The 117,673-nt window shown below is 42.4% G+C and overlaps 4 protein-coding genes across 8 annotated transcripts; 1 reads left to right on the forward strand and 3 right to left on the reverse strand.

The window, feature by feature from the left end:
• The first annotated feature begins 2,770 nt into the window (after positions 1 to 2,770).
• On the forward strand, positions 2,771 to 24,296 carry ICOSLG (inducible T cell costimulator ligand). 3 transcript variants are annotated; one of them, XR_009557470.1, is made up of 8 exons: positions 2,771 to 3,125; positions 8,495 to 8,532; positions 9,240 to 9,596; positions 10,329 to 10,595; positions 11,540 to 11,701; positions 14,287 to 15,651; positions 18,057 to 18,219; positions 21,645 to 24,296. XR_009557470.1 is itself a non-coding variant. In XM_060273543.1 (6 exons), exons 1-6 carry the CDS (start codon positions 3,112 to 3,114, stop codon positions 14,340 to 14,342), a joined length of 894 nt encoding a protein of 297 aa, XP_060129526.1. In that variant the 5' UTR covers positions 2,771 to 3,111; the 3' UTR covers positions 14,343 to 20,042. The 3 variants fall into 3 exon arrangements, 1 of the variants encoding a protein (XP_060129526.1); XR_009557471.1 differs by having other exon boundaries at positions 14,188 to 18,219; XM_060273543.1 differs by lacking the exon at positions 21,645 to 24,296 and having other exon boundaries at positions 14,287 to 20,042.
• A 5,907-nt stretch (positions 24,297 to 30,203) lies between these two features.
• GATD3 (glutamine amidotransferase class 1 domain containing 3) lies at positions 30,204 to 39,158 on the reverse strand. Of its 3 annotated transcripts, none has more exons than XM_035114756.2 (7): positions 38,871 to 39,158; positions 37,682 to 37,734; positions 37,345 to 37,458; positions 36,829 to 36,948; positions 34,872 to 34,964; positions 33,217 to 33,373; positions 30,204 to 30,589 (listed from the first exon to the last, which is right to left on the reverse strand). In XM_035114756.2, the coding sequence occupies exons 1-7, from the start codon at positions 38,991 to 38,993 to the stop codon at positions 30,461 to 30,463; spliced, it is 789 nt and encodes a 262-aa protein (XP_034970647.1). In that variant the 5' UTR covers positions 38,994 to 39,158; the 3' UTR covers positions 30,204 to 30,460. The 3 variants fall into 3 exon arrangements, with proteins under 3 accessions (XP_034970647.1, XP_034970649.1, XP_034970648.1); XM_035114758.2 differs by lacking the exon at positions 38,871 to 39,158 and adding an exon at positions 38,602 to 38,796; XM_035114757.2 differs by lacking the exon at positions 38,871 to 39,158 and adding an exon at positions 38,316 to 38,587.
• Positions 39,159 to 40,786: 1,628 nt separating this feature from the next.
• On the reverse strand, positions 40,787 to 59,283 carry PWP2 (PWP2 small subunit processome component). The gene is made up of 21 exons (XM_035114750.1): positions 59,178 to 59,283; positions 57,935 to 58,047; positions 57,404 to 57,498; positions 56,917 to 57,016; positions 56,375 to 56,518; positions 54,979 to 55,114; positions 53,863 to 54,092; positions 53,000 to 53,143; positions 52,636 to 52,706; positions 51,464 to 51,600; positions 50,531 to 50,679; positions 50,002 to 50,149; positions 48,494 to 48,644; positions 47,597 to 47,777; positions 46,260 to 46,407; positions 45,744 to 45,852; positions 44,704 to 44,769; positions 43,531 to 43,749; positions 42,845 to 42,995; positions 42,316 to 42,390; positions 40,787 to 41,357 (listed from the first exon to the last, which is right to left on the reverse strand). The coding sequence occupies exons 1-21, from the start codon at positions 59,193 to 59,195 to the stop codon at positions 41,210 to 41,212; spliced, it is 2,733 nt and encodes a 910-aa protein (XP_034970641.1). The 5' UTR covers positions 59,196 to 59,283; the 3' UTR covers positions 40,787 to 41,209.
• Positions 59,284 to 62,520: 3,237 nt separating this feature from the next.
• Positions 62,521 to 107,228, reverse strand: TRAPPC10 (trafficking protein particle complex subunit 10). Its single transcript, XM_035115112.2, has 23 exons — positions 106,989 to 107,228; positions 91,116 to 91,197; positions 90,409 to 90,544; positions 89,858 to 90,054; positions 86,915 to 87,110; positions 86,125 to 86,236; positions 85,632 to 85,879; positions 84,817 to 84,963; positions 83,758 to 83,872; positions 83,005 to 83,081; positions 82,187 to 82,278; positions 79,698 to 79,838; positions 78,241 to 78,353; positions 76,319 to 76,833; positions 73,288 to 73,429; positions 71,499 to 71,657; positions 70,032 to 70,258; positions 69,422 to 69,522; positions 68,851 to 68,977; positions 67,715 to 67,885; positions 66,822 to 66,999; positions 65,913 to 66,107; positions 62,521 to 64,836 (listed from the first exon to the last, which is right to left on the reverse strand). Exons 1-23 carry the CDS (start codon positions 107,143 to 107,145, stop codon positions 64,598 to 64,600), a joined length of 3,867 nt encoding a protein of 1,288 aa, XP_034971003.2. The 5' UTR covers positions 107,146 to 107,228; the 3' UTR covers positions 62,521 to 64,597.
• Positions 107,229 to 117,673: the final 10,445 nt, after the last annotated feature.

Below are 117,673 nucleotides of genomic sequence, written 5' to 3' on the forward strand. Positions count from 1 at the left end.
TTGCTGGGGTTTCCAAATTACTTGGCTCAGGCTTAAGAAAGCCCAGAGAAGGAGTGGGAAGCAGTTTGGAATGCTAGGCAGGAAAGCCAGAGGAAGATTCCAGGACCAGCAGGACAGTAAAAACTGGCCTAAACTTCAGTAGGGATTGAAACACGCTTCAACAAGAGTCCTCAGTGAAATGTAGGCGAGTCTTAACTGGGGCGGAGTAAATACAACAGTAATATGGAAAAATGCTTTTTAATAAGGTTCCTCAAAGCTGCCTTGATTTCATAAGAAGTATAGTGTAACATACGGTAAGCTGTTAAGGAACAAGTTATAGTGTACTGTATATCCATTTAAGCAGACAGTAATAAGCTTGTGCTCTGCTTAATCTTGCAATGGCTTTATACCACACCTACATCCCACGGTTTGCATGGTTATTGTTAAGTTTAGGGTGCAAAGCCTGTGAGCGATATTAAATGATGGCAGTGGTAAGGATTGAGGAAAACTGAAGTTGGGGTTTGTTAATAAAACAAGTAAGGAAATAACATCACCCCTTTCCCTTCACACTTTTAAGGGCATATTCTTTTAAATACTACAAAGTACATGTTTTAAAAATAAGAAGAAGAAAGGAGCATACAGAATAACTGGCTGAATTATCCGAGAGTGGGGGGAGATTCTGTTAAAATACACACTTCAACACCAAGTTTATTAGCTCTCTAATGTGAAGTCCCCTTGTGACTGCACCCTTCATGGAGGAATAGCTGTTGGTTTGAAAGCTTATTTGGGAGCATGGTTTTCACCTACAGAAAGTAACTCACCATGTTCTTACTTTATTATGAGCTTTCTCTATACAAAATGATCATGTACACACCCAGAGACACACTCCCAAAAGGAGTGTTTTCTGTATTTGTTTATATGTTAGGGTTGAGTTGACTGAATCATTACAATAAGAAATCCAGGGGTCAGTAGGTTCTATGGCTTATAGGTTTAAAATGATTTACTGGAGTGATTTGAAACTTGACAGTGTAAGAGAGGCACATTTGTAGATGGTCTATGCTGGATTTGGGGCAGGAAAAAAACTTATTTTATATGAGTAAAACATTCTGTGTATCTGAAGAAGTGTGCATGCACACGAAAACTCATACCAATGACAAACTTAGTTGGTCTCTAAGGTGCTGCTGGAAGGAATTTTTTTATTCTGCGAGTGACGAGTAGTACAGTATCTATTTTTCTTTCATAGACCATGTCTGGATGATTTTTCTGGAAAGATTTATCTGATTGTACCATTTCTTTTGGGAAACAGGTTGTTGACATAGGTCGAGGGAAATATCTGGTGTGTGCTTGTGAAAAATGTTTGCAGGTTTTATTAAAAAGGCATTGTTGTGGCCAGTGTTAACCAACCATAAGGGTGTTGTGTACACATGCTCTATATCAGGTATCCCCAAACTGCGGCCCTCCAGATGTTTTGTTCTACAACTCCCTTGGTCCCTAGCTAACAGGACCAGTGGTCAGGGATGATGGGAATTGTAGTCCAAAACATCTGGAGGGCCGAAGTTTGGGGGTGCCTGCTCTATATGAACCTGTTGCAAGGGAAGGTTCAGTAGAGGTTTAACTGAACCCAGAGTTGTAGCCTTTCAGTTGGATGGAAATGCCACCATCAGCAACTCACTGCTCAGTGCGCAAAGGTGGCTGAGAGTTGGAGGAAGGCCGGAGAATGAAAATTAGAATCTGTATCTTTGACAATCACCATCTCCCCCACTGGAGTCATTTTTGCTAGTTTTTCAATAGATCTATGATGTGTACTCCGCATGGTGTTGAGTGTTGGACTATGTCCTGAGAGGTCAGGGTTCAAATCTCCACAGGCCCAGCCACTGCCTTCTTGTCTCAACCTTTACCTCACAGCATTGCATACCCTTCAACATTTCTTCGATGAAAATAGGGACGTCCTAAGGAAAAGCAGGACATTCCATGATCAAATCTGAAACCAGGGCAGCTTCTAGAAATCTGGGACTGTCCCTAGAAAATAGGGACACTTGGAGGGTCTGGCATTGTTGTGATGATGGGAAAAGGAAGAGTCATATACAGTGGAGCCTTGGTTCTAGAACAGCTTAGTTGACGAACAAATTGGTTCCTGAATGCCGCCCAGAAGTGGTCTGGTTTTTTAAAACATTTTCTGGAAGCCGAACGTCCAACGCAGCTTCCGCTTGAGTGCAGGAAGCTCCTGCAGCCAATCAGAAGCCATGCCTTGGTTTTCAAACAGTTTCGGGAGTTGAACGGATTAAGTTCAAGAACCAAGGTTCCACTGTACACCATTTCCAGCTCCTGGAAGGAAACTTGGGGAACAAATGTCATTAAAAAAAACCCAGTAATATGTTACTACTCTCTCTCTCTCTCTCTCTCTCTCTCTCTCTCTCTCTCTCTCTCTTTTGAATGCATTTTATTTTCACTTGTTTATCTAGCCACCCAATGATGATTATTCACATTCATTGAAAGGCTGGATAAAAATCCCTCACAATGCAACCCTGCATGTAAAGTAAAAGGTAAGTCTACTGATAGCTGGGTGACGGGTCTGTAGAGCATGAGACTCTTTTAATACCAAGTTGGTTGGGTTCAAGCCCCACGTTGGGCAAGATCCTTGGGTGTCCCACTGAATATATGGCAACTGAGTCCTATCATGCAGATTGGGTGCGAACGCATCGAGGCTGAGCCAATGGCGCGCGCACAGTATCAGGAGGCGCGACGTCACGGTACGTCACGCGCCGCCCGAGCGCCTATTTCAAGCGGGCGAGAGGCAGGGAGACGCCTCCGCCTGGGCGCCAGGCCTCGGGAAGCCCCGCTTTATTCCCTTCCTTTCCCTTTCGCGGGAGGGAGAAACCTCGGCGAGCTGCGCCGCCAGCTTTGCGGCCGGGAGTTTCCTCAAGGAAGCGGCTGCTTCGGAGAGCCAGCGTGCCGCGCCCCTCGGGGGGCGTAGCCGGCCAGCCGCACCGCGACACCACCGGCTCTCCATTTGCTGCTGCACAGCGTCTCCGCGGGGGAATTTCGGGGTCCGGAGATGGCGGCGCGGGGGGCGCCCCGCCGGCGGGTCTAGTTGCCCTCGCGCCCTTTGCTGTTGAGGCCGCCGCCGCCAGGATGGTGCCGAAGAGGTGAGTGGATCTCCTAGCAAAGTCTCGCACTTTGCACGCTGCTTCCTGGTGCTTCCCTCCTACCTAGTTGTTGGGTTGAAGACTTCCCCGTTCGGTTCCCGCTGCTTTGCTTGCAGGCCAGATGGAATAAATTTGCTTACATACGATATTTAAAAAGAGGATAGCGCCGAAGCGATTTCCTACACTTGGGTGTTGCGCTATGCTGTATGCGGATTGCTGCTGGTATTATTATTATTATTAAAAATGTTGCTTGCATTGATATGATTTTAACAGCAATCAGGCACCTTTGCTGAAACTAAGTATTACTAAATTGAATGGAAACAACCCTAGTGCAAGTTGGGGTGATCCAGGCTTTATTGATTAAATTGTTTTCGTCTGGACGGAGCCTAGGGTAGCAAACGCATCAAGAGTAATGCAACTAAAATTAAAGGCTTTTTAACATCACTTTCTGGATATATGTATTGAATGGCTGTTAGTCAGGACAGGGAAAAATGAAGCTGGTATGTTGATAGACAGAACTCCTGATTTTTGACTACCGGTGCTTTGTAAGACAGGCTTTTTTTGTGTGTGAGAGACGGGTCCCTCTCAATTATCAGCTAAACAGCTGAAAGACATAACACAAATGGCTCATTTTTATTGATACTGTGGCTTTTTTGTAATATACTTACAGTTAGCTTGTGGGATTCTTCTTTGTACGTTTTGAAAGGTGACATATAGAAACATCACAATTGGATTTGTGACTCAAAACACTCTGGCGGTGATAGCCCAGTGTTGTGGAAGTGGTTAGTGAAACTAACCACAACACAGCAAACCTGAATACCAAGAGAATGAGACAGGAATAAAGAGAACACGAATTGAGTAAACAAATACTTTGAAACAAATTCTGAAGGCTTTTATTATCAGTGGTTGGAAACCAGCTGTTCCTGACCAATGTTTGTGAATGATCAGGTATACTTCCTGACTTGGAACCAGTGCTTCAAATAAATATAATACAATCGTGTTAGAAACAATTGAGTTATCTTGGCAAAATAAGTGCTTAGGGTGGTACTTTCTTGGCTAAATCTGCTTAACAGCACAACGTATGCTTCCAGACACATTAATTTTGCAACAGCGTTGTCCCAGCACCACAATGCTGAAACAAATGCTTAGGATCACACACAGGATCAAAACTGTGGGGGGCAAGGGGCGGTGCCAAGGCACAGGAGGGGAGGGGCCACAAAGTGGGGGTGTGGGCGGGGCTATGGAGCCCAGGTGAAACTGACTCCGGTCTCACCTAGGCGCCGCGGTCTCCCTGGCTGCGCGGAAGGAGATGCTTTCCTGGCCCAATGATCGGGGTGGCTCTCCTTCCTTGGAGGTTTTTAAGCAGAGGTTGGAGGGCCATCTGTATGCGATGCTTCAGTCCAGATTCCTGCATTGGAGGGGTTGGGCTGGATGACCCTTGGGGTCCCTTCCAACTCTATGATTTTATGATCGGGTAGGTGCTGGAACCCCCCTCCCCTCTCTAACTTCCAGAGGCACCAGGTATCCTCAGCTGTCCTCCTTCCAAGCTGGCCTGGTTAGTGGAAACAGAAGCGGGATTGGGGTTGTGGGGAGAAACTCTCCCCTGCAAGCGATGCCCGGCATGAGCAATGCTAGTCACATGGGGGGGGGGTTCCTTGTGAGATGAAGGTGCCACCACTGCAAAGCTCAACAGACTCCTTTGTCATGCAAAACAAGTGTGGCTTCCACATTCAGACAGGCAGCCCCTTTTACAGAGTCTTTGGAGAAATCTTCCCTTTCTGATTCCTGTGAATATATTGGCCAAGGCAGGCGGCGGCAGAAAGGAGGCTTTAAAGTGTGGTGTATGCAAAAGGCACCACCTGCAACCCAGGAAACGTATCCTGCCAATACTTCTCTTTGGTCCAGATCCTGGAAGGTTTTACCAGCTTTTTGGGTAGCTCATACCTATGCAGTCACATGCCAATGTAACAACAGAGCATAGAGGCAAAAACAAACAAACCAGTACATGTTTATTTGAGGCTTCCAATCCACAGTGGGAAATAAGTCTCTGACATTCAGACGTGCCCCCAAATATTACCCAGTTCCCTCGGACAAAAGTGTGGAAAAAACCCGCTCTCCCTACAGTGGCAGGCTTGCCAATTTTTAATATTTATTCTGTCCCTTTTGGGGTGGTGGTGGTAGAGAAATCTATGGCTTTTGCATGGAGAATGTAGCCTTCTGTATAAAACTAGAATCACATCCATTGCTCTGTCCATTTTTTGCCTCTGGTCCCACTGGCATGTTGTCGACCTGGAACATTGCCCATGAATACAAGGAACAGGGACAACAATCTTTTAAAAATCCAGTCCTGTAATACATTACAGTGAAGAATCATAGAATTGTAGAGCTGGAAAGTCCAACCCCTTGTGATTCAGGGATCTTTTGCCTAGTGTGGGGATCGAACACACAACCCTGAGATGAATAGTCTTGTGCTTTAGCAACTGAGCTATCCCTCTCCTTTAAGGGAAGTTGCTCTGGAACGCAATGGATCAAATGGCATGGAAGCAAGGTCAGTTGGCAAAATTAAAAAGAGCAAACTGGCAATCGTACACAACGATGAAAAGGAAAATTGTCCTGGTTCTGAAATCTGTGCAGGGCTTTTGGCCAGAAACCCCAATCTGCAGAATGAGCAGGAGGGCAGCAACAAGCCACAGAAGAGCTGGTTTACTATAGTTTACACATTGCTATATAATACGGCACGCGGGGTGGTGGAGAAGATAAGATCATGATGCTCTTTAACCCTGGGGGTAGCCAGCTCTCTGGGTACACTCAGATCAAGGCGGTCAGTCTGTCTCTTTTACACATACACACACACGCAGAGGCGGAGCACAGCCCGGCGGAGCACGAATTCGGCGTTCCTGCCCGCCGCGCCCTCCAGCTTCCTGTCGCGCTCTCTGGTTCCCCGCCGTGCTTGGCCTTGCCGAGGGCGCAACAAGGAGCTGGAGGGAGGGTGCAGCGTGGTGGGCGGGAGCGCCGAATTCGTTCTCCGCCAGGCTGTGCTCTGCCTCTGCCCTCCAGCCCCGCCGGCAGCGCTGCTCTCGCCCACCGCTGCGCGCTCCGCCGGGGTCCTGGCAAGTGCAAGCGGCGGGTGGGGGGCAGGCTGGCAGTGCCCCTCCTATTGTCTTGCTTCTAGGGGGGACAGCTGCCCCCCTCTGCCCCACGCTGGGTACGCCCATGATCACACACTAACAATAATCCATACTGCATTGAGTTGGTTGACTGCAGCTTCCAACAGCCCCAGTCAGCATGACTAATTGTCTGTCAGGGATTGAGGTGTGTAACCACCAGGGAAAGGCACCTTGGATATTTAGTTATTTTATTTATAAAAATATTTCTGTACACCTATTTCATAAAATATATCAAAGTGGTAATTTTTTAAAAGAAAGATGAACATGAGGCATCAATTAACCCTTGTGGAAAGGTGTATTCTTAATTGCCTGCATAGAAAAGTTTCCATCAGGCATTTAAAAGTTGAAACAGATTGCAACTACTGTACTGAATCTCTATTGGCAGAGTCTTCCACAATACAGTCATACCTCTGGGTACGTTTGCTGCGGGTTGCGTACATCATGGGTTACAAACGCGCCGAACCTGCAAGTGCCGGAACGGGTTACTTCCGGGTTCTGCAATTCGCGCAGACGCATCAAATGATGTCATGCGCAGAAGCATGCGCAGATTCGGCGCTTCAGGTTGTGTACGGCTCTGGTTGCGTACAAGGTTCCAGAACGGATCCTGTTTGCATCCAGAGGTACCACTGTACTGGGATATAAGGACTCTTGCCTCATTTGTAATGAAAAAGATGGAGCTATTTCGATAGTAGGCTTATTTTGAATGAAGTTTAACATTCACATCTGTTAATACTGCTATGTATATAAAAAAACTGAGGTTCCAGCATTCACATATTGTATTAAAAGTGCCATGGGTAACAAGGAATAGAGGGGATGCTGCTCCATACCAGTGAGGACCATCACACAAAAAGCATTGGTTCTAAAATGGCTTAGTTCCCCCCCCCGAACCTTCAAGGCAGAGGCGAAGCTAGCTGCTCCAGCTGCTGTGCACCCAGGGCGGGGTGAGCCTTCAAGGGGGGTGCCGCGGCGAGCATCCCAGGGGGCAAGCTGCCCATGGCGGGCTGCTTCCTGGGCGGGGTGGGAGGGAACCGCACCGCTTTGCCAGCAGCCTTCCTCCCTTCTCTCTTCCTTTTGCTGGGGGAAGGCTTCCCTCCACCCAGGAAGCAGCCTGGGAGCGGGAACTCCCAAGCTTCCCCCGAGCTGTCAAAAATGAAGGGGGGAAAGGGGAAGGCCGTGCAGCTTTGCCCCTTTCCCCAACGGCTCAGGGTAGGCTTGGGAGTTGCGGCAGACCGCCACCCTTCCTCTGCCCCTGCTTCAAGGACAGCAAATTAATATAAATACAGTCACAAAAGCACAAACACACATGAGAGTTGGTGTAATGATTCAAAACATAGTCTGGACTGAAGAGAGCCACGATTTCCTGGCTTCAGGCCTTTTGCATATGCAACACAGAGATAAAAATATTGACCTGCCTTCTTAGAATCATACAGTTGGAAGGGAACTCAAAATGCTGTCTAGTTAAACCACCAGGCACTGCAGCAAATGTGCTATAAAAAACCTGTTACAAAGGAGAGTCTTTCACCACCTAAGCAGCCTGTTCCACTGTCCCGACAGCTCATACCAACAGGGAATCCTTGTTGATGTTCAGTTAGCATTCCCTTTCTTGTAACTTGAACCTTTTGGTTCTGGTCCTATCCTTTGGAGCAACATAAAACAAATTTCCATCACAGTTATTGGGTTGTTGTGTACAAGAATAAGAAATTCTGAAATAATATGGGAATATCTGTGAGGACTGCTATTATACAGTCTTTGTATCCATATTTTTTGTTTAGTTGTGTCTTACAAATTCTTAATAATATGTATTTAAAAAGGTAATGGGACCCCAGACCATTAGGTCCAGTCGTGGACGACTCTGGGGTTGCGGCGCTCATCTCGCTTTACTGGCCGAGGGAACCGGCGTACAGCTTCTGGGTCATGTGGCCAGCATGACTAAGCCGCTTCTGGCGAACCAGAGCAACGCACAGAAACGCCATTTACCTTCCCGCCGGAGCAGTGCCTACTTATCTACTTGCACTTTGAGGTGCTTTTGAACTGCTAGGTTGGCAGGAGCAGGGACCGAACAACGGGAGCTCACCCCTTCACGGGGATTGAACCACTGACCTTTTGATCGGCAAGCCCTAGGCTCTGTGGTTTAACCCACAGAGCCTTTATTTATAAGTTTATAAAATTCTTGCCTCATAATCTGTTTTTATTTTGTTTCAGCTTTGGATTCATGATGTTCCTTTGGGTTCAGACAGCTGGTAAGTTATGAATGCATTGTTTGCTATGCTCAAATATAAAGCAAACCTTTAAATATGCTGATAATGCGGATGATCAGTCCTGTCTTTCCCCCCTAAACTTCAGGGTGGACTGCATAAATGCAAAGCCACTTTAAAATACACAGGTAACTAAATTAACATTTCAGGTAATAATCCTACACTCCATACAATTCTCATAATTCTTTCTCTTACCCAGGAGAGCTGCCATGCTAGAATCTCCTGTTAATGTTTCCCGCTCAGATAGGTTCTGTGTCTTTAGTATGTGCACTGCTGGAAGATAATCAACATATGCATTGCCACATTTGCATGTTAGGAAGAGCTGTACCTGTTCAGTGCCTTGTGGCATGGAAGATGTGGCCATGGACTCTTGGAGAAGAGTCTGAGAAGACCCTGAGACTCAGTTAAGTTTCACTTGGACTAAGTTGCTATGACACAGGTAGAAGGTAATCAACAAGAAATCAGTAATAATAAAGAGGAGTAGACGCCATGAGGGCTTTCCCCCATTAGGCCAAAGTCACCTTTCCAGAGTGTATAACATCAAGTGAACTCAAACTGGTGAATTAATTTATTCTCTTCAGTGGGAATGAAAAGAAATGTGGCCCCAGTAAAACTGGATTTTATGGAGACGTTCTTAAAAACCATATGTTGCAATGTTTGTTTGTTTTCAATTTCCCATTTTGTCTTTATAGCTAACATATCAGTGACTGGCATAATAGGAAGTACTGTTGAACTGAGATGTGATGAGTTAAATGGCACATTCATCTTAAATAACTTTCGAGTAATATGGCAAAAAGAAGGGGAAATAGAGTGCTTTGTAGAAACCTATGATTCTGATGAAGATCTGACTTCATATCGCATGAAAAACCAGTGTCCCGACTTCACAGGGAGGACTCGGTTTAATGAGGAACCGAAGGAGGGAAAATTTACTCTGCAACTGTTAAAGATCAGTCCTAAAGATGAGTTCACATATAGCTGTGTGGTACTGAAGAATGAAAAAGGAAAATTTACAATACACAGAGAAGTAAAAACAAACCTCAAAGTGGCAGGTAAAGCAAATGTTTATAAACCATCAGTGATAAATTCCTGTTCTTTTGCCAAACTTTGTGTATGTCAGAGAATGGCATAAAAGAAAGCTGTGTTCAAGTGTGTTTCTGAGTTACACGGGGCACGGAGGAGCAATGGTGTTTTAAACAAGAAAATGTACTTGGCACACCAAGGGCAATCCCATTCATTGGCACGTCCTTCCTTTTCTCCCACTCTGCATGGCTCCCTGAGCAAGGGTCATAGGAAACTTATTTGGTCCATCCAGCTCAGTGTTGCCTACACTGGCTGGCAGCAGCTCTCCAGGGTTTCAAATAGGAATCTCTCTCAACCCTACCTTGGAGATGCCTAGGACCTTCTGCATGCTGCAAAGCAGATGCTGTACCATGGAAGTAGGGCCTTTCCCCTAGCACTGCCCTGTCAGCACCCCTCCTGTTCATGGAGAGCTTTTCGCAGAGGAGAGCTGAAGGTGTATAGACCAAAACCTCATTCACCCCAACAGCCCATGAGGTCATAGTCTATACTACAACGCTACTTCCAATATTTCTGGTTCAACAGTAAGGCATCAACCAGGCAGTACAAGTCACTTGTGTGTGCAAACAGGACCCTACTCCCACTGCATGTGTTAGTGTAATCCAAGGACTGAAAATCCTTCTCTCAACCTTTTATACTGGCAACAGCTCCAGACTGTGTTAAAATATGTTGTCTTTACTTCTTCCCCACCCCCCACCCCCCAGCAAATTACAGCACGCCAGTTCTAACTCACATGTCATCTGGAGAAGAGACGACCTTTAGTTGCACTTCTAGCCACGGGTACCCACAACCAAAGGTTTATTGGGTAAATCATACTGACATCAGCCTCTTGAACTCAACTCAACATTATACTAGAGCGCCTGACGGGACGATCAGTGTTTTCAGTACGTTAACAGTGAAAGCAGCTACTGGTATCAAGTTAGAGTGTACAGTTGAGAATGAACAGCTGCACCAAAATCTAACTGCCACCAGTAAGTTGATGTTCTTCATTTTATCTCCTCTGAAATATTTTTCATGCACAGTGAAATATTTATACCGAAGAACAAATTGGTCAAGTAAGCTTAAAAAACAATAACTACAGTGTAATTCATGTCCAGAACCCAAAAAACCTTGACTTTCTGATCATTTGTCAGCTAGAACAAAAGCCTTTGGCTTCTTAAATAGAGAGGAAAGCTTCAAATTTAAATTCAGATGCAATAAGAAATCATATGGGTTCCAGGACATGCTACTTAAAGCCTTAGAACAAATTATTGGCAGGCTAGCTCATATCAGGATGTGAGATTTGGCCCACCTACTCCTGCTGCCTCTTGGCTGGTAAACAGACCTGCCTTAAATCACAACAACTTTTGTTTCAGTTCTGCTAGCTGGAATGCTATTTTTAAATCTCAGCAGTTGTGAAGTCTGTTTGTTATCTGGCTGACCTTGAGGGAAATGGGAGCTGGATGGAAGGCTATAACTCAGCTGGGAGTGTATGTAACTTATTGACTTAGATATGCTTAAGGAAATCTCTGGGTGATGACCAAAGTTTCCCATCCTTTTACATGCAATGTGCAAATTATTAGGATAAAAGTCCCTTTTGCTAAAAGGCGATACTTAAGTTTCATTGTATTTTAGTAAAATTCAGTTTTTGAGCATGTGCTGTAAGCATAAAAACACTTAAACTGTGCAGTTACAGGTAGGTAGCCGTGTTGGTCTGACGTCGAAACAAAATAAAAAAATTCCTTCCAGCAGCACCTTAGAGACCAACTAAGTTTGTCATAGGTATGAGCTTTCGTGTGCATGCACACTTCTTCACAGTTCTTAAACTGTGCAGTTTATGTTGTTTGCAGAACTGTTCTCTCTGAGCCTGTGTTACATTTTTTTAAAAAAACCTCTCCTTCCTCCTTCTTCTCCCCTTGGCGTTGTTTCTATTTAGTTGACACAACCAGTCCTGAAAATAGCCCCTCGGTTGATAACACCCCAAGTAAGACAAAAGGTGCAGTTCTGGGTTCTGTTGCAGCTGTCTCAGTAGTCATTCTACTTATTTTGTACATCGTGTGGAAGAAAAGGAGGACTTCTGTTCCGAAGACTTACATTGGTAAGTGAACAGTATACCCAGTTTAACAAGCCTAAGGAGCAGGAGTAGAGAAGCAGTGGTTCTCTCTCTCTCTCTCTCTCTCTCTCTCTCTCTCACACACACACACACACACACACACACACGACTTCCAGAATGGTTAAACTAGCATTTCTGAGTCAGCTGATACTTTGTGTAGACAACCAGAGTAGCTTGTCATGTAGAGTATACATCTTCACCCAAGGGTGCTGCCTGGGGAATCTCTTCCCATGATTACCAGTAAGGTTTGCCACAGTCCACATTTCAAGCACATACCAGGTTTACCAAGGCTGAAGTGGACCCGCTGTTGAGATCACTGGAAGGGTATGTAGCATTATCTCCTTGAGTGAAGGAAGACAGCTAGTTGATGGTATTAGACTTTCTAATGAAGCGGACCTATTTTAAGACACTCCATTTGCATGCCTGCTTGTGAAAACTGAAATGATGCTGTAGTGGAACATCCTACAGCCACAAACTTAGGAGAACAGGCACGTGGAAGGGGAAACTGGGGAGATTAAAAGAAAGACGTGTTGTGCTGCACTTATTGTAGTCCATTCTCAAAATATGGGAATACTTCAGAGTCGGCCTTCTCAAAGGAAGCCTGCCACATCTTACATGTTGTCTCCGTTCATCCTGGCTTGCTCTGGTTGCTGGAACATGTAGGTTTCCATTTTACAAATCGCCCTTGTTATAAAAGGAGCTGAAGAACAAAGTGCTAACTTTGGACGACCTGTGGACAGCGTATGGCAAATCTCCCGAGGAGGGCCAGTTGTGTAATAGGCACTTATCATGAAAAGCTACCGGCTAGAAATGCCTTTAGGCTTCCTTCTGCAAACTTCATTGCTGGTGTAGAGCAGAGGTTGGGGAAGCTAATGTCTTCCAGATGGTGATGGACTCCCATCAGCTCAAGCCAACGTAACCAGGGGTTAAGGATGATGGGAGTTGTAGTCCAACAGCCCCTGGAGGGGCACATGGGCCTCATCCCTGGTGTAGTCACTCTGCTTCTAACTCAGGATTCTATTAATGCATAATTCAAGATTCCCATTGGGTCAAAGACAATATGCTCCTCCCAAAAAAAGACTCTAGCCACACTTGTACTAAAGAGAACTAATGTCAATGAAGAGAGCCAGTAATGTCACCATGGCCAAGTATTCCTGGCTCCCATGCCATTCTTATTGATGTTTACAGCTCAGCTGTATTTATTTGTATTGGAAGAATAGCTTCTGCCTCCAAAACATCATCTTGGTCTAACATATGCTAATTGTTACTTAAAACAATGTTGTCATATCAAAACAATCAGAACAACATTGGCCATAGCAACTTACTCAAATAAGAAAACCACAAAATAAACAAAGCATAGAATCAGTCCCACATCTGCAGAGCATCTGATTAATCATAGATGCCTTCCGTAAACTCCTAAACTTGCTTGCCAACAAATGATGGCAAGGGTAATAAGACGCTCAGTGATTGTAGATCGTAAACCTTCCATTCATCATGTTGCGGATTATTCATCTTGTGCACTTTCATGTAATCCTGGCTCAACAGACAGTTCCTTCTCTTGGTGTCAACTCAAATTAGACTAGCTGTCTCTCTGTAATTCCTGTTTAAAATATGCCATTGAACTTCCTTCTCTTTGTGATGTCTTGAGTCCTTGTGTGCCATCTTGAAAGCAGTTTAAATGGTCCTCGTTCTATTTACAATACACAGCCACGTATAATACAAAAGTTCTACAAATCTCTTTTTATATCAATTGGTGTTCATAAAAATGAAGAATCAAACAACACAGTAGTCAGTAGAAAATGGTTCACTCAGCCCAGTAGTGTTTTCCTGAAAAATGCATACTTCAGAACACTAAACTGAAATTTTGTAATGATAAGAACATACATTTTAGCTTGATGCAGACCTCTGAGCAACTTGTAGCTTCTTTTACAATATTTTTGATGTAAGAACTTGCATACTTTTCTGGGCTTTCTCATTTCTTTCTGTCTTGCAAATAAATGTAGGTCATGCATAATAAATGTTGGTCAGTGTTGCAATCCTCTTATTGTGGTCCCTTGGCTTCTGACATTTTGGGGGTTCCATTGCTCTGAGCATTCAGAGTGCTGGATACTGTCATGTCCCAAAGCAGAGAAATTTAGCGTGGGTCCTAACCAGGGTTTTTTTTCCAGCCAGAACTCAGTTCTGGCACCTCTTGGGTGGATGCCGTTGCCATTATGAGAGAACAAGGGTGTTCATTGTGCATTCCGGCACCTTTTTTCTCTATTAAAAGAAAAAGCACTGGTCCCAACAAACCAGACACTATTACCTTGATTTGTTAGCCCTTGTTGCTATGACAGCTGTAGATGGGCAAGACAAGAGGCCTTGAAGGGGGGGAAGCACCAGGGTTTGATGTTTTAATCCTGTTCTACTATACAATATTTCTATAATCTAACCCATATAACATGTATTCTGTTGTGTGTGTTTTTTTAAAGCTCCTGCTGAAATAGGAAACTGAGATTTTGGACTGCTGGAGTAGTGTTGCCTGGAAACATTCCCACAGAGACTGATGGTTGTGTGTTTTCTATCTGCAGCAGAGCATGGACTGGAGCGGAACACTTACACACTTCCAGCAGCTTGCCATGTTTAACCTTCTACTGGTGAAAGGCAGAATGCTACCTGGGCCACGACTGATAAAGGCTATGTTATAAAGTTAGTCCACCCAATGAAACCCAGAAGGGGCACACTTCTTGGGCACAGCTCAGAACTGATTCTGTGGGGGCGTCAACATACACCTTTGAGCTTTCCAAGGACTGCTTCACTTGTTAATGACATTTTGGTACTGAACAAATTCACAGAGGAGCATTTTGTCAATGGCTTAATGGAGCTTCTTTGTTCTACAGCAGCATATGCCACTGAATGCCAGTTGCTGAGGAGCAATAGGAGAGGAGGACTAGTACTTTCATGCCTTGTTTTTCAGCTTCCTCGAAGCAAATGATTGGCCTCTGTTGGAAGTAGGCTGCCGGACTAGATGGACCTGATCCAGCAAGGGTGGTCACCTTGTGAAGTGTGGTGGCACTTCTGAGCCCGGTCTTCCAGTGCTGGTATAGAACGGAAGACTGACATGGAATCAGCCCCCCAACATTAGACCCAGAGGTTTGGTTGTATAGGACAGACACATGAGGACAGCTGTCTTATTTTAAAAGATGGGGGACATGCCATGGACACCACCTCCAGGGAGGTGGGCAGGTCTGTTAATCAGTTGGGAATATGATCCTCTACACCAGACATTACTAGAGTTTATCACTTTGGGCCCAAATTAGGCCAGAGTTCCTATCTCGGTTTAATGGCTTCATCACAATCTGAACTTCAGCACATGCGTCTTACGTGGGAACCATATTAACTGCAAGCTCTGCTACTGTTGAAGGTGAAACAATCTTGGGCAGAAAATGAAAAGGCCTCTGGCTAGTTATGATTGCTTTCCCCTGCTAGATACTCCAGCCAATTAACAGTCAGCCCAGTTGTGTAACAATAGCAAATGGAATGTTTCGAATGCCGGGATGTGAATGCATTACCATTTGCCAAAGGTTCTTCAAGAGCAGCTTTAGTGGACAGACATCTCATTTCAGTACAGCTGCAAAATCTAAACAAACCGAAGGCTGGGCTTCAGACATGCAAGATTGCAAAGATCGGAACTTGTAAATCCTAGTTGTAAGATTCCATCCAACGTTTTCTATGCATTTGCAGGGGAAGTGTGATGTGCATTTACAGGTTGAACATTGAAGGAGTACAGACAACTTCAGTACAGGGGTCTGCTCTGTCCATGCTTCCTCGTGAACAGTGAATGCACCAGAAGGAATGCAGGGCTCTGGATTTGTGCAAGTGTTCATATGATTTACTGAGTTGTTGGCTTCATGTTGCCAGTGTGCTAAGTCCGAATTGGAAGATAAGATGGCAAGGTAGGCATGCAGAGATAGCAGCACATAGTGAATGGTGATACATGCATTAATCTGGGGTTTTATTAGTAGATTGGATTATTTCTCTTAACCCTTTATGCCATGCTTAGCCATCTGAGTGTTTGAAAGGGGAAGTTTCAACTTGCCATGTTGGAGCTTTCTAGATCTCACTTAACACTTTTCAAGTAAAATCTCAGGGTAACCATGGAAGTCCTCAGGATATATTTATATTAATTGATCTGTACAGTTAAACTTTTGGCGTGCTAAATCAAAATCTTTAGCTTCGTGACATCTGTGTTAATTGGCATGATAAAGTAGACATATTTTGGGACACATACTTTAAACTGGTACTTTTATCAATTCAATCATCATAGACACCAGAAAAGCAGTATAAATTACAGCCTTGATCAAACCAGAAGACTTGAATTGTTTATTAGAGAGCCAGTGGAATTCTATTGATGGTCTTGTTACAACTCAGTCCTAAATACTTGGGAAAGTATTCAATTATTTCCTAAGTAAGTATTGTTGAAAAACCTGCCTTAAAAGCACCATTCTGAATTTATACTCTGCAATTATTGTACATATGTACATATTGTACAATAGATGAGCTGAAAATTCCTCATGAAGCTAATACTTTACTTAGTTAATCTCACAGGGATATCATCTATTTGACTTTACTAAAATATATTTTTTATTTCTTTGTTTATAAATTGTGCAATATGAATGTGAATCTTTGCTCTGTTTCTTCCCAAACAAATCATGTCCTGGTTGTTGTTTTGTTCTAGTGCACTGTGATAAAATGGGTTTTATTCACTGTTCAACACATCGGTAGAAATTTCAAGTTTTCCTTATCTCAATGCAGATAATACTCATTTTCTATCATCCCACCCTTTACCTCCTATTCCCTCACCGACAAAAGTCTGATACTTCCACTGCTACCAGCAAAGGAAAAACAATTTGGAATTTTCCAGTTATAAACACTTGTGTGCTTCGTGACGCATTATCTTTCATTTCTTTAGATGTTTCCTGAAGACTGACCTTTTAGTGCATGATCTACCTGATGTATAAGATTGGACCTTGTCCACAGTATTTCTGCATGTCATTTTAATCTGTTTTTATGACATTGTTTCAGTGTTTGTAAGTTTTATACTGTTGTACACTGTTTGGAGATGCACCTTCAATGTACTCTTTTTTTGCGCCTGCTAAAACATTCTTGTTTAGACAAGCCTACTCAGATTCTTAGAAAGTTGAGGTAACTTTAATCTGTTTTAGTATTTAAACTTTTGTGTGCTTTGAAGTATGGCTGTGAATTTTTTTGAACGTAATTGCTTTATCTTTTTGCAAACTGCTTTGAGGCTTTTTTTACAATCGTGGTGTGTAAATTTTATTAAATAAACAAATATATATTTTTAAAAAATGTTTTTGAACCAATGTAAGCTCAGTTTTACTTTGAACAAAGAGCCAGTTCCTAGATGATGATTAAATTTTATTATCCATCCTCCTACAGATGGTCTCAGGGTGGATTGCAACAATATATAGCAATATAAAATGCAGCATTAAAAGCAGACTTAAAACACTACAATCACACCCCCATCGTTCTGCCCGGACACTGAGGTCCAGTGCCAAGGGCCTTATGGTGGTTCCCTCACTGCGAGAAGACAAGTTACAGGGAATCAGGCAGAGGGCCTTCTCGGCTGTGGCACCTGCCTTGTGGAACGCCCTCCCATCAGATATCAAAGAGGAAAACAACTACCAGACTTTTAGAAGACATCTGGAGGGAGCCCTGTTTAGGGAGGCTTTTAATGTTTAATAGATTATTGTATATTAATACTTCTGTTGGAAGCCGCCCAGGGTGGCTGGGAAACCCAGCCAGATGGGCGGGGTTTAAATAATGAATACAGTAATAATAATTAATAATAATAATGTTCTGCAGGGTTTTGGATTTGCAGTTCCTCTGTGTTCAATGCCCCTACCCCCAGTTCATTAAAAACCCATTAAATGTTTAAATGAATTGCACCTGGCAACCACCTCCATCCAGTTGCAGCCTGTGCCATGGGTTACAACAGTGAAAACACAATCTTTAAAAAGCAGTTTAGAACTTAAAATTGCAGAAATACGGTGGGTCCTCAAAACAATAACTATTGACACGGACAAATTGTAAAACATAAAAGTCCTACTTTTGCCCCCCCAGGCAAACAAAGTGGCTATATCAGGAGCGGGGAATTACCGTACTTTCCATCTGAGGGCCACAATTGCTTGTGGACAGCCTGGGAGTTGCATGCCTGTGGTGGGCTGTGCTAGAGGCCAGAATAGATGGAGCAAATGGGTGTGACTTAATGCTCCAGACAGCCAGCAAGCATGAGGTTTCTACACACATATACCCTGACTCTCCATATTTTTTCATTCAGCAAATGAAGGGGCCTGACCACAGCTCAAAGACACATTCCAAGAGAGCATGAGCAAGCCAGATAGAGGTTGCGGCCATGGAAGAGAGTCCCCAGAGTTTGTCAGAGGGGACTAGAGGACTCACGGACAGAAAGTTTGATATTCCTGAGTTACCTGCATACCATGGTAAGTTGCATTTTAACCAACGATCATCTGTATTCCCCTGGTTTTATATTCCAATTCAATCAACCACTTTTTTTTTTTACTGTGTTCCACCCTCAGTGGTCAGAGATTCACTGGACTTCAGGTATAGGAGGAGATTTTATAGCCACTTTCTCAGTTTATTTCCTAGTTAAATGACAAAGAACTATTCACATTTTGGATCTTCAAGTCAATGATCTCAGAATATTTCCCCCCCAAAAAAAATCCCCCCTTAAATTCTAGGTTTATGGGCTCCCCATAGACATTTGGAATGTCCACTTTGAGAGCAGAATGGACCTTGGGCCTGATGTTGTGGTCTTACCAGTACAATGAAGGAAAGGAAAGGTGTCTCAAAAGTGTTTATTTTAATATTCTGTATCTCAAACTCTTTAAACATATTTCAGCTCCATTACTCTTGGGTGTCTGATGAATGCTAAACATGGTACCAAGCCATTAGGTTTATAAACATTGGTGAACAAAACTATATTAAGAAAGAGGAGGCTCTGTCCATATTTCCTTAACACAAATATGGTGCATTTGCCTATGCTATTGACTGGGCTGAAAAATTGTACTTAAAACTTTCTAGGCTGATCAGAAAGGGGCTGGTTTTATTTTCAAACAGTAGTCTCTCTTACAATCACCACTCTTCCTGTTTTCTTCATAGTTCATGTAAAGTTTGTATGTTGAACTCAACTAAATTTGAAGGCAAGTTCACTCAATTGACTGAAGTTGCCATACTTGAGGTTTTCTAAATGTCAATTCTTTCATCATGTGCTAATGAGTCTGCTCTCATTGTTGCACATTTGTATCACTCATGTCCAAGCCCACTTCTTCTTTTTTAGGTGACATGCTGACGCAAACAAAATAAGTACATTACATGATGGTTTCACACACAAATGCCAAGGTGTTGGTGCATTGCTTATCAGGTTTGCCCATTGATTCAGGAGCTATCCCTTGCCTGAAACTTAGGCTAGCATACACAGCAGATTCTTGAATCTAAAGTACACATCAATAACACGAGCAATTTGGATGTTGATTATAACAGAGTGCAATTATGAGTCATTGTAGTCTTTGATAATAGTTGCCTTCCATTTTTCTTTCTGAATACTTCATCAAGCCTTAGCCAGTGTGACTTTGCATATTATGCTTCACTTTGGAAATGTTTAGGAAAGAGAAGCTATGGTGAGGAATGAATACTAGAAGTACTAGGTGGATTTTGCACTGGCAGTGCAATTGCCTATCCTCATGCAGTGGATAAGGGGCATAGGTAAGCTTGCTACAGGAAGTACAGGCTGTTAATGTTCTACCCCCTCCCTCTTTTAAAAACCAATCAGGATTGTACAAGAGGCAGGGATCGCATAGCTCTGTTCCACTAGTCCTAGTTCTCATTTTCATAATACATTTTTAAAGGTAGCGTGTTCTTGAATACATGCCTGTAACCACTGATGGCCTGGATGAGGATGAATCAACTTGACTCAGTCCAGATAGGACAGAATTTAGAGGGGCCTGCTAAAATTGGCAAGCTCTTACAATGTGTTATGGTGTCAGACAGGCACTCGTAGTTTGGTTTGGCTTGGCTTGCACTGCATGTGAGTTCAGAATTTCTTCAAATTGCAGTCTAAGAGGAGATGGTTTGCCTCAATCTGGAAACTGTGTGATACAAAGGGTCATACTTAAGAGCTAAAAATTTATCACATGGAGTGCAGTTTCCATTTCCCCTCCTAGGAAAGTCCCACCATGTTTCCCTACTCCTACTCTTTTGGCCCTGGTCTAAGAAGATATGAAACTATATTGTGCTATGATTGATCCTCTTTTTTAAAAAAACTGATAGTATGTTGAGAAAATTTGAAGCAGTTGCAAACTTTGGTTTCTGGAGAGTTAGCCATGTTAGTGTGTTATACTGAAAGCAACAGAGTCTCTTGGCACCTTAAAGACTAACACATCTACTGTGGCACAACCTTTCATGTGAAACCTAATCAAATACACAAAAAAGGTTAAATTAAATTCTGTCTTCTGCAGAATAATTTGCTATCAAATTTCTTAAATGCTAAAGTTAATAAATCAATGGGGCATTTCTTCCCTATTCTTTTAAAGAAAGATACCATACCATTTGAGGTGGATGGTCTTATTTTTAAGCAAACGGGGAATCTTTGCAATAATGAGAATGAAACTCCCAGGGGGAAGAAAAGGGAATTTGGAGTGGAGGGCCGAGAGAGGAACTGGTTTTACTCCCACCAGCATAAATGACACTAAGGAAACAGAATTTTATTTCCCTTTGTAAAAGGGAACTATCATATTCTTCAGCAGAGAGGAAATCTGTGTTAAAAAAATTAAGTCATGAGATTCCAGGAGTAACCCATTATTAGCGCATACGTTTAACAAAAATGTTCTGAAAATTCCACTTGCAAGTTGCAGCTTGGGGAGTCCTGATGGCACACCAGATGGTATCCTTCATAGTTTAGAGTACCAGAAGCCCCCTCACCATCTTTTTTGCACACACCCCAATTTGTTGATGGGTTGTAAAGTGTACAATCAAGTGTGCAGATTCAGTTAACGTTTTGCAGGTACTAGTGCTCATCATTTTACCTGTCATATTTCTTGGCACCATAACTTTCCCACAGGTCCTAATGAGGAAAAAACTTTTAGTATTAGTACTTAACAGTACAACTTGCCCCTACAGCTATGCTCCCATGCAATGACTTTACAATATTTTAGCTGTTATGGGGAGGTATTTGTGTTTAGTAGTGTAGTGTTCAGTGCACTTAACCTGAGAAAAACCATAACAGATTGAACATAGTGGGACTAATTTCCAAGTAAGCATGCAGCGGAGTACACTGTTATTACCATAATGCAAGGATGGGGAGAACCTACTCTCTTTCAGATATTGTCTTTCAGCCCCAGCCAACCAGGCCAGTGATGGTAGTCCAACTTCACCTGGAAGGTCTTGACTCAGCCAACCCTGCGGTAACAGGGTTACATATTTAGCCAAGTTCTAAAGTTGCCCAGGTCATTCAGTGGTGGCTAGCTAGTCTGTTATGTATTGTATGTGTTTGGATTATTTATGTATTTGGATGACTTTCTATGATTTTATTGTTTAGGTGTATGCCAATAAAGGCTAACAACATAAAACTCTTGAAAACTCGTTAAGAAGCTCTATAGTATTTTAGGCCTTTTGCCCATTCTAATCTACAATGTTATTAAGTAGGAGAAGACTCTATTGTCATGTGGTTTGAGGTAATCAGTATGTGCTTTCAAAAATGAAGCAATTGTTGAAAATGAATTATAGTAAGAAAAGGGGTTTGGCTTAGCTCACCACCACCATGTAGAACCTCAGTGATATAAGCTACTTATTTGACTATGTCCAGATAATATGGAATAAGATACATTTGACTACTTACTTGTGGTGACAGGTTGTCAAGACTCTTGAACATCATCTTCTGAGAGAGGCTACTTGACAGTGCATCTCAACAGGGCAGAGTAACCTAATTTCTGAGTAAGTAAGCACCAACCTTTGGTTTTGACTTTGTAGCTAAAGATACTGTGAGTTTGGGGCAGTGGTGATTGCAGAAGAATTCTGAGTATATTTTCCTGTGGATGGCTTGGTACATGAGAGGTTGTCACTGGTTTGCACATAGCCTTTAGCCTTCAGACTCTCCAGGTACCTTCCAGATACCAAACTTTAATAATTTCAGGGCACTTGCTACACACCCAATCATGTTATGTTACACTGAATGAGACCATGCCTATACCTGATTTCTCAAGGGATATACAGTGGAACCTTGGTTCCCAAACTTAATCCGTTACAAGCGTCTGTTCGATTCCCAAAACAGTTCGGGAACCAAAGCTTCCTGCAGCCAATCAGAAGCTGCGGAAGCAGTGCTGGGCGTTCAGCTTCCAAAGAACGTTCAAAAACTGGAACAATTGCTTCTGGTTTTTGTTTGTCTGGGAGCTGGAACGTTTGTCTCCCAAGGCGTTTGGTTGCTGAGGTTCCACTGTAACTGGTTTGAGGAAAGAGAAATTGACCCCAGCAAGTTACGTTTTTTAAATAAGAAAAGCTGTGCAAGCTGCTCAGCATCAGTGAGAATCATATATAAACAGAGCTGATTGCATTCATATTCTTAATAGAACCAAAGGAAGCTATTTGTCCATCTAGCCCAGCATTGCCTGTTCCGACTGGCAACAGCTGCTCTAGGGTCTCAGGTTTTCCCCATCACCTGCTACCTGAGCCCTTTAAGAGGAGATGCCATGGGTGGACCTTTTCTGCCTAAGTAGCACATTGTACTTGTATGTAATGGTGACTGAAAAGCCCGTTCTAACTAGGTCATGATGTAGCTGCTGCAACCACCAACTATTTTCTAAGATGCATCACGTACATGTATGTAAGGTTGATACTAAAAAACGTTTTTAAACATGATATTCTACTTTGGAGATACTGGTCTCCCTGATTTGGACTCTGTCCTTGTGTCACAGTGGCACAATGTGCAAGGTCTACCTGTTTACCAGCCAATATCTGACTTTAAAGCATGGAAATCCCCAGAAAATTCCCTTAAGCCGGTTTGCCAAAAGTTCCTCCATGCAATGCACATGGGAAAGTCCCATTATGTAAAATTTCCTTTCCAGACAAATTATATCCTATATGGGAACAGTGCCAAGTTACGGCACAAGCAGCTGAACTAGTGAAGAGTTTATCCACATAAAACCAATAAATTGCTGTGTCTTGAGCGCTTTCACTTGATTGTGGATATTTCAGAAGTATAGGATCAGGTGCCTCAGTGCAGGAAATTCCTCTATGCCACACTGGGATTCTACAAATCCATCCCTAGTCTAATAAGTATCATTTTCTTAGAATGGAGCCATCTGCACCAACTTGTGGATGCAATTATTGAGGGCAACTTCGCATATTATGCGAAACAGTTTGCATACCACAACAATACTGTCTCCGCTCCTCCACATGCAGCTGCTGGGTGACCTTGGGCTACTCACACTTCTTTGAAGTCTCTCAGCCCCACTCACCTCACAGGGTGGCTGTTGTGGGGGCGGAAGGGAAAGGAGAATGTTAGCTGCTTTGAGACTCCTTCGGGTAGTGATAAAGCGGGATATCAAATCCAAACTCTTCCTCTTCTTCTTCGATACATGAAGGGGGTGTTGCCCACACATATGTTTAATACGGGAGTGAGGGAATACAGTATACAAACAGAGCACATCTATGCAACAATGTGTGGAACTGCTTTGACAAGTGCTTGAGCTGGATATTAAGAAAGGAAAGTGAGCTCACTATTTCCTGTGACATGTTTAACTATTACCTAACAGACACAGCAACAAATATTGCTTGCTTCTTCTGTGGAGGAAAGATGCCAATATGTTGAAAAAACATAAAATTTGGGAGTCCTTTCCCAGCCGAGCTGCTATCTGAAATGACGGCTGGAACATCTCCCAAATAGGAGGCTGGGACTTAACTTACTCATGAGTAAGGATAATGACCTGCCACATAAAATAACAGGGTGAAATGCTTATTTAATTGTGGTCAGGGCAGCATGTTTGGAATGGGAATATTCATCTTTAATGGAACTTTATCACCAGCAAACTGCTGACTCCCAGGGGTTGCTGAACTTGTGGGTGGAAATACAAGAAAGCTAAATTAAGGCAGTAGTACCACACCAGATACGATTGTATTAGAAAGTCATTTCTGGTATATGGAACTAACTGGCAAACTGAGCGAGATGTTAGTTATGGCAGGGTAAAAACAAAATGTACAATAGGAGTCATCTTCTGTTTCCACAATAATCAGTCCAATTAATCATGAGACAAGATATTTGGCTGTCAAATTATGATTTACAGCTAACATACTTAACGTCAGCTAGCCCTGATAAAAATAAACCATGGATACATTCCAGCAAAATTTTGAGGACATTTATTTCCTTTATTTTGTATTATATAACTTAAACAAATCCTTTTTATTTTGTGGTTTCTTTAGTAGTTTTCTCACCCAATTTCAGCACTCTTGATTACATGCTCTCAATGTTCAGGTATACGTTTTCAGAAGGCAGGAATTTATTTGGAAACATATTGTCACGGTGGCCGGAGTGGACTACTTCAGAGTAACGACGCCACGCAGCTCTGCATTTTATTCTTTTATTGGTGCTGCGTATTTACAGTGCTCAAGTCATTGCTATTTACACGGAGTGATGTGGTCAGTCGGTTTCAGAACCTCCTAATGGCTTTTGGCGCGTCTTTCTCCAACACAAAAGCTTTGGCAGACCCATCCTCTTGCCCCTCCTCTTCCTGCGTAATTCTGGAGTTGGGGGGATGGGTCTTCCCCCCTTGCTTGCCCCTTCCTGTCCCACCTGGGACCCTGGCTCCTCTACCTTGCCTGAGCCTCGGACACGACTTCCTGCTTCCCCACTGGAATCGGAACTCTCCCTGCTTTCCCCTTTGCTCGGGGACGGGCTTGAACTCAGGAGGGGAGGGACTTCGCGATATCCCCTGTCCCTCACATCCACCCCCCTCCCAAGCTCTCCTTCACCCCTCCCCAGGCCCCCCCCATGTGTCGGTGACGACTGGAAGCCTAAGAACTCAGTGCTCTCCGAGCCCGTTGGTGTGAATACCTCCCCCCAGTCCTGCGAGCCCCCCCCTTCCGCCTGGGCGGACGGGAATCCCAAAAAGTCCGTGGCGTCAGAGCTGGTGGGGGTAAAAACGTTCTGCCAATCTGCTCCTTCCTCTGACTGGGTGGATCTCGGTGACACCCATACCTCATCCTCTGGTTCCTCAAACTCCGCTTCCCAGCGCCATGGTGAGCTGCTCTCCCGTGCCTCCTCCTCCTCCCCCTCCCTTTCCATGTGCCAGGGCTTGGGTCTGTGGGGAAAGAGGGCGTGAAATTCTTCCACCAAGAATTCCTCCTGTATCTGAGTGGCTGGGACCCATTCATTCTGGGACGGTGGAGCATCCTCCCATGCCATGAGGTACTCCAGTCCCCCCACCCCCCACCTTGAATCCAGGATGGCCGTGGCCTCATTGAGTTGCTCCCTGCCTTCCCTCTCCCCCCCTCCCTCGGGGGTTTGTTCGCTGTCTCGGAGCCTGCTGCTTTCCCTGTACGGCGACAGCAGCGATCTATGAAACACTGGATGCACCCTCATGTCCTCTGGCAGTGCCAGCCTGTATGCCACCGGGTTTACCTGTTGCGTGACCGTGAAGGGGCCCAGCCTTTTGGGTGCCAGCTTTTTGCACCTCCCTCTGGTGGGAAGGCCCTCCGAGGACAACCACACCTTGTCCCCCACCCTGATGACCTCCCCTAGTCGCCTGTGGCGATCTGCCCCCTTTTTGTACGCTTCCTTGGCCCTCTCCAAGTGTTCTCTGAGCTGCTGGTGCACCGTCTCCAGTTCCTCTGCCCAATCCTCAGCCTGTGGGCCCTCCTCCTCCTCCTCCCCCTCCCTCTCTGGGAAAGATCTGAGGTCGCGCCCGTAATTGGCCTTAAAGGGCGACACCCCTGTGGAGACGTGCACTGCATTGTTGTAGGCAAATTCTGCTAGTGGCAGGCGATCCACCCAGTCCGTTTGCCTCTGGCTGACGTAACATCTCAGGTACTGCTGCAGAATGGCGTTGACCCTCTCCGCTTGTCCGTTGGTCTGCGGGTGTCTAGCCGTCGACAAGCTGACCTCCACCTGCAGGAGGTTCATGAGCCGCCGCCAGAACCTGGAAACAAATTGGCGGCCACGATCCGAAATAACCCTTAAAGGTAATCCATGCAGTCTGAAAACGTGATCAACAAACAGTTTGGCTGTCTCTTCTGCAGAGACTGCCCTGGCACACGGTATAAAGTGGCACATTTTGGACATGAGGTCCACCACCACCAACACTGCGGTCTTACCCCGGGAAGAAGGCAGATCTGTGATGAAGTCCATGGACAGCACTTCCCACGGCCTGTGTGGCGTGGCTAAGGGCTCCAGCAACCCTGGTGGCGCTGCTCTGACCACCTTTGCCCGCTGGCAGGTGTCACAGCCCCGTACATAGTCTCGAACATCTTCCCTCACCCCTGGCCACCAGAAGTGTCTCATGACTAGGTGAGTGGTCTTGTCCCTTCCAAAATGCCCCGCCGTTGGGTTGTCGTGCATCTGTTTGAGGACCGTACGTCTGAGCTGGGTGGTGGGCAGGTACAGTGCCCCCTTGTAGAAAAGCAGCCCTCTGCGTTCTGCAAAGTCTTTTGCCTGCTCCCTCCCCCCTCTCAGTGCTCTGAAGATGCGGTTGGCAAAGTCATCCGCTGCCGTCAGTGCTGTGAGTTCTGCCTCGCTCACCACTGCTGCTCCGCAGGACCATGCCGACGGGGGGAAAATGTGCCTTGGGGCTGGTGGCTCCTCCTCCTCCATGTACTCTGGCTTGCGGGAGAGGGCATCCGCCCTGACGTTCTGCTCTCCCGGGATGTAGTGTATGGAGAAGTTGAAGTTCGAGAAGAACTCTGCCCACCGTATCTGCCGCTGGTTGAGCACCCTGGCAGTTCTCCAGAACTCCAGGTTCTTGTGGTCTGTGCACACCTGGATGGGGTGCTTGGCGCCCACCAGGAAGTGTCTCCAATGTTTGAACGCAGCGTGGATCGCAAGAAGTTCTTTGTCAAACACGGTGTAGTTGCGCTCGGGCTGTGTCAACTTCCTGGAGAAGAAGGCACAGGGTCTCCACTCCCTGTTGGCGTCCAGTTGCAACAAAATGGCGCCCACAGCTTTCTCAGAAGCATCTGTCTCAATGCGTAGGGGCGCGTCCTGGACCACGTGGAACAGGTTCTGGTCCGAGGCGAACACCCTCTTGAGGCTTTCGAACGCTGCTTGCGCCTCTGGTGTCCACCTGAACTTCTGCTTGCCTCTCAGGCAGTCAGTGATGGGAGCCGTAACGCGAGAGAAGTTCTTGATGAACTTCCTGTAGAAGTTGGCGAAGCCTAGTAGGCGTTGGGCATCTTTGCGCGTCCTGGGGCTGTGCCAGTCCAGGATGGCCTGCACCTTGTCCTTGTCCATCGCCAGCCCCTTGTCTGACAGCTTGTAGCCCAGGAAGTCCACCTCCTTGGTGTGAAACTTGCACTTCTCCAGCTTCACATACAGGTGGTTCTCCTTCAGGCGCTGCAACACTTCCCTGACATCTTTCACATGCTGCACTGGGTCATTGGAATAGATAAGGATGTCATCCAGAAAGACCAGGCAGTTCTTGAAGAGGAGGGACCCCAGGACGTGGTGCATGAAGGCCTGGAAGCAGGCTGAGCCCCCTTGCAACCCGAAGGGCATCACCAGATATTCAAAAGAGCCCAGAGGCGTGAACATCGTGGTCTTCCATTCATCGCCTTCCCGGATCCTGATCAAGTTGTACGCCCCCCTCAGGTCTAGCTTGGTGAAAATCTTGCCCCTGCGTGCTGCTGTCAGGAGATCATCCACTCTGGGCATGGGGAAAGCCACTGGCTCTGTCACCGAATTCAGCCGTCTAAAATCCACCACCAGGCGGCGCTGTTGCGTGTCTTTCTTGTCCACCCAGAAGACCGGGCTGCCCCCTGCTGCCTTGCTTTCTCTGATGAACCCCCGCTTGAGGTTCTTGTCGATGAAAGCGCGCAGATCCTCCAGTTCCTGGTCTGACATGGCGTACAGCTTGGCTGGGGGTATAGTTGCCCCTGGCACCAGGTTGATCTGGCAGTCAAAAGGCCTGTGTGGGGGTAGGTGGTCGGACTCCGCTTCGCTGAAGACCTCCTGCAGGTCCCAGTACGGCTTGGGTATCGCCTCACCCCCTTTGACGTGCATGGTGGCCACCGTGGCTATCGGAGGCCCCTCCCCTGGTTGGTGCTGCATGCAATGTTCCAGGCAAAAGTCCGATCCAAAAGTGATGCATCTCTGGTGCCAACTGATGGAGGGGTCGTGGCGCGCCAGCCAGCTCATGCCCAAGACGATGGGGGGGTCTGAGATGGTGGTGACGTTGAATGCCAGTGTCTCTGAGTGCCTTCCCACCGTCATTCTCATGGGGGGGGTTTGATGAGTGATGGCCCCCCCCAGCAGCTCTCTGCCGTCAATGGTTGCCACGTGAAGGGGAAAATCCAGCTGCAGAAGCTGGATCTGGTGCTCTTCTGCAAAGTTTCTCGAGAAGAAGTTCGCTGAGGCACCACTGTCAATTAAGGCAAGGACTGTCAGGGGATAGCCATTTGGGAGCGTTAGCGTGACTTCTAGAACCACTCCTGCTCTGGGAGGGGTGGGCTGGCTCTGCTCCTCTCTGTGCGGGTGGGTGGGCTGGGGCTGTTGTCTGCTGACTGTGCCTGGCTGCTGCCCCTTGTCTCCTGCAGCCAGGCTTTCCCGTTTCCCTGCTGTGGTGCTGCGTCAGTGGGGGAGGGCACCACCGTTCCCGCCCTTCCTTGCCACTCCCTGCGATGTGGGCAGTCTCTGACGAGATGCTGGGGGGAGTTGCAGAGAAAGCAATTCCCGCCCTTTCCCTCCTTGCGTCTTGGCGCCGCTGGGGTTTGAAAAGCCCGCGCGCGCGCGCTATCAATCTGCATGGGTTCCTGGTCCTGGCTGGCCCCAGGCGTGGCTTGAAAGGGTTGTTGGGGGAGTGGTTTCTCCTGCGACCGTGGGAACCAAGCCCGCTTTGCGCGCGTTGCTTGTTTGTCGCTCCACCGGGATTCCTGTCTCACCCCCACCGCCAGAGCCGCTTTGCTCAGCTGATCCATATCACTGGGCTTTGGACCTCTCGAGAGCTCATCCTTCACCTCCTCATGCAACCCCAAGTAGAACGCCGCTTGCATTGGGTGGGACCCCAGTTCCCACCCCAATCTGTGCACCAGCATGGTGAATTTCGCCCAATACGCGCGAACTGTCATATTTCCTTGGCGTAAATTATGAAGTTCCTCCTTAGTCTGGTCCATATGACTATCGGACGAATACATCGTTTTCAAACCTTCTAGAAATAGTTTGACATTCTTCATGCAAGGATTCCTTGTTGCAATTAACGGTCTTAGCCACTCCCTGGCTGCCCCGGTAAGGTGCTCCACAATAAACGCTACTCTGTGCTCATCATCAGGGAACTCATCGTGGTGCAGCTCAAGAGCATACACAATCTCAGTCTCAAAGCCTTGAAATTCCTTCGGGTCTCCATTGAACTTGCTAACTAGGGTCCCAGCTCTCCTTCCTGGCAGCACTTGGACTTGGGGTGCCCCTCCCGCCTTGTTTTTCTCTGCATCCAGCTTGTTTTGGAGGTCTACCGCCACCGCCCTTAATTGCTGCTCTTTTTCCTGAAGCTCTCTCACCTGTTCCGCAAGTTGTAGCCGGTCGTCCTGGACCTTCTTAGTCTCCTCTTTAGCTGCCTTCAATTCTCCCTGCGCCTGCAGCGACAGCTGCTGCAGTTCTAGCTGGGCTTGCTCCGCGATCTGCCGCCACTTCTCCGCCTCTGACACGCTCATCCCGGCAACTCCAAAGTAGCCCAAAAATGATTAGGAGGTTGCTGTCACGGTGGCCGGAGTGGACTACTTCAGAGTAACGACGCCACGCAGCTCTGCATTTTATTCTTTTATTGGTGCTGCGTATTTACAGTGCTCAAGTCATTGCTATTTACACGGAGTGATGTGGTCAGTCGGTTTCAGAACCTCCTAATGGCTTTTGGCGCGACTTTCTCCAACACAAAAGCTTTGGCAGACCCATCCTCTTGCCCCTCCTCTTCCTGCGTAATTCTGGAGTTGGGGGGATGGGTCTTCCCCCCTTGCTTGCCCCTTCCTGTCCCACCTGGGACCCTGGCTCCTCTACCTTGCCTGAGCCTCGGACACGACTTCCTGCTTCCCCACTGGAATCGGAACTCTCCCTGCTTTCCCCTTTGCTCGGGGACGGGCTTGAACTCAGGAGGGGAGGGACTTCGCGATATCCCCTGTCCCTCACACATATTTTATGCAATTAGAATTGTCTCTGAAAAGGCTTGAAAAGTGATTGGAAAGATTTGTAGAGGTTATGATGTAATTGTTTTTATTATTCCATTATCAATTCAGATTTGTTAAACAGTTACCATCTCCAGAATAAGTTGTCAGATATACTGTATGACGATGTGAAGACTGTTGCTGAAATACGGAGGGGGTTCATGATTCAACCGGCCTGAGCTTCTTCAGTGCTTAAAATTACACATGTCATTCCAATGCAATCGTAAGCATTCTTGAGGCAACTCCTGTGCTAGGTCGGCATTATAAGGACCATACTTCCTAAAGTTTTTGTCACTGCTATTATGGGTATCCACTTCATTTGCCTGTAAGCTTCAACACATTTTTTACCATGGCTCCAATGCCATCATAAATGTGATGCAATTCTGTTTCACACATAAAGGCTGGGGTAGTTACAACCTTGTGCTTTGCATCCACATGGGCCTCATAGAAGACAGTTAAGGAAAACTCGGACCAAGCCAAGTGACAGAATAAACAGAAATATGCCTTTCTGCCTCACAAACCTTTATATAATTATACGTTAGGTGCCTGCCAAGAAGCTAACCACACCTTGACCACACTAAAGTCAAGAATCTCTCAACCTTGTGTATCACTCTGACCCCACTTAGTAACCTGGCAGCTAAGATGGAGTCCTGCATGCCATTTGAGAATCCCTGAGCTTATGATCAATTTCTGCATGAAATTTAACCACAAAGTAGCACTTTCTTAACACTTTTATATGACTACTCATTCTGTTCTTCATGTATTGAAAAAAATAGATGCAGCCATGCAAAATGTGATAACTGAAAAATAATGTTGCATTTAAACGTAAAGGGACCCCTGACCATTAGGTCCAGTCGCAGACGACTCTGGGGTTGCGGCGGTCATCTCGCTTTACTGGCCGAGGGAGCCACCGTACAGCTTCCAGGTCATGTGGCCAGCATGACTAAGCCGCTTCTGCCAAACCAGAGCAGCACACGGAAACGCCGTTTACCTTCCCGCTGTAGCGGTACCTATTTATCTACTCGCACTTTGATGTGCTTTCGAACTGCTAGGTGGGCAGGAGCTGGGACTGAGCAACGGGAGCTCACCCCGTCACGGGGATTCGAACCACCAACCTTCTGATCGGCAAGCCCTAGGCTCTGTGGTTTACACCACAGTGCCACCCACGTCCCCCAATGTTGCATTTATCATAGTTAAAATTCAAATTTACTTTATTAGTATTGCGGGACTTTGCATAACTTTAGGATGAATGACAGAATGATTAAAGGGACAGCAAGGAGTGAAACTTTACATAAACTAAGACTCAGCTTATTACTGTAAACTTGGCTTCATTCAGGTATTACATGAACAAACCTGGGTGAGCCATGTGGTACAGTCACAAAGAGATCAGAAGCTGCTTAGTTTTTAACCAATCACATTATGTCTGACTAGTGTTAATATTAACTAGCACCCGTTGAAGATTCATTCCCTGTGTCTGCTGTCATGGGATTGTTGTCTATCACATGATGGTATATGTTTTCATTCCACAGAGTGGGAAGTGACGAAGACAGGATATTTACGTTACTGTGTACCCTGAAGTGGGACTACAGTGGTACCTCGCAAGACTAATTTAATTCATTCCACGGGTCAATTCATTTTACGGAAAATTCGTCTTGCAAATCGCAGTTTCCCATAGGAATGCATTGAAACTTAATGTGTTCCTATGGGCTTTCTCCCGCTCACCTCGACGGCAGCGGTGCTAAGACGGCCAATCGCGGGCGAGCGCAGCGCATGGGGCGAGCAGGAGAAAGCGCACGACGCTTGCCCTCGGGCCGGTCGGAATTGGACGTTGCCAAGGCGAGCAGGAGAAAGCAGGGCTGTCGCCGCCTGCCTTGCCCGAGCCAAGGGGAAGGCAGGCGGCGACAAGCCCCCGCAAGCAGTGCCTGCCGCACTTCGGCTCCGGGGGACGGAGCCGAAGCGCAGCGGGCGCTGCTTGCCGGGGCTTGTCGCTGCCTGCTTGGCAAGCCCCAGGGAACTAGCTGTAGCGCAGGAAGAATGCAAAGGAAGATCAGCTGTCAGCTTCCCGCTACATTCTATGGCCGCGCTTCGCAAGACGAAGAGATGGTCATAGAAAACCTCGTTGTCTTGCAAGTCCCTCGCACAACGCAAAGCGCTTTCGTCTTGCGAGTTTTTCATTGCGCGAGGCATTTGTCTTGCAAGGTACCACTCTATTGTCCTTTAATCACAGTTTAGGGTCTGAACATAACCTGAAACTGCAATAATTTAAAACAGAAGTGAGAGCTTCCAAAATGTTCCTTGTAGCTGTGTCAGGGAACAAAGGGGACTGTGTGTGATCCTGAGGCTCACTTATTTAACACTAAATCATAATTTAGTATTACATTGGAATGAGGACAGTTAAATTGCTAAAAAGCTTTTCCTGGGTTTACAAATTTGTTTCAGGAAATTTTTTTAAAATTCAAAATACTAACACTATAACTGAGAATGTGATAAAACATTTGTTGGGGACCTGTATAAAACAGTGGTGAGCAACTTGTGGATCTCAAAATACTGTTGGACTCCAAACAGCACCAGCTGGCACAGCCAATAGTCTGGGATGTTGGGAATTGTAGACCAGGACATCTGGTATTCACTTTTAAAACAGTCTCTTATGTTAGAATTTAGATTAAAAGTTTAATGATTTTCCTAAAGCAAATGTTACCCTACTTCTGAACATACTAAGGCTGAATTCATTAAGGCTTACTTATGAGCAGACATGGTTAGTATTGTGCTATATCATAACTAATTATCAGGGTTTTAGAAAGCCAAGGAAGATGGTCATGCAGTTTATCAGCTAATCGAAATAGATCACAGAATGCTTTCCTGAAAGCTCTTCAATTCTGTACAAAAATGTACATCTCTGATGTCTTATCACACTGAACCTCCTAAACCCATATACACTTAAGGAGAAAGAAAATCCTGTTAATGGTTTCAGTGCAACTTGCTTCCAAACATGTGGCTCTTTGGGAGTAGCCGGGGGGGGGGGGAGAGGAACTTACACTTAAATTCAGCCTTCATCCACCAAAAAAGGATATTGTTACTTCTTTAATATGGTGTTTTCCACCCAGTGCTTTAATGGCCCCAGCAGTTCCAGCGTAAGGCCACTTACCACCTTCTTCTTCTTCATGTCCCACAGTGACTTCAGTACCAGGAAGAACCTTTGCAGCCAAAACGGGTGAAATGCAGCACAGACTGAAAAAAAGGTGGACAGAAAACCTTCACTTAGGTTCCTCCATTGAGGATTTACTGTATTTACACCTCCCTCTTCCTTTGCTTATAAATATTTGGCACACCTTCAACAATAAAAAATATATATACTAAACTGAGTAAAATCCTTATTAATCATTACACAGCAATGGGAATTTCAGTCCAAAAGAACCAGGAAAAGAAGGCAAGGGTGGAAAATAATCTTAACAAAATCCTAAAAGGAATAAGGTAACTTCAGACTTCTAAAATGCGGCTTTTAAAAAAAGAAAGAAGTAACAGGCCTTGAGAGAGGCAAAATAGTTCAGGAACAAGATTGCTGAACCTTTTCACATCTCAAAATTATGCCTTCTCCAGCTGTTTCCTCACTCACAGGTGATAACAGGGGGAGGACACTCCTGAGTGGAAAAACACCCAGAGAAGAAAGTGTTAGGCTGTTCCATCCCATGCTACTTTTCTGTTCCTTGTGGCAGCTGCCCAGAGTGCTTCTCCATAAGGAAAGGAAAGGGGAAAAACACACAGAAATCATTAGAAATTCTATGCTGGCCATGTTCTATAAGAGAGGTGGAAGATAAAATCTGGTTCCTGGGAAAGCTTATAGAATACCCTCCAACTCCCGGATTGAAAAATCCGGGATCAGCGGTGGCGCGGCACTGGAAGTCGCTTCTACGCGACTTCTGGTGCTGGCACTGCCCGATTTCCGGTGCCCAGACATGCGCAGAAGCAACTTCCAGTGCCGGGCTGCCCGTGTCTGCATGTCTGGGCACCAGAAATTCCTTCTGCGCATGTCCAGACATGCGCAGACAGCCGGGAGCCGGGACATGGCCGCCGGCAGGAGCTTTACGGGATAACAGCGGGAAACGGTAACAAAATACGGGGGTTTCCTGCGAAAAACGGGAGACTTGGCAGCTATGGCTTATAGGGGGCCTTAAATTGGAAAAGTTGTGGACTGTTAGCAGGACACAAAAACAGAAGCAGAAGTGACAAGTGTGTGAAAGATAAGAAACACAAGTTTGAAGAAGGCCTGGAGGCAGAAGGAAGGAGAACAGGGAGGCAGGAAGGAGGTGAGAACAGGGACCTCAAGCAAAATTGTTGGTACAATGCCTGAAGGAAAGAAGAGATTAGAGAGAAAAGTTTGACACTGGACTGGGGAGCACTGGTGTGCTGTACAGGTACAGAAACTAGCACACCTTTTGAGCCATGTCCTGCTTGTGGGATTTACAAATGCTGCCTCTGTGGGAAACGGGATGCCTGGGCCCATCAGGGCTCCTCTTTTGGCTGATCAACTGAATAGGCCCTGCCCAACTTGTGATCCATTAGGCCGAAAGCAGCTAACCCATCACCTACTGTCTGGACTGCCAATGCTTGACAACCTTGTTGTGCCAGGCAGTCAGCCAGCCAAAACATTTGTGGCTGGTGGGCTGAAGGCAGGTTGGTAGTGTTCCATACAATATGAACAAATACTCGCATCTTATAACTTACACACCCAATGGGTTTCCCAGCTTTGTTGAAATCCTTTAGCACACGTTCAACTTCTCCATTCACTTTACAGTCTTTTCCATCCACTGCAAACGTAGACCTTAACAAAAGAATGAAAGACCCATAAATTGAAATTTTACATTCCCAGAGGTACACCACGCTTAAAATAAGTAAAAGGCCCTTCCCTGCAGCCTCCAATATTCCTCCCTTCAACCCCACTTAAAAAAACAGGGCTGTGGGGCAGGAATTATTTATTCATAAAAGCAATTAATAATCCTCTGCCTTATTGTCATACAGAAGGCAAGACACTCCTCTGCTTCAGTACTAAGGAAAGAGGGTAATAAATATGGCCACTCCCTCCTCAGGAACACTAAATACAAGCTATATTTTTGGTATCTGTTTTAGTGTTGGTGTAAACCAGAGGTGGCTAACCTATTGCCCCTGGGATGCTATTCAACTCCAGCTCCTATCAGCCCCAGCCAGCATGGTCAATAGTGAGGTATGATGGGAGCCGTAGTCCAGCAATATCGGGGTGGGTGGGGGCAAAGGTTTGCCACCTTGGTATACATGTACAGCCATCATATGAAGGTTGTTTAAATCACCTGTCCTGCTGATCCAGTTGCATGCAGTGACTCAGAGCTAACTGGGCAATTAGGTAAACACAAACTTCTTTCTATGGGTGTTCATAATGGCCCACCACACAGCAGTTTGAAATTTGGTTCTCAGATTTGTGCTGCTAAATTTCTATGGCAGATGAACAGCTGGATAACAGCCAAGAGAAGGAAGCACTCCTTCCTTCAGACTTTAAGTAGTTTGCAAGCATTTTCCACAAATGCTACACATAGAACCTGTTGATCATCGTTTGAAATCTCCCCCATTACACAGTCCCTCCCTGGTTGCTCCTCTTGAGTCTTTTATGATCATTTTGCTTCAAGGTTCCAATCAATTAGTCACAGAGCAAGTGGCAAAGTTTTTGAATACAGCTATCCTTATTGGACCTCTTTAAGATTGCCTGATAGTCTAGTATTTTAAGTCTGCGTTTTTCTTCTGTATCAACATGTATTTTTATTAATTTTATAAAGTGTAATTTTCAACTGTTATAAAATATGCAAAGATGAAGTACTAACAGATGCAAAGATGAAGTACTAAAAAAATTCCCAGGGCAAAAGTTATACAAGGCATCAGTACTGTTTCTGTAATACATGAGAACCATTCTAGCACCGATGCTGCCAAGCCAGCTTGAAAACATATTCCTCAAGCAGCAATAATGCAATAAAGCTTCCTTGTTTATTTTCTTATTCCATTAGTTATCCACAGACTCAGCCTTAAAAGACCTCTCTAAAATGTTTTGACTCCCCCCAAGGGAAAACAGGCATGCAAATAAGTAACATTGTTTCATGATGTTGAAGACTGCCTACAGCTGCAATCCTTCATGCAATTCCACTGATTTCAGTGGCCCTTAAACATAAATTGCAGCATGCCAAGAAAACACCACCGGAAGAATAATTATTACTTCTTAATAATTATTGTACTTATACCATACTGTATATGTTGTACGTTTAACATAGTTATCTGAGTGGCTCACAAATATAAAATGGCACATTAAAATAGTTTATAATATTTTTAATGTATTATTTTATCTTTAATAGTTTCAGCATCAAGATTTCCATACAATGTGGCATAAAACGTAAGGCGTTTATGAAAAAGAAAACTTTTGATTCTCTTTTTCAACATTAGACTGTGGCTTGATTTGGCTATAAAAATGGTATGTGTATTTTTCTGGGGCATCAACAAACACTCAACAATGAAAATATTTGTCCTTATGGTACAAGAAGCCTGAATGAACACATCTGGAAAATGGTATTTCTTAATGAACTATAACTTTCCTACAGCATCTCTTAAAGAGAGGTTAATTATCTGGAATTTAACAATTGCAATAGCGTATGAATTCAGAACTCACTCACAGATTTTTGGCTGCGCCAAAACCTCCAGGAAATATCACAGCGTCATGATCCTTTGCAGTAAGTTTAGCCAAATCTGCAATTTTACCACGAGCAATCCTTGCCGATTCTGCTAAGACATTTCTTAAAGAAAAGAGGTATAAAAGTGAAGAGCAAAAGTTGACTACATAGATAGACATATAAGGAGCATTGCTATTAAAGGACCCCAGGAAAGAACAGCCTGAGACTGATAATTTAAAGTTACTGAACTTATTGGTAAAGTATTTAACAAAGTATAGTTATACTCAAATGGTTTGAGGGCAATATACAGAACTGTGATCCAAATACTGGGAACACTATTTACATATAACTCTGGGTGGGAGAGACAATCTAGAAAACTGAGGTTTAGATGAGACCAATTCAAATAGTGAGGGTAGCCAGCTTCCCACAGAGTATCAATAGATGTATGTATATTTGTGTGCACTGTATAAATATAAATCTAGATATACTCATGTAGCTTGTCTTAAAATTTGTTCTTACCTTGATTCACCCTCAGCTGGTTGTCCTTTGCTATGATCGATAACATGCATCTGAGAAATATCTGGGGCATACATCTGAACACTGGCTCCTTCACGGCTCAAATGGACCAATATCCTACAAAATACATAGAAATAGGAGATGAAGTAGCAAAATAAGCAAAATATTAAACTGAAATTTACTTCATATCTTGGTAGAAACTATGGGGGGTTAGGATATGACTCTCCAAAATACTCAAGGAGAAGCTATCTAACAAAGAAATGTCACCTGCGTAATTGGAATGCTTATCAATTGAGTCAACTGTTGATCATTTGGAGACCCAATGATTACACACACTTACGCTGAGGCTTCGTGGATTTCAGTACCATCATAAACACCACATCCCGATAAGACCTGCAAAAAGAACATCAGCATAGTGATTTCAAAATCAGAGTTCTTTTCCCAATTCACATACACAGAGGGAACAATAGTTTCTTGTCCAACTCAGTTCATTATTTCCAGAGTGACTCCCCCAGTTTGTATGCTTTCCTTACTGCAGCATAAACTTTCATGGATGATGTGTTACTCTTGAAGGTCCCACATAAGAACTCTTTGTTTCTATAGACTATCTAAACTCCCAGGGAACAATAGTAAATTGTATTAAGATTTCCTTCCCCAAAACTTTTTTCCCCTCTCAAAGTCAGGAGGGAAACTAGGACACAGAAGTTTTGTTAATGCTCAACTGTCTGCAACGTTCTCCAAATTCGCCCATATGTGCCAAATGCTTCACTAGGGGACCCTTACATGAAACCATAACAGAAGTCTGAACTGTTACTCTCCACTCCACTTTCCACTGCAGCTCTAGTAAGTCTTTATGAGCCTGGATATGGTTTTTTATGAGCCTGGATATTGTTATATATTTCAGCATGAACACGGAATGGAAGGGGGCGCGCGCTCTAAAATGTAACTATAAACAAAGAAAGCCATTACAGTACCTATCTGCAACCATAAAGGCCGCAATTTTCAAAACTACTGAACGTAGCGGAACTTGCTTCTGAGCTGTAATAATTTTACATGTAGGGAATTGAGCAGAATTACGATAAGAAAGCTAAAGAAAGGCAGCAGAAAGAAAGCGAAACCAAACAAGGTATCTGTTTGGGGGCGATGCCAGCATTCCTGAAGTGAGCGAGGGAAGGGCTCAAGTTCTCGGAGCTGCAGCTCGACGCCGATCAACTGCCTCCCTTCCAAGGACGCAACTTTCCACTCCGCCATCTCTTTTACCTTGGCGGCGCCCCCGTGCCTTCATTAAAAGCAAGGCAGGAGGAGGCAGTGCAGCACGTGCAGCTTTGCCCATGGCTGCAGCTGCAGCTCAACCTGTTGCATTTCTGCCTGTGTGCCGCACAGCCACCGAGGGGGTGGCAGGGAAAGGTGGTAATAATTTTCCACGAAGCTCTCTCGCCTGTGGAGGAGGAGGAGGAGCAGGAGAAGCAGCCGCCACCCCCGCCCCTTAGGAGCTCATCCGCTCAAGCTTGGCTGGCAGCCGGACTCACCACAGCGACTCTGGCTCCGCGGAGACGCTGCGCCGAGCAATGAAACCCCGCGGCCGGGAGCCCCCTCAGCACCCGGAGCGACGAGAGGGGCGGCCTACAACCTGCTAACCTGGCGGCCAACATCCCCGCACTACTTCGCTTCGAAGGGAACGAGCCGCTGAACGAATGGGGGAAGAGTTATATACACCGCGACACCGGAGCACTCAGCCCGTTGCACCGGCGTCAATGCGAGCGCGGCATGGGCCCGGGAGGAACGCAAGCAGCGCCACTCTCCGGCAAGGAGGCCTGTCGCGCAGCTGACGTCAGAGGGCTGAGCTCGCAAGGAGGGTCTGACTGATTAGGTAACTAGGCGAACTGGCTCGGGCTGGCAGGCAACGGAGGGGGCGGCTGTTTTATACAGATCAGTTTCCGTTCTATCTTATAAATTCCTCATCGTACAGTATTTTGCACTTATATTTTGAACGCATTTTCCCAAAGCTCCAGCTTATTAAAAAGAACTTGCACACACTCAAACAACGTTGCAAAAGAGTGGGTGGCTTGACAACTCTATCAACTGGACATGCCCAACTTGCCCAAGTATCAACACTTGGCCTGAAGGAATTTGGGCAACAAAATTTACAAAGGAACCATGCTTGCATATTGTTTAGCAAAACTATTTTATAACCATGTAGTAAAATCAACCAGCAAAATGCTGGGTTTTGATTCAAGCATTTACAAACATTTCCCTTTAAACCAAAACCAAATTGCCCCCTTCAGTTAAGGGAGAGGAGGAGTGGGGAAAGATTCCCCCCCCCAAAAAAGGGATCTTTCTTGGGAGCAAACAGCATCAATGGGTACAGGAAACACAACACCCAATAACTCATTTGTTCTTTCATTCAACTGAAGTCCAATTCATACGACCCTTTTAAATGTTGATATGTGAACAACCGCTCACTAAATCTACACCCACCCAGTTGGCATTGTTGCTGCATCCTATAGTCAAGGTTAAAGATGTGATATAAGACATGTCATAGTGGAATAACTGCACAATCACTTCCCCCAGTTCTCATCCAGTTCACCAATCTCACCTGTTTCCAAGCACAATTCCAAGTGCTGGTGCTGACATCTAATGTGCTATGTGGCTTAGGATCCAAGTAGCTAAAGAAACAACTCTGCCCACAATAACCTGCCCAGGAGAAAGGTTTGAAAAACCTACTAAGGTTAAAATATGCAGCTATTTCTATCTGCTGTTTGGCATAACTGTTCTTATTGTATTTTTTCTTTGAAGAACCACTCTATACTATGGTGCATGATAGTATAGAGATCAATAAAAATAAATATTCCACACTCCCTACACCTAGCTAAAATCTTAGCAATCAACTAATAACACCAAAATACCATTTGGCAATAACATTGTTCACTGTATCCTGTGATACATGATTCACATTCAGGCTACAACAGCTGAGCATTTGCTGTTTAATGTAGGAGACCACATTATTACATACAACATTTTTCACATTGGAGTCAGGGTAATTTTCTAGTACTTCATAAAAGTAATTGCATGCCTTAATGCACTCCAGACAACCTGTGAAGCTATAAACATGCCTTTATTACTTGACCATATTCTCATGTTGGTATCTGTGAATACATCATTGATTATGAATAGCTGGAATCACTTGTGCATGGCCGGTTTCTAGAAATTGTCAACCAGTTATTTGGGACATACAATGAGCTGCTTCGTAAGAAATATTTGCCTAGATATTCATTCGGTTGATCTCAGATCCCACCAATCCTAGTATTTGTCTTTCCCCCATAAACAACTAATAGTTGAATTTTATATCAATGAAATTGTGCTAAAGGTCATTGGACCAGTTGCAATATGATTGCAGCACGTTTACACGTTTACCCTAAAGCCAGGGGGAAAGCCATGGCTGGGATCCACCCCCACTCACACTCCAATACTTCCATGCATGCCAGAAGGCTATGTTTTCTTCCTGTATTCTTGCAGGGTGCCACTCTGAATGACTTCCCATTCCAGAAATGGCTGTCAATGGAAGGAGGGAGCTTAAAAGTTCCTGTGCAGAAAAAGAAGTCAACTGGTGGCAGATGGATCCTGCCCCTCCTCCCAGGCATCTCAAATGTTTGATGGCATTGTCTTGCTTAAAATTTAGCAGTATCAATAATTTACATTTTAGAATGTAATTTACAGTTTTGAAACAGAAGACAAAAAGGAATAGCCTGCTTACTCTCAATCATGTTGCTGCATCACCTGTACAAAATATGCCTCTATGAGGGCTGCTCAGTTCTCAGTGAATACCACTGTTTAAATTACTTATGTATGAAAAAGCATTCTCAAAAGTTCATGCAAGTGCAGGCAATTCTTCCATGACAGAGTCATTATTGGAGTCTTGCAAATCTTCATTTTCAGACACTTCTGCTGTACGTTTCACACCCCTCTGTTGTGAAATGGCCATAATATATTTCATGTTATAACAGTTCCAGTCACAACTGTAGAGACAAAGACCATTGGGGGGGGGGATTAGGTAGATTCAAAGCAGTGCATGTAAGAGCGTTCCTATGTTTATAAAAAGTAGCCAATAATCAGACCACTATCAGCAGCGTACTACTTGCATTGGTTCACACATGCCACACTCGTAGCTTAATTTCTCAAGGCAAACCTGAAAATGGCTTCAATGAAAAGTACGATGTTTGAGGCAATATGTCTGTGGATTTTAATTGATGATGCTTCATTGGCACACACAGCTAATTTACCACGATCTCTCTTACTAGCTGCTTCGTGCAAGATGCTCTAATGTTGAAATAACAAACCATCAGATCTAACATACATGGTGACTCTCTGGCCTGCCAGACTTTCCCCAAGCCCTTTCCCCACCCCAGCTTCAATTTCTCCATGCTCTTCTGCTGATCAGTGCAGACCAGTGAGGAAGGCCCATTTTTCATTCCCCACAAAGACACACCAGAAGGGTGGAATTAAGACAATGGGAAAGAAGACCTCTTCCTGAACTAATTGGAGCAGGTTAGCTATCGGGGGCTGTTTGTTAAGGGTATGAGATTATGAGTCTGGTATGTACTGTTTGTGTGTGTGAATGGGGAATGCATGTGTGTGTTCAAGGATGGAGTACAGGGCTGTCCCTACTCACCAGTAGTATGCAGCCCTCAACTACCCTCCCCGCCTCTGAAGGAATTCAGTGCTGGGAACGGGAGGGGTCCTTAAGGCAACAGGAAGAGGTCTGTGAGTGAATGGCAAGGCACTTGATAGAACAAAATCACACAAAGCTAGAAAATCCCAGGTAAAATTCTCCCCAATACAATGTGGGATGTTAGGTGGAAGGAAGGGGAAAGGGGAATTTCCATTAAGAAATGCTCAATATTCTAGCCAGAGTCATCTCTTTCTACAGGGAAGAGAAATTATTTGAAATAGAATGCAACTGAACAAAATACGCACAGTTTGGAAACGTCTTCAAAGTGACGCTGCATGCTCTTCTGAAGGAACTGAATGGTGGGCAGCAGTTTCTCTGACCTGCAAAAGCACACAAAAAAAACTTAACTCTTGGTTTGTAAAAAAATCATTCTGTACATTTTAAGAATAAAAAGGGCTAAATTCAAAACTAAATTCAAAACTTCAAAGTGTCAAAGAACTGAGACAGCTGTGAACGGTGACTTTCAATGAAACAACTACTACTTGCAGAAGTCTCTCTCACACACATACACAATATTGCTACAATTTAAGGTTCTGTCCACGGTGGTAGCTACCTGGCAATTAGGAATGTAGTTTTCAGCCCAATCACCTCAAAGGGATAAAACTGGTACAAATACCAATTTTGCTAATACAAATTCACAGTATATTTCATTTTCTAAAGCTAAGCAGTTCTGGGCCCAACCAGTTCTGATGGGAAACCATTCCAAATTTCTTAGATAAAGGCAGTATGTCTTATTCTCTCTCTTCCCACACCCTTATCCCCAAAGTCACTAACCTTGTTTTTAACTTGCATCCATGTAACATAAGCAACTTCTGAGTCCAGATTAGATAGAATTCCAAATGACGAGATGTCTCAAAGGAAGAGGCTAAAAAGTCTAGCATTTTTTCTATATATACTTCTGGAAGCATGGAGGAGATTACTTCAACTATGGTTTAAAAAATAATAAATTATTAGTTTAAATAACATGTGCAAAATCTTAAGCTTAAAAAAACAGTATATTCCACATCAGGCATCCCCAAACTGCGGCCCTCCAGATGTTTTGGCCTACAACTCCCATGATCCCTAGCTTACAGGACCAATGGTCAGGTATGATGGGAATTGTAGTCCACAACATCTGGAGGGCTGAAGTTTGGGGATGCCTGTTCCACATGATTCATCACTAAGCTTTCCAGTTTCAGGTTTTTTTATTTTAAAAAAAGATATCTCCAGGCAAAGGAAATCCAAATCAATGAGCTGCCATTCTGCATGATGCTATTCTTTCCCTATTTCCCCCTCTTTCTGTTCCTCTAATGGTCACTACTTGCATTCTTATGTCAAGCACCTGAGATCATTTGGGACTTCGTATACCTTCCCTTCTCCCTAGTATATAAGCAAACCAAGTATTGGAGACGTCTTAGAACCTCAGGAAATCTAGCTTTCTGCAACCACCACATTAGACTGGCAACAGAATTCCAGCTTACTTTCATTGTATGGAACCGTTTCTAGGACCTCCTGAATCAGTTTCTTCTCATTCAGTCGAAAAGACATGACAATCGCCTTGGTGTACTCCTTCTGAACCAGTACTTTACGAATACTGCTGGGGGTGATGTCAATTTCTAGGTCATATGGATCAAAGACCAGACTAGAGTCCAAAGAATAGATAAGAAGACCTTCTGTGGTCGTTGCTGCCCAGCTTCGTCCTACAAGAGAAATAGTGCTTGTGCTAGTTAAAATTGTTCAGGTCTGGAGGGAGGAATATTGGAAGATTATATTAAAGACAGCTTTTATAAACCACGATCTTGAAGAATAAATCGACAAACAACTTTATTCTTAAACTGTACTGGCTGGCAAAAAACATGTACTTTCCACCACAGACAGAAAATTCAACTAGTCAAATCAAAGTGCAAATAAGTGACTAATATTTAGTAATTATGATTAGTTATGCTGTTCTAGGGGTGAAGTAAGACAGCCATCTCATTCCAAAGCAAGTAATGGTGGGAACTGTAGTTTAATTCAATTCCCAGTTCCTTGAACAAACTACAGCTTCCATGACACTTTGGGGGAGCCCTCTGCTTTAAATGTGTGGTGTGACTCTAGCCTGCCCCTGTCGCTTCAGATCCTTGTTTCTTCAAGTTTCCTTCCCTACTCCTTCCTGCTGCAAATGAAAGGCAGAGGTCTGATTGGTTGCCTCTCAATGCTGGTGGCAAGAGAAGGATGCGCAAAACAGTATGTGAGGACTGTTAGGGGAAACGCTCAAGGCAGAGGCATAGCATGGGGAGGGCCAGGGGCGCATGATTTCGAGGGAGCACGAGCACACAGGGATCCCCACAGGTTTCATATAGGCATCAATTTTGCGTGGATACCTATTTGGACATTTGGAAGGCTTATTAACATATGTTTAATTTAAGATTTACTTACTAATGGTGGTCTATCATTAGTATTATTTGTATATGCCAGTTATCATTATTATTTTTTCTCTTCCCTCTTTCTCTTATTTCCTCTTTTTCCTTGTTCTTCTCATTAAATTTGCAAACAAACAAAGATATTAATAGCAATTTTTTAAAAAGACAGCCCCTTCATTTATTTTAAACCACCACACCCTGATCCTAAAAGCAGCAGCACCCCATTGCCAGCTCCGTTCTAAGAGCACCCACCGGTAGGAGAAAAGCGGAGGCAGGTCACTCTTATTTCTGGTTTAAAGGATCGAGAACTCATGTCACCTGAAACGAAGGAAAAGACAAATTCAGTTAACCTCTTGCATTAAGTATTAATTTTGCATGTTCCAACCATGAGAATCCAAGTTAGCAGTCAGTACGGCAAGTCAGTTGCACTAGCATTTGTAAAAATAAAAATAAATCAATACAGTATTCCTAAAAAGGTTCAAAACTGTTTGCCAAAGTAAAATGTTTAAACAGCATAGTAGAAACTACATTTCGGGCAGTATCCAACACTGAAAGCTTCACCCAACATACCTCCCTGCATGCAATGGAACTTCCTCTCACATGCCCACCAGTGCCCCCAACACACTCAAAATAAGTTTTTTTTTTGAGGGCTGGGAAACCCCTGGAGCAGCTTTTGCTGATGCACCAGAAAAAGAGAGGCAATGAAAGTCCTGTTGCATGAGTGGAACTCTGCTTGCGCAGTGTTGGATACAACCCATTTCCTTCCGCATCACTGTCACTGAACAGTACAGATGGTTGCAATAATATCTAGGAATCTGCCTCTCCTTCTGATTGCAACGTTGGATGGGGCTGATGGGAGCGGAAACAGATTAAGACAGGTAAGCTGCAAGAGAACGCAGGCAATAGGGACAACTTCACAAAACAGGGCTGGATGTGAAAATGCTGGTGGCAACCACAGTGGAGGAGGCACCGAATCACTTCCCTGGAACCATCACGGAATGTGCAACTGATGGCTACATTGGCCTCAGCATTTTGAAATCTTAGCTTTCAAGTGCCCATTCTCACACACTCTTCAGGAGATGTCAAAAGAAGACAAAGTGCTATTAGCTGGACTCCCAGCTTTAAAAAAGGGTTTGATCACCACTTTAGCAAGCATAAACAAAAGGCTTGGTTTACGTGTTGTCACCCTTTCCATCCCTCCCCTACTCAGCAAGGAAGGTTCCTAGCTCACAGAGTACCTGGCACACACGAAACAGCAGATTAGCTGAAAATTGTGAAAGGGAAACAGATACCTCTTTTAACTCCCGGAAGAGGGATGGCAACATTATCATCATCCCCAGCTCCTTCATCTATTAATGCCATGCTACCAAATTCAGTCATCTTCCTGCGATCCAAGTACTCCTGTAAAATTTAAAAAAAACAACCACAACATTGCAACATTCTTCATGTAGAAGGCTCATGAATTCAGGTAAACTATTTGGAATTTCTATAATGTTTCAGACTATTTAAAGGGCTACAGCATTTGCTCAATCTCTAGCCCTCCAAATCCAGATGTGCCCATGTTTTCTGGATAAAAGTCAAGTACTAGAAAGACAACATTGATTCATACCAGAAATAGATTGGAATGTCATAACAAAATACTTTGCAGCACAGATTTGCATCACTTGGTCCAAAGACTGAATTCATTGACGGATTACAACTCAGGTTGCCACAGGGAAGCAGCAGCACAAACATACTTCTGTTTAATAGTGTTATATAGATCTTACCCAAACATACACAACAAATACGAAAAAAAATCAATCACCAACCTCCATTGCGTCCAAAGACAAGTTGCAAGATATTTCAAATTTCTTAATGAGCATCTGTTCCTTAACATGATAAATGCAAACAAACTTTGACTGCCCTCCTGCTAGAATACACTGCCCATCAGCTGAGTAACATAGAGTAGTAAAAGATCTGGGGAGGACAACAAAGACATGTTAGATTTATGTTATAAGTCAGTCCCTTCCACCAAGAGAGATATTCTGGTTATGCTGAAGATAGACGTCTGTTGTGCTAAGAGATTAGGTCCTCATTTCTCTACCGAACCATTCCAACCACAGCCATTTTAAAATCATTTTTTCATGAACTAAAGAGACTCAACACATAATAGAAAAAGCTCAGGATTGAAATAAACTAAACCATGTTGTGACAGCCTGCATACCATAGGGTTATTAAGTATAGTAGAGCCTTCTATTTTATTAGTGGGAGATTTAAAAAAAGAGAAAATACTTATATCGCCTGACATGTCCATCACTGTTTAAACATCTACCTGCAATAAGTTCTTTCTTTGCAAAAATTATCTGAATGAGTTATCTGAATACAGTCTTTAAAACATATGCCTGCCGTTCTCTTACTGCCTTTGACTGCTAACATGGTAAGAGTGGTGCTGAATGAGCTCTAACAAACTGCAAGGTTACCTTTCACACAGCAACAAGTAAAACCTAAGACTCTGACTACAAGTGGTAGCAGCTCATAGTTGATGGGAGCATTAAGTCACATGACCACATCTTAAGAAGTTATCAAAACCAGATACTAATAGAATCACATATGCACACTTTTATCTTTAAGGAGACACATTTAATTTGCAAAAAGTCAATAGGATGCACAAGAGAGCTTTCAAAGGCAGCAAGCTATGCACAAGCTTCCTACTTCTATATTAAAACTAGCCTAATAAAACTCAGGTTCACCAGATACAGAGGTAGTTAATTCCAACAATTATATTAAGTATCCCTAATTCAAAGGAAAAGAACTAGTCCTTCTTAGAGTAGGGTCACAAATGGGTTAGATGAGACTAGAGATCCCTCCCAACCCTGTGATCAAATAGTCAACCTACTTATGTAACAAGCGAAAGGAAAGCGTCAGTTGACGCTGACACAAAACCCCACACGTACAAGATAAAAAAGAATATAAGTTTCACCACCACCCCTCCTCTCCCCTTCTCTCCATCCCTGACCTTATATTGTACTCAACACTAATGTCTCATAACAAATGTTAACTGATCTGTAGAAAAGACTTTACAACCTGAATAAAGAGACAAGGCATGTACTTCTGTAAACCAAGAAAACCTTTTAATAAAAACTTGTTTTTTAAAAAGTCTACCTACTTCCCCTTAGCAGATTGTTTGGCGGTTATTTTGTCCAGCTCTTTTCTGCCCATCTGAAGGTCATGTCGCCCCACAATTGATCCAGTCTGCACAGCATTTTCATGGTCCCAGAAAGTGATCTGTCCATCCAAGGAAGCAACTGCAAGTTCATTGCCATCCGGACGAAAAGCAACAGCAAGCACTGGAAAAGAGAAGGGAGCAAAATCAAAGCCACGCCTTCCTGTATGTACATTTTGGCCACATTGTCCTCAGTTGTTAAAAAACACACAGAGATAGACTCAGATTCAGAATTTCCAGAAATCACACATGAACACGCACTCTCAACACATAACATATCCATCGTCACAAAGACTATATATAATGCTGCGCTGTATAAAGTTGTGCTAAAACATAACCGTTTATCCTGGCATTATTTTCATTTCTGAACCTTTGGCAGTTTACATTTTAAAGCAAGTACTGCTGATACCTGCTGTACTGAGTTGGTTGGTTTTTAATGTAAATGTATCTATATTGCCAAGCTTTTATGCAATGGAGATTCAATGACTTCATTTACACATTTTAATATGAATCTTATAATGCTTGCTCATTGACTGTTTCTCATCTGATCCTTCAGTTTGTTATTATAGTATTTATTGCAGTTTATGGTGCACTGCACGTTTTTCAACCTGCCCTGGGATTGGGCAACAAAGAAGGGAGAGACAGAAATGCTTCAAGTAAATATAAGTAAACACAGATATACTACTTGACAAATTAAGTTCCATTCGTGTGGAAAAAGCTGCATTACATGCAAGCTTTCTTCCCAGAACCTAGGACCAATTGAAGCTTTAACCAGCCACCCAACATCACAGGGAGAACATAGCTACCTGCATTCGCACAAGAGATTTCCAAGGGACTCACCATCCGAGTTCAGTGCCAGTGTTTCCTTGGTCCTCCAGCTATCCAGCATATCCCACAACCTGACTGTCTTATCCCAAGAGGCACTTGCTAGGACGCACTTGACGGGATTAAAACACAGGCTACTGATGGGGCCTTCATGACCAGCTAAGACCTAATGGAGATAAGCCAATTAGATTTCTTTTCTACATGTTGGTTTACACAGGATCTCATACAGGAAAAAAAATAATCCACAGATGGAACTATATGCATACAAAATGGTTCAAAAGTTGCACATCAGATATTTCATTACCGGGTTGCAATTCCCAACATTTAAAGTTACTATAGTATATGACTTTGGGGCCACATTTAAAATTGGCAAAGCACATGAACAGATCCTTTAAATGCACCACCAAATCAGAGCAAGGATCCAGGATCACAAGCACTAGGACTTCCAATAGTGCAACACTAGAACAATCACTGTTGTTGTTGACAGCTGTGGATCAGCATTGCGAGACATAACTATTTGGCAGCAGATATCATTGCCAGATGCAGCACGGCAGCACACACAAAACAGCTAACATATACACCCTTGTGCAAATTAATTGAAACAAAGCATGTTTTCTATCTTACTCATAATCCTGTACTCAAAACAAACACAAAAAGTTGATCATTATGGTGTTGGAAGCCTGCAGCCAATAGAAGGAATGATGCGCTCGCCACAATATACTGAGGTTCTACGAAAGAGTGCTATTCCAGAGCTGGAAAAGAGGTATTCTGACGGTACTGGGATATTGCAGCAGGACCTAGCCCCCTGTCACACATTGAAAGTGGGGAAGAAATTCATGACAGAGCAGCAAATACGGGGACTTGATTGGCCAGGGAATTCCCCGGACATAAATCCCATTGAGAATTTGTGGGCTATATGCAAGTGTCACCTCCGTGCTGTAGGCGGTACGACTATGGAGAAGCTCATTCATGCGCTGATTCAAGTGTGGTACAGGGGTCCGAAATTCAACAGTGACTGTTTGAAACTATAGTAGACTCCATGCCAAACCATGTTCAAATGCTGCTTAAAAATAGCGGTGGTCATATCCGTTACTAATGTATGTAAATGTGAGTTTTGTACAATAAACTACATTGTTTGTTTCAATTAATTTGCACAAAGGTGTATGGATACAGCCTTATAATGAATTATCGTAAGGGGAGTGAAAATGATAGGCAGACCTCTCCACTTGCTCTACAAAGGATTCTGTTGAAGCTATGAAGACACAAGGAACACCAAGTGGTCACAGCTGTGCCGATCAATAGGATTAGATGTTAGAAGCTGAATTTAGATGCAAAAACTGCACATTAGCTAGTAAGATAAATTAAAGATGTGCCTATTTTTAATCACGCTCAACTCATTCAAGTTCAATTACTGTTTTAAATCCTGCAAATATATATATGGTTTCTGCTCTAAGGACGGAGCCAGCCTCAATTAAAAGCAGTTTCAAAAGGGGTTGAGACAACCAAAACAAAATGTTTCTTACATCTAAGAGTCGCCCACTCTGCACTGACCACACAAATACTTCAAAAGAGTCCTGAGAACCAGCTGAAACAATCTCGCCACTGGAGTCCACAGCCAAGCAAGAGAACTGTGTTGGTCGTGGGGAAGTGAAGGTGCGGAAATTGCGGTACCTGTTTAAAACATGCAGAAATGTGATTTAAGGGGAAACTTTGGTGCCTGTATGCTATTCTAGGTAAAAGTCCCTCAGTGGTATCACAAAAAGTGATGGAATATCCCAAGTGAACAATTGATTAGCTTTTAAAAATTACATTTATACAACCAAAGCCTAGGCAATGGAGAAGGCTAGGCTTTGGTTGTTTCTGAAACTGGGCACAATTTTTCTGTTGTATGCTTTCAAATTATGAAATGCTCACATGACACAATGGCACAAGAGCAGTGTAACCAAACAACATTCTAGATATTAATTAGAAATATTCCCTCTAAATTCTCTGGTTTTCCACTCCAAGCTCAGGGAAGAGAGAATTTAGCTAGGGGGTAAAAGAATAATTTACCTGTGCAGATCAAAAGCTCGAACTGTCCCATCTAGGGAAGCACTGAGAATGACATATCCTGAAGTGGTAAAAGTTACGGCAGATATACTGCTTGTATGTTCTGTAAAGGTTACGAAGCAGAAACCACTGCTGGTGTTCCACACCTTCACCTGAAAATAAAACAGAAAATACTTCAGTAAGCTTCAGAAATACTGTATTCCTTTTCTGGGACTAACACAGTATTAAGATTCAAGTCACTGAAAACACATTCCAGCACACCACACTTGGCAGAGCTAAACTTCCAGGGAAGTTAAGCAAGCCATTCAAAATCACACATGCAGAAGCCAAAGGAGGACATGAATTTATCATTTTGCTGTCAGCTGGAAACCTTACTGACAACATGATCTGGCTAGACATTACGAGTCACTACAGCGAACCAAGAATGTGGTCAACTTCCATGTTACACAGCTTTGCTACTGCTCCAAATACACACTAATGTTTTTTTCTTAAAAACAATGCAAGCATCACCCATAGCAAACAGGAGTGACAACATATCCAAAATAAATCAAGGTTCCTAGCTTCTAGGAACTTTTAAGAGCTCCTATCTTAGTACAGTGGTACCTCAGTTTACAAACAGTCCCATTTACTAACGCCTCCGTTTACGAACGCCGCAGACCCGGAAGTGTTTACATCCGGGTTCCGCGGCGTCGGATGCGCAGACGCGATCCGCACAGTGCACATGGGCGCAGAAACACTCTATCGGCTCTTCGCGCACATGCAGAAGCATGCCTTCGGGGAGCGAATGCCTCCGTTTACGAACGCCTCCGTGGAACGGATCGCGTTTGTAAACTGAGGTTCCACTGTATCTTTAAAGTGTATGTCCAGAAATTGCAAATTTTAGAGAGTTACAAACTCCCTCCCCTAGCTAAATTCAATAACATGCGGCAGACTTACTTTCCCATCATCTCCGCCAGTGACTAAGTACTGCCCATCTGGAGAATATGCAAGAGAAACCATGCTGTTGAAATGGCCTTGCTGCTTTAGCACATAGGACTCGCTCTGCCATTCCCAAACCAGAAGCTGCCCCAGACCTGTAAGGATAATGACAAGTAGTTCAGACTCAAATACAACTATTCAATCTATACATTTTCCTGCAGCACCAATACATAGAATACACCAACACAGACAAAGCTAAGTCTGTAAATTGCAGTTAATGAGTTCAGAAATACGGTGGGTGTAAGAACTGCACCAATCAAGATTCAAGACTGACCAAACTGGATTAGCATTTCACTGCTCTCAAGGTTCTACTGGATACTTATTTTTTTACACAAGCTTGTGCTTGCCATATTCACAAGGACAAGGGGGTGCATGAACCGGCAACACAACACACATTGCCGTCACCAAGCCTTTTTAGCCTGGAAAAGAGGATATCTCTAAAAGGCTGCCACATGGAAGATGGAGGAAGCTTGTTTTCTCCTGCTTCAGAGGCTAGGGCCGAAACCAATGTATTCAAGTAAGAAGAAAGGAGATTCTGACTAAGCCTGCTATTGTTCGTGATTTCATAACCCAGCTTGATAAAGAAATGGGTCCAACCTCCCTAATTTTGCCTGGATGCGATAACTTTCCAAAGTCTCTAAAGGAGCAATCATATGCAAAGAAGCTGGTGTAGGTTAAGACAGCATGAAGTTAAACCTGATCCAAACACTGTCCAACAGTGGGGCTGCTGCTCTGCCTGAGCATAGCAAGCCTTTCAAGGTGTATTCTATGGCAGGTCGGGTAGCCAAACTGAATGGGCTCAGGATCCAGCCTAAGTCAGAGAGAGGGCTCTGGTCCTGCCCCTGCCATGACCTTTTTGGGGAACTGACACCAGCTTGGCTTACCAGCTTCACCTCACCTGGCTGAACCTCAACTGAGCAAGGATAAGCAAGTTATGCTATGGTGTCTTCAACAGAGTCAGCATTGGGGACTTAACACTAGCAGAGCTGAAGATTTAAGCTTCTCATCCCGGCGGCCCCCAATTTATATCTAAAGGAATTTCCACGGGTGAAGTATGTCAAAGGGTTCGCTCAACATAACTGATTGTATAAACAGGCCCTCATTCAACTGTGTGTCTTATAGTTACGCACCTGCACACCCAAAAGCAATCCAGTCACCAGTACTGTTGACAGAAACAGATGCGATCCTTTGGTCCGAAATGCTAAGTAGCAAAAAGAAAGAAAGAAACTGCTTAAAGTGAAGCTAAGCATTTGGGTGCCATGCTAAAATTCCAGACAGATATAAAATAATGCATTAATAAGTCGGAAGAACCTGTAATTGAAGAAAGGACATTAATAACAGTATCATTTGGCAGGAAGTTACAATCAGCCAAGATTTTGCAATACAGGCCCCTTCTGTCCAAGCTTATAAAGCAGAAATTGCTTTTAAAGAAAAAGAAAAGATTTGTTCTTTCTAGAACTACATTTCTCTATAATAAGCAATATCCATACTTACCTTAAAGAATGGATGAGATTGAATTCTGGAAGTTCATGGAGGTGAAAAATTCCAGATGCGAAGCCAGTGACTAGTAAGTGGATTTTCTTGTGGTAAGCTGCAGCTGTCAAGGTGTTAAAATCACCTTCTTTGTTGAAAAAGTATCTGAGAAAAAAAATTGAACATACGTTTAACGCAGGACATATTTACCACTCAATTAATTTCATAATACACCAGCAAAAGACCAATGGTACTCTGACATTTTGGACGTGAGGTAAAAACAAGTAAAGAAAGGTAGCAATCTCTTAAAAATCCAAGCAATGTCCAACCCGCCACCTGCCACTTTAAAAAAAAATTTAAAAGGTGCTATAAAAAAGTCAAAGGAAGAAACCATGTTGTGGTTTACCACCAGCAGTAGCTTGCACCTGCCCATGCACTGTCAGGCACAGTGGGGACTCGGCAGCAGAGCCATGCCTGCCCCAACTGGTTAACCAGTGAATCAGGGGACAGAATTGCTCGGTATGGCATTTTTCTGCTCCCCCTCCAACATCTCCACTTCAGATCCTGCCACACTGATAGGGTAAGTCTGAAGGGGAAGTCTGAGCCTTTTTCTTATTAACTGGGTGCTTGTTAAGGCAGTGTTGTCCACCCTAAGTGTATTCAGTTGAACATGCCTGGAGATCGTGGTGTGGGAAATCTTCACACTTTAGAAGGTTAGAATGCCATAATCCTAAGCAATAGTCATGCCTGCCGCACATTCATAGTGTGACAGTGAGGCAGTCTAATGGAATTGTTTTGTTTTCATATACACTGGCTTTGACTACATGACCAAGCTCCTCCTGACTGCAATATATTCCTCCTTTTCTCTCTGGAAGATCACTTACTTGGCAGCACATGAGTATTTTACTTTCTTTGCCTTCTCTTTTTTCTTATGTGTGCTGGCTTTCCCATGGACCTCTTTGCCCTTCTGTGCTTCCATCAACTCTTCATCTAGGCCTTCTGCCAATTCTGCCTTGTCTTCAGTTTGATCTTTGGGGGGTCTAGCTTTCAAACCATCTAGTTCTGTATCGCACTGCCAGACACACAAAGCCCCATCTCTGCTGACAGTGTACAACTGGAACAGCAAAACATAATGGTTACCATCATTGCACAACTGAAATGAGCCTTAAGCAGATGAGCTAAGCAAACCTTTGATGTCACTACGCTCAACTGAGAGTCGAAAGGATACTTAGCTCAAAGGACTGCAATTCTCTAGGAATAAAATGTTATCTCATGAAACTGTAAAACAGAATCTTGAAAGCTACTTGACTTACAAGGAAGAAAATGACCACAGATCAGAGAAAGAGCATCTCCCTTGCAACACAGTCATGCAGATCCCCAATTCAATCCCTCATGTCTCCAGATAGAGCTGTGAAAAGCTCCTGTCTGAAAGCCTGGAAACTCACTACCAGTCAGTATAGACAAGACTGAGCCCGATAGATTAATAATTAGATTCAGTATAAGCCAGCTTCCTGTGTACCTAATTACAAAGACATTATCTTTCAATTTGAACTTATTTGAGAGAAAGCAAGCTTGGATGTGAGATGTCTAATAAGCTGAATTTTTAGACCAAATATAAAGCCTTGTTGGGATCCTACTTATTTTTATCTTACATTTATTGTACACTTTTGAGCTCTGCTGTGTACATACTTTCTAAATATATACATTCATTAACTGCCAATCTCCAAAATCCGTAACAGGCCCCTTCTGGACTTAGAAATATGGGAACATAATGTATCTGAGGTGCTGATTGCTAGCTTATTTCTGTTCTGGGCATGTTTTTAAAGAACTGCCACTGCCCCCCAGATAAGCAATCTGCAGAAGACCCCTACAGTATGTAAACACCTTGATGAAAGTAGACTATACACAGCCTTTCATTGACTTGTGCCATATAGTTATCAAAAAGCAAAGCACACTAACCATAAAAACCAATGCAATATATATTTATAAGAGGTACATACATCTAGACTGTTTCCTTCAAAAAAGCAGGCAACAATTGCATCCTTATGACCTCCCAATGCATAATAAATCAGATTGGCCCATCGCTCTGCTCCAAACACCCACGTTGACATATCTTTGCTGCCTACTGCAAAACATCTAGAATAAAAGAATAGTGGTTAGAACATCTCAAAAACTACATCATAGTGGATAAGTCAACAAGCAATTTATACAGCTCAACTCTCTAATGACAGTGAGATGCCTTTGCAAAGATAGCAAGGAATGAAGACAGATTTGGATCCAAAGGTTCTCTGCCATTGGAAGGAAATCATGGGATTCCAAACCACAGTTCCCAGTTCCCACCATTTGAGTGGATAGTCTCTCCAATTTAAACTGGGGAAAGTCATTCAGTCGTTCCCTTACTGCTATTGGCCAATGTGTGTACATGTGGATATACGAAACACAGGCAATTGAAACAGATCAGTGGACACTTAATGATATTAGGAACTGGTTTATGTAAACTTTTATATACAGTGAATTCAGAGAAATACATTACATTTATTTGAAAGATGAGAAAATTAATGAGTCATTTTTTAAAATATTTCAACAACCCTTTTTAAAAGAATGGAATAATCGTATGGAACGATAGACATGATTGCATTACAATTCTTAAGTTGGATTCAGAAATCCATGAGAGGATTTCTGCTCAATAAATGGGATGCTTCCAGGTCTAATTCAAGGAAGAGTGGGGAAGGCGATTTTCATTGGTCCCTCTCTTCTACTACTGTACAATACTATGCACATATACACCCTACCTACTCTGGAGGGTTGGGGAACCTCTGGAACAGTGTCAGAAGTGGCAGCAGAGAACTGTAGGAGGAAGTGATTAAAAAGAGTGTCCTTATTTCTATTCAGGGAAACTTGGGCTTGACTGCACCACCTTCTGTATAGAAAAATAATCTTTCCATTTGCAGACGGGTTCTGTTGGACCCAACCCCCTAAGTGTGCATGCACACGAAAGCTCATACCAAAATAAAAACTTAGTTGGTCTTTAAGGTGCTACTGAAGGAATTTTTTATTTTACTCCAACCCCCTAAGTTAACTTTAATAAAAAACCATTTATTAACTCAGGAGTTAATAAAATCTCTATTAATGAATGAAAAATGTGGACAATGAAGAATCCTGAAACAATAACCTGAACTTTTAGCATTACTGTTAAGGGAATTTATGAGGTGAAGCACTTCCTGAATACACTCTCCTAAAAACAGCAATGCAAGATTTTCTTTTCTTTCTTTTTTTGCAATGCAAGATTTTCAAATGTATCAGCAGATACAATCAACCCAAGTCGCATTGGCTTTCAATGTATTTGCTCATTTTCTATGTTGTCTTGGTACACATATTGCATATATTAAAACTTACTTAGAATCATCTGTCCAATCAATGCATGTTGTTTCGTCATATGCACCATAATAAGTTGTGTCAAGGACAAACGCATTAAATTCTCGCTTTTTGCCTGGGGCGTGGTACATCAGAGCAACCTTATCCTTTGTGACCACAAATTTCCTGTTTAACATAATATGAAAAATGGACTTAACATACATAATTATTCAGGAGAAAAATAAAAATGAACAAGATGAACCCAAGCCCATGTATTCAGATAATGCAGTAGAAATGTGCAGGTTTCTGAGGTTTATAAATCTACACACATACATAAGCGAAAGTCTGTATTTACAGCTAGATAGTTATTTGTAATTATTTTGTCATCAGACACTTTTGTACAAGAATCATACTGATTTTGGGTGTATAAAGGTGATCCAGTAAAAAAGGTCATGTTTCCTGCTGTGTCTATTACTTCCCAACTCCTATGATAAGCAGAATTCAATTCAACAACAACTGGTACTACTATCACTAATACACACACACAAAAAGAAATAAACACAAAACCAGGATGTTTCTCTTACTTTCCATTTGGGGAAAAGCAGACACTATGCACAGGTTTCTGAAAATGGAACTGATGAATCACAGATTTACTGATCAAGCTGACAAGTAAGGCAGCTCCCTCTGTTGGAAAAAGAACAAATAGACTGAGCATCATTTATATTTGACCCAATTTCAAACTCAAATTTCTAAATGAAATAAAAGTCAAGTTATTCAAGGGACTATAATAAAAGCAAACAACATTTTTGCCTTGATTTAGAACATAATAAATAATAATAATAATAATAATAATAGTAATAGTAATACCGGTAATAATAATATTTGTATCCCGCCCTCCCCAGCCAAAGCCGGGCTCAGAGCGGCTAACATTATATAAATTGGACAATATGCATAATACAAGATATAAAAGATAAGTTATACTTAAAATGAATCTAACTGTAACTTATATTTCTGTTAAAAATTCGTGATACTGAATGAATTCTTTTTCATTATATTAAAAATCAAAAATACCTTCATCAACTAATATAGCAAGATTTCCATCTGGAGAGAGTCCCACACATGCGACATTGTACTGGGTTGCCAGCGGTAATGTTTCAGACTTGTTACTGGGAGAGAAGAGGTTGAAAGAATCAATAAAACATCAAAACAGTGACAGAACTGCATGCAAAATGCTAATCTGTTATATACCTCTGCCCAATCCAGGAAGTGTGAAATGCACATAGAAACACATTTCTGCACACAATGCCATGTTTCTCAGGCCAGATTTCCTATATGTCATCCCACATGTATGAAGGGGAGTGGAGAATAATAGCTACAATACATCCTTCCCAGTGTGAATACAGTGTACTATTCACTAGCCCATTGTATAATTTTGATGATGCATCACATTCTTTCACTATAGCGGAACAACAGAAGAGCCCCAGAAACAGACCCAAGTAGCCCTTTTAACAGTCTGTGTTTTATGCAGAGGCTCAATACCTCTAGTGATCATTTACTCTTTGAGAAAGCTCATTTATATAAACAATGAAAGAAGATGCGTACTTTTTCAAGTCAAAGACAGTAATTCTGTTTCCCACAGGACTAATCAGAGAGTTCCCATCTGGAGTGAAATTCAGGTTTCCATGTCGGTAGACTGTACCCAGCAAGTTGGAGAACTGAAAAAAGACAGAAGTGAAGTAAATGCTGTCTTAACCAGAAAACTGAGAAGTACTATATAGGTAGGTAGCCGTGTTGGTCTGACACAGTCGAAATAAATTAAAAAACTGTCCAGTAGCACCTTAGAGACCAACTAAGTTTGTTCTGGGTATAGGCTTTTGTGTGCATACACACTTCTTCGGATACACTGAATAATGTATCTGAAGAAAGTGTGCATGTACACGAAAGCTTATACCCAGAACAAACTTAGTTGGTCTCTAAGGTGCTACTGGACAAATTTTTTATATAAATACATATGAAGTTTCAAATAGTACAAACAAGTGAGAGGATAAATTAAGAGGATATAGTGCAGAAGCAGCCAATGTGGGGCCCTCCAGATGTTGTTGGCCTCCCATCAGCCCTTGACCAAGGATCACGAAAGTTGCAGTCCAACATCATCTGGAGAGCACAACATTGGCTACCTGAATAGCGAAAGAAGAGTATTTGACTTGCAGTCAACTCATTCCCCCAACCACAGGGAGGATGAGCACACATATCAAGTAGGAGGAAAAGACGGGAGTTTTGCAAGGAGAAAAGGCAGCTAGGGGAGAGAAAAGATGGTGCAAATAGAAGTCAACATTAATGTTCAATTTCAACATTTTGTGGCATGCCAAGTACCAGAGTCAGCTACTTAAGCAACACATAAGCCGTAAAACAGCACATTTTGCGTGCATTTGCCAGATTATGAGCAAATGAGGATAGTCGGCAGTGGCGGTGGCCGGCAGAAGAGTTCCTGTCTTCTAAGAGAATTAAAGCTCGTGTGGAGGGGCTGGACATGCTACTCGAGCAATTTGGCAAGAGAACGATTAAAAGGAGCGACAGGAAGGGGAAAGGACGACAGGGATCACATACTCTCCAACATTTCTCCAGTGAAAACAAGGGCATCCTAAGGAAAAGTGGGACATTCCGAGGTCAAATCAGAAACCTTATCTAAATCAGGGACGCCCCTGGGAAACAGGGACACTTGGAAGGTCTGGGATCAAGAAACAGACAGAGACGGGCTCCTCTTGCCAGACCAAGGGCTCCCTAAGCTCCGAGGACCCCCCCCCCCCCGCCAGAAAGAACGAAGCCTCCCGCCCTGTAAGCAAACCTTGTAAGCGAACTTCATCCCCGCGCAGATTCCGGCACCCAGTCAGCGAACACATGGGCAGCACGAGTCGGCCGGAAGAGCCTCTTCGTTTTGCTTCCGGGTTCAGAACATTTCCAGGGCGACTGATCTGGTCGCTTTCTCTGCCGGCTCCTGTTGCGTCACTCCGGGGGGAACCGGAAGCTCCCGGGGACTCGCACTTTGCGTTCCGAGCAACATTCCTCCCCTCCGTATAATTTGGGCAGGAGGGGAGCAGCGAGGTGCAGCTCATTTAAAAGCTGCTTTTTTGAGCACTTTCTCGAGTGCATGCCTCGAGCCGTTATTTATTATGTTTTATTTTAAAAAAAAACATTCTTTTTTTTCCATACAAGGAGGGTGCTTATTTCCTTCTTACGCTTTTATAGCGGCAGGGCAGCGGAAGCAAAACCTGTGTTATGGCTGCAAGCTGTAAAAAGTAAAGTGGGCTTAAAATGCAAAAGCGCACACGTGGCCCAGGTTTACTGTTTTCCATCAGGATTGGCACGTGGTCTTTTGCTTTCAATTCAACGTGTCAGAAATGTAGCAGCTGTGAGGATGAGGTAGACTAGAGATTGGGAGAGGTGTCATTTTGTGGCTCACAACTTAATGCATGTGGTCATCCGAAGGGGATAAACCACTAAATCCGATGTCTAAAATTATCCAGCTGCCCCCTGCAGAAAGAGAGCGAGCGCTCTACTGCGTGCTGCGGGACTTTTATAAAGTCAAGAGCTCAGATTTTGACTGCTGGTAGCAGAGCCAGACTAAGACATATTGCTGGCTGAAGCCGAGCAGCAAACGGCACTTGCTCACCCGCAACCGCAAGCATGACATCTACTACGGTACTTGCGAAGTTATTTTGGCATCTGAAACCTTGCCCGTCCCGAAACCCCACGGAGAACCTCAGCTTCCCTGTCAGTAAAAATACAAGTTTTTTTAAAAAAACCTGGAAAATTCTATCCTTCCATGACATCCAAAATAAGCTGCTTCACTCTTGCCTATTAGTAGTCAACCCTGGAGAGGATAGCATCGCACAGTCATTTGGCATGGGCACCAAAGCCTATTACACCCTCTCCCTTAAGGAGATGGTGCACACTCTATTTTAGCCCTTTTTTAACACAAAGGGTAATTTTCAAAATTTATACCAATATAGAGGTTGGTTCTGTGCAAAGTGTCATAATGATTGATACCTACATACATAATTTTATTTGTATGCTGCCTTTCCATGCTAAAACCATGCTCAAGGTGGCTTAAAATTAAAAAAAAGTATATAACAAAAATAGTAACAAAGAATAAATAAGACACATCAAAAAGTACACAACTAAAGAAAACAGTTTACACATTAAAGCATAAATCTAAAAATATGCAAAAATAAAATAGTATCAGTAACACCAACAACCCCCGCCCCCACCTAAATAATACCCCAACCCAATAATGATGAGCTGTGTATCAGATGGAAAACTTGTGTGGATTTCTTGAGGGTGGAATCTCAATCCTGGATCAAGTACTGTTTTTAAAAAGGGTGGGCTTGGCACAGGTCAGAGGTAGCTAGCAAAATTTAGTTTATGAATTCCAGATTCCTACCACAGTCTGCTTTTCAAGTAAGCTAGTATGAACTATAAACCACCTTTATACTGTCACTTTTATTTGTAGTACCGTATACAACTAATTTTATCCAGAGTTAAAATGTAAAACTGGAAGAAAAATCATCTTTAAAGTAAATTAGTCCCCAAATGCTTATTTAGGTTAAAATTGTATCCCAGGTAAGAAAAGGTTGAAGACTTCTATTTTAAAGAAACTTTCACATCAGTGTGAACTCTACTCCCCTCCCTGCACATTCCACTCTGCAGTACTTTTTCCAACAGTAACCATTGACAGTAGGTAGTGCTTCTGGAGAAATTCATTCCTAGATCTGGAAGCCAAAGATCTGTGTCAGGTGTAGCGCCAGAGAAACCATTCTGATGCACAATCAATACGCAGGCATTTTGCAGGCGGCTTCCTCCAAAAAGCATTGTCCTTTGAACCAGAATGTAGTAGCAGTGCTTTGGTTTGTCACCCAGTTCACAAAAGAGACTCATCATACTGCAAGAATCAACACCATTTAAAGTAGTTGCCAGAATAAGCTGGTGCCAGGTTTCTTCTGTAGTGACTCCTTAAACTAGGAACGACAATGTTTGTTTCCCAAAGCTCTGATACATACATATATGATACCCCAAATATACCAAGAAACATCAGGAGAACACAAGAGAATAAAACTTCTTGGTAGGATTATAAAAGAAAACAGTGAAGCTAAAGTAGTTGCATGTGTTTAAGCCTTGTGAACCACCATATAATTATCTTAAGGTTATTAGTACTCTTGCGGCTCAGCCTGGTCCTGCAAAATAAATTAACTGAGAGCCAGCAGATGCTACTAATAGAAAAGCTGCCTGAAAATAGCTGATCAGCTCAGCTTAGAGCCACTTAATACCTAGAAATCCCAAGGAACATATAAAGGAAAGCTGAATGTCAGAACTGTAAGCAACTTTTGTTTAAAATATTCAAGATTTTTATTCATTTTTCCTACTGGTTGGCTTTTCTGGGGGGTTTTATTGACCGTTTATTCCCTAAGTTTCATGGCACAATTAAAATCAGAAATAAGACTGGGTAATTGTGTTGCTGAATATCCTTTCCCTACAGTTTGCTTTTCTATGTTTAAATCATCTGTGGAGTGTTAACAGTCTTACAGAACTACAAGTAGGAAGTGTCACAAATGTCATTGTTGAACTTTAATTTCCATAGTGGGAGTTAATTTTTCCAGTCACAAATAAACCTGTGAAATTCACAAAAATTATACTCCTTTAACCCATTTGATAGTATTTACAAGCTTGACAGATATCTATAAATAGCATAATCCTTAATTTTTCAGATACACATATTGCAAATTGATTATTTACATCTTTACCCAGAAACCAATTCCCTCTCCATATTATACACATGTAGTCTCCTGAAGTAGTGATTAGACTATGGTTCTGCTGCATTTTAGTGAAGTCCACCATTTCAACGTAAGCATAAAAAATGTTACGGTGCTCTAAAACCAAACCAGAGAAAACACATCAACACTAACTGCTAATAAAATCATTTCTTGTGAAAGACCCAAAATCAAGGTATCAAGTTGTTCACCACATTCGAATTGTACTTTTAACATTCAAGCTGTTGTTCGCATGTATTCAATGTAGAAGGGCCATAACAAGTCTAAATTCATTTTATCGTTTAGATGGAAAATTGAAGTGTGTACATATGAATATTGTGTAGTCTCATTAATTCTTATAATTGAAAGAAGGTACAGAGGCAATTTTGTTGAAAAACGTTTAAGGGGTTGCAGACATTTTTCCCTAACTTAATTAAAGTAAATTAAACACAAAGAGACAGTCAGCCAACCTCCTATTATAACTCCAAGAAAAGAAGTGTCCAAATACAAGTGTATGTTTCTAATTCCAAAAAGAAAACTCAACTTACTTTAACTTTCAAAACCAAATACAGTGGTGCCTCGCTTAACGAATGCCCTGCTTAACTAAATTTCCGCTTAACGAAAGGATTTTTCGAGTGGAGGTTGCCTCACTAGACGAATTCGTTTTATGAAAAACGAATCACGGTTTCCTATAGGAATGCATTGAAATTCAATTAATGCGTTCCTATGGGCAAAAAAATTCAAAAAAAATTAAAATGCATTCCTATGGGATTCGCTAGATGAATTTTTCGTTATAAGAAAAGACCCGTGGAATGAATTAAATTCGTCTAGCGAGGCACCACTGTACTGGCAAATTCATGGTGCTTGTTTTTTGCTCCCTCTAAAAATAAAACCTCATTTGCTCTTAAGACATGAGAAAAGTAAATCAAGAATTAACAGATACACGCAGTGTTGGAAAATACACACCAGACTTTTTCAGAATTCAAATTTGGTTTGCTACTGCCTCCTGCCTCAAAGATATTAAAAAGCTATGGAAAGAACCAAGAATTCTCAGTGTTCCTACAACGCTTGTTCATACAACAAAGGCTGTTCCCCAAGAGGCTGCATATGTTGCAAGAAGAGAATTATTGTGTAACATCAGCTAGGATTGTAGCCACAAGTTTTACGGAAATGTGGTATGTACAAAAATACAGTTTGAGAGCTGGAAAAAGTTATATGCACTAGACTTATTTACAAGCTTTGATTTTCACACCAATAAAAAGACATTTATTTCGTCCTTGATTCTGGGAGCAAATTATACACAGACATTATATCAGTTTAGTTTAGATTTTTTTTAAATAACCATTTGTACAATAAATTTACAACTGAAAGTAATCAGTTGGAATGGTGTAACTGCAGTTTGCTGGACCAGAAGAGGTTCAATAGTAGGAACTTAATAACCATACTGGAAAAGCAGTCAAGTAACCCTTGGCTTTATTTGCTTCTTCTCAGATTACTTTAGAATAAGGTGCAAATATATATATAGTTATATGGCTCTGTAGTCAATAATAAGTTAACAGTAGTTGGGACAGGAGAAACAAATAAACTTTGGTTTTAAAAATATCAAGTGAAATATTGAATGAAAGCTATATAGTGAGACTCAATATAGTAACCTTAAATAATTTAAATATCAAACTTGGGGGAAAGCTTGTTCAGTGAAACTTTACTTCCAACTTAACCACTTATGTGCCACTTCATTACTTGCTTCCTGGTGTATGTGTGTTTCCCCAGTGAGCTTAAGTAACGCCTCTCTATATGGTATGCATTCAAGAGTGTGAGTGGGCTAATAAGTTTCATATGTATCCCAAGGCACAGAAGAAGTTAAGTCCTCAAGAAAATATACACACATATTTAAAATCCTGTTGATAGCTGTAGGATTAAGAATTTCTATACAGAAATTTGGATAGCTATCCTGGTCCAGGAAACCAAACAGTTGTGTGACCAGAAAGGCACACACTTCAGTCATTAACAGCTACACTGCAAGGCTTATTGTATGTCAACCTGAAATTTTCTTTGAACAGAAATTTAATTACTCCGCCTGGAAAAAATAGCAGCTCTGGAAGCTGCTGAAAATAAAGAGAAAACTGCAGTAAGTATCCTTTATTTCACCAGCAGGATGAGAGAGAGAGAGAGAGAGAGAGAGAGAGAGAGAGAGAGAGAGAGAGAGAGAGAGAGAGAGAGACCCCAAAATTCATTTTACACAAACACCCTAAAATAGCAATATAAACTAGCTGACACAAGCATCACTGTACATTTAAATTGATACAATTGTCTGATGCTTCCAGGGCCAGTAAGTGTTGAGTTGCCATAGGCCTCGTTAGCGTTAGAATGTTTCAAATGAAGAACAATCAGGTTATGATCCCTTAAAGTGCATTCATTTTCAAGTCTCATGTGCATGTCCATGCACATGTACAGAGAGCTGTCATGTGACATTGACCTCCAGAATGTGATCATCCTTGCTGGGAATGACAAGGATTTGCATGCCAGAGCTGGAGTTGAAGACCTGTCCAGGTGAAAACGATTGCAGCCGAGGCATTGGTAAACCTTTGTGTTCTGCACTGGCTGCTGAATGTATGCTGCCTCTGCTCTTTATGCTGCTGCTGTCAGCTTGATCATCCATATTCTTGTCCACGGAGAGATTATCGTTTTCGATCCAACTATCTGTTTAAAAAACAAAAATGCAAAACTTTATTCCATGTGCATCTATAGTATGAACTATAATCAATTTAGGGTTCATCGCCTAGAAAAAATCAGACGTCACTGCATGACCTGTTATTTACAGAAACATTTTAAAAAATCTGTTCTAAAAAGACTGAAGAGAGCCCAAGGCTGGGCAGTTCATGCCATCAGCTCCTGAAAAAACTGCCACTGGCCTGAGAGTGCTCACTCAGGGCAGTCCCTTTTCCACCCTCCACAGGCTACAGACTTGGGTGCCCAGAAGGGGAAGCAAAAAACAGGCCAGAGAGTCCATTCCATCAACTCCTGGAAGGACCAAAGGTCTGAAACAATTCTGCTGTTTCACTGTTGCATCTTCTGTACCTCGTTTTTGTTTTAGTGATTTACTGAGTGCCCTGGCATAAGGGCAGCATATAAACGCAGTAAATAAAGCATTGCAGTGAATGGGGAAGCCCTAGCAGATATAGATTTCTGTGTACTTACTGGAACTCCCACAAGAGCAAGAAACTGTTAAATCATACTTCAAGTATCTGCCAGTCCCGAGCATAAGAGCGCTGAAAGCGTTCCAAGGCAATGATTGCACATAATGTGTGTTATGCCATGCCATCAAGCTACAGGAGAAATGGGACTGCAAACGTTCTCTGTCAGCAGCCGTTCCATCAGACGATGGGGGCAGACAGAAAGAAAGGGGTGGAAGTCCACAGCCTTTCCACTGACTCTGTTCAAAAACCAGCAATGTGTGACTCCTCTCCTAATCTTTCCCATTCCAGCTAGTCATGAAAACTATAATTAAGTGTTAGTTTCCTCATCTCACCCAATACCTTTTCTTTTTGAATTGTGTCTTTTCAAATATAAGCCGGATACTATCTCATTACTGATATTCTGCAAGCCACCCTGGGAGACCCTTCTTGCTGAAAATCAGGATAAACATGTCTTTCCAACTTTCCCAGCTGAAAAATTCTAGTGCATTTTAAACATTCATATAAGCACCTAAATAAACTGTTCAAGATTATATGTTTTTCAGGCCGTTAAATGAAGCATTGAAAGGAATACATGCTTACCTGCATCGAGCTGCATAGAGTGAGCAGAGTAGTGCGGGAGGTATTTAAATAGCCTAACATCAGGGAAAGGGAGGTATCCAGCAAAGAGTGGCATGACTTCCATGTGTACTTTGTGGGTTGCCCGAACTGCAATTGGCATAGATATTACCCCTGAGCTCTTCCCACAGACTGCCCAGTTACTACTATTGTCTACAACTGGAAATAAAAAGAGAAAACATTATTAAAAGGAAACAGTTGCTGAGACCCATTTTTCATTTTGAATACTGTATAAGTCACACTTATGAGGGAACAATATAAGATGTCTGATGTAGTCCTTTTACAAGCTTCATGAGATAGTCAGTGATGCCATACAAGCAAAATGATTTGATGAAGATACATACACATATTTAAAATCCTGTTGATAGCTGTAAGATTAAGAATTACTATAGACTTAATTCAAGATAGGACGCGGGTGGCGCTGTGGGTTAAACCACAGAGCCTAGGGCTTGCCAATCAGAATGTCGGCGGTTCGAAACCCCGCGACGGGGTGAGTTCCTGTTGCTTGGTCCCAGCTCCTGCCAACCTAGCAGTTCGAAAGCACGTCAAAGTGCAAGTAGATAAATGGGTACCGCTACAGCAGGAAGGTAAATGGTGTTTCTGTGTGCTGCTCTGGTTTGCCAGAAGCGGCTTTGTCATGCTGGCCACATGACCTGGAAGCTGTACGCCAGCTCCCTCAGCCAATAACACAAGGTGAGCGCCGCAACCCCAGAGTCGGTCATGACTGGACCTAATGGTCAGGGGTCCCTTTACCTTTACCTAATTCAACATAATTGGGGGGTGGGTCAAATGTTTGGATATTAGAGCTACAAACACTTTTGGGTGACCTGAGTGACTAAACCACACAAAATGCAGTCCAAGTAGTATGCCTACCTTCATACATTAGCTTTGTTGTGCAGTAACCATCAGTTTCCGTCAATGCTTCATCTTTGTCCACATCCAGGAGGTCTGAAAGGCGGGTGATCGACACCTCCAGTGAGCACAACGAGCCTGTTTTACAATATTCTGCCCCCAATGGGGGGGAAATCTCAGCTTTCACATTATATAATGTCTGGCAGGAGCACAATGATATTCATGGTCATTATATACACAAGGTTAAACATTTCCACAATTAAACTGATTAGGAAAGATAATCTATCAGTAAAGGGAGATTGGCAGGGTAGGAGAAAGTCTGTCTTCTACTTTTCCATAAAAAATAGGACCAAGCCACAAAAGCTAAGGCGAAAGCCTGAAGGTCAACTCTGTATCGCAAAAACAAACAAGCCCAAAACCTATTGATGCTAAACAAGTACCAAACATTACATTTGACATACAATGGTTTCCTTAAACCATTAATGGTTTCATGTGGCAACTGCGCCACACGGAGGTTGTAACATCTAGAATGGCTTGTCCCATGGGGCACTGCTGTCATGCGGAAATCTCTATGCCACCACCAATCCACAGATAATCCGCTCTAGACACTGCAGGAACAGTAAGAGTCACTTGCCAAGCAGTGATCGAGTGGTCTCAATGTGGCAAGTGCCTGGCACAAACCAACCCTTCGAGTCTTCCAGAATTACAATATGGAATTTTTTACTCCTGTAAACCATTTTGAGATTGTGTGATAATGGCAAGCAGTAAATGAATACTGTTAAACAAATCAACATTTGAAAGCCCCACCCCCCCACTCCACAATCTTTTAATGTGGATTGTATGAATCTGCCTGCTTCCACTCTGGAAAATCTCCAACCTATCTGATCTAGCTGTCAGCGTGGCAAAAAACTTACAAAAACGTTTTCCAGCTGGAATTCGTAAGTGTACGGCTTCAGAGAAAGTGAGTGCTCTTCAGAAGGCGCTGAACAAAAGTTCACTGAAAACTGGCATTGCAAAGATGAGGGAAGTTCTTTTGTCCACTTCAGCTCCCATACAAAGAATACTGCTTGTTTAGTGTAGATATGCTGAAAGAGAGAGTTATGAGTTTGTCAATGGTCACTCTGGCGTTAGCTAACAAAGAACAGAAAATATATACTTTAAAAAAACAAAAACACATTTCTACAGGGGTGGACAGTGTATTCGTCACCAGCACTGCATGCAGCAACCCCTTCCCTCAAGGCTGAATAGTTTGCTCAGAACCCTGGATCCCTCACATTGGTTTTTACTTAAAACAAATGTCTAGCTCTTGTGGTTAGTTATGATGGCTAACTGTGTCTGTTTCAGCCCTCCTGGCTGGTGCTGGGAGAAAGCAAACCACGAGGCCTGGCTTAGTGTTACATCCAAACCCAAGATTGTGCTTTGCTTTGCTCCCAAATCATTATTGTGTGGCCAACATTTGTTCTCGGATTATTGATTGCAGATTGCTGGAAACAAACAAACCATGATCCATGGTTCTCACATATTGCTAAGTCACAGGCTGTGATTTGCTTTCTCCCAGCCATGAGCTGGAAGGAGCAAGGAGGAGAGAAGCAGGCATAATTTGGGTTGTGAACAGCAAAACTGAGGTTCATGCTGTGAGAATTCTGTGCACGAATCTCCCTCTATCAATAGGGCTGCAACCAACTGCTATTTGGTTTTCCTCTCGTAGAACTATCTCCAGCAATTGCTATTCCACATTTTTTTTGTGTAGGACTTGAAACCTGACTCAATTTTCTTTTCTCCTTTTTCTTTTGTACGGTTTCCAGACAAATATGACAAGCCACAGCTAACCAAATATGGAAGAGAAAGTTTCCAACTCCCTCTCCTGGCCATGCAGGAGCAAAATATGGGAGCAAGGTAGCATGTGAGCTAGGGAGAAAGCTAGGTTCATTTATGTTTTCCTACCAGTTTGGTGTGGCATTCAAACACAGTCAATGAGTTCCATTGAGCTGAGGTTCATAATGCTTTTTCTATACACTTATGAAAAAACAACAGATGTGAAAAAGCCTACCTGTTCAGCTTTGGAGTTTAGAGGATTAAGACTTAAATCTGTGCAAATGCCAGAACTTTTAAGACTACTGTCAGATAACTTAAAAGAGATATCTGACATGTTCTGCATGCAAACCTGTATGTATTTCCTAAAAATAAAAAGGAAAACACATGTTTTTAATATTGCAAAGAGCTACTTTGTTATGTATTTTATATATATATATATATTGCAGCTATAGGCTTAAATAATAGAGAAAAAGAGATCTACATATTCATAGCACTGTTTAATCATGCTAAAATTACATTTAAATTAAACAAACCACTATACTCAAAGTCTAGATTACTCAAAGTCTAGATTGGAGTATACTCAAAGTCTAGATTGGAAAAGGTGGAATTAAAAAATACTCTACCATATCACTATGTATTTGTACTCTCAAGTAAGCAGGTCTGGCATTGATTTATGAAGCACAAAAGGAGGGAGAAAACAGGCCAGGTGTTCAAAACTCCTTGCCCATTCATATTATGTTGTAAACTGTAGCTGTAGTAAGACATATCTTTATGATGAATTAATAGGGAGACCTTGAGAAAGTTACCTTTTGCCTGCTGATAACAAGGAATGTTTGGCCGTAAAGGGTATACTGAATGTAAGTGCAATAATGGTGGAGTAAATTGACCACGGACAATCAATGGTTACCTGCAGGCAAGACAGAATAAAGTTATTCAGGTTATTATTGAAATTTTAATTTTTCTAATTTTGAATAGTTGCAATATTTCTTAAGAAGTGTACCCTTTATTGGGAGGGGAAATAAGAACATAAAGCAAAATCAGAGTTTTTTAAATATATAATTATATTCTTGTATTTCCACAGTCACTGTACACTAGGCACATTTTATTTGCTTTAGAGCAAGATAGCTAGAACAGGAACGAAGTTACAAAGCATCACCTTCTTTTCAGGCAGTGATGTTTTGTGTATTTCAAGAACAAAAAGCTGTGGTTAAAATGTTGTGTTTTGCAATGCAGCTTTTGTTCACAGAGGAAAATATCTTTACATTTAAAAATATTTTACTACACAGCTTTCTTTTGTGGACCCAACGAGCACAGCATTCCTCTAATATTCTGGGTGTAATAAATCAATTTACAATCTCAAAGGAAGTATCTACTTTAACAGGACTATGAAGTATTACATTATTCACGCCAACTTACTTTTTGGTCAATTGTAGCCATATGATTGTAAGACATCTCCTCTTTGCTTTTTTTCTGAAGCTCTTTGCTAGCCAGGTTCTCATTCTCCAGCACACTTACTGAGGTTGATGGTAAATACAAGACTTCGAGTTCAAAGGCAATCACGTGGTAAGCAGGAGCCACTGGTAAGCTGATGCTTGTAATTTTCTCAGACGACTGGATCATTAGAGATACTTCCGATGCCTTTTCTACAATTGCATAACACATCAATTAAACAATAATTAAGAATAATCGCTTCACTCCAAATACATGGTATTCCTCAAAATAAAGTGTGGCATTGCCTCTAAACCAACAAACCATACTGGGTTTTACTGTGTGGGGTAACTTTTGGGGACTCTCAGTAGGGATGAAGAAGAAAGGAAACCACAAAAGCGTGGTTTACCTTATACTGTACTGTTAACAGAAATAATGGCTTGATATTTGTCTGAATTAACCCACTAAGTAACTTTTTTGCAGTTGTTATAACATATACATCTAATGCCCTTTCTTTGAGACAAGCATGATCTCAAGGCTTTGGCCACTGTACCAAAGTCATTATGCAATCCAGAGACTTACATGGGCAGCACACAACAGTTTGTTTAGTGGCTTTTCATAAGCAAAATAAAAAAATTCCGTCCAGTAGCACCTTAGAGACCAACTAAGTTTGTCATTGGTATGAGCTTTCGTGTGCATGCACACTTCTTCAGATACACATAAGCAGTTCTCTATAGCAGCCGCCCCAACTTTCTGCTCTTCAGATGTTTTGGACTACAAGTCCTATCATATCTAGCCATTAGGCCATGCTGGCAGAGGATGATGGGAGCTGTAGTTCAGGAACATTCAGAAAACCAAAGGTTACCCAGTCCTGCACCACAAGAACTCCACTTCTACAGAGTTGGATATGCGCCAGAATATTTGAAGTACTTTACCTATTTGGAAGCTCTCACAACCAATTCCCTTTCTTAAACACTGGTGTTTACGTCTTGGAACAGAAAGCTGCTAATAAAGAAGTGCTTAGAATGGTTTTGATGCACACTTCTGAATGATGGTGAACAAAAAATTAGTTAGCGGGGAGGGTGCTGAGATAAAGTTAATTTATATGGTAACCCTTGGGATAACAACTCTTCTCGGAATTGATAAAAGATTAAACTGCTTCCAAGTGTATTTTTCCTGCCATATGTTTTCAGACTGTTGTGCAGAGAATCAGAGAACTAAAACATCTGAAGCAGCTACTCTACATACTACATTGTACCAGGTTTCTTAAGGTTGTGACCAACAAAAGCTTAAACTTATTATAGTAAAACAGATTTAAGAAGTAATTATAAAATTGGAGGCCAAGTTCTTACACCTACAATTACCACGCAGCTCCTCTGGCATTTCTATATCCTGGCTGCAAGAAGCCCTCTTTCATCAAAATACTAATATTAGTATAATACTGAAACTACATACCCTTTGTGTTTGAGTAAATCACAGCTTTACTCTCTGGATGGTACAAAATTGGCATGGCATCAGCATTACTTAGCTGGAGCGCATCTCCATTCTTTATGGTATAATGGCCAGTAGTCACTGTAAATTTTACCTTCTGAGGAATCCCAGCCAAAAGGCTGTCTGGAGAACAAAAATGAAGTAGTGGTGAAGAGAAACAATTAATTCTGCTGTCTTAAAACAACCACAATGGCTACATATGGATGATTAAATCTTGGTTTATACACCAAGATTGCTCCTGCTTTGCCCTTCCCTTTGTGCAAGCAAAGGAAACATGTGCTAGCTATTATGTCCAAACTGAGAATCTGTGGTTGGTAGCTAGCCAGAAAGCCAAAATATGAAGCCATGGTTGAAACTTGGCTTCCAGATCTTGGCTTGTGTCCATGTGTCCTGTTTACATGCATAGATAGATGATAGATAAGATAGATAGATAGATGATAGATAGATAGATAGATAGATAGATAGATAGATAGATAGATAGATAGATAGATAGAATCTTCAGTGTTATAATAAAAGAAAAATAATAATGTCCTTGCAACAAGGCCTGGGAGCCACCTTCTCTCTTTAACATTCTACAGCTACTTAGAGCAGCTAGTAACTTAACCACAGTATGCTCAGATGTGCTGTTGGACCCATGCATATGTTGGTTTTTAAATTGCGGACCAACCCACAAATCAGTATGCAGGGGGAAAGGGTAGCTTCACTCCCAGAAGAAACAGGAATCCTCCAGCATCCCTCCTTTTTTGCATATTAATGATCAAAATAATTATGTGAAATGCAAACTTCACTTTCTCTAAGTAGGGAAAATCCTATACAGAATTTTCAAGTTGGTGGATTCAGCTGTGGAACAAGTTCCACAGCAAGAGCCTTCACAGCTAAGGCTGTATTTCAGCATCTTCCTTGATTGAGAAGCTCTTCTAAGTAAATGAGATCAATAGTTTCCTGCATTGGAAACAGCCAAAACAAACTCCCCAAAACTGAAGAAAGTCAGATAAGACAAGGCATGCGTTCCACAATTTTTCACAACCTAGAATGTGCTCAGATATTGCAACAGATATGGTAGGAAGTTACTTGGCAAGAAAAGTGGCTCCAGGAACAAAATCAATTAAAAGTTTCCCTTGGCCTCATTAAGTTAAACTATGTAATGTACATTTATTTCCAAAGCACCAGGTGCATGAATGTCTAATTGCTCAAGATTTATGTAGCTGTTCTGCAAGGTTACGAGCAAACCATTTCCAATGGCAGCTAGCTGACAATCTTAATTAAAAAGCTATCTAGGGCTGCCCTTCAATAAAACTATCAAGGCAGTGCAAAAACACGTTACACTGAAAATAGATAGTGTATTTCAAAATGTTAAGCATTTGTATATTTGACTCTTGTTGCAAGCTAGGTAGTTATTGAGAATTTAGTCCTCCAAATTAGTTCATAAATTGCAGAACGTATTTCAAATTGGAAAGTAGCTAATTTAGACACGTAGCAAGAGAAATTAACATGCATACCCTGTTTCCCCTATTTTAAGACGTAGTCATAAAATAAGCCATAGCAGGGTTTTTAAGCATTCAAGGAATATAAGCCATACCCTGAAAATAAGACATAGTGATAGGCGCAGCAGCAATGCTGACCGTGGAATGAGGAGGGGGGGGGAGAGACATCCCCTGAAAATAAGCCATAGTGTGTTTTTTTGAGGAAAAATAAATATAAGATGGTGTCTTATTTTTGGAGAAACATGGTAGTTTCAAGCAAATTTACCTACCAGTACATGGCTCCACTTTTAGCTGTGGTTCCTGAGAGTAAACATCATACTGCACTATTGGGTAAATATGAGGAAGGGCAAACTGCATTTTGCCCACTGAAATGCATAACTGCCTGAGTGTGTATGTTCCAGGATCCTTGCCCTATGAGAAAATAAAAAACAATATTCTTTAGGTATCCCAGATTTACCAGGTGATCTGACAGAACATTTCATATTTCTGTAAATCACCTGGACACATATGTGGAAACCAGAATAACAACAACAACAACAACAACAACAATTTGTATACAGGAAAAAATATCATTAACAGCTTTTCAACACCAGGTAAAGACTTTACTTTTGCTATTTTGGTCTGCTGGGCCTTAAACAGGTCTGCTTTGAGTTAGTTATGATACATGGATTTTCTTGGGCATATGTGTGTTGCTTTTCAAATTGTATTGAAATTCTCATTGGTTACTATTATCTCTGTACAGTGCTTAATTCTTTTATTTTTATAAAAAAATGTGGGGGGGGTTTATACTGTGAGTACCTTGACTCCCCTGGAGACTATTTTCACCAGGAAATACTGAATAAATAGTAATTACTATATTCTTAATATAAACATATACTCATGCAAAACAGGCTACATTGCAATAATAAAAGTTTAGGGCTGCATAGTTGTATGAGTGTGTGGCTGTTGGTATATCCAGATTTTGTATGTATAGAACAGCAAGTGTCCGAATAGCTTGAGGTGTGTTGTTATTAAGTTAATGTCTCCCCTACACTTATAATTGACTGCACCACACATGGACTCTTGCATAATAAACACACAGTCTTAAAATAGCAGGCTGAAAATCAAATTGGGGGTATGTGTGAGAGAAAGAAACCATGTAACTTCAAGGTTATTCAACTGTAGTTTTATTTTTCTGCTGGCACCCATTTATACAAAATGGGAGAGGGTTGATTATTTAATAACTTCAAAAATATTGAAGTGTGGTTTATTTAAGGATACTGGTAAGCAGTCTGCTTTGTGGCAGAAATTCATATGTGTAATTTTTTTACATCAAAGGTGACATAACTCCTAAAGCAACAATTGTTCTCCGCTATGCTGTTACGCGATGTTTCCTTGTGGTATTTTCAGAACATCAGCCAACATTTGTGTTTACGACTGCTGTAGAGCACTCTGTAAAAATACCACTTAAAACGTGTTCATGAACTTTGTGGTAATATATTAATACAGAACTCATTTATTTGCAATTCCTGTCTGCAGCCAGGAGGTGGCTAGGCTGTAATTGAATGGTACAGCTGTTCAAATTACTGAAAGGTGTACCGCTTGACCTACTACTGCCAAAGGCTATATACATTTTGTCCCTTGGCCAAAAACTTTGGCTTGCTAGCACTGGCCTCTGATGCACGCAGTACATTTAGTCAACCTCGCTTGCAGAGAAGTTCTGAAACATAAGAAGGGAACAACAAAGACCTGCACTTTGCACTCCACAATGCTTGAAGAAAGGTTTCTGATACATCATGGCCATTGCTTGAGGATAGCGGAGCAGAGGTTTCAGCTCATTGCACTCTTTCAAAATTAGGTTGCATGAACTCACAATAAAGCTAAAGAAGTGCAATGCTTAAGCATTTCAAACCAGTCTAGTCTATTATGGGAGGCATCTACCCACTTTTAATCCAACTCCAGTTGCTTTGCCATTGTTGCCTACTCTGCTTTGAGCATGAATGGCAGTGGCTTCAGGGCAACCAAGTATACTCTACTACACTGGCTGGGGAAAGCACATGTAGGCCATACATAGCCTAGTCCTATTTTAGACAAATTGGCTAATATATAGCAAGTGACTGACAAAAAGTGAGCAATCCACTACTCTCTCCTACTAAAAATATATGTACCTATGAAATTCAAGACACTGCAGTAATTAAACATTTGAACAAGCCACTGATAGTATTAATTTATTAAAATATTTGCATGGCACTATGTCATTTAAAAATATGTATCAAAGCACTGAAACAAAACTGTGTAATAAAACCACACAAAACAGTTAAAAACAGACATCAATTAACCATTGTGGAAGGATGTATTCAGAACCGCCTGCATAGTGCATAGAACAATTTTCAGCAGGTCTTTCAAAGATGGCACAGAAGGTGCCTGCTGAATCTCTATCAGCAGAATATTCCACAGGACGGGGCTCAGGACACTAAAGACTTGAATTCTTGTTACAGTCTAATGAGCCTCACCGACTTGAGGAATGATCGACATTCCTACAGATGATCTCAGTGATGGAGCTGGGATATAAAGGTTCAGGTGATCCCTGGACTTAACTTGTTCAGGGCTTTGTAAATTATGATGACAACTTTGAACCAGGCTCAGTAGCAGATGGGCAGCCAGTGCAGTGGTTTTAACAACCATGTAGCATGTTCTCGACCAGAAGCTCCTATCAGAAGTTGGGCTACTGCATTCTGCACCAACTGGAACTTCTGAACCAGACCCAAGGCCATTCATCACATGGTGCGCATTGCAGTAATCCAGCCTTGAGGTCAGCAATGCATGGACTACAGTGGTCAGGCTATCTCTGTACAGTATTGACCGTAGCTGGCGAACCAGACAAAGCTGAAGTGCAGGGTTTTTTGTGCTATTAAAAGTTCTATTGTATGATCAAGAGACCGCTTATCACTTTAAACATCTTGCAAATTAATTCTCAGCAAGCTTGACTAAAACCATTTTTTGCACACTGTTTTGACAATGAGCACGGTAGCTGGGAGAGAGATTGAATGTTAATTCCAGCTAAGCATCTCAAAGTTTTTAAACTTTAGAGAAGTGACAAGAACTGAAAATAATGTGTTAAAAGATATTTGGCTAAGAGTAATCCTGCTTTTCTACAGATACATGTCACAGAACCAGCCAGACCTCCTGGCACAGCTAGAAGCCTTTCTTCTAAATAAGTCAAGGCTAGCCAGGCGTGAGAGGCGCTAAAAGAATGAAGTAGCAGAGTTGCAAATTTCAGGCAAGGGAGCAATGCCAGGTTACTGCTATGTAAGAACATACCTGGGTTCTGAAAGTTATGTTATTGACCCCTGGTTCCAGTATTAAGTTGCTACATTTTAAAACGTGGGCACCATCCTCCAGAGTTAGCCCCGTGGGTATTTCCAGAGAAGAGCTGCTCTCCTGCCTTCGCAACAGCATGTGCACATTTTTGCAGATGATGCCTGTTGTGTTCAAGGAATTATCCGAGGGGCTCCTTTCATACATCTCATACAACTCCAACATCGGCAAGCTACTTCTTGATAGAGAGAGACCTACAACCTCATTTGGAAAGCTGATAATACCATTTGAAGTCTTGTGTTTTGTGAGCCACTCAGCTGTCTTCCGGTAGCTATTTTTTTCAATGCTGAAATGGATATTAATAGCAACCTGATCCACTTTCACCGCGATGGGCATCTGATTTGCCAACGTCAGTTCAATAGACAATGTTCCACCCACATGGACCACTGCATTAGGAGGGTCAAAATGCAGGTTCTTCAGCTGTGCAAAGGAATGCATGGACAGTAAAACTTTCTGATCTGCAAACAAACATAAAATAAGATACATGTGAAACTCTATTGACCATATGAGTGTAATCAAAGCAAAGTTACCATTCAACTAAGACCTAGCAACTCTAAAGAAGAGCATAAACTCTTGGTTTGTGAATCTCAGCACAACTTTAGGGACACAGATTCATAAGCCTCAATGTATCTCCAGACTCAGAGTGGAAACATTTCTGGAGGTTCTGCAATCATGGAATAATAGCATTGCAGACTTGGAAGGGACCCCCAAGAGTCACCTAGTCCAACCCCCTGCAATGCAGGGATAATACAAGTCTTTGGGCTCATCAAAAGTACTCTTTGAATTCCAGCTGCAGTGTATATATTGTGTTGTAACACACTAAGTCATACTCGGAATAAATACACTGAAATTAATAGACCTAAGTTGGCCATGTCCATGAATTTTAATGGGTCTTCTCTATCATTAATGCTGGATACAGCCCATCACTTTTGCTTAATTGTGTCAAAAAGCCCAAATTCTGCAACCTAAACACATTTGGACAATATATTCTGCATAATATGCTATCTATATGCTTTGCATAATTTTTTCTAATTGGCCTATTCCTGGGGGGGGGGGAGACAAATAACTATCTAGAGTACTATGTAAACCCCATTTCCGAACTACTAGAAATCTAATTCAGCCACTCTCTTAGCTTCATTTTTAACATACTTTCAAGTACATCTTGCCTACCAGATGGGCTAGAAACTTGTGCAATAAAAATGAAAGCTGAGATTTCCAGGAAACTAAACTCTGCAACCTAATTCTGCAAATGTTATGAGCTCTGTATAATCACACAATACCTAAAGCCACAGCATCCTTTTAGTAAATTTCTGAAGCTGTTAATTGAACAAAATAGTAGGCAGAAGAGGGCAGCATGTAATAAACTGAAGGGACTAAAAAAAAGAAATGGAATCACCTATAGAAAGTTATTCCTTCAAAAAGGAGCAAGTTGAAATCTTACTAGATGATGAAACTAATCTTGCTTTAAAAGCCATTCAAAACCAAAAGCCACTGGCTCACGAGTGGTGAATCTTTCTCAGACTGAGGGCCACATCCCCTTCAGGGCAATACCCTGGATAGTGCCCATGGTGGGTAAAGACAGAGGCAAAAGAGCACAGAGCAACGAATATAATTTGTACAATAGGCTAGTTTTATACTTTCGCACACCATGCTAGCCTCCGGCAAGGCAAGGCAGGGGACACTATCAGAGTTTGAATACATATTCCAGCCAGGGAAAACAAAAATCCAAGTTAGGTCTGGCGATCTGGGGAGAGTCCTGACAGCCAGGCAGAGAAGCCTAAGGTTCCCCACTCTGCCCTAACTTATTACGGTAAGAAAGATTGTCTAGTTGAAGTTTCACAATAAGTCTCTCTTGAAAGTCTTACCTTCACCTTCTGAGGGCTGTTTGGCAAAATTTAATATTTCTTGGCAATAGTGTTTGCGCTCTTCTTCCGTTAAGTGATTATCAGCAGCTAAAAGACTACTTGTTTGTAGATAGCTGGCACAAAGTTAAGGAAGTGTGGAGAAAGGAGTATACATATACACACAAATAATATGCCACCTTGATGCAACGACAAATACTTCATTCATGTTAAAGGTGTATATATATATATATATATATATATATATATATATATATATATATGGGGACCCAGGTGGCGCTGTGGTTAAACCACTGAGCCTAGGGCTTGCTGATCAGAAGGTCGGCGGTTCGAATCCCTGTGACGGGGTGAGCTCCCGTTGCTTGGTCCCAGCTCCTGCCAACCTAGCAGTTCGAAAGCACGTCAAAATGCAAGTAGATTAATAGGAACCGCTACAGCGGGAAGGTAAACAGCGTTTCCATGTGCTGCTCTGGTTTGCCAGAAGCAGCTTTGTCATGCTGGCCACATGTCCTGGAAGCTATACGCCGGCTCCCTCGGCCAATAATGCGAGATGAGCGCGCAACCCCAGAGTCGGTCACGACTGGACCTAATGGTCAGGGGTTCCTTTACCTTTTATATATATATATATATATAATAATCTTAGCACCTAATTCTACATTTAAAAACAAACCTGCTTGGTAATTATTTAATAGTAGTAATTATAATAAATGATGACATCACATCCCCTCTGCCATCTGGAGCTCAGGAGTGTTTCCTTAAAACTGTGAGGCTCATAAGGATTCCTCAAACTGTGAGGAAACTGAAGAGTCAGACGTTTCATAGCAAACCCTGACCAGTATGGCTGCCCTTTCCTGAACTCTACAATATCCTTCTTGACTTGAGGTGAAGCAACCAGAATTGTTCCTAACGTGGAATTTGTCTTTTTAGCCGCTGGTACGCACTGGGTCCACACTTTCACCAAGCTACCAACCACGATCCCAAGTTCTCTTCCCTGGAGAGTCATTGCCAGTTCAGATCCTATTAGCATATACGTGACATTAGCATGGCGCTAAGTGGGTTACGTGCAATAGGATTTCCTCACGCAATAGGATTTCCTCTCCTCTAAGCCTTATGGAAGTTCACTTAACTCTCCAGAGCAGATTTAGGGAGTGGAGGGAGAGAAGACCGGCTGCGACAGTGGACCACTTCCACGGTAGTCTACTATCAAGTAGTATATATGTATTAAGAAATAAAAAATAAATAAAAGTGGTGCCAGGGTCTTTATGGCAGTTATGTGCAAAGCCCGGCAGCTCCAACAGCTAACTTTTGACAAAAAAATTGCAAGATTTTGGTTTTGAAGAGTTTGCAGGGTTATGGGTGCGATCCTTGGGTGACAATACTGCGCACCCTCTGCTATACTACCCACCGTCCCCAACGAAGCACCTATGTACCTAAGACATACCCTATGTTTTGAAGGATACTTTTCCACTTGTCCGAGGTGTTTCTGGCATTCTGCTAGCTGCTTCCGTGTATGCGTAATAAGCAATGCCCATCCCTCCGCAAGGTAGGTTTTCAATGCTCCTTGAAGGTAGACTTCAGCCTTTTGAGGACTCTTCTTTTTCCTTGGGAAAAGAGTCACACACAGGGACAGGGAAAGCAGTTTACTTTTTTTTTTTTAAATGGAAACCTTTCCTCCGCTACAAACATGAACTATAGATTAGGTGACTATAGAGCAGGTGCCTTCACTGTACTTTTTTCGGAACCTGCTGAAAATATTCTTGCTTAGACAAGCCTACCCAGATGCTTGGAAAGCAGAGGTGATTTTAATCAATTTTAGTATTTAAACTTTTATATGTTTTAAAGTATGTCTGTGAATTTTTATCGATTTTATTGTTTTATCTTTTTGCAAACAGCATTGATTTTTTTTTTTTTACAATCAAGCGGCATGTAAATTTTATGCTGTAATAATGATAAATATATAGTAATAAAATAACTAATACGCTATTCAATATGCTTAACATTCATTGTACATGCAATGGATTGTTAGAATACCTTGGAAGCTTTTCAGCTCATAGTGTACTTGATAATATTAAGTTGTGTGCATCTTGATCAGGCATCCCCAAACTGCGGCCCTCCAGATGTTTTTGCCTACAACTCCCATGAACCCTAGCTAACAGGACCAGTGGTCAGGGATGATGGGAACTGTAGTCCAAAACATCTGGAGGGCCGAAGTTTGGGGATGCCTGATCTTGATAGAACTACAGAGCATTTACCCCTTCGTTGTCTTAGATTCCATATCTAAAGGAATGGTGCTTAGGGATCTAATTATTAGGATAGCTAGTACAATTTTGAGCACGCATTTTTGCTGTTGCAGCATAGAGAAGCTAACTGTTTTTTGTTTGTTTGTTTCCAATTATTTTCAGAACATGTGCCTAAAACGTCTCTTAATTTCTAAGTGCATTATCTATTATTTATTTTATTAAATATATTTTCAGCCTGCTCTTTATCCGAAGATCTCAGAATGATTTATATCTCCATTAAAACCACAGTCAATAAAGCCAGCAGATAAAAGTCCATAAAATCAACATCAAACCCTAGAGATGGTTCTCATTGTAGAGAAAACAACTAAAATCCCTGAAAGGCTCAGGCAAGCAGGAAATGTTTTCACTTGCCACAAAAATGTTAACAAGGTCAGTGCCAATCACACTTTGAGGGAGAAGTCATTCCACCATTTGGGAACCACCAATGATGTGGCCGAATCGCATGAGGCATCTCTCCTAATAGTGGGACCCTGAGAAGGGCCTCCCCTCCAGATCCAAGAGCCTGGACAAGCTGGGTGGGTAGGCAGATCTTTGACCTGGGAACTAGGTGAAGCTATCCTTCACATACTTGGATCCCAAGTCATTTATGACTTTAAATTCAGCCTGGAAAAATATAGCCAGCCACTGAAGATCTTTTGGGATTGGTTTTAATGCGATTCCCCGTGGCTCCCCCAGACAATACTCTGGCAGCTGCATTATGGCACTAATTGGAGTTTCTGAATCATTTGTAAGCTGTGTTACAGTAGTTCAGATAGAGCATGAGTCACTGCAGTTGAGTTACCTCTATGTGGAAACAGATGTAGCTGGTAAGATAGATGGAGTGCGAAAAGGGTACTTCAAGATGTAGAATCCATCTGTTTCCTGTGACAGTGTTGGATCAAAGAGTACTTCCAACTATATACCTGCCTTGGTCCTGTATACCTGAAGGAGCGTCTCCACCTCCATCGTTCAGCCCGGACACCGAGATCCAGCGCCGAGGGCCTTCTGGTGGTTCCCTCACTGTGAGAAGCAAAGCTACAGGGAACCAGGCAGAGGGCCTTCTCGGTAGTGGCACCCGCCCTGTGGAATGCCCTCCCACCAGAGGTCAGAGGGATAAACAACTACCTGACATTTAGAAAATACCTAAAGGCAGCCCTGTTTAGGGAAGTTTTTAATCTGTGATATTTTAATGTATTTTAATGTGTGTTGGAAGCCGCCCAGAGTGGCAGGGGGGACCTGGCCAGATGGGCGGGGTATAAATAATAAATTATTATTACTATTATTATAAAGGGAATGCAACCCTATCCAAATAAGGGAACCTATCTAGTTCCGAGGCCAAAGATCTGCCTACCCACCCAGCTTCTACACTGCTGACACTGTGCTTCCAATTACCTGATGTCCTCACCCAGCAGCTTCACATAGATACTGAAGAGCATGAGGGTGAAACGGAACCCTACAGGACCCCACAGCAGGCATGCCAAGTGGGACCTGTACATAGAGTGGAATAACTGTAACAACGTATCAAAGACAATCCAGGAGGACACCATGGTTAATGGTGTGAAAAGCTGAGATATCAAGGAGAATCAACAAGGATGCACTGCCACAGTCCCTCTCCCTCTCCGATTAAAAGTTTTGTTCCTTAAAAGGCAACCATTTGAAGTTTTCCTTACATATAAAATTCTGCCAGATCCTTTCCAACAAGCTTTGCTGAGCGAGATCTTCCAATGTTTTTGTACATTTCAATAGTGGCATGGGAAAGATCCTACATAAGACAAAAGGGAAGACAAGAGGCTTTAGGACAAGCTATCTTACAACAGTTCTTTGTTCCAAAACTTTATGTTTAAATATATTCAGAAGCATATATCCTACGGATTGAGCACAAAGATCTTTTCCAAAGTTCATTTGGGTTTGTTTGTTTGTTTGTTTTTGCACTGTTGTAAGTTGTTGATTACTTATTGAAAACTTAGAATATCTGGCAAATATTTTAAAAAGCTAATTACACATACAAGAATTCCACCATTGTATTTAGATACTGACATTATAGTCATTCAGCATAAAAATATGCAGGGCAAGAGGCTATGTAAAAAGCTATATAAACAAACATTTAACTACAGACCCAGCCTCCATATATTCAAGTATGTTATGCTCGTTATCTTCATCAGCTATGCATTTTTGAAAGTCTATCCGTTTGTTCTCTATAGGTTTGGACACCTATTGAGATATCACCATTAAACTCGCCACAAGGGTTCCCAAGGTGGGATAGTGGTTTTTGCCAACTTTTGGGTGCTGGGTGCCATTTTGAATCAAGACTTCGAAGATCCCTCCCGACACTGATTATGATTCTATACTATTTCTTAAACTAGTATACCCCTAGGAAAAGTATTCTGCTGCAAATATTGACTACACCCAATATATTATACACTCAATAATATTTTGTTCTCTTATTTGTTCTCTTTGTCTACATGCAGAATATATATGGTATACTTACTAAGTAGTGATTTTCAAAAGCTTCTACAGATGATAAGGCCTCTTTCAGTTTCTTATAAGGAGATTGTGCTGTATTGGCTTCACAAAATAAAATAGGACAGATGTAAGACTTCAATTTTCAAAAGGCAACTAAAATTAATACAGGAAGACACCACACTGCACTTTATCCTGTGCTATATTTAAAAGAACTAAGATATTAATATTACGTGGTGGGGTTTTCTAGCTATGATTCAAACTCAAATGTGGGCTTTGATTTGCTCTTATTTCAGCACATCTAGTTGATATATCAAATATTCTGTCAGTGCAAAAAATTAGTTCAGTTGGTTAGAGCATGGTGCTGATAACACCAAGATTGCAGGTTCGATCCCTATATGGGATAGCTGCCTAATCCTGCACTGCAGGGGGTTGGACTAGATGATCCTCAGGGTCCCTTCCAACTCTACAATTGTATTACTATTTATGTTAACAGGAACACAGTTCTACTCTTCTTTATTTTCAAAGGAAATAGTGATCTTTTAAATTTTCACTGTATAGCAAGACTAAAAGTGTCATTTAAAAAACCAGTCCAGCTACATGCATTGTGGAGAAGATTAATCCCTTTTCAGTATGAACATTTCAGTAACAAACTGTCTCTGAACATGGATAACTTTGGCAAATACTGAAGCAAACCATAGTTGTCCATCAAAAGCATGACTGACATCAAGAGAACTTATTGGGCCTTCACATAATTTCATAAAACATTTTCTGTAAATACCTGTTTCAGGGCGTTCAGCTCCAAGTCCTGCCAGAAGATCAACTGTTCGATTAAGATCTTCTGAGTTGGGCCCATTTTCTGACACAAGTCCGCATAGGTAACCCAGGGACTTCAACTGCAGAAATATAAAGTTCTGCCATTGTACTCCATGACAAGAGAAATATGAAAACACTGGCTACATTTTTAACTCCCAAGTCACACAGTCTTGCAACACCTTACAAATTTATTTTGACAATCATAACGCCTCAATAACAGCTAAGTTTCCAGCGAATAACATCTATATTTCCAGAAAATAAATGTGAGCAACTGATAAGAGTGGGAAAGCAGATGAAAGAAACAGTCTTAAGCCTGACAGATTCATTTCAAACAATGTTATAAGTCACATGTATGCATCGCCACCCCAACACATCCAAAATCTTACAGGGCACCTGCAACAGAACTACCATACTGAGTTAGTCTGTTAGCTCTGCATTCTTTCCAAAACAGTAACCAACCAGATGCTTCACAGTATTTGTATAATCTGCAAAATCATGTAAAATCCCACTCCCCTGTTTGCAATTGGTCATATCCCAACATGGAGTTTATCACATGAAGGATCCAATTGCATCGAGTACATGTAGGTCCTACACACATCGGACTGCAGACATGTAACACCCCTATGCAAATACAATTGCCCAGTGTACGATGTGGAGAATAGCCTGCCATGCTGAGCAGGTGGGCTGGGCGAGCACATGCTAATCCCCTCACCCAATGTACCCATGAAAAACTACATTTGTATGCACATGCCAAGGTCTTTGGGGGGGGGATTGTCAGCTAGACTGATGCAAGAAGTACAAAAGTTCATTATCTGGGAATGTGGCTAGCCAAATGTATCCTGGTACAGTGTTTGGTTAAGAAGAAAAATGAGTGCACTGCCCTTGCGAACATTTATCTGTTGAGTTAGAAGCAGAACTTCAGTATCATATTGGCCTATCTCCCAATAAACAAATGTTGTACTGATTATAACTATGAAGCTTATCCACTGACAGTTTGGCAACATGCATCACTCCCTTTGTTTACCTTTTCAGTGGCATAACTCCATAAGCCGACTGTGTGGGAGACATTGGCATCAATCTGAGACCGATCACAGCAACCTTCAATTCTCTGCAAAACCTCCAAGCAGCTCAAGAAGACCCAACAGTCCAAAGCGCCAGGAGGAACAGAGACCTAAAGATAAGAACAACAAAGACAACGTTCAGAACCAACGTTTAATCTTATAAGGCAAAAAATGTATTGATTAGTACTAACGGCTTTTAAAGGGGAGAGGGGTTGTGTGCAACACAAAGCTAGTTCTTGAGGACAATCTATCATCTCCTGCCAGACACCACAAACCTCCACACAAACTAGCTACGGTAATCGCTTTCCAAAGGAGGCTCAAGTTCTTGCGACCCTAAACGACCCTTAAGCTCCCAGGGTTGGGAAGACTTCAGATTTGCGGGATTTACTTTGGGTTTGTCTTTTTATTAGAACCCCAAGACCCAACAAAAGGAAGTCAGGTGCAAAATAGTGTCAGGAGGCAATGTAAAACTATGAGCAGACACTCTTACAGTCCTTTGACACAAAAAATCTACTCCTGGTTCCCACCTCCAACAGCATTTCTCATCATAACAGACTTTAAATTTAAAAATATCTTTTGGTTGTAGCTATCGTTAAACGACTAGGAGTGTGAATCCTTGCTGACATACTTCAAATCACCCAGAAATCTACCTGCAGACCCCAATCTCTCTTTTGCCCCGACCCTGTTTTTGGTCACTCTATAATCCAGAGCAAAACAAGGAGCTAGGGAGGAAACTTAAGCATTAAATCACTTGACGGATTAATTTACATAAACTTACTTCAAGGAGCTTTAGCTCTTGCACACAGTTGTGGAGAAGTTCTAGAGCTCGCTGAGATACCTCCCACGGCCTCTGGAGAAAGAGCAGCAATGTGCACTGGCGGGAAAAAAGGTAACTGCGCAGGTCTAACAGAGTGGCTTCCTGGTTCTGAATCAGTTCTCTTTTCTCCATATCTATTGGCTTACGAAGAACCAGCCCATTCCAGCTTCGCACCGGCTGGCAGAAAAAAGTCAGCCAGTTTGCCCCATCTATATAAAACACACACGGTGAGAAGTAACGACACCTGGCACATTGAAGTAATGTGAATTAAGCTACACACATCTGTATAAAAGTTTTCTATTGAATACACTTTTTATTACAGGGAAATAAAAAGTTTACACAATCAAGTGGATTATTTGTAACCCTTGGATTGCTTGAATTTAATTTTGCAAAGCAAAAGTCATCAGATCTCTTAATGGAAATGCTCAATTACACTTCTGAATTAACTACTTACCACCAGCTCCAAAGTTGACAACATACTGGGAGAACAGGGCATCCAGCTCATCATATTGCACAAGGGCATCCTCAAATTGCTGCAGCATTTCAAAGACAAAGGCCAATTCTTCCTTTTAATATATAAAGGAAAATAGATGTTAATAGTTAGGGTGAAACAAAATGGAAGCAACAAAACTGTAGCAACAGAAAAACAGTACTTGGTCCCCCCCCCCCCCCCGGCAGAAATAACTGAAGACTACTCTTAGGAAATCAAGGGCCAAATTTTAATAAAAGTCTTCACTCTTAAAAATGTGTTAATCTTGGTAGTACAAAGTGGGTAAAAGGTAAAGGTAAAGGGACCCCTGACCATTAGGTCCAGTCGTGACCGACTCAGGGGTTGCGCGCTCATCTCACATTATTGGCCGAGGGAGCCGGTGTATAGCTTCCAGGTCATGTGGCCAGCATGACAAAGCCGCTTCTGGCAAACCAGAGCAGCACATGGAAACACCGTTTACCTTCCCGCTGTAGCGGTTCCTATTTATCTACTTGCATTTTGACATGCTTTCGAACTGCTAGGTTGGCAGGAAGTACAAAGTGGGTACTGGTTTGCATCTTTAGATCCCTTTCCTATAAGCTCTGTGCAAGGTAACTAAATTGGCTCATGCAAGAAAAATGAAGCACTGAAACGAAACCTTTTTTTAGCTCTATGCAGTTTAAAGGAAACGTTTAATGCAAACACACAGTTTTATGCAAGCAGTACAAGACTAGTTTTTAAAAGGTTTATTTTTCCATAGACTGCTTTACTATACCTGGACCATAAAATATTCACAGAAACTCCATCCTGGCTCCGTCCTCTTCTCCCTCAAAGTTCTCATGTCATCCTCAAATTTGCCAAGGTTTTTGGTAAAAGACATGAGAAGCAGGGTCCTGAGTTTTGTCAAGAAGGCATTCCAGGACTCCTGAGAGCGGGAAGAGTCTTTCAAGGGGTCAGATAGCACTACACATCTGTAAGGAGGAAAGAATCATAAAATTGTATAATCATATGAGTTGGAAGGGACCCCAAGGATAGTCCAACCCCCTGCAATACAGGAATATGCAGCTGCCCCTTATGGGTGATCGAACCTGTGACCTTGGTGTTATCAGCACCATGCCCTAACCAACTGAGCTAGATTAATTAATATTTTGGTCAAGAATGGACAAATCAAATGGGATACTAGACTTGCTAGGAGGTTACTTTCTTTTTAGCAAGAATAACAGGGAAAGGGTTTAGTTATAGTTATATATCGCTTCACACCACCAGTCTCAAGGTGTTTTAATATAATACAATAAAACCACAATAAAACAAAACAAATGTAAAAGATTAAAAAGTGCTCCTTTTTAAGACAAAGTGGAGGGGCCAACAAGTGACATCCCATCTGTAGGAGAGAACCACCCAGTTTCAAGGTTTCAATGTTGAAGGTTTTCTCAAGCAAGAACCCAAGACAGATCACTTGCACTGAGGTGTTATAAAATAAAGAAGTAAAGAAAAAGGACACAGAGTGCTTAGAAGAGGTTTAGTCAAAAGGAACTCCTCAGAGGTACCTAAATAATATCCGCATGCAGCATGGTGTGTGTGTGTACACAACCTCTGTCCTCCTTCCAAAAATATCCCAATATTAGTAAAATAGGCCAGCCTGTTATGCAGGGTAACCAACTTTCCATTCTGATTAAGCCAATAAGAGAGCAGGCAGCAAAGGGATATCCAAAAACAGTGCCGCCTAAGGACACAATTTTAGCAATGGAGAGTACAAATATGAGCTGCTTTGGTACATCATTATTTCCTATCTAACTGCAAAAGTGTGAGGAGAAAGACAAGGCTGAGAAAATGGCGAGACCCAAGCAAACCTGAACTCTATTGGCAGCTCGAAAGGGGCCCTGTTAATCTTAGCAATCCCACCCTGACCATTAGGACAAAAATAAATTTGAATAGCACTGTATTGACACGCCCCACGGTGCAAGGATGTTCACTTGAACAACAGGACTTACCCTCCCACCTTCCCCTGCACCATCCCTAAATCTGCTCTGGAGGGTTGGGAGAGTGCCAGATCAAAAATCATTGCACTGGCCGAATGTTCTCCTTAGCACTATATTGGATTCCACTCCCCGCTTCCCACTAAAAGGCAGAACCCTCTTGAGGGGACATTTCTTGCTGTCCCTGCTTTCTTCCAGAGGAGGAATCACAGAATTCAACTCCAACGCCCTGCAATGCAGGAATCTTTTGCCCCATGTGGGGCTCAAACCCATGACCCTGAGATTCTTTAAGAGTCTCATGCTCTGCCAACTTTGCTCTGTTCCTGGCTGAACAAGAATGTGTATTTTCATTTGGAAAGTTTTGTGAAAGTGGTCAAACTGAAAGAAAGCCAACAGACTATTTTTTGTTTCAAAATATTCTGAAATATTTTGTTTCACCAGCCTATTGCAACACTTACCCGTTACAAAACCTGTGGTTTCTTCCTATCAAATGATTTCTAAGCATGGACGCCATGGAACTTCAACTTTGTGACCAATGACTTACACCCTAAGAAACTATGTGATTTGTCAGAGAGTAACAACAAGAGCTATTTCCACTGCAAGTTAAGTGTATGTTTTATCCAACTGCTAATTGGTCTGAATTTTAAAGGCAGGCTAAAGTACAAATGTACATATATAAATGTAAAAGTGAGCTGCCTTATTTCTACCAATTCCCCACTTCCTCTTGTCCTACATGTCAGGCCTTTCCTGAGTGCCCCCTCAGGGAGCACTGGGGCAGCAGTAGAATAGTAGAAGCCATTTTGGCATATAAGTGACATAGGAATGAATAGATGAACGAACGAACGAACAACAGTGTGGGGAACTGTTTTGAGCATTCTTGTAAAACTGCAGCACTGAATAATGCCTAGTATGGAATCCTCTCAACTAATGTGGTATGTCCAGGTTTCTAATAAGCCCTTGTTACATATTCACACACTACATAGTTCTACAGCTTATGTTCCAAAAGTTACAAAATAAGTACAAACTAAAGGACTACTTCACATGTATCAGAATCATTCTTAAAATAAGCAAGCAAAATTAAAATCAGAGATGTGGAACCTGTGGAGAGCCCAACGTTGCTTGATCACAACTTCAATCATCCCCAGCTACTGACTGAGGCTGACAGGAGTTGGAGCCCATAAATACCTGAAGTGTCGGATCACTTGTAGAACAAGGTTATCTTTTACCCTCTCATAACTTATTAGGAAAAAAGGGTTTGTTGATAAATACTAGATATCATTTAGAAGAGACTCAGAGTAGTAACAAATATTCTTTCTAAGAGCTGCCACAAAGATACAAAATTTAAGCCATGTTTGACAGTATAACAATCTCAGTTATCTAGGATCTAAATTGTTTTTGTAAGCATGCTGATGAGAACTAGACTTCTATGATGTTGGCAACATGCAAACCTAATATCTGAAGCAGTCCCCCAGCATCTATAATGGTAGGAATAGATCAAGCTCTGAAGCTTCTCTTTCCCACTACTTTTGGATATAACAAGGGTCCAACCTTACATTGCTAAGATACGTTGTGGATTCCAACTCTCACCAGTCCCAAATAGTACACCCAATGGTCAGAATGATGGGAGCTGCAGTCCTGCAACATGAAGAGGGTCCAAGATGCCTCACCCTTTTCTCAGATGAAAGGCCATCAAAAGTTGTCCAGCTACAAATACAATAAATTAAAGTTCCAGAATTACTTACCTATCACTCTGCTTGTTACAGAAGTCATTTCTTATTTTATCTACTATAGATGTTCGGGGAAGTATGTTCGTTTTGTTTTTTTTCTTGGCATCACACTCTACCACTACAATTAACCAATCCATAGAGCTGTGAACTTTCAGAACATTCTGCCACTTGGTGATGTCATCCTTTACTGTAGCTTTGTATACTTCTGTGTCCTAAGGTTATAAGAGATTAAACACAACATCAGGTTTACTGAAACATACTTGAAATGCTTTTTCCTGGAATGCCAGGGGGTGGGGAGTTCTAAAACTATCAAACTGAATTGGGGGGGGGGGCGGTCTAATATTTTCACTTGGCAATCTCTCTGTAAAAGATTCTTCAACAGTTTACTTTAAATACACACTGTTAACGCTAGTTTTGCTAAATAGATGAGGCACCATTTTAGTTGGCACAGAGTTCCCCTTGCCTCTGAGTTTAATAAGTTCACCCACAAACTATAAGAGAATGCAAAGCTAACTACAAATTACCTAGCTGTTAGTTCATGTTTTAAAACACACACCCGTACTTACACAGCATTCTGTCCAATATATATGGAGAAAGGGAAATGTCAGAAGAGCTTTGTTCCCTTCTTTAGGTAGTAGCTCTTCTTTAAATTGTACAAAATTAGATTCCAGATGAATCATCTTAGGAGCACGCCCATAAGACCTGAATAGTATATAGAACACAGATATTGCTAAACACAGAACAAAGCTGAGAAAAAGAAAGCATGTAGGGCAAATATATTGGCTACGGTAAGATGGCAATACTCAGTTCAGAAATCCGGATGCAATAGTACAATGTATTAAAAAATCGTGTAAACTTATCTCCTCTTACAAAAAGCAAATCTGAACTTACAGAAGTGTTTAATGGAAGACATTCCATTTTTTGTTTACAGTGAATCTTATGAACAGTTAGAATAGGTGAATGCCGCCTTTTCAAGTGATTTCTATTTACATTCTTCTATTATCTTAACACATATTCTATTCTGAAACAGGAGTTACGTTTGCAGCATCTACCCAAAACTTTTGGCCAGAATAGTTCTACTTTTAAGAAAATGAGACAGAACAAAGTAAAAGGTGTAACAATTAATTGCGAGCTACTTCACAGCTCTGAAAACTTGCAATGTCTATTCCTTCTAAGTTTCTAAACTCATCCCAAGTCTTGTCAAGAGACTGCTAGAGTGCAACATTGCACTGATTCCTTGCCCAATGCATATAATGAAGAAAAGTGGCACTACCTTCTCCATTCCATGGGCTCTCTAGGAAGTTGCTGAGAAAGTGTTGGATACAGAGAACTGAAGAGATTCTGATCACCAGCACCTGAGAAACAAAAATATAAAATTCTGAATATTATTGTGACTATTATCCATTTAAGTTCCAAATATTAGACATTTTTGACAATACGCCTTAGCTATTGGCAGGTGCTGAACAAGAATCTAAAGGCAACATATATACGGTACATTTGGGGTTGTATTCAACATAGTTCTAAGGTGAATATTCCATCAGTGTAAGGATTTCTCCTTGCGTAATAGAACATTATCCCCTTCTTCTCCCACTGAGCACCCTTAAATCTGTTCTGGGGGTCTCCCAACACCTCAGAGCAGATTTTGGGATGGCATTGAGGAGGGCACAGGGAATCCCACTGTGCCAATGCTGATTCCTGCAACACCACAACTAAGTTCACATAGAAGAAGCATCTCGATATTGGATAGGTCACTTCCTAGCTCAGAGAATGGTTCTTACTAGTCAGTTACCTATATCTACAATCTATCATGTCTTTGTCCACCTGTTCCAAGCACTCCATTCTATCTCTCTCCTCCACCAGGTTGTCAGGGTTTGCCTCCTCTCAGCACTACACAAAACTGAGTTTTTATGGAGATGTTATGGGGCTCTTTTACCTTAGGGCTTTTTCCCTACATAATTTTTGTACTTGTGTGATAACTCTGAATTATTCCAAACCTGTACTTCTCTCTTGCATGTAGTTCAGGCACGTCCAACAGGTAGATCATGATCTACTGGTAGATCACTGGACTGTGGTAGATCACTGGCTCCTCCCAAAGAAGCTCAACAACTTTGGCTCCCCTAAGAAAGCTCAACATTATTGCCCTGAACCCCCAAAAAGGGGGTAGATCACTGCCAGTTTTTAACTCTGTGAGTAGACCGCTGTCTCATGGGAGTTGGCCACCCCTGATGTAGATGGTGTGATTTTGTCTACAAAAGCCTGAACACAGGAAGATTCAGTATTATGAAGTAAAATCATTATCAGTTGATAACTGATATTTAATTGGCTGCACTCAAAAAGTTTTCTAAATCCTACCATGCCTATCATTTCAGAACATCCTAGATTTTGGCACAGGAAAAAAATACTGCAGCTTTGAGCTTTAATGGCACAATTTTAATGTTTTTATTATTTAAAAAATCTGGGGAAAGTAATGGTAGAAAATTACCAGCTCTGTAATTTTTTCAGTAGAGACTGTCCTTCCAACTACATTTTGCAGAGTACTTAAAACTATAATAGCTTTTATAACTTTGATTTGGAGGAAATGGATGCTGAATAGGAAAGCTGTTTCTCATACCACATCATTTAAGCTCTCCTTTTCCATCAGACTGTGAGTCCAATGAAAAGAAAATGCATGTGCAATAATCATCTCACTATTTCTTCAAATAAGTTTCTGTCAGGAGCAGCAACGTTCAGCTTACTGTCATCTTTGCAATTACCAAGTAGGACCCATTGCCAACATGTTGGAAATTCTCAAAATCAGCGTACTTCAGACTCTCTGCCAATAAAAGATTCACATTATGCGAGAACAATATTCTGCTCTGGCGATCCCTTGGATTTTAAAGAGACTAGTCATTGTCCTTCTGCAAACAGTCGAGAATGCTGGGGCGCCACCAGGCCTTTTAAATCAGCTACTGCACAGGGTGTTTTAAATATCTTTTAACTCTTAATTGTTTTACTCTCTGCTACCTGGGTTTGCAGCTACATCATGTTTTATTGTTTCCGTTATTAATTTTTAATTTGGCTTATTCCCCAAAGTAAACTGCCCCAAGAATTCTGTTATAAGTACGCCTATAAATAGTGGACAATAATGAAGCCAGCTATTACAATAAGTGCTCCAATACTGTAGTCTTTTCGCAGGTAGGGGAGGGAAAGAGTAAAATACAGGTTATGATGAGAAACAAGAAAGAGTATAATTTAAAGGGCAGATAGGATTACAAAGTTATTTGCAAGCCTGGCAGATTAGGTTCTGAGAACAGAGGTTCATTAATGCTAAGTAAGGATTAACATAAAAGTCGTGGTCTTCCTGTAATAGTGGGAATGTGCACAAAGAGATATCAGTGATCAGTGGGATGTTCTAAACAAGGCAACCACAAAGCTGGAAAAGCAGGCAGTGGCACTTAGCATTTTGTCGGAAAAGAAGTGTAGCAATGTCGCCTAAGGCTGGGTTTGCAATCATCCTCTGTGTGAAACAAACCTCCAAAATTATGCATATAGAATAAGCTACATAATTTATTCTATTGGCAGAGGCCAAGAAGGAGCTATGGGCTGGAAGGTTACAACTACACAACTTGGAGAACTAACTGCACAAACAGTTTTACACTAAATCCAAATGCGGTAGCAAAGAACACCAAGATTATATTGGAAACCTTAAGAAAGACTGAGAACATCAGGTGCTGCGTGTTTGACAATTGCTCCTACATTTTCTACTAAAAGTCCCATGACAAAGACACAAGTCAAAGACTGACACTTTGACAACACCTTTTGTTTACTTTCGTTTTTTTCAGCTAAAATAATCCCCAAGTCATCTTGTAATAAATTAATGCATCTCAAATTTTCAAATAATGCACAATTTCCACTTTGGACTTTCTCGCCAGCTATCTGCAGATAATCTGCAGGAAACTATCTGCAGGAAACTGTCAACTAAAATTTTAAAATTATGTCCCGACAATTTCTATGGGTGTCTTTAAAACCATCTTGTTTTTTAAAAAATTACAAAAAAAGCATTAGACACATTCCCCAAGTGCATGGGGGACTTTTCCACAGAGTAATGAACTGCTGCGTGTTCCCAATATGGGTTTGGAGGTCACCATGTGACACTTAAGGTCTTATGCAATCAAAGCTAGTGAAGCAGCAGTGTGCTGGTATACAACCTATCAGTGTAACATACGTATGTGAGCGGTTCCTTATTGGAACACATTAGACCTGGTTGCTATGGCCATCACCACTTGGGATGCCTGATTAGTTTCTTATTCTTGCTTTGAGATGATATCACTCCACCAACCCCACCCCTCCTAAGCCCACGGCAAACTTTGGCAAATGCCAGTTCTCTAGCTGGGCCCACCATCATTATTCCTACCACCATCATTATCGCTCAGTTCAGTAGTAGAGGGTACTGGATGGGGTACATGGTATAAATAAGTTCACTAGCATTCCCATCTGAATCACACTCCCTGAAAGCAGTGTTTGAAATTAGTCAGATGCCAGGCGCATTTTGCACCTGGCTTTCAACCACTTGGAACCAAGTGAAGATGCCTGAGCATCAGGAGGTGCATGCCTGGGATCATTAGATGTGGGCTGTTTTCACACATTAATAACCCATCCTGTAGAATTCTATCAGAATGAATTTCTAGAACTCTTTTTCTGAGCAGCCTAAGCAGGAGCAGTCAGCATTAAGAAAAAAAAGGCAGGAATAGGCCAATATATATGTGGACTGTTCCTAGATCAAGTGACTTTTCTCCTTTAAGTTCTCGAAATTCTTAACCTAGCTCAAGGTTGCCATCTGAACTAACCCGATGTTAAACTGATAATCAATCACAGTCAGTAAATCACTTGAAGAATACGACTTTATAGAGCTGTCTTGCCGAGAAATGGCAACTAGACATTCCATTTTGGCAACTGTAACTTATATATCCGAGTTGCTAACACTGGTATGCACAACAGGAGCAGAGAACCCTGCGGTGTAGCTGCCTGGCTATTGCAGGACTGATATGGAGAGACCAATACAAATCCAGGAATCAACACTCAGCTGCTGCTGCGTCCCCACCTTAATTCCTCCTTCCTCCTTATTTTCAGACATCATGATATATTGCTCTAGCTATATTGCTATATAGCTGGTGATATATCATGAAGTTGAAAACCTGATATTGCCAAGCCCTAGTGAGAATCAAAATGCTGGCAAGATGGTCTGATCCAGCAGGACTCTTAAAGCTATTATGATACATCAAGTGTACTTTGCTCAGGGTGCATACACTGGGAATCGGCTATAAATGTCAAGAAAACAGACATTTGCCCTACATTTTGATATGAGGACAAGACAATAATGAAACACACAAATTACTGTTCTGCAAACAGAAAAGTTATTGCAGAAAGGAATGCAATCCAATGGATGCTCCCCATGGAGGAAAGGGAGGCAATTTTCTCCTATTCCCCCTATCAATCCCCCACATTATCTGACATACTATCCCAAGGGATCCCCAAGTCTCCAGAGCAGATTTTCAGGGGGCAAGGAGAAGGAGGATTCAGCAAAAAATCAGCTCCCCACCCGCTTCCTCTAGCAGGAGGTTCCTGTAAGCAAATTACATTCACAGGAACTCTGGATGCAGGCCACTATGTGTTAGTCACCGTGTTAGAGGGGAGGAGAAATCAGCAGTCAAATATATTTACATTTGCAATAGAACAGAAACAAGTAATAATATATAGCATAGTAGACAACTCCAGATGTTGCTGAACTCCCACCTATCAGCCACAGGCTGCACAGCCAATGGTCAGCGATAATGGAAGTTGGGCACCACACTGTGCTAGCCGTCTTGTTATAGTTCAACCAGCAAGTCCAGGGAGCGCTGCAATTGCTGCCGCCACCAGCAAGCCACACATGCACTTCTTTGTTGTGTCTCAGGACTCAGGTGTGCCTGGGTTTGCAAGGCCTTCAAGACAGCAGGTTTGAGACAGGTACGTAGATTAGAAGTTTTGTGGTGAAGTGGTAGCTAGGTCACATGTTATTTGAAATTTGGTCATAATTAGGCTTGAGGATCATGTCCCTAGCCTGTACAACCATGGCACAGGGGCATTCATCAGCTTTGCTGCCCCAGAACTCTCCAAAACATAAGCATCATCATCCTTCTGAACACACCAGGCTTTAGTGACCAGATTAAATTAGTATTTGATAGCTCTATACTGATATTTTAAATGTGTACTATTTTTGTATTTGGTTCTAATGGGATTTTATTTTATTTTGCTGCTTTTTGTGTTATATGACTGATTTTACTACTGCTTTTTACGAAAACTGTGTTGCTGTTTCATCTTAATGCTCTGTTAAGAAAAATGTTAGTCTGCAGACTAGCTTTAGGTTTCTTGTACTATTTTTATGGTAAGTTTGTGCTACTAGTGTTTTCAATGATAAGATAAGATTTTCTTAAAGTGACTGTATTATGTTTCAGGGCTGCAAGTTGCTTTAGATGCAGAGATGTGCTTCATGAATAGATACATAAAACAGTACTGTCTGACCAAAATACAGTACCTGAAACAGAACTGGCTAGAAGTCTAAAAAAGATTTAACGTTACTTTTAGGTATTTTCTATTTATTTGAAAGCATTAAAGGAGGGCATACATCATCAATTTCATTCTTGCACATTTGTAAAACTGATCACGTGATTGTTAAGGCAATGATGCAACACTACATGCAAAATATCTACATACTTAGAATAATAAAAGGGCACAAAAACTAGTTTACAGAAGAACAGACAGGAGCACTCCAAATGCAAAAATAAAAAATAAAAGCACTCAGTATCTATTACATTCCAAGAAATAGCTATTTTCTGTTGATTCCAACTATGTATTGGCATTATTGGTAGCAGCAGATAAATATAGAATTTTTAGCATTCCCCTGAAGAATGTCACAGCTCAGCATAAGAAGTTTACAGAAACTTGGTATTTCACCTTTTCTGAACAGTCTGCAGAAGTGCAGCACACAGAGGAGAAGCATTCCTCCACAGTCTCTTCTTATCACCCCTGTATACTTGAGTGTTCTATATTTGGCACTTTATATGTGCAATGTAAAAATCTCAAATGGAATTTTGGTTTATAGAGGCAGTTTCCATTTCAATGTTAAGCCTATGGTTCCTGGACCGACCTTCTCTGCTATAGTAACTTAACAGCTAATTGTTGTCCCACATCAGATTTAATTGCTGAAATACAGGTTTGCAGGGTACACAGTCAACTGGATTAATAAGAGAAATGTATATTCTCAGTTTCTAGGGACAAGATGTATAACTGGAGGCAACGGAGAAAAATCTTGCACCGAATATGTGGGATACACACGGGTATTCTTGCACCAAATACACTTCTCATAAGAAGAGCTCCTGAAAAGGTGGCACACAGTAAGCCTGCAACTTATGCACATTTAACTTGTGTGCATTCAGCTCTATGTGCTTGGCAGAATTAAAAGGGGGTTGGATGGGAGTGGGTATCTGGGCAAAAAGACTTTGGCAATTATACCTCCAATGTGTTTCGACTATACACAATTTTGGCTTTAGGCATGAATCCCAGAATATAACCCCTGTGTAAGTTGAGGCTTACTGCATTGACAATGTCAAATATATAGACTACCAGTAGTGTTGTCTGTTATGCAGGGGCAAGCTGGGATATATGCCTAGCAGCCACTCTCCTACCTCCTCCTCAGAACAAATGATCTTATAATAAGTGTGATGTGTGATGAAGAAGCAGCACCCCTACATAATATGAGTGCTGGATGTTCTTCCTCCAGTATTCTGCACTGCTGACATGTTCTGCAAGCAGTGCTCTGTGGCTTCTTCCTTTAAATATAAAATTTACCTATTTAGTATCAACTTTACTCCACTGGTGTAGTGAAGGCTGAGGATTAAAATTTTCAATTTAAAAATCCAGGTCACTCTGGGAGAAGCTAGGAACTATCTAAGGGATAATCTGTTCACAATATAGCAAGAGGCTTCTAGCATGAGGCCAACCATTGTTTAAAGGTTTTTATGAATGAACCAAGCATACAGTTTCATTCTACTCACTTCCCCAAGCAAAGCAAATTCCAAAGAAGGAGTCTGTTCCTTTTGGATGATTACTGGAAACTTACATCTGTACAATTCGATTTATGTACATGGGCACAACTGAGCAGGTATTACAAGGCTGGAGAAGCAAGAAAAACAGCAGGAAATACTTGCCTCTTAGCTGCCACACCCTAAATCCCCCGAACTGCTTTTGCCAACCAGTGATCTCTTTTCAGCCTTTCAACTACAAAACTCAAAATGTCTCAGTTTTCTGATTTACTGCTCCACACAAGCTCACATTCAGTTGGCAAGTCTGTTTCATAGTCTCTTTACACTGTGAAAGTGGGCATGTGAACTTACCAAGCCAATGTTATGTGTTGACAATTAACTTTCATGGAAAGTTGTCAAATCACGTCAAATGTAAAGGAACGATTTGAACAAGGGAACAACAGCATGGATCATAATCCCATTAACATTTAACCAAGCATTCCATTCCAGAGGGAATGTGCAAAATTATTGTCTTCTTGTTCAGATCTGCTGAAGATTCCATGAGCTGCCATGCCCATCTCTTGGAACAGCTGAGGTGGTTGACTATTGCTGCTAAGCTTTGTAAGTGATTTAAGTTCTGTATTGTTTTATTCAATGTATTGTGATATACCTTTATGTCGTTAGTTACCCTGTGCTCCTGTTTGGAGGAGGATCATGATACAAAAACAGCATAGTAAATTATAAATTAAGAAAGAAGCATTTAAAAAAATATATTTGTTTTACTAGCAGGCGATAAATTGACACACAGAAAATAACTCAGATAAATTTTCTCATAGGACACAACAAAGTTAATAAACCAAATCCAGCAGACACAGCATGGCTGTAACAGAATCAACATGCTGGGGTGCTCAAAAAGAATCCACTCTATGAGTTTATGTAATCAGAAATCAATGTTTCCGTGTCTGTAATTTTCCAACATCTAATATCTAAACAGGGCCACTAGGACAAATCTCTGCCTTTGCCGGCTTGCACAACTTGCTGAAAATCTTAGTTTTAAACTTTTGAACAGTACACTAAGAGTAGATTCTAATATTTTCTTCCAAGGGAGTGTTTTTGGAAAGACTCTCATGAGGAAGCCCACAGGGAAGTAAAAGGCCACATAGATTTTTCCAGCAAAGACTCACATGCAAGAAACAGCATTCCAGAAGCACTCCCAGCGAGAAAACATTACACTAGGTTCACACCAAACTGAAGAATTCAAATAGGCTAAAAATAATGTTGAGCTCATACAATTTAGTAGTAGCATCTAGGAATTTGAAGTATTTCTTCTGAATGTGTACTCAAATATTAGTACTATAGTGGGTGGTAAGGTCCTAACTTCATTCCTTTCAAAGCTGCCACACTTTAAGTTTCAGCAGCAGCTCTTCCAGTTCTGATACAGGACAGTGAGTAGAACTGTTCATGACCCCATTGCTATTGTATAACCCCTTGACTGGAATTCAACAGGGTTTCATTTATTTCTACTTTACCTTCAGTGCTAATCTGAGCTCGTACAATAAATTAACTTTCTGGACACCAATGGTTCAACTATTTAGTGAATGGCAAATAGCTTTGAACATAATTAAGAGATGAACCAATGGCGCAAAACCCCAAACAGAGCTAAAGTTTCTTCTCCTGGCTCTACTTAGTACAGGCAACTCCCACTTTGTGTGTGTTCCAGGCATGTGCGACTGCTGATGTGCACACCGTTTTCAGTCCTGGGAGTGGGTGGAATGGGGCAGGGCGGAGGCGGAACGCACATGCACTATAACCCAGATTGCAACACCCATGAAAACGAGGATGCAATAATCTGATTGCTTGTGTCTTCCCTTTTTACGTTACATATATAAGGTTGTACATTTTCAAGCACAGACTATATTGTTGTTTAATCTTAAGTTTAAATAACAGAAATACATTGCTTCAGTTACCAGCTGGAATACAGCACACAAGTCACTCTCTAGTGGCTTTCAAGCATTTTTGCTTCAGGTAACGTTTTCCATGCCAAAACGTCTGCCAGATTGCCACACAACCCCTACACCAGGACAGCAGTCACCTAGTGCAAGGGAAGAATTCCTGGCAAGGGCACTCGACAATTCTCTCCAAACTTCAGAGAACATGAGTTTCCAAGGAACACAATATCTTATGGGACCAAACATGCCCCAGTCCTCACTGAAATTTAATACACACACCTGAATGACTTACAACTCATAAACCTACAACAGAAGAAAACTGAAAAAAGCCTAGACTTGGACCCAGGGAAAACATACCGGTACATTATCAGCCAACCTGTGGAGTTGACTGAACACTTTTGTACTTTCAAATTATGTACAACAACCATAGAAAATATTTGCATTCCTAGTTACAGTGGTACCTCGACTTACGAATTTAATCCGTTGCGAACGGACCTTCGTAAGTCGAAAAAATCGTAAGTCGAAAAAATCCTATCTAAACCGCGTCCAAAATGGCGGACGGAACTCTGTTCGTAACTCGAAACATTCACAAGTCAAGTCATTCGTAAGTCGAGGTACCACTGTATATTTTCACCTCTAATTGTTTTTTCTCCCATTTGTGCATAAATGAGTTACAGTTGTATTCCACTTCTCAATAAGTTTCATTCTCAGAAACTAACTGCATTCAGACACGATGCTGGCCACTGTTAACAAACTAACTAATGCACACAGCTCAAGCATTTCTCCTTTCCTTGAACAGAGAAACAAATCACAGAATGGCTGGCTTAGTGTTTTGCCCAAACAAACACTTGTGGTTTATTTCTCTTGATCTGAAGCCAAGGTTTGTTCTTAGCTTCCCAATTGTGGTTTATTTGAGAGAAACAAACCACAAATGGTGGTTGAGACTGGGCTGGTCACTATGTGGTTTGTTCCCACTTAACTAAGCATGGAGCAAGATAACACCAATGTGCTGCCACCACTCACACACAATCTAATCTGCCTAAATTCGACTAGTGTCAGCCCGTCAAATTTACTTGCTAAAAACTACACAAAAACACAAACTATACTCTTGCATGTTTTAGCATAGGTGGCTTTGCCTTACATGCAAATGAAAACACTGACTCTTGACTATGAATGTTCACAAACAGCCACCAATGCTTATTTTCTCTTTTATTGCAAAATTAACATAGTTGCTCTTCTGGAATTTGTCGCTGTACACACTGTATTTGGAATTCACAATAACTAAACTGTTATCACTCAGAATTCACCAGAACATGCCACACTGTAGCAAACATATTTACAGAGTTCAGCATGCAACAGAAAAACATTTACTCCACTTACACAGCCAAACTAATGGTTCTGATGGTTCTAAACGGTTTTTGGTTACCAATTTTAGAACTTTTCAAATAATAAAATGCTACAAATGCAGAACTTCTTTTCTTTAAAAAATTATATCCAAGGTGTTTGATTTTATCAAACTAGCCAAAAGAGAACTGCAGTATTTCTAACTTACATTTCTCAGTTTAAACAATGGGATAGCATGGACACAATCTAGGGCATGATATTAAAACAAGACAAATTTAGTTTAGCACTTGCCGTAGGTATGTACTCAGGATAAAATATCACAGCATTGCACTTCCAACATGTATTTGTAATTCAAACAGATTACTTATAGTGAGAAACTTCACAAACCAAATAATTTTAACATTCTCAACAGATTAACAGAGCAACCTAGTCCTTGAGTTACCGGTATACTGCCTACATGACAATGGAATTAATATGAAATCTCTTGTGCTGGCATAACTGCGAGTTACACCACCACTGTGAAGTTGTGTTGGCACAGTGACATTCTGTGTTAGAAACTCAGCTATGTAAGCTAGGTGCCAAATGGCACCTTGAACCTAGGCTACGGTTGCCACAGCGGAATGTCTATTTGCCGGGGGTTGGATGACCCTCGGGGTCCCTTCCAATGCTACAATTCTATCATCTAAACTACGCTGCTTGACTGTAGCTTGCTCTTACAAACAATTCACTTGTTCAAGTATGCAAGAAGTGGAAATGGAAATGATATTGCCTACAGACTAAGGCAGAGGTTTTGAAACTATGGTTTGAGAGTTCCATTTGGGTGGTTTGTGGAAAGTCAGCAGCACATTCAAATATATCTGTACTCAGCCCTGCACTTACTTTCCTTGATGTGATTATGGAGGACTGTGTACGAGTCAGCTGGCTCGATAGAGATGTCAGCTGCCAACCTGGCACCTAGATATCTCCATGTGGTCGCAATTGGACCCAGTCCAGTAGCAAAACATGCCTGGCAAACTTCAAACACTGGTGACTTTACAATACTGTTAAGTTAGCACAGACTATGTGTCATAGTATAACAGGTAAAGATGAAGACATACTGGAGGAGGGTCAGAGTAGTGGCCAGCTTAATCTTGAAGCTCAGGCACTGACATCATACTATCCTCTCTCACAATGTGAGTACTGTATAGGATACTCTTGGAATGGTCTATAGCTACAAGCAATAAATATTTAAATGCTAGAGTAAACAAAGTTATACATCCCAACCTATTAAGATGAGTGGCATGGGCTATGTTTATGGATTTCAGAACTGTTAGCATACCAGAGGCTAAGGGAAATTTGGTGATGGGAAGAGTGGTGTAATGACACTATACAAAGAAAATAACAAACAGCCAAGGCTGACACCCACACATCCAGGAAAGAGCAAATGGATAACACTTATGATCTCAGACCTCTTACCGTTACTCAACTTCAAAACAAAAACAAACACTCACCAAGAACTCCAAGCTGCAACTAGAACTCCAAGACAAAGCATGCTCACAGGTAAGAAACAGACTGCCAAAACCCTAGCCATCATCCTTCAGCTACCATAGTCACCCCAAGGAATGCAGAGAATTCCTATAGCCACAGACCACCTACTAACCCCCTTGCAATATGGAAAAATTGGGATATACTAGTTAAGAATCCCTGTTCTGTCTTAATCAACACAGCTCTGACTCTCATTTGCATCTGCTGGTCCCAGGGAAGCAGTACAAGGTGTCTGGAAGTGTGATAGATGAGAGCAAGATAGATGAGAAAGTACAGGCAAGTCCCCATTTGCACAGGAGTTGCATTCCAAGTCAATGCACAAGTCCGGGGTCAAAAGCAGCACACACGTCAGCAGTCTCATGCAAAATGGTCGTTCCCTAAACATAACTAGTCATGGATGGTATTGCACTCCTCCTGAAGGCCAAACATACCAGCTTGGGAGTTCCAGATTCTATATTATCTATGGCAGTGCAGGTTGCATTGTTCCTAGGACAGCCTTTACTACGGTAGTTTCGTCTGATTTGGCAGTTGCACCTCTTCTACTAAAGTGGTTATTCCCTTTAAAGCCTAAATGGTTTGAAGGACTAACTATACAACCTCTATGGCAATTTGGAAAGATGAAAACTCTGGATGGAGTTATATTTGAGTGCCCCTCTCTTGCCAACAATTGACTTTCTTATAAAATGAATCACAAACTCTGGTGCCAAGAGTGAGATTTGAGAAGTATCCTGCTGGTCCAGAAGGTTACCCAAGTTCTGAAGCTGCGTTCTTCTACGCTTATGTAAAAAGTAGTTATAGCACAATCCTGTGCTCACCTAATTGGGAGTAAGCCCTATTAGACTCACTGTTCAATTAAAATCTCAAATTAAATGAGACCTATGAAAAACATTTTCAGAACCAAAGAACAAAGTAGTTAATACTTACTTCACAGAAAGCAGTAAATTCTAATTTTCAATGCATTCGTATGCATGTTTACTCAGAAGTAAGTCCCAGAGACTTCAGCAGAACATACATCTACAGAAGTGTGCATAAAATTGCAGCCTCCAACTATCAGTTTTACTATCATTAGTATACACCAGAAATGTGAAACAAGCAACCTTTTTTAAAAGTGCTAAAATATATATTTATTAAAAGGTGATCTGCAATACAATGGAGTGTAGATTAGCAAGTATCTGACAGAAACATAGATGTTGAACCTTGTCAGGGGGACTCCCTACAGGGAGCCTCCCCCCCCATCCTGACCAGCACTTTGCTCAGCGACAGCACGAGCAGGAGGAGGGAATGAGGAATGGAGCGGAATGGAGAGAGGGCTCAGAGATGCGTCAGAGCCTTGGCACTGCTCTGGTTGAGGGTCAGCGGATGAGGGGCTCAGCAAGAAGTCAGAAGCCAGGCGCTGCCCCAGCCAGCAAGAGGGGAGACCCCTCCTTCTGGCACCCAAATTGAGGCGTGTGCCCACATGTAGGGCAAAGGGGCGGCGTTTTGGGGTGCCCAGGTTTTTATGCTGGCCGAAAACCAGGCGGCAGCCATTGCCAGGTTCTGAATCGGACTAGGCGGTCATGTTTTTTGCTATCTCTGCAGTGTAAATAGTATGCACAATAAAACTCTTAAAGGCAGCGCGGACTGGGGCGTTTTTACTCAAGAGTAGCCACAACAACCCCCTGACAAACCTTATATCCATACTCAAGAAAATAATGCTTGCATGACATCATAAGAAATTACAACTGACAGTTCAATCCACAATCCATAAAAACTTAAGAATGATCTGAGAGCTGGTGAACTGAGCAGGGACATCCCTAAGATTACATGTTTCAGCCATACATTTCCCAGTTGGCATCAGACACATGCATATAAAGACACACAATCTTCAATATGGGCACAATAATATCCTTACTTACATTTCAGGGTCATTGCACAAAATGTTGAAATAGCACATATGTAGTGTTTTGAACACCCTAGAATGTTTTATGAATGCTGGTTTTATATATGCTAATTTATTTTGTACATGCACACACATATATAATGCTAATGTATCTATAATAAGTAAATAAATTATTATTAGCAGAGAGCAATCTAGTTATGTCAACTTCAACTGAACTAAAGGTAAAGGGACCCCTGACCATTAGGTCCAGTCGTGACCAACTCTGGGGTTGTGGCGCTCATCTCGCGTTATTGGCCAAGGGAGCCAGCGTACAGCTTCCAGGTCATGTGACCAGCATGACAAAGCCGCTTCTGGCAAACCAGAGCAGCACATGGAAACGCCGTTTACCTTCCCGACGGAGTGGTACCTATTTATCTACTTGTCCCTTGACGTGCTCGAACTGCTAGCTTGGCAGCATCAACTGAACTAGATCACCTTTAATCAGGGCAGTCTGGAGCAGGTCGGGCGCCCTGGCGCGGAGATCGCTCCGGCGCCCCCGCCCCCTGCAGTGTCCTGCCCGGCTTCGCCGCGCAGCACCCCGCCTCCCAGCCCGGCGCCCCACACCACCGGGACCTTACCTAGAGCCGGCCCTGCCTTTAATCTACTTTTCCATAACAATCTGGTTCGACTCCGGGTTAAATAATCTGGGGTTTGTATTCAACTAAGTTTTATTCAGAGTAGAACCACTGAAATTATTTAACATGACTAAGTTAGGCCATTAATTTCAGTGGGTTTACTCTGAATAAACTTAGCTGAAGACCCCCTGTAGATGTTAATTGTTCAATTACAGTGGTGCCTCGCTAGACGAAATTAATTCGTTCCACGGGTCTTTTCTTATAGCGAAAAATTCATCTAGCGAATCCCATAGGAATGCACTGAATTTTTTCTTACCTTTTTTTGCCCATAGGAACGCATTAATTGAATTTCAATGCATTCCTATGGGAAACCGCGATTCGCTAGACGAATTTTTCATAAAACGCATTCGTCTAGCGAGGCAACCTCTGCTCGAAAAATCCTTTCGTTAAGCGGAAATTTCGTTAAGCGAGGCACCACTGTATATAGATTTTTTAAATAAAAAAACACCACTATGTTTTTAGTACTGCAAAACATCTGGGTTGAGAGAGAGAGACATCACAGTACTAAAAAAAACTTCTGCATGATCTTAAACATATCTACCAGAAAGTCAGTCACTTACTGGCCCATACCTAAATAGATCAGAACTCCTCCCAATACGCCCTGCACACATTATCACCACTTATTATTTAACATAAGCAATATACAGTACAACTTAACTGCATACACCCTCAAACACATCATGTGAAGGAGAATACTGCTATCTTCTCTTTATATCTGCAAAACTGAGACTGAAGAACTGTGGCTTGATCAAAGGCCGCATCACATGTCCACATAGCCATGCTTTCATTGTTGTTTATTCTGATGCATGTCCCCAAAGACACAAGCCCATTAACATCTCTTTACAACAATTTAACTTTGGGTTTTTAAAAAAAATCAGGCTGGAAGGCAACAGCGGAAATTTTCTTTAACATACAACTTACATTGTTTATAGTATTTATTGCTACTTCTTTAACTATGCCACAGAGCAACCTAGTTAATTAGACACTTTAGACAGCTTCAAGCATTATGCAGGGCCTCACCTAATTCATTAGGAGAGCAAGGACAATTAAGCCGCTGGCTAATATGTAACAGAAGACTATATACGAAATGTTTGTAGCTCCGAGCTCTCCACACCAAACAACTAAGACACATTACTTGCGTCTGAGGTTTGAAAACCCAGCTTAGTCACAGACACAGCAACTTTGGTTTACTCCCCTTTTCTCTCCTTACATTTGGGAGAATGGGGAGGGGAGAACAACCACCCAGTGCAATGTGTGACAGAAGCATAAAAATGCACGAGGGGTACTTGCACACCCATCCTGTCAACAGTCTGCACATACATGGAAACACGTGCAAACACCGCACATCCCAGACCATATGGGGGGGGTCTGTCTCTTGGCTATCCAGTCCACATACACTAAAGCTTCCCGTGGCCAGCAGGACCCTTGGGTGCTCGAAGGTCTTCCAGACACACGTGCATCTCAGAACACATGGGGGAAGGTGGGGGGGGTGTTTTGGGGGGGATGGATGGATTCCCCTCTCCCTACTCCTGGCGTTTGCAGGTCTCCCAGAAGCGGAGTTAAGAGAAAGGGCCCGCCAGAGGCGATCCCCCGCGCGCCCACCGAGGCACCAACCGAGCCCAGCAGGAAAGCACCAGTCCTCCTCCCTCACGGGGTTTTCGTTGTTGGGGGGGGGGGCGGCCCACGGCCCACCGCCCACCTGCCTGCCTTCCCCTCTTGGACTCTCGGGTCACTCACAGGTGACGATGGGCTTGTTCTCCATGGTGTAGATGACCGGCGGCGCCTCCACCTCCTCTTCGTCCTCCGCCAACACGCCTTCGCCGGCTGCTGCTGCTGGTGGTGCTGCTTCTGCTGCTGCTGCTGCCGCCGCCGCCGCCGCCGGGGCGGGTTCCATGGACGGAAAGGCGCTCAGCCCCGGCTCCGGCTCCCCCGCCCGCGCCGCGCCATGAACCGGCCGCCGCTACCGCCCCACCTTCCTTGCTGCTCTTCCTCCTCGCCGCCGCTGCTGCCGCCGCAAAAGGGGGGGCGCCCTCCTTCTGCCCCTCCCCCCTCCCAAACCCCCAACTGGGCCCCCCCTCGCGCGCAGCCCCACAGATGGAAGGCAAGTGCCAGGCTCATCCGCTTCCTGTATCGCCGGGACCTAGCATTACCGCTTCCGGCGGAGGAAGGAGCGGGGCGTTAAAGGGGAGGCTCGAAAGTGGCGCTGCTGGCCTCCGATAGTAATCGGAAGCTTTAAAGGGGAGGACAGAACGCGGAAGGAAGGAGGAAGGAAGGAAGTGGTGGGTCGTGGGAGAAGCAGGCAGGTTTGCTCTGAAGAGGACCGGGAGGGGGGGGCGAGCAGGGCTGTCCCGAGAAGAAAAAGTTGCCACTGTGCGTGTTTATTTGTGCAGTCGTTCTCCACAGTTAATTAATACTGAGGAGGTCTGACGGGGTGAGTCCCTGCCCCGGGCAAATGTGAACATAGGGCGTGATGGCACAACAATAAAAGAAAATAATAAAACATTATTATTATTGTTGTTGTTGTTGTTGTTGTTATATTTCATCGCCATGACCATTTACTTAGATTTAACTGTTCTTGTAATATCACACAAAACAAAGTTAGTTGCAGGTACATCATTCTTTACTGCTTTGTTGCTGCAGCCTTGCACTGTCTACAGAAAAACCAGTAGGAGAACACTTCAATCTCCCAGGACATTCTATACAAGATCTCAAAGTAGCTGTCTTACTACAAAAGAATTTCAGAAATAGACTGGAAAGAGAAGTTGCTGAATTGCAACTTATCACCAAGCTCAAAACCATGGAGGGACCTGGTTTGAACAGAGATATTGGGTTCTTATCTCATTATACATGATAAGCGATCTTCAGCCATCTCAACCCTTGCTTTTTCATGCAAAACCATTTGCAGTCGTTTGCGGTCATCAACAGCTATCAGTCAGTCAATCACCCATTTCCACCACCCTTCTGAGTGATCCCCCCTCCCCATCCCCACCCCTCCCCACCCCTTCTCTACATAAGTGCCTGGAAACTTCCATTTCACTGTATCTGAAGAAGTGTGCATGCACACGAAAGCTCATACCAAAATAAAAACTTAGTTGGTCTTTAAGGTGCTACTGAAGGAATTTTTTTATTTTACTTCGATCTAGACCAACACGGCTACCTACCTGTAACCTTAAAGTAGGGTTGTATTTTTTCTTGATTTTACTGTTTTATCTTTTGTAAATTGCTTTGAGGGTGGGTGGGTGTTTTTACAATCAAAATGTGTATAAATTTCATGAAATAATTAAAATAAACATCCTATTATGCTCAGAGGAGAGTGGGTTGAGGGGGGAAATGCATAGTCTGGAGGAGTTTATAAATTTTTTTTTTGGCATGGTCAACTGTAAGGCAACAAGGCCACCTAGAAAACAATTAGAATTCATTTTGATGTTACTCTGCAATAACTTCTCCAAACAATAAGTCAATCTCGTCTAGATAATCATTTCAAATATGCTGAGATGTTTATAGGACAAGCATAATATACAAAATAGCCTTTTCATTTATTGCCCCTGTTGAAAACATTGGCCTGTCAGGCATATGACTTGGATGGCATAAGCAGCATTTTGTGGAAAGAGACTTTAATAAAAGGGAAGACTGACTTGGGCATGAAGCAGTGCAACAGTGTCACAAGAAAAGCACAATAGTGTTCTTAAGAACTATTTCTGGGTAACTTCCAAAGAGGTCAAATCAGCTTCACTTCATGTTTCAGCATCATATAAAATATGAGCAACTACCTCCCCCGCACAAAGGTCTTAGATTGTTTCTCAAAGAAGAAATGCAATTTGGGGAGAGTGCTAGTTCCTCGGAACTTGGTGGAAGCTGATAAAACTATTGATAAGGGTTTTAAGCAAGAGCACGCAAGACCTGATAGAAAAGAAGATATATACACCCTCCGCAAGTAAGTATGCAGGTAAAAATGGTTTTAAAAGAGCTGAAAAGTAAACAGAATATTGTTATAGGATAGGGGGGCAGTCTGGATGTGCTCTGGGTGTATCTCTACAGTGCTCTCTGTGGCACTTGCTTCCTCCATCTCTTGCTTGCTCTTCTCTCATTATTGAGGCTTCTACTCCTTTTGTCATAGTCAAAGTCTCTTCCTTCTCCACAACTGATTTACAATCTTTATGCCTTCCACCTGCCCTTGATCTCCTTGGCCACCCCATCTGAGACTCTGCAACTGAGCTTCTGGGTCATTCTCAACCTTTTGTAGAGGCTGAACAGCCAGAGCTCTCACCTTCTTATGTGTGGACTTAAGAGTCTTCATAAGCTCACATCGGAGGTCGCCATTTTCCCCTTCAAGGCTCCCTGTAATCTGATGGCATGACCTATTCAGTCTCTGGTTTTCAGCTCCATTTGCTGCTCAATAATGCTTCTGCTGTTCAAGACTGCTTTTAAGCTACTCCATCATCTGCGTTTGGTGCTCTGTTTGCTGCTGTGTCTTCAATTCAATGCTTTTAAGATGCTGGAACATCAAGTTGATCTGTTCCAGGAGTGTTGCTGTTTCTCTCACCTTAGCTCAGGCACAGCTTGCTCACAGTTCCTGTTCCAAGAAACACAATCCTACTTCTAACATCAGTATTACACATACCTCAGTCTCTGAGCAGTGGGAGACTTCAGAGGTGTTGCCTGGGGTTTTCCCACCCATGAGGTGAATTGAGGTAGCCACCTTGGCTGTTGGAAGCCCCAGAGATGCCCCCTCATGGGTGCCTTGCCTTGCCTGCCCTGCCCTGCCCTCGCCACCACCAATGGTGGAGAAGTGGTGCCAGAAACAGAAACAGCACACTGAAATCTTGTGAAATCTCACCAAGATTACATTAGATTTCAGTGAACTCTTGCGAGATCTTGCTGGGTGCAGCCACACAACCAAATAAGGGAGGCCACGGAGACCCTGAAGTGTGGCATGTTTCTTTTGAACAGGACATGCCGCCGTGGTGCCAGCACACCACAGGTTGAGTTTCCTTAGAATGAAGGTGACTTGATGAGAGACAAAAGACGAACTGGTTAAATCAGCTATGATACATTGGATGAGAGATATAGGGCATAATATAGAATTGAGTACATGAGAGAAACTGTGGGGTGGACAGGAAGATCTGCCCCTTATTCTGGAAGCAGCTAGTAGTTTTTATGACAACACACCTGTACTTGGCAAACCCTTTAGCCGTGCAATGAGATGCTTAAAAGACTTTGCTAAGGCATTAACCCAGGAAAGAGCCTAGTTTGACCACTTCAGCAGTTCCTTCTACAGTCAAGGGTAGTGTCAAAGCATTAACTTGTAGACCAGGATCCAAATCCCCACTTGGTCATGAAGCCAGGGGCGGAGGAAGGGGGCAGTGGGGGTGGGCCTCCCCAGGTGTCACCACTAAGGGGGCTGTGACAAAATGGCGGGCAGCACTCACTGCGGGGCCTGCAGCATGCTCGAGCCATGCGTCTCTTCTGGGAAAGACGCAGTGGCTTGGGTGCCCGCAGGCTCTGCACTCCCCAAACAGTCCACCCGTCGCCTCTCCCTCAGCTGTAGGGCAGCTGAGTGGGAGGAGAAGGCAGACTCCTCAGAGGCCCCACAGGCAGCTAAACCCGCCCCCGCGGGAGGCTATCCCCGCCCCCGGGCGTGCTGCCCCAGGTGCCAAATCGGCTTGCTCCGCTGCTGCATGAAGCTCCCTAGGTGATCTTGGTTCACTCACTAATTCTGAGTTTAGCCTACCTCACATGGTTGTTGGGGTGAGGGCTGGAAAACCACGTAGGAAGTAAAAATGAATGGAGCAGGTTGAGGGCGTGGCTAGCAGACGGGGACAGTAAACAGGAGGCGCTGCACACACTGTAACATTTTATGACAGGTCCCTCCTTATGTAAGCATATATTATCAGTTTGCGAGGAAAGGAGGTAAACTTTAGGAGAAAGGTTTGGATGGGAAGACATGAATCTGCTGTGTTTTTAGATATTAAAACGCTGCCAAGGAGCATTTTAGTTTGAGCTTGTTTATTGATCTTGTGATGAGAACGACCCAGGCCTTCATAATAAATTATGAATAAAATCATTATGCAAAACAAATACAATCTCATCTTTTAAATAATAATTCTACCCTCAGAAAGCTGAGCGGATATGTTGCTGCAGCTTACAGATAAAAAGGGGAAAGAAGAGGAGCACTCTATGTGGAAAATACCTAAAAAGCACAATCTGTTAAGCACAATTCTGTTTCCTCTCACTTTGCCTCAGCTGAATTAATATTAAAGAAGGTTGCTACGACTAAAAAGAATATACCCCTATGAGCATTTGTTTTGTTTCTTATTCTGCTCAGGGTTCCTGTGGTCTATTTGCTGGGCTGCTGTAACTGTCTTCTGCTTGCCAACCTCTTTGTGGTCTGTGAGAAGTCAACAGTGAAGAAGAAGAAGAATTAGAGACACACATACAAACCTTGTGGTCTTAAAAACAGAGCTGAACAGTGTCCTCTTCTGTTAGTCATTTCAACTTCCACACTTTAAAAGGTTTCTATGGACAAATTGGGAGACCATTCTGTAGCAGTATGCAGCTTCAGCAAAGCAATTGGAAATGAAGATGCGATTGAGGTGGCTGTTGATATGCACCCTGAAAGACTCCATAATTAAAAGGTTTCCTTCTACCTCTCATTACTGTAGCAATAACTAATGCATTGCTTTCACAGGTAACATAGGAATATGGGCAGCTACCTTATAGCAAGTCAGATCACTGGTCTGTCTAGCTCAGTATTGTCTACATTGGCCTGGTTCATACATAACACTAAACCATGGTTTATAAAACTGTACCTTAGCATCATGTGTGAAACCAGCTCAGCAGCTTAGCTACAGTTATTAACGTTCAAGGCTGAACAACCAATGGTCTTAGCAACAATTTCCACGCCATCTTTCACCTAGAACAGCTCATTCATTCCTCCTCTGTCTCACATGAAGAGGCCTCAGTTTGCCCCAACTGACCCTCACTCTGTGGCTTTGGAGCAACATTAACAACCTTTCACCACCACTCTTCAACTCATCCAGGCTCTCACTTTGAGCAGCATGAATTGTGGCCCACAAGCATCCACATAAATGGATATCTCCCACACCTTTTCCACAGCAGCACAAGAGCAAAAGGAAGGAAGGAAGGAAGGAAGGAAGGAAGGAAGGAAGGAAGGAAGGAAGGAAGGAAGGAAGGAAGGAAGGAAGGAAGGAAGGAGCAGGAATAAGCTGCACATGGTGTTTCTCTCCACTTCCTGGTCCCCCTGACAAAACTCATGGGCCTCAACATCAGCAGGGCAGTGAGGGAGTGATTGGCAGGCAGATTTGTTGGCTTCTCCCATCTCTCTCTTCCTTAGCTGCCAGTGAACTCTGAGGGAGGGAGCTGATAGCTGAGAAAGGGGCGTGGCCTATGTGAGTGGGGGCGTGGCATCCATCAAGGTCATGTACTGATTTGTCTCGCTAGGATGTTGGAGGGTATGCCATCTCTGGCATTTAAAATAACACCTGTGGTATACAATCAAGAGGAACTGCAACATATTGAAGAGAGAGGCATCTTAAAAACCATGAAGTACAGAAAGCTTTTAACTGAGGCATCATAAGCTAGGTAGCACTGTGCTGTTAGTCCATCACAGAGGAGGCTATAACAGGGAAAAGCCTATCCTGGCTGTACATCTGCTGTTAATGTTCCTGAGGAAGGAGGACCTCCACAGAAGCATTGTTTTCCCCAAATGGAGCCCAATAGCTATGTGTTTAACAGCAAATAAAGCATGTCGCATCATGACTGGGCATCCCTGCCCTTACAAAGAAATGCTCTCTGTGTGTAGAGGGTCAGGGGGTTGGATGTGTAAAGAGGAAGTGGAATTCTGTTTTCCTACCTAAACTTTCTACCTGGGCACCAACAGCTGCTTAGAACTCCCTGTGTAACAACTAGCAGTAGATCAGCAGGTGATAATGCATAGTTTGTTATCGCCATCTATCGGTCTAGGCATGCAATGGCCTTTGAAGTTTAGATCATGGCAGTAGAAGGGGAGGGAGAGGAGAACACCTTTTTTAAACAAAATTGTAAAATATTTCCTGCATACCCTAAAAGGTTCAAGTGCAGTCCAGAACAGTGTGTACATGGCAGTCATCCCAAACCGGGCAGAGGCAGCACCTCGCATGAGTGGAGCTCCATTTGTTCAAGGTGCCTCTGCTTGATTTGGAAAGATTTTCCTTCCACTTTTCTGCCATTCCCCATCATGTCACCAGCCCCTGCTATTCAGGACTCCCCCAGAGGCTTGGGAGTGGGGAGAGACAGGAGAGATTTGTGGTGTGAGGTCTTCCACTCCTGTACCTTTGCTTCTTTCCCGGTGCATAGAACTGCGGGAAAGAAGTCAGGTTACTATGGGAGACAGTCAGGTTACCCATTCTGGATGGAGTTGCACTCTCTATGAATGAGCAAGTGCACGGCTTGGGGGTAAATACATATTTGACCTCAGAGGTCCAGGTGTCTCCTGTGGCTAGGAGCGCCTTTTATCAGCTGGGTGGCAAGCTGGAGTCGTTCCTGGACAGAGATAGTCTGACCATTGCAGTTCTTGTGTTGGTAACATCAAGGCTGGATTTCTGCAATGTAGACGACTGCCCTTGGTTTTGGCTTTGAAGCGTCAGCTGGTGCAGGGTGCTGGTGAAGGCAGCTGGCTAGCAATATGTGACACCATTGTTAAAATATCTGCATTTGCTGTCCATCTACTACTGAGCAGTGCTGTCAACTTTCCCTTTTTTTGCAGGAAATTCCCTTATTCAGTGCCCTTACTTTCGTATCCGGGAGTTGACAGCCCCATAGGATTCTTTATCTTCAAATCCGGGGGTTGACAGCTATGCTACTGAGCCAGGTTCAAGGTCCTTGTATTAATTTACAAAGCCCTGAGCAACTTCGGTCCAAGCTTGATCACAGAGATCAACTGCTAAAGCATTGTTGGCCATTCCTCAAGCTGGCAAGGCTTGTTTGACAGAAACAAGAAACTAAGCCTTTACTGTCATTGGCCCAGTCCTGTGGAAGACACTAATGCCAGTAGCAGACTGTGCCAACTTTTAAATGCCTGCTGAAAACCTTTCTATTCCGTCAGGCTTATGCAGGCGATTAAGAATACAGTACATCTCTCCATAATAGTTAGCCGATTTATGATCTTAACATTTTTATATTGTTTCCATTGCATTTTTATCTGTAAAAGAAAGAGAATTCTGTTGTGTATGTCAGGTTTCGCGCTGTTGCGATTAGAAAGAATGTCTTCTCTGAGACCATGAATCTGGAAGAGACGGCTGACATTTGTGAAGAAGACAATGGACCTTATCATTGCAAAGGAAAGTGAGCATGAGTGCATCTAAGAAAACAACTACGGTAGATGACTAATGTAAATTGTTTTCTGAGGGTTTGCATGAGTTTGAAGATGGGTCTTGTCTCCGTGCAGGTTTTTTAAAACGTTGTTTCCAAGTTTCTGTGTGGTTTGAGATGCAATTTAGGTTCCCAGGTGCACTATATAAAATAAAGCTCTGCACTCCCCAATCACTCTTATGGGTAACCCCAAAACAGCTTTAACTCCCCATTCTGCCCCCCTTTTGCAAAAGATTATCAAATTCGCAGGCATCAAGTGGATTAAGCTTACTAAACTGCAGGTTCAAGGGAATGATAAAAGGGACTTGCAAATATCCTTATAGACCACCTTCAACAATCCATTTTAGTTTCATACTTTCAAGAGTGGGGTTCTTTTTCCTATCTTAAAATAATATATGGGCAAGTGTTGTGTATTCTTGCTTGTACTTAAAAGAAAACACATTCACAGCTTTACACTGGTCAGTTTAGCTTTCCCAGTGCTTGTTTGTGTTGGGAGAATATGTCATCCAACTTGCAATGTAGAGCTGTGGAGGATTTTTGTTTTCAAGCAGGCGGGGACAATTGATTAAAAACATATTATTATTATTCTTTATGTTGTTAAATTAAGCTTTAAACTTTAAAAAACAACAACCCTCTACTGCTCTGCTCCAACCACAAAAATCCAGAGCTCCTCAGTGCTCTGTAGGTAGAATTGAGAAAGCCTCACTTCTTGCTAAGCCCACAGCTCTGGAGTGAGAGACATGGAAAACATAGATATATACTGTATAGAACAGAATACAGAAAAACAGAGTGGCAGAGCAACAAGCAGCTTTGTGGAGTTTTGATCAGACTCATGGTGCTTTGCTGACATCGCAGTTTGTCCCAGGGAATGGTAAAATCAGCCCTGATACAGAGCAGTTGCAAATCCCTAATACTTACCCTCATATATTCTTGTTGTTTAGTGTAGAATAGTGGTAAAGAGGCTGAGCTATGAAACAGAAATTGTCTAATCTTGGCCTCTGCTATGAACTCACCAAATGGCCTTCATCTCATCAGCATCTTTCAGCTCCAGCCCCTTGGATGTACAATATGGACATGATGATAACATTGATCCAATTTTACAAGTCGTAAGGATTACAGAGTGCATTCCAAGGCGGCAATCCTATGCACACTTACCACACAGTAAGTCCCACTGAACTCAATGGGTCTTACTTCTGAGTAGACATGCTTAGGATTGCACTGCTAAGGAGTACAAGGTGCATATTTTTTTCCCTGCTTGCCACCCATTACTTTATGAGGCCTTCCTTTAACAAGGGTGGGATTACAAAGGGAACAATGGAAAGTAAAAATCCAGCGAATGTGATCAAACAATAACATAATGGGAACTGCTGCAGCTTTGTTCTCATGAGGTACTTCCAGTGAGAATTGCAGATCTTGAACAAATGTGATTTATTGAAATTACATTCTTTGGAATTTAAAGCACGGTTGTCATTTGACGAATACAAATTTAAAATAAAAACATTGATAATGTACTTTTGGCAGCTGCTGAAAATTGCACAACAAACATTATTGAAAAGATCTTATACCAACATAAGGCTTATGCTTCAAAACACGATGTGGAAAATGTTTCCGCTTTGCGTCAGCAAGTACTGCAGTAAAAGTGAGAGCGCACTTTGTTCTGGAAACATTGAGACCATGCCCAATTTCTCTAATATCTGCTGGGATTCTCGAAACCTAGGATGAGCTAGGTTTGATCCAGCAAGGCACTTCTTATATTCTGAAGCAAGAGTGCACACTCGGGATTGCAGATTACTTGTGGCTCGTCTGTTTCAAATAATGGCATGTCCTCTTGCTGTAACGCATTATTAGGGGGGTCACGGGAATCCTAGTAAGCAGATCCCTCAAGAGTGAAGTCAGCCCAAGCCCTGTTGTAAGGTGCTGGGCAATGGGACACCCAACTTTCTAGTTGTTAAGCAATGGGGTGAAGGTGAATCATTAGTTCTTACTGCATCAAATTCACATTGGCTCTGTGGCTCTGCAAGTGTAGCTAGACTACAACTCCCATCAACCCCGACTACTGCCCATGCTGGCTGTGGCTGATGGGAGTTGTAGGTGCTCTCCAAGGCTTTGGACATTGCTTCTTCCTACACCATTCCCCTTCTTTATCTACAGGTGTCTTGAGATAACGCTCTACCCTTTGCCTACCTTACAGAACACGGTGCAATATAGGAGCTATTCAGAACAGCACATCCTGGGTATGAGAAGACAGGTGTGATTCTTTCCCACAGAACAACCTTTGTGTCTTCAGTACCATTGAGTTCAAAGGGGCTTACTCCCAAGTAAGTGGATCTAGGACTGCAGTCCTAATTACACAGTACAGCACTATTTGCTTATTTAAATGATTTGTTTTAAAATGTACCGGTTTGTTCAAAAGAAATTAAAGGTCAAAAAAAGAATGAGAGAGTTGTAACTTGTCAGTTGTCGCTTTGCTATCAGATACACCCCTACTTGCAAGCTTGTTTCTAAAACTTTACGACAAAAGGAAAGGGAAATAAGAGAAGGGAGAGTTGAAAGGCTACAGGAAGATTTAGATATGTTTTAAAGGATGAGAATGAACCTCAGGATTCAATTCTAGAATTTGGCTGCAGACAGTGTAAAGAGCCAAGGGAGCCAAAATATATTAAGGCTAGAGTCTTGGTCTAGGACTGGAGAAAACTGGGTTCTAATCTCTATGCCTCCATGAAGCTCATTAGGGTCACATACACACAATGCAGTCAAAGCACTATTATACCACTTTAATAGTCAAAAATTACCCCAAAGCATTCTGGGAACTGAAGTTTGTTAAGGCGGCCGACAGTTGTCGGGAGACCCCTATTCTCCTCCCAGAGTGGTTTAATCAGCTGTCCAGGGAACTCTGAGAATTGTAGCTCTGTGAGGGGAATAGAGACCCCCTGACAACTCAGCACCCTTAAACTACAGTTCCTGGGATTCTTTGTGGGTAGCCACAAAGTGGCTTAGGTGACCTTGAGCCAGTTACTCTCAGCTTAAATCTCTGCACTGGGGAGAGGCAATGT

Source organism: Zootoca vivipara, chromosome 4 (assembly GCF_963506605.1).
Source record: "Zootoca vivipara chromosome 4, rZooViv1.1, whole genome shotgun sequence".
Classification (NCBI taxonomy): domain Eukaryota; kingdom Metazoa; phylum Chordata; class Lepidosauria; order Squamata; family Lacertidae; genus Zootoca; species Zootoca vivipara.

Bases quoted from the DNA above. Each gene is read 5' to 3' on its own strand.
- GATD3 (XM_035114756.2), bottom strand. From the start codon at position 38,993: ATGTTGGCCGCCAGGTTAGCAGGTTGTAGGCCGCCCCTCTCGTCGCTC. The intron at 34,965-36,828 runs GTGAGTGAGTTC...TCTTTTGTTAAG, and splicing joins TTTGGCGCAGCCAAAAATCT to GTCTACGTTTGCAGTGGATG. The intron at 30,590-33,216 runs ATATCCTTTTTT...ACTGTCTTCTAT, and splicing joins ACCATATTAAAGAAGTAACA to GAGGCCCATGTGGATGCAAA.
- TRAPPC10 (XM_035115112.2), bottom strand. From the start codon at position 107,145: ATGGAACCCGCCCCGGCGGCGGCGGCGGCGGCAGCAGCAGCAGCAGAA. The intron at 71,658-73,287 runs GTAGGTAAATTT...TTTGTTCTCCAG, and splicing joins AAAAGTGGAGCCATGTACTG to ACAGCCTTTTGGCTGGGATT. The intron at 67,000-67,714 runs GTAAGTTTTTTG...TGCTCCTGCCAG, and splicing joins TCCAGCTGGAAAACGTTTTT to ACATTATATAATGTGAAAGC.
- PWP2 (XM_035114750.1), bottom strand. The intron at 43,750-44,703 runs GTGGGTGCTCTT...TTTCTCTTGTAG, and splicing joins CCTCCGCTTTTCTCCTACCG to GACGAAGCTGGGCAGCAACG. The intron at 41,358-42,315 runs GTGCGTATTTTG...TTGTCTCTACAG, and splicing joins TTTGAAGACGTTTCCAAACT to TTGTGACTGGAACTGTTATA.
- ICOSLG (XM_060273543.1), top strand. The intron at 8,533-9,239 runs GTAAGTTATGAA...TTGTCTTTATAG, and splicing joins CCTTTGGGTTCAGACAGCTG to CTAACATATCAGTGACTGGC. The intron at 10,596-11,539 runs GTAAGTTGATGT...GTTTCTATTTAG, and splicing joins CCAAAATCTAACTGCCACCA to TTGACACAACCAGTCCTGAA.